We start from the raw sequence: 104717 nt of genomic DNA, 5'->3' as shown, positions 1-104717 counted from the left end.
CAAACTTTATATTTCACAAACAAAGTGCAGTTTTTCAGTCCTCTGTCAGAAAACTCTATATTTCACATACAAAAACAAAAGTGCAGAATTTCAGTCCTCTGTTGTCGCTCTCGCAACGGCCCTTTGAAAAGAGAAAATAAATAAATCAACAATTTTTCAACTTTTGCAATTCCTTTTCAAGTTTATGTAGATAAGGGGTTTTCAAACCTGTCCCGGAACACCCCCTGAACTGCACATATTAGAGGCACAAAATTTACATTTTGACCAACTTTTACCACTTTTCACGAGTTCACACTTACATACAATTAGAGGGGTTAAGATTTAATGCATATTTGGCATGCTTTTCGGAGGGAGGGCTCCAAGCTCTGAATTCAGCCCGAACCCAGAGTATTCCCCCCGCATGTAAGTGGTTAGGACTAGAAGTGTGGAGAATAGTTGGTGGGGGGAAGCTGCAAACTGTCAATGGATCGAGGTAAGACTGCTGAGTCTATATGGGCCATTCTACAGAACTGGTGCAAAGTCAGAGTTGGAAACATTGAAATTTTTTCCCCACAAATTTTTCATGTATGGAAATTGTATAATATCCAAGGTATGCTTTTCTAGTAATTGTGCAGTTAATTCTCATATTGTATTTTCTGAAAATGCTGGAATATTTTCCTTCTCCCCAAATTTGTCACTACCGAAACACAATATTAAATAATTTATTAAGAAGGCTTATAATGACCTATTACGATTTTGTTTACATCTACCTTATAAATATATATTTTTTCACACTATCATAACATCTTAGTTGATAATTCAATATACTTTATTTTTGACAAAACATCCCATGTTATGATAGTGAGTGCACATTTTTGGTAAAGACAGTAATGTTTTGGTAGTGACCACAATACTTAGTTTGCCATGGCTGAATCAGACTGTCCACATTTTATTTTACTTTTGCAGGCATTTTCCTTCTCTTTGTTCTCTGAGATTGCTCCATTATTTTCTGTAAGATAAAAAGCTTATCACTTTCAAACAGTTAAAAATTCTAATTGAGGCAAAATCATTTGTATAATCATAATAATAATTTGTTTGGTTTGTAATAACACCCTAATACAAACTGATTAACATAAGGCAGAAACACCTGTTACATAATAAATATACCACATCTTAAGGAAAACAGACAAATGACATTGTTGTAACATGTTATGTAGGCTATTGTTGAAAGTACAACAGCCTTATGGTTTTTTTCTTCTCAAATCGTGTCTGTCCCAAGCTGTACAGCTTACTTACACTAGCTTCTCTGTTACCCAAAAGCCATACTTGACTTCATCGTTGTAATCTTCCTGTATCGTGAGCACACAGTGCCAGAAATTGTATACAGTTAACTGTTAAAAAGCATTGAATAATTATAATTCATATAGATTTGTACTTGTTTGGAGAGAATACCCTTTTATAGCATTTATGCCCCTTTTTTCTATTCTAATTATAATTATTGGAAACACTTTACGGTAAGGGTACATGAATTATCATGAATTCATGTATAACTACATGCATGAATCATGCACTCATTCATGCATTACTATCTCATGAATCATCAGGAAATAACACAAGTTCAACGTTTTTTATTTACAACTTTATGGATGAACAACACCTTAATTAAAACATTAACTAAGATGAGTACATCATCATGAAATATGATTTATTACACATGATTATGATTCTTTGTTTACAGTTATGCCACCATATTGTTCATAAGTGTTTCAAAGGACCTAGTCAGCATTTTAGTTGAGGGGCCACACACATGATGAAGTCATTGATAGATAATGCTTAGTTAATGATGACAACTGTATTTGGAAAATAGACACCAAAATATACCAATCAATATACCAATCACAGCTCATAGCAGACAAATGTTGTTGGCATTCAAATACAGTAGTTTCATGATGATGTACTCATCTTAGTTAATGTTTTAATCAAGGTGTTGTTCATCCATGAAGTTGTAAATGAAAAACATTGAACTCGTGTTAGGCTAGTTCCTGATGATTCATGAGATATTAATGCATGAATGAATGCATAATTCATGCATGTAGTTATACATGAATTCATGATAATTCATGTACCCATGAATTCATGATAATTCATGTACCCTGACGGTAAAATGTTATAATAATATTTTGAGTAAAACTTTAGAATACTCTTCCATCATCAATGAATAACTACACAGGAACAAATGAGTAACACATTATTAACATTCTACTAACTAATATTAACTAACAAGGAACTCTGATTATTGAAATAGTTCAATAACTAATCAATAACTGCTATGTTTTTCATACCTCCCAGATAACTACTAAGAGAACTACTGTACGAGTTTATAATGCATAAATTAGGAAGGAATTGGAACAGTATTCTAAAGTTTAACGTTAATTCGGTATATTTTGTGCCATTTGTTAATTGAATTAGCACTAACGTTAAATTAAAAAAGTAAAAATTAGCACAGGCCGCAGAGATGGTGTTAAAGCTTCTCGAATCTCATAATTAAGCGGATACTAGTTGTTCTGTGATGAAATAGACATTTGTTAAAGATTTATTAAAGATTTATGAAAAAATGTACATTTGAGAAGGGGATTTTTTCAACCCACTCTCTTCCCTTTGCGTACATATAACACGGGTTTACACTTCACAGTTTTGTGCTATGCATACACCAAAGTACTTTTCTGCGTGCAGTTCAGACGCGATCTCCTCCAATTAAGGACAATGGTGAATAAATGCGATATTAAAGTTTTACCTTTACCCTTTTACGTTCTTTCAAGAAAAAGGTTAATCTACGGCTTTTAAACGATTAGTTACTCTTCTGGAAATCCGTGACTCGATGATGGTGACGTCAAATAGGTTTCAGTTAGTGCGTGTCAATGAAATGATTTTATTGACCACCATTATTATTAATGGGAGGAGATCGCGTCTCAACTGCACGCAAAAAATGACTTTGGCGTATGCATAGCACGACATTGTGTGAACTCGTGTTATATGTATGCAAAAGGAAGAGAGTGGGTTGGATTTTTTCATTGAATGCGCACACTTAAAATAACAGGCGTTGTTCTGTGATCACAAAATAAACGAGAGCAGACACGATTAAACAGGCTTGTCTTGTAATTGCATTTGAAAAATGTATAAGGAAATGCTTTCATTTTGGCTGTTTGATGTGTGATTTGGTCATGGCGCCAGAAATAAGGGAAAATATGGCGCGATCTGGGGGAATTCGAAATTCTAAAGTGACAAGAAGCTTTTGGTGAACAATTTTTGAAAACAATGTATTTTAATTAACATTTATATTGTGAAATGTAACTTTGTTACCTTGACTTAGCCTTGACTACGAAGCGAGAATCTTCCGAAACTCCTCCCGAAAATTGCAGCAGAGAGTGAGTGAGACTGAGAGAGTGAATGGTGTCGTGGCCTCGCGGGCACGAAAAGGGCGATGGGTGCTGAATGAATAAAAAAAAATATATATTATTTGTGTCACCGTTGTATTAAGTGTCTGAACCTGTAGGTGTCTTTTTGTAACTGTTTAAATGATATTGTGAGTAAAAGTGTGCATACTTTTGACTGCACCACTGTGACAGTATCTGCAGGGTCTTGATCCTTTTAATTGGCCGAAAATTGGTTAAAATGGCAATTGTGTTGGCATTTGTATAGATAAAAGTAATTTCAAAGGTGCATATGTGTGTACTATCTGTAAAAAAAAAATAATTTGGGTTTGACTGTTTGCACTTCCTCTGTAAACTGAATTAGTCCCCAAGTGCAGCACATTTTCAACACATGCACTAATTTCCCATTAGTGAACCACCTAGGCCCCACAAAGGGAGCCCAACTGGGTTTGCCCATGTTGGACTTACTCAGTTGACCCAAGTGGGCCCCAGATAAGAAGCCCATTTTGAGCCCATGCCCACTCTGTACCCCTGTCGCCCATTTGTAACCCATATGGGCCCCACATAAACGTGTTGGCTGGGAAAAGTTGTTTTACTATCCTAAATATAACCAAGATGTGTAACTTGCCAACCTTAACCAAGTTGTTGCTTAATGTCTGACCTTAACCACTGTTTTCCTTTCCCACCAAGTTCCACTCAGGTGCTGTACACACTCATTTTTACACTGTCTATGGATGAGGGAGGTTGTCATAGTACTGGTGGGCCACTCTTGGTAGTACTGGTTTCATTGCCTGCAAGTCATTGAATTTCCTGAGAGTAATTGGTAATTGGGCAGGAAAGAGTGGGACCCAGTGGAATGGTTCTTCGGGGATGTTGATTCGCTGAGGCAGGTCCTCCCATTCAGACTCAAAATCCAACTTGTACCGGATTCGACCATCAGCCAAGTACTGGAGAGCCCGGAGGCCATGGACTGTGGGGTCACCAACTTTTTTACCTGGTCAAATATTGATGACATAGGCCCCAGATAACTTCATGAAGTCATTGTGGTATAGCTGAGTCACCTCGTATGGGGATGGATGCATTCGTGCAGTCTCAAAGACGACAATGTAATCACGTGGAGTGTGAATATCTTTGACGATGCGCCGCTCAATGAGGCTATGCATGGAGTCACACAATTTGTGTGTGCCCAGCAACCAGAAACTTTTGCTCTATGGTGACACCATGCTTCATGGCCAGATGAAGGTAGGTGTTGCTGATGGCACCACACCGATTTTGATATCCACAGCCATCACTCCAGACAATGACTTTCTCAATGTTTCCGTTGGCCTCTAGGATTGATTCGAAGTGTTTGGACTGCAGATCGGCAAAAACCTCACTGCTGAGGGAGCCTTCATGCTCTTCCCAAGCTTAACAATATCCATCTTTGTTGTTCATGTTGAAGAAAGTAAAGTTGGACATCTGTAATTTAGTTTTGTAATACATTGTACTTGCTTTCGTCTGGGGGCACAGAAGAATGCATTGAAAGTCCATTGTCCACACTGAAAGTTTGTCACTGGATTCCTATTTATCCTTAGCTTTTTCAGCTTAAACCTGAGCCTTTAATTTCAAGTGAGTAGTAAGGGTATCCTGATCTGTATTTCCTACCTTGGCGCCGACACATACATCACACTGGTCTTTTTTTGGTATGAACACAGATTAATTCTGCCTAAGTCAAAGAGATGACTAAGGCAGATAGTGTTTTTGGATTCTAATAAGTGTTGTGATTGGCTAAGGACATAGGAAGAAAGGCAGGATGATGCAGCAGTGGTAGGACAGTAAGGTTAGGCAGATATCACAATATGGCCAAAAAATTACTTAAGTAATTATGCTATGAGGCTAACTAAATGTAGGTGTGTCCTGTATGCACAAGAGATTATGCCCTGTCATTTAAACACAGTTTAATTCCTTTATTGTCATGTGGTGTGCCCATATGTTTAATGATGTCCATTCCATTGAACAGTCATCACGTGGGATGCATAAAAAATCAATTGCGGTTTAATCTTTAACTCTTCCTGGTGAATAATGATTTGGTAACCAATCCTTTGTTCTGTATTGCAAATCACTGTCACTCTAGCTTCCTGTCACTCATGATTAGAAATGACAGAATATTGCATGTTCATGTCTTTTCACATTGGGAGTGGTTTTCCACAGCCTAATTCCAACCAACCTCTATTCAGAAAGGCTTGGCTTGTGTTCCAAATATTATATTCCTATATTATAGTTTGCTAGTGTTGACCTTAGGGCTGTAGTCAAATCTAGTACAATCTCTAGGGAATATAGTGCTGTTCAGGACCAACCCCTGATAATGGTCACTGATTGGTCCCATTAGACAGGGAAGCTGTGGTCGGGAAATGGCTGATCTCTTGTCTGTCTTGAGAGTTGTTACATGACTGCAGGATGGAATGGTCAGTCAATTTTGTCCCCAGTGGATCAGCCTCCATCCGTACGGCACAGGCCTCATCTCAGAAACTACTAAACCTATTTAGATGAGTTGAGTCTGGATTTCCATTATTATTATTGTTTTTGGGGATCGATGTTTTTACTGTTGCCTGTTCGTTGTTAGCACAGCAGTATGTATTTTTTGATTATATTATTATACATGGGCGTGCAGGTTTTATCATTTACCATCAGAAAGGGTTTGTGGTTGGGGAGGGTTCATAAGTGTTATGCTTTGAATTCAACACTTTTGTTTTGCAACAAAGAAGTCGAAAGGAGAATGTGATTAAGATTCCTGGGCTCCTTGTATGTGAAATCCCCCCTCATGTTCTCTTGTTGGTTCAGTATAAGGCGTTGCCTATTAGTTTTCTCCTTTTGTTTGAGAAGGGCAGTGGAGGAAAATGGAACAACAAAGGCTAAATTTCTTCCTCTTTCCTGGTTTTAAAAATTACTTAATGCTTCACCAATTATAAAGGGCAATTTCCCTTGTGAGACCCATGGTTGCCAAATACAACATTAACTATATGGCATCTGTTGCCAACTGGTCTATGTCCACTGGTCTGAGACCATACCGGTCCTCTACAGAAGTACATGTTGGTGGCCGTTAACACACTGTTCTTATCTTAAGATGCAATGATTATATACAAGAAAATAAGGAAACTCCTTCTGAGCCAGACTTACAGGTATTTTGCTACTTGTTTGTAAATGCAACATTAAAGGGGTTGCCAAATGGAGACATTTGAGAGATGGTTTCCCTTACAAGTAAGGCCGACAACCAAATACTTCCTGAGTATTCATTTACACATAAAATAATTTGACTAGTCGTTTATGAAGTCAGGAAACCTCCACTGACAACAATTGATTTAATGGGGAAAAGGGGAATGATGGTGGCCTAGAGAGACTCCACTGCCTTTGTTACGTGTGTACTGCGGCATGGTTTTGAATTAGGCTCTTCCTCCAAAAACTCTCTTCTTTCTCCACTTTCCTGGCCAGGGTATTTGTGGTTGATGCCTGGCAATGTGGGTGGATTGATTTCAGTCCCAAGGTCTTACGCTGCTATATTATTGTGCTGGGGGATTGGGTCAGCTCTCCTTCCCCACTATAAATCGTTGTTGATATGAGTAATGCATTTAATGGCCCGTTGCTGTCCCTGTCCTTGTCCATCTGGTCATACTTCTGACCTAGTCTAAATTTAAATAGACTCTGGATTTAGCCCACATGCATTTATACATTATTCCAATTGGACTCTTAATATCTCACAGCCAGAAGAGGACTGGTCACCCCTCTGAGCCTGGGTCCTCTCTAGGTTTCAACACTACTGTTGTAGTCTGCTGTTGTAAAAAGGGCTTTATAAATACATTTGATTGATTAATATAACTTCAGAGAAAATGTAACCGATTTCGATGTTATAGAATTTTATAGAATTGTAGTTTTCTTTCCACAATATATTTATCCTACCTTTGAAACATGGTGCATTTGTTTAACATTTCAGGCCAATGGTTTTACACATTTCTAAAGCCTAGTATTAAAGAGAGTGAAACACTTGAAATCTACACCTACAGTAAGTCGATATGCAGGAATGATTTAAGTAATACAGGCTTATCATTAACCTACAGGGGTAAGTTTAATCTTGTGGTTCGTTTCCTTGTCCTCCAAAAAGCAGGTGGGACAGGAGATTAAGGTATTTAAAAAACCAGAGCCAAAGACTCTTCAGTCGGTTATCCTGCCACACTCTCTCGTTACTCGGTTGTTCAGTCCGTTTCTGGAGCATGCTTTCTCCATTCTGGACATTGGAGGCTGCCTTACTTTCCATTGTCTTTGGTACAGTATGCTTTAAAACATGACTGGTTGGGTTTGTTTTGGCGTTCTATACATTTAGCTTCATTTCATTTATTTATTTATTTCTGATTAACTGATTATCTACACTGCAGAAGTATGGTGAAATTAGTTAAAGCATTCTGATAGACAAGAGCATGTCATTTAGCTTATGGATAATCTTTTGTTGTTTTCAGCTCTGGGCTCAGTTGGTTCTTTTTCAGCCATTGATACCCATAAAAGTAAGTTTGGTCCCTAGCGATTACAAGTGTAATACCACCAGTGTGTGTACTCATGATTGAGTTTTTGATCTCTGACTTTTTTTCCCCTTTCAGATGTGTGTAAGACGTTCGGCAGTGGGGTCATCAAGACATTCAACGGAACTTCATTCTATGTCCGCTCCACCTGTCCATTCACACTGACCCGCTTCACTTACAACCGGGTGGACTGTGACATCACCATGCGGCGTGGCACTAATGGACTGATGGACTATGTGGAGATCAGTGTCAACAAAATCCAGACCCGGATTCTGTACAATGGAACCATCTTCGTCGAGCTGAGCATGTTGGTGATTTATTCACTTGTATTATATCTTGTTATTTTCTATTCTGCTTGATTTGACTATATACTAATGAAAAACTGATTGGCCTAGCCACAAAGGAGTAGATGCAGAAGTCTTTTATACAATTTTCATCTTTTACATGGTGTCAAAGATCCAGCTAAAGCTGACTGTAAAGCTAGAAGGTTGTTCTGTGGACATCCAGTATTTGGTATTTCCTTACTGTATAAATTAGATTTTTATCCAATGCCCTTAAATGTGATCTGTACTACAGGCCAATTACCCTAGTACTTTTACACATGTGATTACATTAACTAGTTTAGTGTTCTTTAAAATTTGTACTAAACCCTCTGTAATTACTTCTAATTGAACTTCATCAGCTTCTAGTTCTAAGCCTAAATAATGCATGAATGAATCTGGTTAACCACATAGTTTTTGTAAGTTCATGACTGGGTTTGTTATGAATCCAATAAGGAATTATTGGAAGGAGCAAAAAAAAAATAGCAAAAGATCAACGTTGTGCTGTAAAACACTGTTAAACCTATAAATAATATTAACTGAACTACACATTCTGTTCAGTTTTGACCCAGACCAACACCAAAATAACCCTAGAAATAACCCTTTTTTTTAACCTTTAGCATAGTTTGTTTTTTGGCCTTTATTTATCATAACATTTACATTAGGGGGAGGATAAATATTTATTTAGAAACGTGTTTAAAAAATGTATATTTCATTTTTGAACTGCCCCTGTCATGAGCAATGACAGACACCGAGATGGAAAGTTGTTAATTGGAGGACGTTGACGAGGGATATTCCCATCCTTGGCCACAGTTGCAAGACATGTTTCGATTTATATTTAAAATAGGCAACACAGTCATCATGAAATCTTGTCTTTTTATTCCCAAACTCGCAACCATCTCTGCTTTCAAAAACTCAGCAAGCACGTAGAGGTAAGGTTAGCGAATCGGCTCGCGCTACTTAGCCATCTAAATCCTATTATAACTATCAGTTTTCTTTTTTATTAAACTTTTTTGTCATTGAACAAGTATAAGTACAGTACAACGAAATGCAGTAATATATACTAATTATAATGTAATATTCTAGCTAACTTACAACATATAATAACACTACAGCTTGTTAGTATATTTGTATTAGTGGTTCATTGGGCTTGACTCGAACTTTATTATTTAGTAATGCACTTTAGTTAGCAACATACCCAGTCTAGCTAGCTGATTTTAGTTGAAAGCAATTGCTGCTAACCAGGTGGCTTAGTTGCAATCATTCCACCCAAGACCTGTCTTACTAATAACAAATATTTGATTGACAAGATGTACTGAGCATTACTACACAAGATAATGTCTTGAACAAAATATGTAGCTAGTGCTCAGGTATTCTTTTACTCTTACTTGAGTACAGATTTTCAGTACTCTACCCACTGCTGGATATTATGTTGTTGTTTTTTGTTTACAATGGCACACTTTGACTTTTAATAACATTTCTGTGAATTGTTGTTGACATTAATAAAATGTGTATGTCAACAGGGTGTCTCTGCCATATGACCACACCTATCAACATGTGTTCCGGTACGGTATCTACACCAAGCTGAGGAGCACCGTTCTACCTCTGTCAGTCATCTGGAGCAGTGTGGGAGTTGGCATCGACTCTCTCTGGGTAATGAACCAGTCAAATACAGTATATCATTGTTATCTGTTAATAAATCTCTCAGGATTTAATAAAGGTAATTTGGTTCTGGGTACTGAGATGACCTATTATATAATGCATGATTGATTACGATGTCTCTGGGATATCCTGTTCCTCAACAGGTAGAACTGGAGCAGGAGCTAGACAGTGGAATGACTGGATTATGTGGACATCCAAACACACCAGGTTGATTACCTTACAAACATATTTTTGTACTTCTAAATGTAACCCTCTTACGAGAAGCTCTGATGAATGAAGACAGTAAATGGTAAAAAGGAGATCTCATTCGCCCAAACATTTGAACAATTTGAATTGTCTAACCAAACCAGGATGAAAGCGTTAACATTAGCATATTCATGTGGAAATGAATTCCAGTAAACAGCCACTTGAATATCAATTGCACTTCTTACTACACTTCTTGATGATCGCTGTGCTCTACTTAGACCGTTAACTGCTGTTTCAGTGCACTTAAGTATATATTCCTTGAAATGTAGACGAACCCCAGGGATTGATTGCAGGGAGTGTTCTGCCAGGGGATCGATGCCAAACCATGGACCCCCTCCGGACTTTGAACAGGGTATGTATATTGTATTATGGTCTGCACTGCTTCATTAATCTATTCAATGGTACATCAATACCTTTGAACGGCATATCACCTCATGATATAAATTATGCTACAACATGCCATATTGCTGTAAGTTCTGAGGGTTATATTGGTGTACAGACTGTGCGTAAGAATGTTTTTTTACATTATAATGTGCAATGTTTTCTAGGTCTGTCGGACATTCTTCTCCCACTACCTTGAATGTCTGCAGGCTGAAACGGTCACCTACATAAGTCTTTGTGAGAAAAATATTTATGGATATGCCAACAATCAACATGTTGGATGTGCATTTTACAAAGAAATTGCCCATCAGTGTAAGGACACCAGCCTTGCCTGGGGTTTCTGGAGAACCATAACCCAATGTCGTAAGTACTCCTGTTGAAAAGAAATCTAACACTTTACAATAAGGTCTTGGTTTTAAAGAATCCATAAAGGCTATTAATACAGCTCCGGGAAAAATGAAGAGACCACTGCACCTTTTTCTTTCTCTTCCAAAAAAGTCGAAAAGAATGGTTTTGAGTGAGGAACCGAAGGGTAAAAATTAAGAGACCACTGCAAATTGAACACTTCTGTCCCTCACTCAAAACTTTCCTTTTCAACTTTTTTGGAAAGAAAAGAAAAAGGTGCAATGGTCTCTTCATTTTTTCTGGAGCTGTGTATTAGTTGCTCGATACATCTGTTGTAAGGAGTTGCAGTCCATCATTACTTATAATCACTTTTCCAGATGCTCCGATGTCCTTTCAGGTACATTTAATGGGCATTAGAATATTCCTTTGCATGTATAGTTCATAAGCATATTACACTCATATGTATCTATAATATTCAATACCTCTACCCATATTGTTCATACTCCCCTCCTACTCTCTCTGAAATTGCTGCTGGTTTACATTGTTATGTATATTATTGCCGTACTTGCAATATCTATAATATTCATTACTACTACCAGTATTGCTGATAGTTGACAGTTTTTAAACTGCTGCTAGTGTACAGTGTTATGTATGTTATTGCTTTATTTTTTGTTTGGCTATATTTTTGCTCATATATTTTGCTTGTTAATTCTCACTATGTAGTTGTCAGGTGCCACGTCACAAGAATTTCATTGTGCAGTATGACACAGTGTTGTTCAGTGCATTTGACAAATAAACCTTGAAACTGAAGTTATTTTCTTCTAAACAGTTCTAAACGTCTTCGTGTGTGTGTCTGTTGCGATCCAGCTGAGTTCAGTTGCCAAGGAGACCTGCGTTTTCAGGAGCTGGGTGATGCGTTTGTGCCCACCTGTTCCAACCCTGAACCTAGAACCAGTAATCAGGACATCACCAGCACATGTGCCTGTTCCCAAGGTAGAACTTATATTGTGACGCTGTTAAGTGTAGGTTGTGGTGTAAAAGGTTTCTATAAATACTCAGTGTCTGAATAATTGAAATGTCATGGCAACCAGATTTGCCTGGCTTTAAAGTCTTGGCTCAGTTTTCACATTAGAAACGCTGATGAGGGTTTAAATGTCTGTTTCAGGTCAGGTCCTGAACGATCGAGCAGAGGGCCAACACTGTGTCAATGTGTCCAGCTGTCCCTGCGAATTTGCTGGGAGGACCTACGCAGCCTGGGAAGAACGCATTACCAAATGCCAGACCTGGTGAGTGAATCCAAAGTCTCAGTTGACATGTTGCATATCCATTCAGAAGGACTGCACTAAAGAATAGGATTCAACTTTCAGACATATTTGTCCACTTAACTTGATAGTAATGTCTTAACATTTCTGCAGTGTGTGTCTCAATGGCAAGTGGAGCTGTTCCCAAAACAGCTGTCCTAGCAGGTGTGTGATTGAAGGGCAGTTTGTGACCACGTTTGATGGAAAAGAATATACCCTTCCTGGTAAATGCACATACGTGGTTTCAAAGGTAAGTTGAATGATTTTTGTCCTGCAGTGAATGTTTGACTTATTCGTAAAGTACTTTCACCTAACTTTCTTTTTGTGTTATGAATAAAAAAAAAAACAGGGTTTAAATTGGACAATATCAATGCAATTTTCTGAGAAGACGATCTCTCTCCAAAAAGTGGTACTTCAGGTTTACCAGGTACTGTTGGTATTCCGGTTACTGTAACTCCATTCCGTGTCTGGGTTTATTCTATTCTTCAGCAACTAAAAACCTTTTGGTTCATTGATTGCAGAATACCTACACTTTCACTCACAACAGCGTTCAGTTTGAGAAAGAGGAAATCCAAGAGCTACATCAGTCAGAGCATGCACTGGTGTTCTGGCAGTCGTCTATGTATGTCCAGGTACTGACATCATTTGGCATGAAAATCCAAGTTCAGACATCTCCAGACCTCCAGCTCTATATCACTCTACCACAGAGGGAAGTTGGGATGCCAGAAGGTGCTTAGCTTTTATAATTCGAATGTTTCTGCCTCATCAACATTATCATTATAGTACAAGATCATTATAATTGCTTTACTATAATGAAAGAATCTAAAAAATACTGTATTTTATTATGGTTTTGATATACTGGGTTATTTCTAATGCTTATGCTGAAGCGGTACATGATTCCCTAATGCTAGGACTTTGTGGAAACTACAACACCGATACCACTGATGACTTCACCACAAGCAGTGGTATTGTGGAGAATTCACCGGAAAAGTTTGCCCTCTCCTGGAGTGTAGGGGACTGTCCTGTCGACATAATTAATGTCTGCATCAACACTGACAATGGTAAAGTCTCGCTGAAGAATTCATCGCTTCTCACACATGTTCACTTGATTTTCTACGAAGGAAATTAACATGGATGATTACTTCTTAGAAATATTTGCGGATGAGAAGTGTCAACCCCTGAGAGACCCAGATGGAATTTTTGCCAAATGCCACAATCACGTTCCAGCGGACATCTACCACAAGGCAAGGATAAAGCAGCACCAGCATGAATAAATCTATAAATAAACTGTACACTTTGTATGCATTAAGGTAAAACAACAAACTGTTTTGTAATCATTCGGGACTTGTGACATGTGTTCAGGCTTGTATCCAGAAAACATGTACCTGTGGGGGTGGCCTGCAGCAGTGTTTGTGCGTGGCCCTGGCAAACTACGCCAAAGCCTGTGCCAACCAAGGAATCACAGTGGGCGACTGGAGAACCGCTACCAACTGCAGTGAGTAGCCCTAATAAAAGGGCCGACACGTGAAGGTGCTCAGGGATTCATTTCACTGAATCACGTTGCTTCCGTTTTTTTTTTTTATTTCCAGCGTTGTCCTGCGAGAACAATCTGAGGTTTGACTATGGAATGAGGGCGTGCAACCGTACCTGTCTCTCCCTCTCCGGGCCAGACCCCCGGTGTGGGGTGGAGGATGCCCCCACGGAGGGTTGTGGCTGCATGGAGGGCACTCACCTGAACGGGGAGCTCCGCTGCACCCCCTCGGCAGAGTGCCCGTGCCATCACCTGGGAGGAGCAACAGCCCCAGGGCTCATTGTGTTAGATGGACGCCAGTGGTGAGTTCCCTCAGGTGTACTTCTGTAGGAAGGTCTCCTTATAGATTACGATACTGGCGTTGAGTGTTAACTCTCACGTCACAGCTTTAGTCCTGTAACAAAATGTACTGTTTGTTAGTTCGACGTAAAGCAGTGAGTAAGGTGTTTTTTCAATGTCCACCTTTGTATACTCTTTCGCAGCAAATGTGAGAATGGACGATTGCAGTGTTCTGAGGATTGTGGTAAATAAAATATATATTTGTTCTGTTCATTTCCTTACTGGATGGTTCAAATCATAAACATGAATTCAGTTGGTTTATTTTTAATTGCGTTTACATTAGCTGACCCTGTCATCCAGAGCAACTTATATTACCACTTATGTTAGTGATTTCATACAGTTTATTTTAGTTATAGAAGAGTAGAGACTAATGAGCAGATGAGAAGCCTGGGATAATTAGGGAGCCGTGTTAAAATGAGGGCTGGATTGGAAATTAAGCTAAAACATCTGGATCAAAACACCTCTTTCTGTTACGATCATTGCTATGAGATATTTTGTGACCACGGACCCTCTAACAAAACGTCTAGCAGCGTCTAGTTTCCCAGCCAGGGATCCACCAAAACCATGCTTCTCTTCGGAGGAAAGCCAGCAGTGAGATGCAGGGTGTTACTGTGTTTCTAAGATAACACTAAAGTATGTCTGTTTCAGGTTGCACACTGGGGAAAGTGTGTGTACATTGCTCAGAATATCCTATAAACACAGCTCAAAAAACGTGTGGCAGTCTGAGCAAACCAACGGTAGGTTCAGTGAGTATGTGTTCATATTTCATGCTGCTTGTATAAAGTCTGAATTGAATTGTAATGGAGACATTCAATGCTGGGCAACTACTGTGGTGTTTCTGTTTACCAGGGTGATATTCAGAGTTGTACCAGTGGCTGTTACTGTCCAGGCGGCCTGATGGAAGACCACAGGGGCGTGTGCGTTACGATGGATAACTGCACCTGTGAGTTCAGCGGCAGAGTGTTCGACGCGGGACAGAGTGTCAAGACCAACTGCAGAACGTGGTGAGTGAGCCCGGCTACTTCTCAGGCACTGACCATGACCTTCTGGATTTTAACTGGTGCAAAGGTATCTGTGTTACATCAACTGTCCTATTGATCCGTAATAACAGGGTGGAATCAGTTTCCTGGTAGCATTCATGTGTGACGAAGCAATACAAAATGAATCCAAACTTTCACTTGTCTTGGTTAACCTCCCAGCACCTGCCGTGACGGTCAGTGGACCTGTGTTGATGAACCGTGCCCCGGTTCATGCCAAGTTTATGGGAACGGACACTACCAGACCTTTGACTCCAAATGGTATCGCTACGATGGCAACTGTCAGTACACACTAGTGAAGGTGAGTCACACATTAAGCTACAGAAATCAGAGGCATTGCTCATTCTTTAGATCTGCAGTTTTACCGTGTTGGGGGTTCATTTATAGTGATGAACTTTGTTCTTTAGATTTTCTATACATTTGGTCCAGTGGTCTAATCTGGTTTTGAATCTGGCCCACGGTTCCTTCAGCAGAGGCACTCTCCTCTGTCTTTCAACACATTCCTGTTGAATACAGCATTTAAAAAAATAAGAAATGCACTTCATATAAATGAACCATAAATTCTTAAAGGGGCACTGTGTGGAATCCTTCCTTTAAACAATTGTCTCCTCGTCTTCCCTTACCAAACCAGACTGGAATAGTATTCTCTAGTTTAGGATGGTTTCGGATGGGAAGATAGAACTGCACGTGTCTTAAGCAAGTATGAGAAGATTACAGGTTAATGCCAGCTGATAGACAGACTGTCAAGAAAATATATTTTGAAGAAAACTATTATTTGAAACATTAGCTTAAAACATTAAGAACATTTAAAACATTTATGCCAGTAGTGCCGTACAACTCTTGCATATTGCCTGTAACTCTCATTGTTACTCCTCCATCTCTGTCTTGGTCTCTGTCAGGATGGCTGTGGTGGTGAAGCTGGGTCGTTCGCTGTCACCGTGGAGAGTGTTCCCTGCTGTGATGAGGCACTGACCTGTTCCCGGGCCATCGTGTTAGATCTGATGGTACTGAACCTCTCTCCTCACGCCATGCTTTTGAAGTGCATTATTATTACATCTCTGTTTGTTTGGATTGTGTTCCAACCAGCAGGGCCTAGGTGCTACTTTGTATCATCAGGTAGCAACTCATTGTGAATGTAAACGTCTTTTTTTGTTTTGGCACATCAATTTAAAGTGAACCAGTGGTAACAGGATTGTAATACGGACAGTTTCTAATAATGTTGTTTCTCTCTTATCTTTCAGGGTCAAGTCACTCTGATTCTGAATGAAATGAAGGTGACCAGACGGCTCCAAGGGGAATGGGCTTCGGTGGAGACAGAGCCTCTTTACTCCACCCACACTGTGGGGCTCTACATCATGATCTCCGTCCCTACCCGAGGACTCACCCTCATCTGGGACAAACACACCAGACTCACCGTTACACTGGAGCACCAATGGAGAGTGAGTTCTCTCCAGATGTTATGGTTTAGATTATACGTTGACTTTTCTGTGGTAGCTTTTGTCTTGTGTTTCTAATTTAAATCCAGCACTTTAAAGGTGCAACCTGTATGATTTCCCTGTTGCTTGTTGTATAAATAAATAAACGTCTAAAATAAATGTATTTCTTGATGAAATGAAGGCGTACTTTTTCATACATAGTACTTATTTGCTGCTCTGTATTTGACAGAACCGTGTGTGTGGACTTTGCGGAAACTTCGATTCCAATGAGATGAACGACCTGCAGATAAGCGGGTCGTCCGTGGTATCCAGCCCCCTAACATTCGGCAACAGCTGGAAGACAGCGGCTCCTCCCTGCTCCGACGTGACCAATGATGTGTTTCCGTGCCAGCGTCACACCTACTGCTCCGCCTGGGCAGAGAGACGCTGCATGATCCTCCGGGGAGACACTTTCAAAGACTGCCACTTGAAGGTATGCTGAAGGGATAGTTCACACCCAATGCCAAACACCTTCCCTGCCACCTGAAGTAGACTTAAAGGAACAGTTCACACTGTTTTTACTCTATACCTGAGTGGGTAGGGAATTTGTTGCCTCCGTGAATACGTCTTTTTGGAAATCACTACTCATATGACATTTTTATTATGTAATGCCTTTGATTCTCACAGGAGGCCAGTATGGATGTACGTACTTGCTACTGTAAAGCATTCTGGGTAAATGACTTGAATGTACATGTTTAAGCTGACATTCATGTAAGACGTGGTCCTTGGTTCCTTAGGTGGACCCGGAGCCGTTCTACCAGGCCTGTGTGTTGGAGTCGTGCTCCTGTGAGTTCGAGGGGAAGTTCCTGGGGTTCTGTACGGCCGTGGCGGCCTACGCTGAAGCCTGCAGCGACCACGACGTGTGTGTCCGCTGGAGAACGCCGGACATGTGTCGTACGTACCAGACCACAGTTGACACTAATAATTCAATATATCCGTTTTCTTATGACTTTGAGCCATGAATGTGCCTACCCAGAATGGGCTTTGTTCAAGTCACTACTTTTGAGTTCTTTCTATATTAAAATACATTGTTTAAAGGAAGCATTCCACTACAGGTTGTCTTGCTCTGCTTTTGTGTACCTATTAACAATAGCTTTAATCCTCTACCTGCCCCTATAGCTGTGTACTGTGACTATTACAACGAGGAGAGCGGTTGCAGCTGGCATTACGATCCCTGTGGACAGGTCAAGACATGTGGCAAAAACTACCGCTTCGCTGGCAAGCTGGAAGGTGACTGAACTGTTGATGAATGAACCCCACCAGCCTGGTCCCAGATTTGCTTCTTGCTGACAAGTTAGCTAGAACGCACAAACCGCTCCTGTACCATGATATTTCTAGCACTTATGTCTGAACCCAAACAAGCGACTTCTTTTTAGTTGTACATGTACAGTGTGTTATCTTGTTGTACATGTACAGTGTGTTATCTTGTCGTACATGTACAGTGTGTTATCTTGTCGTACATGTACAGTGTGTCTTAATGCTTCGTTGTTTTGTTCGCGGACAGGCTGCTATCCCAGATGCCCGGTAGAAGCTCCCTACTATGATGAGAACACTGAGAGGTGCTCCACTTTGTTCAATTGCACCTGTTATTCCAATGAGACTGTGATTGAACCTGGCACAGTTGTCAGGACACCCACTGGGAACTGGTGAGTCCGCCAATTTCTAGCATATCATAGATAGGTAATTACATTATAAATATAAGATAATGTGTTTGGCACTCCGAAGAATGGTAACAGTGGTCTTGTGTTGTGTTCTCTGTCTAAAGCATTTGCGAACAGGGACGCATTACTTGTGGTAAGTAGAAATACATTATTATAACTGAATTGAGGCATTCTTCAGTCAGTGATAAGTTTGATCACATGTGAATGATGTACAGTATCTCATAAAAGTGAGTACACCCCTCACATTTTTGCAAATATTTGATTATACCTTTTCATGTGACAACACTGAGGAAATGTCACTTTGCTACAATATAAAGTAGTGAGTGTACAGCTTGTATAACAGTGTACATTTAGCCAATTAGCCATTTTCCCTCCCTGGTGTCATGTGACTCATTAGTGTTAGAAGGTCTCAGGTGTGAATGGGGAGCAGGTGTGTTAAATTTGGTGTTATCGCTCTCACACTCCCTCATACTGGTCACTGGAAGTTCAACATGGCACCTCATGGCAAAGAACTCTCAGAGGATCTGAAAAAAATTATTGTTGCTCTACATAAAGATGGCCTTGGCTATAAGAAGATGGCAAAGACCCTGAAGCTGAACTGCAGCACAGTGGCCAAGACCATACAACTGTTTAACAGGACAGGTTCCACTCAGAACAGGCCACGCCATGGTCGACTAAAGAAGTTGAGTGCACGTGCTCAGCGTCATATCCAGAGGTTGTCTTTGGGAAATAGACGTATGAGTGCTGCCAGCAGAGGTTGGAAGGGTGGGTGGTCAGCCTGTCAGTGCTCAGACCATACGCCGCACACTGCATCAAATTGGTCTGCATGGCTGTCGTCCCAGAAGGAAGCCTCTTCTAAAGATGATGCACAAGAAAGCCTGCAAACAGTTTGCTGAAGACAAGCAGACTAAGGACATGGATTACTGGAACCATGTCCTGTGGTCTGATGAGCCCAAGATAAACCTATTTGGTTCAGATTGTGTCAAGCGTGTGTGGCGGCAACCAGGTGAAGAGTACAAAGACAAGTTTGTCTTGCCTACAGTCAAGCATGGTGGAGGGAGTGTCATGGTCTGGGGCTGCATGAGTGCTGCTGGCACTGGGGAGCTACAGTTCATTGAGAGAACCATGAATGCCAACATGTACTGTGACATACTGTTGCAGAGCATGATCCCCTGCCTTCGGAGACAGGGCCGCAGGGCAGTATTCTAACATGATAACGACCCCAAACACACCTCCAAGACAACCACTGCCTTGCTAAAGAAGCTGAGGGTAAAGGTGATGGACTGGCCAAGCATGTCTCCAGACCTAAATCCTATTGAGCATCTGTGGGGCATCCTCAAAGGGAAGGTGGAGGAGCGCAAGGTCTCTAAGAGGACTCCAGTGGCAACCTGTGAAGCTCTGGTGAACTCCATGCCCAAGATGGCTAAGGCAGTGCAGGAAAATAATGGTGGCCACACAAAATATTTACACTTTGAGCCCAATTTGAACATTTTCACTTAGGGGTGTACTCACTTATGTTGCTAGTGGTTTAGACATTAATGGATGTGTTGTGTTATTTTGCGGGGACAGCAAATGTACACTTTTATAAAAGCTGCACACTTACTACTATATTGTAGTGTCATTTCAGTGTTGTCACATGTAAAGATAAAATCTAATATTTACAAAAATGTGAGGGGTGTACTCACTTTTATGAGATACTGTACATCAGTGTTTAGTGTTTAGAGGTTCATTAACACATTCATATACTGTCTTTGTCTCTTTAGGTCCTCAACCGACACCAACATCTGAATATACAACCACATCTACACAACCCACCACTACTTCTGAATATACAACAACATCTACACAACCTACCACTACATTTGAATATACAACCACATCTGTATATACAACCAAATCTACACAACCCACTACTACATCTGAATATACAACCGCATCAACACAACCCATCACTACATCTGAATATACAACCACATCTACACAACCCACCACTACATCTGAATATACAACCACATCTACACAACCCACCACTACATCTGAATATACAACCACATCTACACAACCCACCACTACATCTGAATATACAACCACATCTACACAACCCACCACTACATCTGAATATACAACCACATCTGAATATACAACTACATCTACAAAACCCACTACTACATCTGAATATACAACCACATCTACACAACCTACCACTACATCTGAATATACAACCACATCTACACAACCCACCACTACATCTGAATATACAACCACATCTACACAACCCACTACTACAACTGAATATACAACCACATCTACACAACCCACCACTACATCTGAATATACAACCACATCTGAATATACAACTACATCTACACAAACCACCACTACATATGAATATACAACCACATCTGAATATCCAACCACATCAACACAACCCACCACTACATCTGAATATACAACCACATCTACACAACCCACCACTACATCTGAATATACAACCACATCTACACAACCCACTACTACATCTGAATATACAACTACATCTACACAACCCACCACTACATCTGAATATACAACCACATCTGAATATACAACTACATCAACACAACCCACCACTACATCTGAATATTCAACCACATCTACACAACCCACCACTACATCTGAATATACAACCACATCTACACAACCCACCACTACATCTGAATATACAACCACATCTACACAACCCACCACTACATCTGAATATACAACCACATCTACACAACCCACTACTACATCTGAATATACAACCACATCAACACAACCCACCACTACATCTGAATATACAACCACATCTGAATATACAAATACATCAACACAACCCACCACTACATCTGAATATTCAACCACATCAACACAACCCACCACTACATCTGAATATACAACCACATCTGAATATACAACTACATCAACACAACCCACCACTACATCTGAATATACAACCACATCTGAATATACAACTACATCTACACAACCCACCACTACATCTGAATATACAACCACATCTGAATATACAACTACATCAACACAACCCACCACTACATCTGAATATCCAACCACATCAACACAACCCACCACTACATCTGAATATACAACCACATCTACACAACCCACTACTACATCTGAATATACAACCACATCTACACAACCCACTACTACATCTGAATATACAACTACATCTACACAACCCACTACTACATCTGAATATACAACCACATCTGAATATACAACTACATCAACACAACCCACCACTACATCTGAATATTCAACCACATCAACACAACCCACCACATCATCTGAATATACAACCACATCTACACAACCCACCACTACATCTGAATATACAACCACATCTACACAACCCACCACTACATCTGAATATACAACCACATCTACACAACCCACCACTAGACCTGAATATACAACCACATCTACACAACCCACCACTACATCTGAATATACAACCACATCTACACAACCCACTACTACATCTGAATATACAACCACATCAACACAACCCACCACTACATCTGAATATACAACCACATCTGAATATACAACTACATCAACACAACCCACCACTACATCTGAATATTCAACCACATCAACACAACCCACCACTACATCTGAATATACAACCACATCTACACAACCCACCGCTACATCTGAATATACAACCACATCAACACAACCCATCACTACATCTGAATATACAACCACATCTACACAACCCACCACTAGACCTGAATATACAACCACATCTACACAACCCACTACTGCATTCTCATATTTTACAACCTCAAATGTAAAACAAACAGCTGAAACTACTTCATACGCTGTAATTACAAACCAACCAGTTACTACAAACAGTTCAGAGCTAATTTCACTAACTACTTCCCAGAGTAAAGAAACTACTCCCTACACTAAAACGACAAACAAACCGACCAGTTCAAGTACTACAACATCCTCCACAAGATCTCCCCCTACTTCTATAACAATATCTACAGCTCAAACAACAACACAAAGTAAGCCAAATTATTTAAATATATTTAAGTTGTATCCACTACCTGTAATTTGCCAAAGTTAACCAGAATCTTATGTAATTGCAATTAGCAGAAAATGTAATTACAGTTTTTAACTACACATTTTCTTACAAATACCTCTGCTCATCACATTGATGGCCAGAGGTATTTGTTTGTACCTTCATTAATCTACAACAGGACTTCTGACTGAGATTACATACATTTCTGGTAGTTTACTGGTAAATATCAAACATTTCCAGTGATATACCCTCCTTTCAACTAGCCACAATCCTTGAGGCAAATCTTTTTGTTGTTCCCAGGGTGTGAGTGCCTTGATCTGAAAGGAAACCACAGCTGGAATTGTGGACAGAATTGGACTGAGGACTGCTTCCATAAAACATGCAACAATAGGAAGATAGAGATGACTTCAGTCACCTGTCCATCCCCAGTTCGTCCCACCTTCTGCCCCAGGGGACAGATGGTCATAGTTTCAGACGGATGCTGTGACTCCTGGAAGTGTGACTGTGAGTCCATTAGATTTTCTTTCTGTCTGTCCATTATGCTGGTGCTACAGTGTTTTGTCTTTTAATGTCACATTGACACTGCTAGCTGTATTTTTGGAAAGTTTTGAAAAAAGGTTTAAAAGTGCATTGCTTGTTTTACCTGGCAATTTTTGTATTTCCTATATTGTGAAATATTTATTTTCTGAAATTTTTCTGATTTATTTATGGCTTAGACCAATGGACCATTCTAGGCAAATCATGTCCAATTCCATGCAACTCAATCCTCGATTATTTAATGTACTATTATTGAATACTGAATCACTGGATTTTTTGTCAATTGGCAGATGCCCATTTAAAAGAGCAATTAGGATAAACTGTCTTGAACGGTTCAAAAACCCTTTAATGATGGAAAACATTTTGAGGACCGTGACATCGCCCGGTATGGCGCAGCCGGGGCCCCACCCTGGAGCCAGGCCCGGGGTTGGGGCTCGTTCGCGAGCGCCTGGTTGTCGGGCCTTTCCCCATGGGGTTCGGCCGGGCTTAGCCCGAAGGAGCGACGTGGGGAAGGAGACTGAGATTGTGCGTGAGGTTGAGAGGTTCCGACTAGAGATAGTCGGGATCACCTCTACGCACGGCTTGGGCTCTGGAACCACACTCCTTGAGAGAGGATGGACTCTTCACCACTCTGGAGTTGCCCATGGTGAGAGGTGGCGGGCTGGTGTGGGTTTGCTTATAGCCCCCCAGCTCTGCCGCCATGTGTGGGAGTTTACCCCGGTGAACGAGAGCGTCGTTTCCCTGCGCCTACGGGTCGGTGATAGGTCTCTCACTGTTGTTTGTGCCTACAGGCCGAACGGCAGTGCAGAGTACCCAACCTTCTCGGAGTCTCTGGGAGGGGTGCTGGAAAGTGCTCCGACTGGGGACTCCATTGTTCTACTGGGGGACTTCAACGCCCACGTGGGCAACGACAGTGACACCTGGAGGGGCGTGATTGGGAGGAACGGCCCCCCTGATCTGAACCCGAGCGGTGTTCAGTTATTGGACTTCTGTGCTAGTCACAGTTTGTCCATAACGAACACCATGTTCAAGCATAAGGGTGTCCATCAATGCACGTGGCACCAGGACACCCTAGGCCCTAGGTCGATGATCGACTTTGTTGTCGTTTCATCTGACCTGCGGCCGTATGTCTTAGACACTCGGGTGAAGAGAAGGGCGGAGCTGTCAACTGATCACCACCTGGTGGTGAGTTGAATCCGATGGCAGGGGAGGAATCTGGACAGACTCGGCAGACCCAAGCGTACTGTAAGGGTCTGCTGGGAACGTCTGGCCAAGTCTCCTGTCAGAGAGATCTTTAACTCGCACCTCCGGCAGAGCTTCAACTGGATCCCGAGGGAGGCTAGAGATATTGAGTCCGAGTGCACCATGTTCTCCACCTCCATTGTCAAAGCGGCCGCTCGGAGCTGTGGCCGTAAGGTCTCCGGTGCCTGTCGAGGCGGCAATCCCTGAACCCGGTGGTGGACACTGGAAGTAAGGGATGCCGTCAAGCTGAAGAAGGAGTCCTATCAGGCCTGGTTGGCTTGTGGGACTCCTGAGGCAGCTGACGGGTCCGGCAGGCCAAGCGGACTGCAGCCTGGGTGGTTGTGGAGGCAAAAACTTGGGCCTGGGAGGAGTTCGGTGAGGCCATGGAGAAGGACGATCGGCTGGCCTCGAAGAGATTCTGGCAAACCATCGGGCGCCTCAGGAGAGGGAAACAGTGCCCTACCAACGTTGTTTACAGTGGAGGTGGGCAGCTGTTGACCTCAACTGGTGATGTCGTCGGGCAGTGGAAGGAGTACTTCAAGGATCTCCTCAATCCCGTTGTCACGTCTTCCATTGAGGAAGCAGAGGCTGAGGGCTCAGAGGTGGACTCGTCCATCACCCGGGCTGAAGTCACTGAGGTAGTCAAGAAACTCCTCGTTGGCAAGGCACCGGGGGTGGATGAGATCCGCCCTGAGTACCTCAAGTCTCTGGATGTTGTGGGGCTGTCTTGGTTGACACGCCTCTGCAGCATTGCGTGGCGGTCGGGGACAGTGCCTCTGGAATGGCACACCGGGGTGGTGGTCCCTCTTTTTAAGAAGGGGGGCCGGAGGGTGTGTTCCAACTTCAAGGGGATCACACTTCTCAGCCTCCCCGGGAAAGTCTATGCCAGGGTACTGGAGAGGAGAATACTCTCCGACAGTAGAACCTTGGATTCAGGAGGAACAGTGTGGTTTTCGTCCGGGCCTTGAAACACTGGACCAGCTCTATACCCTCTACAGGGTGCTGGAGGGTTCATGGGAGTTTGCCCAAACAATCCACATGTGTTTTGTGGATTTGGAGAAGGCATTCGACTCGCGGCATCCTGTGGAGGGTGCTTCGGGAGTATGGGGTCCTGGGTCCTTTGCTAAGGGCTGCCAGGTCCCTGTACGACCAAAGGAGGAGCTTGGTTCGCATTGCTGGCAGTAAGTCAGACTTGTTCCCAGTGCATGTTGGACTCCGGCAGGGCTGCCCTTTGTCGCCGGTTCTGTTTGTAATTTTTATGGACAGAATTTCTAGGCGCAGCCAGGGGCCGGAGGGTGTCAGGTTTGGGGACCACGCAATTTCGTCTCTGCTCTTTGCGGATGATGTTGTCGTGTTGGCCCCTTCAACCAGGACCTTCAGCATGCACTGGGACGGTTTGCAGCCGAGTGTGAAGCAGTTGGGATGAAAATCAGTACCTCCAAATCCGAGGCCATGGACCTCAGTCTGAAAAGGGTGGCTTGCCCACTTCAGGTTGGTGGAGAGTTCCAGCCTCATGTGGAGGAGTTTAAGTATCTAGGGGTCTTGTTCACGAGTGAGGGAAGGATGGAACGGAAGATTGACAGACGCATCGGTGCAGCTTCTGCAGTAATGCGGTCGATGTATCGGTCTGTCGTGGTGAAGAAAGAGCTGAGCCGTAAGGCGAAGCTCTCGATTTACCGGTCAATCTACGTCCCTAATCTCACCTATGGTCATGAGCTTTGAGTCATGACGGAAAGGACAAGATCCCAGATACAGGCGGCCGAAATGAGCTTTCTCTGCAGGGTGGCTGGGAGATCCCTTAGAGATAGGGTGAGAAGCTCGGTCATCTGGAAGGAGCTCAGAGTAGAGCCGCTGCTCCTCCACATCGAGAGGGGTCAGCTGAGGTGGCTTGGGCATCTGTTCCGGATGCCTCCTGGACGGCTTCCCGGAAAGGTGTTCCGGGCCCGTCCCACCTGGAGGAGACCCAGGGAAAGACCTAGGACACGCTGGAGGGACTATGTCTCCCAGCTGGCCTGGGAACGCCTCGGTGTCCCCCCGGAAGAGCTAGAGGAAGTGTCTATGGAGAGGGAAGTCTGGGCATCTCTGCTTAGACTGCTGCCCCCACGACCCGGCTCTGGATAAGCGGAAGAAGATGGATGGATGGATGTCTTGAACATGGACAGAATTACTGATTTGTAATCTTACCAACTCTGGTATAATCTATCTACTGGTTCATTTACAGATGATCTGACCACTAGGTTCCCCTACATCCTCATCCTCACCTTTTTTTGGTTCGACCTAATCCACTTTATACCCCTCAGGTCGTTGCGACCTCTACGGAGACCCTCACTACATCTCCTTCCAGGGCGTGACCTTTGACTTCCTGGACAACTGTACTTACATCCTGGTCGAGGAGAAAACACCACGTCACTACCTGACCATTGCGGTGGACAACTACTTCTGTATGGAAGGGTTGGACGGCTCCTGTGTCAAAGGCATCATCCTTCAGTACCAGAACAACACGGCCACTCTCAGCGTCGTACCGGATGAGTACACAGTGCAGGTACTGTTGGTCTCCATTCATGATTGGTTGATTAATTGTTCCAGCTGTCTTCACATTTGATTGATTGACTAATTGATTTACCGACTGACAAATTGATTAATTGTCGTACGGACTGACTGATTATTTTATCAGTCGATTAGATTGATTTATTCTACCAGTCACAATATTGATTGTCTGTTAAATCGATATCCATAACAGAGCTAGGTTTTGTGATTGAACTTACTCGTACCATTCTTCCATGTGTTTGTCTTGTAGTGTACTCTGAACAGAAGGGTTGTCAAGCCCCCCTATGAGGAGCACGGCTTCAGGTTTGAGACGACAGGTTACATGGTGTCTGTCTACATCCCTGACATCCGCTCGCATATCTCCCTCACCCCATCCTACAACCTAGTGGTCACTCTGGCCATGGAGCATTTCCTGAATAACACCCAAGGACAATGCGGTCGGTACCAGGCAAACGTGTGTGTGTGTCTACACAGGCCGCGTGTGTGCCTGTGTGTTTGAGGTTATGCACGTGTGTGTGATGCCAAACCTTTGTCCTCTGGCAGGCGTGTGCGGTGGGAGCTCTTGTGTGCGTAGAAGTGGGGAGATTGAAGACGACAGCTGCTGCGATAAGACCGCCTATGACTGGCTTTATAAGGACCCACTGAAGCCTGAATGTAGTGCTGCTCCCACGAATGTCCCCTGCCCGACTCCTAGTACCAATCCTACTCTACCACCTGACTGTACCTACAACCACCTCTGTGAACTTTTCCATCATCCGTAAGACAATTCGGTTCACTTCAGTGCGGTTCACTTGGAGCAATCATGTAAAATAGATCATGTAAAATATCTGTGGTTTGATTCAATATTACGGTGACGGCTATCATAAAGCCTTTGATTTGATTCCATTCAGATTTGTTGTGTACCAAAACTGTTGTGTTGTGAGACTGAGTCTGTGTATGCCGTGTAATGTTCTCTGACTAGTTTGCTGACTAGTCCGTTGATATTTGTCATTGCAGAGTGTTTGCAAATTGCAGTCGGCTGGTGAATCTCAAACTGCATGAAGATCACTGCAGGTTTGACTCATGTTTGAAGGGTGATATGGCCTGTGCTTCTCTGGAGCAGGCGGCTGAGGAGTGTAAGAACCTAGGCTTCTGTGTGGACTGGAGACAACTAACCAACAGCACCTGTGGTAAATGACCATAGAAAACCTTACATAATATGTCCTGATGTGTCTTGATGCTGGGAAAATCTTCTAAAACATGTCGAATTTAAAATGAACTTTATCACTCATCCTGTGGTGTACCTGTGAATGGAAAATAAAGTATGACATGAGGACAGAAAGAGATGTGATATTTGTGTGTTCTTTTTAGTGGTCGAGTGCCCAGTGGGGATGGTGTACAAAGAGTGCGAAGGCCATTTGGATGACTACTGTCATGGAGGGTGAGAACGTCCTGTCCCCCCGTGTCCTGATAGTCTTTAGCAAAAGTGTATCAAAAACTGTTTTGTAATTGTTTCTTGGTGTTTTTGCAGAGAGCGTTTACCAGGGACTGTCCTAAGGCAGGTGAAGGCTGGCTGCTTCTGTCCCAGTGGACAGTTCAGAGCCGAGGAGCACAAAACGATTTGTGTCTCGGAGTGTCCCTGTAAGTGGAATAGTAGTGGATTTTGTTCTAGGGCCTTCGACCAAATCCATCTGTCATTTCAAACATCCACTGTTGTCACAAAGTCCTTTTACATGTACCCAGCCTCAATCCCCAAAGTGTAAGCAACAACAGCTAATCCAAATCCCAGCTTGAATGATCCACTTCCATAGGTTGCATTCTGACTTCCAGAAAATGTAAACGTGTAAGTTATGTGGAGACTCCCTCAAGTTAGGAACATCTTAAGTCATTCACTTTCATTACCTTTTACCACACTCTATACTGACATTTTCTATATTTAAGTTAAACCTGTTCGTGTCTTCCAGACTGCAAGGGTCCGCTGGGAGAACCCAAGATGGTGAGCAGACCATGAGCATGCACTGCTCCATGACTACACTCTTATTAAAGGGCCTATATATCCCTGCAATAAAGCACAGTGGGTGGGAATGTGATATATGGAGATTATACCACGGCTAAGGGATGGTTTAATGCAATATTTAAAGCCTCATTGATATTCACCGGTTACCAGTGTAATTGCAACAATGAAATGTATTTGTCCTAGCCGTGAGATATCTGATATGAACTTTCATCTAATCACCATCCAGACATGGAACCACCCAGTTTATGATGGTCGTTTTTGACCTGATGTTCTTTTGTTTCAAAGTTTGGGGAGATATGGCGGTCCAACTGTCAGGAGTGTAGATGTAACAACCAGACCAAGACAGAGGAGTGTCGACCCGTACCCCCCTCCCCGCCCCCCATCTGCAGTCAGAGCTCAAGCCTGGTCACTCGATGCTGTGGTCAGCAGATATGTGGTAGGATAATGGATCTTATCCTCGTCGTAATAATGTAGAGTGCATGTCTCTGGTAACGGTTGTGTCAGGTTGTGTCTTCCTAGCGCTCAGCTCACTACGCTTCACTTTGCAGTTGAGAAGACATGCACCTATAATGGAACGGCCTACAAGGTAAGATACGAAAATGAAAAAGAACAATTACACAGGTACCATTCCAGAAAACCACCCCAAAAAAACACTGCACACGTTGGCCGTGTTTTTACCATGGCAACTGGGTGTGTCATGTTTATGTGCCTGTTCGGTTAGGTAGGGGACAGATGGACAGACCCGGCCCTGCCTTGTGAGTCCTACAGATGTACCAGAGATGGCACTCAGACAGAAAGAAGAGTTTGTCCCCATCAGAACTGCCTGGAGGTACTCAATGCTCTCTGTGTAAATCAAATGTATCACACAGTGTGAAACTAAGACATCATGCCCTTTCCGATACCTTTCATGTTGTGCTTCCAGGAGGACAGGGTATGGGACGAGCAACACTGCTGCTATACATGTAAGTTTACGCTTCACTCCATGCATTTGTGTTAAACAGTGGATCCCAACCAGGGGTACTAGAAACCTGGGGGTACGAGGCCTTGTAAAGACTCATGAGACCGTATGTTTACTGGTAAAATGAGGGGGAACTTCAGGGCTACCCCAGGCAGAGCTTTATTCACTTGGTTTTACCGAACAAGAGACCAGGAAAGCCTGGTTCAGCCGGTCCGCAACAGAAAATGTTGACACCTCGTGATTCAAACCCGGGTCGCCCACGTGAAAGGACGTGTCGTTAACCACGACATCGTGGAATCTACCAGAAATGATTAATAAATGACGTTGCTCTCAATAGATTCAAACTTAGGTCTTCCGCACTGTCTTTAACCACTACGCCACAGTATTACACATTTCTAGACTCCATTGAGGATTGTGTTGAACTGACTAACGTTTCTTATTAAGTTTACCTCCACCATTGCATCTATGAACTGTATTGCTTTTGCCACTGGCCATTTTAACAGCTTATTAGCCAGTAATCGGCTTACTAGTATCTACTAACTTCCTAGGAATAATCATAAGAATTGAACAATTTCTAGCGAGACTGAAGATGAACTATTCCATGGGACCTATAGTTCCTGTAGAGAATTTACGTGTATGAGAATTTCTGAAGAAGAAGAGACTTCGGTCCAAATGAAGATTTAACACAAAGATTTATTAATAAAAATGTTAAGTCAAAATACATGAATTACGCTGTAGCTGTCCTGTAAATAGTTGTTTTAACCCTTAAAATCTCCACATTTATTCGCCCAGATCTCCATCTCTCTACCGGCTTTATTCCTCTAGCCCCAGGGGCTTATTGGCTCTTCGTTGGCATGTTGGACGAATCTTGTTGGTTTCTTCACTGTCCAATGAGGACATGCTCTTAACTCTGCCCCCTTGGGGTCATTTTCGGTTACAGATCAACAGATTCTTGCATACAGATGTGAAATCTTTACAAGGTTACAGGAATTAACATTCTATTGTCCTAACCTAGTCTAGGACACGTGGAATCTACCAGAGACAGAAGGTTTCTTCCTGCTGTATAGGAGGCGGTTTGTTTTGCATGTTAATAGTTGGGTTTTAATCCTATCTCTCTCAATAAGACAGGTGAAAAGTCAGAGTGAGTGTGAGTGAGTGTGAGACAAAAGGCTGTCTTGACCTATTCCTCAAAAAGACAAGGTGTGAGAATTACAACTGCAGGAGTTTTTAACCTTGATAGTTATTGTATTCAATCACATTTTTCTAACCTGGCTGCAGCATACAATTTAGCATTATTTAAACTTTATTTATTTCAACATTCCCAAGTCTGCTTATCTAACCACTATGCTATTTAACAAGAGATAGTCAGTCAGTCAGTCAGTCAGTAAGAGACATTCGCTCTTCTTAGCCGGCTCCGCTTATGCGGTCAGGCGAAAAGGTTGACCAGAAAGTGCCTGACATCTAGTGGTTGAACTTAGATGGTTCAATCATTCATTTTGTACATTTCCACTGCAAGGAGAGACTAGTAAAAATACCTCAAAGCTAAATTGTTAACTGTAGAAAGTGTGTTAGGCCCATTGAGGTTTGATAATCGCTGTTCTATTGCTGGCTTTTTCTCAATTTCATACTCTTCGCGTCCTCTCTGGTCTCCATGTCAAAACCCAGCAAAGGACAAGGCCGGAGGGGCAGGACCACTGGCTTGCTTGTCCAATGGGTTTTGAGAAGGAGGCAAGGAGAGAGGAGAGCAGGCATGAAAATGCAATAAAAGAATGGGCCTAGTCACTGTGTACTGTATTATAGCTCCATGTGATGATTAATTATATTTAATTGTACCTCTGTACTGTATTAAAGAGCTATTTCCCTCAAATATAATTATTTTCTTCATTTGTCCACTGTCATTTCAGTCTCCTAAATATGTCAGCAGCCAAGGAAGAGCACTTTAGAACAAAAAAATGAATGTTGTTGATGGTACCTGTAATGCCTTTTGGTCCTTACTGTGGACGTCCCTCTAACCCAGGTGACCACAGCTGTGCTCCAAGGGTTTCCAGTGTGAACATCACCATAGACAACTGCACAGCAACACTACAGCTGCCCGTTTGTTTGGGCCAGTGTGGGGTAGAGACGAGGTAAGACTGGCCTGAGTGTATTGATGCATCTAAATGTTTGTTTCTCTGCGTAAGCGTTTCACACACACTTATTATAGGCGTGGCTTCAGGTGTAACTAAATGCCTGTTTCTCATCTCTTCAACAATGCAGTTGTTTGATAAAAGTAACTCTAATATAAAGTCAATAAACACTAGTAGAAATAGTACAATCTACCTTACAAAATCAGGTTACAAAATCTGGTGGGTCAAGTAAACGGAATACATGGAGAGCAAACATTACTCACAATGTCAACGCACGTTCAACCTGTATGATCACGTTTGAACAGTCTGAAAAACTTCCCCTCTCTTCTCATCTATTTTCTCCCAATCTCAGATGGGTCGGTGCGGGCAGTTTTCTCCAGCTGGAACAGAAGGAAACATTTTGCAGAGTGAGGAGTTTTGAGAAAAGGATAGTGACTCTGTCCTGTACAGGGAACTCTTTTGTGAATCACCTGTATGCACATGTTACCAGCTGTGTGTGCCAAGTGTGCAGTGGATTGGAGTAAACCAGTACCTTATCCTGTGTAAACGTCTATGCACTCAAACTCAACATCTGAGAGAGAACTGTAAAAGATGGTGAACAATTGCCGAATCTGTTTTAGATTTCTTTTTATTCTGCTCCTTTGGTCCTTATGGTAGTTAATGTGGAGTGCTTAATGAATACAGCATGGGGTGTAGAGTGATGGCTTATTGTTTGCTTAGTTTTATTTTGCATATCAATAACTGTTTTCCGGTACAAAAATGTAAATGTTAAATATATAGATTACACATAAGCTATGTTTTCATGATCAGCCCAGGACTTTAGCATCTTAATCTTAATGCAGCTTAATGTGTTAATATTGTAGAGACATTTTTATTTTAGTTATGAGTACTGTATGTGTACCAAATGATTAAGGAACTGTAACCAAATTGATTATGGTGAATTTATTTCAATAAAGTACTAAAAGATCAATATTGAATAACCACTTACTCAGTGAATTGAGTAACATAAATAATGTAGGTAAATACTAGTGAACAAATAAAAACGACATACAAAGTGTGCCTTGAACGCGTGCCATCTCCCATGTCAGCATTGGACCAATGCCCATGTGAGAAGTATTTGGCACAGTGCTGCAGGAACATGTGCTCTGAAATGCAGCTCAGTTGCTGCCATCGGCAGCGCCAGGCCAGGGCGAGACAGGGGCTAAAGCATCCTGAAGAACATGCATAGCACTCCCCGTAGCACCCCCAAGACTGATTCAAGAAGTCCAACTGACGACCATTCGTCGCCCAACGGTTCTTCGATGGGACGGGAGTCACTCGAGTGACCGGAGCCCCAGGTGGGCATCCCCCCGGCCGCAATCAACCCCGTCATGGACTCCTGGCGCCCCTAGTGTCTTCCACCTCCTAATGAGGCCTACCTGACGCCAATCATGCCTCGTCAGGGGAAACATTAAAAGGCCCCTGAGGAGCAGAACTGGGCAGAGTGAAAAGGTGGTACTATTACTCTGAAACGTGGCCCTGTTGAAAGGTTGATAATCATTTTTCCCACAAATAACGTGTAGTTGGCTCAGATTCGCAGAAAATCTAGAGGTCCGATACGATACAGGAACCTAAAAAGTGAAAGTGCGCTGAGGCGAATGACGCTACGTCCCCATGCACCAGTACCTCCAGAGCCGCCTCTCATTCCACAGTGGCTCAGCATTTAAGTTTCACTTTTCCCCTGATTTCCATTGTGGTTTGTTAATAAATGCCCTGCAGTGCCATAACCACTAACGCGGGTCTGTTTCCCTCCCTCTGCAAAATAAATATACCAAACATGAACACCATATTACAAACTCGATTCTTTTTATAACAGACTGCAAAAGTCTGGGGACTGAGGAGACAAGTTGCTCAAGTTTATGAATAGGAATGTTGTCCCAGTCTAATACAGGCTTCTAGTTGCTCAACTGTCTTAGGTCTTTGTCGCACCTTCCTCTTTATGATGTGCCAAATGTTTTCTATGGGTGAAAGATCTGGACTGCAGGCTGGCCATTTCAGTACCCGGATCCTTCTTCTATCCAGACATGACAATGTAATTGATGCAGTATGTGGTCTGGCATTGTCATGTTGGAAAATGCAAGGTCTTCCCTGAAAGAGACGACTTCTGGATGGGAGCATATGTTGTTCTAGAACTTGGATATAACTGTCAGCATTGATGGTGCCTTTCCAGATATGTAGGCTGCCCATGCCACACGCACTCATGCAACCCCATACCATCAGAGATGCAGGCTTCTGAACTGAGCGCTGATAACAACTTGGGTTGTCCTTGTCCTCTTTAGTCCGGATGACATGGCGTCCCAGTTTTCCAAAATGAACTTAAAATTTTGATTTGTCTGACCACAGAACACTTTTCCACTTTGCCACAGTCCATTTTAAATGATCCTTGGCCCAGAGATTACGCCTGCGCTTCTGGATCCTGTTTAGATACGGCTTCTTTTTTGACCTATAGAGTTTTAGCCGGCAACGGCTAAAACACGCATACAAATGGTGGATTGTGTTCACCGACAATGTTTTCTGGAAGTATTCCTGAGCCCGTGTTGTGATTTCCATTACAGTGTAATTCCTGTATGTGATGCAGTGCCGTCTGAGGGCCCGAAGATCAAGGGCATCCAGTATGGTTTTCCAACCTTGACCCTTACGCACAGAGATTGTTCCAGATTCTATGAATCTTTGGAGGATATTATGCACTGTAGATGATGATAACTTCAAACTCTTTACAATTGTTCTCTGAGAAACTCCTTTCTGATATGGCTCCACTATTTTTTGCCGCAGCATTGGGGGAATTGGTGATCCTCTGCCCATCTTGATTTCTGAAAGACACTGCCACTCTGAGAGGCTCTTTTTATACCCAATCATGTTGCCAATTGACATAATAAGTTGCAAATTGGTCCTCCAGCTGTTCCTTATCTGTACATTTAACTTTTCCGGCCTCTTATTGCTACCTGTCCCAACTTTTCTGGAATGTGTAGCTCTCATGAAATCCAAAATGAGCCAATATTTGGCATGACATTACAAAATGTCTCACTTTCAACATTAAATATGTTATCTATATACTATTGTGAATTAAATATGAGTTTATGAGATTCGTAAATTATTCCATTCCTTTTTTACTCACAATTTGTACAGTGTTCCAACTTTTTTGGAATTGGGTTTGTATACTAAATACCATGATACATGAGGTTTGAACTGGTGCATTGATTAGATTACAGCTTGTTGTAGTTTGTAGGTACAGGAGTGAGGTATTAAGAATCTGTTAAGTGTAAATATGTTGGTAACGCTGATTGTGAGTTTGAACACGAGTTGTGAATCTTGCGAGGGCCAGTTTACCACTGTGCTTAGGTCTCAGTGATGGGTGTTGAATGTGGCATTGGTGAAGAGGTAAGTTATTGAGGAGCTTTTTAGTGGCAGTCCTCCTAGTACCCTAGGAGCATTGGCCAAATAGTCCATTTTACAAGCTGCATTTCAGGTTCTGAAATGAGAAAACAATTAGGATGTCATGGATGACCTCTTAAGAGTTCCCAAAGACCCAGATGAACTATTAAAAGTAATATACATCAATTCAAATGTCTTCATAAAGTTTTCTAGGGGTGCCAATAACTGTGGTATGCAATGTTTGCGATTAGATAATTATTCATTGATTACGTTTTTTCCATTGAACAACTTTTACTCAAAGGTTAGATTTATATGATTTTCTTAGTGTTAGATCAAGCTGATAAACAACAAACACATTTTTAAATGGCCTTTTTTGCTCATATTTACTTGGGGAGACAATCATTCTGAGAAGCATTGTAGATGCTAGGTCATGCAAGAAAGCCTGCTCATTAAAGTGCTTCAACTGTTTGACACTAACGAGAGGAGGCTGTTTCACAGTAGTGACGTTGTGTACACAAGCAGTACTGCTTATCATAGCAGAAGACTGCAGCGGTGTACTGCAAAGGCATTTTAAAGCATCTAATTGGAGCTGCACTGACTTTAGAGGATTAACTATATCCCAGTTACAGTTGCATTGTAACACTAGCGTTGACGAGAGATAAGAAGCAGTAAGTTCACTTATGGGAGTCAGCGCACTGACGGCAACAGTGAGAGTGATGTTTTTTGGTAGTTGGATGTTCACCAAAAAATTGGGACGCTGCGTAGAATGCAAATAAAAACCGGAATGCAATGATGTGCAATTAATTTAGCCCAATATTTAATTGAAAATAGTACAAAGACAGGATATCAAATGTTGAAACGGAGAAATTTGTTTTTGTTTTTGGAAAAATACATGCCCGTTTTGAATTTGATGCCAGCAAACTTTTATCTTTCCTTTCTAAAAAAGTTGAAAAGGAAGGTTTTGAGTGAGGAACAGAAGCGTTCAATTTGTAGTGGTCTCTTAATTTTAACCCTTCTGTTCCTCACTAAAAACCTTCCTTTTTGACTTTTTATCATCACAGATGCTGGCTTTTGAACTGTGCACTACTAACAGGCTGGATGGTCACTCTCCTCTTTAGCCCAGAGGACGCAGCATCCACCATCCACCATTAAAATTGTTGATTTATCAGACCACAGGACAGGCTACCACTTCACCTCAGTCCATCTTAAATGAGCTTGGGCCCAGAGAAGGCTGTAGCGTTTCTAGATATTGTTTTTGTTGTTGTTTCTTCTTTGGCAGAGTTTAATTTGAATGTCTGGATGCAACAACATACCATGTTCACAGACAATGGTTTTAGGAAGTGTTCCTGGACGCATGCAGTGATGTCCACTACAGAATCGTGTCTGTTTTAAATGCAGTGGCGCCTGAGGGCCCGAAGATCACGGCCATCCAATATTGAATTTCAGCCTTGTCCTTTGCCTACAGAGATTGAGAAAACGTTATTTTTAAAGTGTTGCACTATTAGCCCACACAGTCTTTCACAGAGTGGTGAACTCCTACCCGTCTTCTCTGGAATTATCTGTTTTTTCCTGATTGCTAACAAGCGTTGGTCAACACTGAAGTTACATTATCAAAACTCTTCACAGACCAAACTGCAAATAATTTTTCATTGCCTTCACACTAAATGCATTCAATGAACACATTCTCCAAAATCCATTGACTCTTTTCTCATTCATACTCCACCACCTTCAAAACATTATATTCGCAGCAAGTGTTTTTTTCAAATGCTTACACACTGTTCCCAAAACAGTAAAAAACACTTTCAAAACAAAATGATGGCAACTGTTGTACATTTCTGGAGTAACCTGATTGATAAATAAATAAAATATTTAATCATTCCAAACACAGTTGATTGCAGTTTCAGCTGAAAACCTACCCAAGTGTTGTACAATGCACACTTTAAGAGAAACCGTGAATGTGTGAAAGAACTCCAGTAATCAATATATCCAGGTAAGATGGCTGTTCAGTAACCAAACATGGTATATACACATTTAGGCATAATGTAAAGTACTGTAAAACTGTGGATTTATTGTATTTTTTAGAGAGTAATGGAGATGGACGCCAGTCAAACAGCCCATAAATTCATCTTTGCGGGTGAAGCTGAATTCAACCTGGCAAAAACACGCCACAGGGTAAGAAATGTGATTGGTCTGTAAGCCACTGTGGATGTCTCAGGCCAGAGAGGAGCTGACATCACAATGTGTGCAGCACTGTCCAATGAAGGTCTGCTGTTACACAAACCACGCATTGGCCCCTACAATCCAGAGAGGATTATACTAGTAATTATACTATACATGTTGATGTTATTATTGCAGCCCTGGAATTTTGGGAAATGTGTTTTTTGTTTGAAGTATAATTTACTATATGCAAAGTACATTGCTACAAATTGCTGCATTTCTGATTTATTCTTGTTCCTAATACATTAGTCCAGTCAATAAACTGAGGACATTTTCTCATTCTATACTCAAATACTGATTCACGTAAAAAAAATTTTTTTAAACATTCAAGATAAATGTTTGTCATTTATGTAATGATCCCTGTTGTTAGTGTTTTAGTGTTTAATGAGTGAATGTGTGTCACTCATTGTTACCAGTGTTATGGTTGAACATGCTTATTTTGAGACATGTATGAATTGTTTTGGTGGTTATAGTGAGTTTTGGAGGTTAGATTAGGTGAAGAGTTTTGCAATTGTGGTTTCAATGCTTGTTAGCAAATGGGAAAAACTGTAATACCCAATCATCTTACTGACCTGTTGCCAACTGACCTAATTAGGTGTGTGATATTCCACCAGGTTTCATTTTTTATCATTGCACAAACTTTCCAGTCTTTTGTTGCCTCTGTCCCAACTTCTTAGAAATGTTGCTGGCATAAAATTCAGGAAACAATAAAATGTCTGTGTTAATATTTGTTATGTTGTCTTTGTACTATTTTCTATTGAATATAGGGTTTAAATAATTTGCAAAGCTTTGCATTCTGTTTTTATTCACATTTTACGCAGCGTCCCAAAATTTTGGAAACAGGGTTGTACATTTTTCCTACAATTGATAGCAAACCTCCTTACTTGAAGGGCCTACCCAGAGCCAAGAGTTGTTTTCTGAAACTATATTCTCAGATGTTCTCAGATGGTCAGGTGACTTAATCCAATCAGTTAACATAACTGATGAACTAGCTTAATTAATTCGATTAGCATACAATTGATTAAATGAATTTCCTCGAATAACATGAGTAATGACAAGCTGAATTCAGTCAGAGATGTATATCTTCAGTGCAAATCCTATCAGAGATGTTTGAGTGCAATACTTGCCATTCAGGCTCAGTTACTAGTTTATATCCATGCTTTTCTGAGGCATAATGAGGCGCCTATACGATCTGGAATACCCTTACAAGAATAATATCAATATTTGCAAAGTTAACATTTTAAAGAGGTAACCCATATTAAATGAAATGTCACTAAAACAAACCCTCTTTGTCTTAATTTTGAACAATAACATATTCACATTGAAACAACTAACAGTGGTATTGCATAAAAGTGTTTTGTTTGCGCTGCTTATGTTTTTCTAGTCATGTTGGCTTGTTCTTCGTTCATTGTGTTTCACCATGCATTCTTAGACCTCTTAGAAGTCTGTGAGGCCCTCTAGAAGTCCTAGCCCCCCTGGTTGAGAACTATTGTTCCATAGCCTCCTGTCCTATCCACAGTCACAAGAGAGGGATGCTCTTTGAAACTTTATATCAAAGACCTGGAATACTTTGAACTTTCATGGAGTCCTGTGAAAAAAGAGCAGAGTCAGAATGTGTGTGTTTACATCTGTGTTTTGCCTCTGTGCCATAGTATTCTTCTGTGGACCTCATTGACTCTCTGCTCCAGGAATCCGATGATTGGGTGCTACCTCACTTATGGACACTCCTGTTTTTTTAGGGGACACCTTATTGACATGGTAGCAGAGCATGATTGGCAGCCTGTGGGTTACTGATTAGTATAGACACGCTGTTCTAGTTTCTGCCAATCAACATTAGGTAAGGTTTGCTCTTCGACCAGAGTCTTTTATCAGTGAAATCCTCTGCCGCTTAATCGCCTTCACGGACCTCTGCTGCTGCTGAACAGGTAAAAATAGGTATTTCTGTCTTCCTTTATTCACACAGTTCTGTGTGCTAGATAGTGTGTATTGTTCATAGACTGTTGACTGATTTGATTGATAATTGGTATAATGACTCAAGCAACAGGAGAATGTTATGTAATGCTTAACCTGCATAGTTTAACTGACACTTGATGTAGCCTAACCAAAATGATATTCTTCAGAAGATTTTAATAATGCAGTAGTAAACCCTGGGTCTGGCTGTCTCTCAGTCAATCAGTAGGTTCCTGGAATCATGAGTGTGGAAACCAAGGAGCACCGCGAGCCATGCTGCTCCAAACTTAAGGTTGGTGTTTTCATTCTTAATGTCATCATCTGAATTAGTGAGCAGAAGTAATGGTAGCTAGTTGACAGAAGTACGTTTCCTGAGAAGGTGATAAAAAGAAACAGTCCTGCTAGATGTGAATTAGTAAATTGTTGGTTCACACATAGCTTGAAAGTATGGGACTTATTAGGACTATAATGTATGTGGATAGTCCTTTTACCTAGACCTTTATAGCTCTATAATTGTTAACTTTCCTTACTGCTACGGTTTGTTATTTTGTCAAGAACACGCCAATGTGAGATTGAGGAATATAAAAGCAGCCAATATGGACCGAAGGGACAAAAGGTGAATAGAAAGGAGGAGTGGGCAGTGTGTGTGTGTGGGGGGGGGGGGGGTGGGGGGGTGGGGCTTGCAGATAAGATTTCCACGTTGTGCTGGGTCATCCCACAACCAGACATGCAGTGAGATGACAAAGCTGTTTTCAACCTAATCAAATAGTTTAAATAAATGTGTAAAGAATTCACAAAATTATGGCTGAACAAAAACTCTGATTCCAAATTTGTCATTCCAGTTTTTTTATCTGTGTCTAGTTAATTACTAAATGACTATGGGTTGTTTTGAACTACTCTAGCTCAACGCAGGGGTTCTTTACTCCTGAATGTTATTTTGGGTGTTCTGGGTAGTTTTAGGAAGACTTCACCTAAAACAGGAAGCAGTGTATGCACTAATCCAGGCACCTGTCTAGACTTCTGCTTTTGGTTGGACTCCCTGTTCGTGACATCAAGCCATTAACATTAACCCATCTAAAACCATGCAGTCCACCAGATGTTCAACCTTCCCTCTAGATTAAGATCCCAGGTGAATCTCGCACACACTAAAAGACCATGGAAACTGCCCTTTCTACCTTAAGTAAACGGTCAGTTCCTACACACACCCTGTGCCACCTCCTGTGTCTTGCTTATTGTGATTACAGGTCACATTCAGTTTGAAACACGTGTGTGTGTGTGTGTGTGTGTGCGTTCGTCCTTGTGTAAAATTCTGTTACCTTTTAATGAGGTTTGAACATAACCAGACAGATTGTTTTTGTCAAAAAAGGTATGTTATGGTACTATACACTAAGTAATTCTGCAGCAGCTGGCAAATAAGTTTATTGTGTACGCTCCTTTTTGTTCAAATGTTATCTGTTATCTCTCCAGTAATTGCATTTGAAAGCAATTTTCCAGCAATTCTACAAATGTTGCCATGAAGTGGAAGCACTCTTTTACAGTTTTATCCCCCATGCAATGTTTTTAATTAATTACTTAATGTATTAATCATCTAGTTGACCAATGTGTTTGTTTTAAAATATATGAATCCAAGGTAGGTTGTTCTATTGTATTTCCCTAATGTATTTCCATTAGCTCTTGTCATGTGGTTGTTATAAAACCATTGGTTTACTATGATCAAAGCAGATTGTCACATAATGGTTTGAGTTGGGCTGAGCTTAACTGTTGTTTTGATCCAATACTGCATTGTGTTTATTTTCACAGCTGTTCCTAGCTTCCCTGTCTTTTGTGTACTTCGCCAAAGCCTTCGGAGGAAGCTACATGAAGAGTTCCATCACACAGATAGAGAGACGCTTCGACATCCCTAGCTCTTTAATAGGCGTTATTGATGGCAGCTTTGAGATGGGTAGGCCTAAGTCTTAATTTACCAAGTTCTGGTTCAAGTACTGTTTCTATTCCAGAAAAAACATTTGTATTTATTATAATATTATTATTAAACATAAAAATACTTATACTATACAACTACAATATCATGCAAAGACAACAAAACTGGCCACTTAATTTTATTAGCTGCTCTTTTTGTTGGATTCCTCACAGTGTGGTTGAAATGAATTATATTTGGATTTGAGAAGTATTTTTGGTGAAACCTTAACCCTGGAATAGTGTTGTATCTTTCCATGGGACACAACTTTTGTAGAATTATTGAATATTACTGAATGATCCAGTCTCAGTCATGACAAAAAATTTGGAGTTAATGTTTTAATGTTCTCCAGCCATTGTTCCCATTTAAATTGACATAGATTGAGCTATTTTCAGTACATTTGTAAGTACGTAAAACAAAACAACAAATTAAGTCAGATGTTTAGAGGTAAAGAGCTTGTTACACAAAAAATATTGTTTGTTTTGGACACTACATACCTATTGAGAAAACAAATATTTTCAGCCAGATTTAAGTTATATTTGCTTCAATTATTTTTTTAATTCTAAGCCAGATCTCTAATATATTTTCCCAGTATGCATTGTCCCTTCAAGTGAACTCTTGAGTTATCACCAATTACTGTATTTGTTGGACATGTACATTGAACTCATTAACTGGTAATCCTTTGTCTTGTTTTGGTCCTAGACAAATGTTATAAATGTTTAACCCTTAATACATTACATATACAATTGAGCCTTTTTTTAAGTCTTGTTTTGCAAAATACACTGGGCAGAAAGTCCTGGTTGCACAATTCTGTTTTCCAAACTTCCATGATTTCCCAAAAACGTTACCTACCTGTTAAGCACTGACCTGATAAGGGATGGGTACATTCTATTGGAATCCAGTACGTTTCCTGGAATCCAGTACGTTTCCAAATAACATCTAGGTCCCTCAAAAAACTAGGACCAGCCCTGGCTTCACATAAACATTCTTCATACTATTGTTGTGTCTTCTCTCACCTACCAGGAAACCTGCTGGTCATAGCGTTTGTAAGTTACTTTGGGGCGAAACTTCACAGACCTAGACTGATAGGGATTGGCTGTCTGATCATGGCTGCTGGTGCCTTCCTCACTGCTCTTCCACACTTATTCCAGGGACGGTAAGTCCCTTTTTTATAGTTGACAATCTAGAGTGGATATAAAAAGTCTACACACTTTTGTGAAATGAACCTTTTCCACTTATAATATGACCTATAATGTGAACAATTCAATTGAAAAACAAACTCACATCTTTGAGGGGGAAAAATGAAAAATAAAAACCTTACAATAACCTGGTTGCATAAGTGTGCACACCCTCTTATAACTGGGGGTGTGGTTGTGTTCAGAATTAACCAATCACATTCAAACTCATGTTAAATAGAAGTAATTACACACCTGCCATCATTTAAAGTGACTCTGATTAATCACAAATAAAGTTCAGTTGTTCAAGTAGGATTTTCCACACATTTTCTTAGTTGAATCTCAGAGCAAAAGCCATGGTCCGCAGAGAGCTTCCAAAGCATCAGAGGGATCTCATTGTTGAAAGATATCAGTCAGGAGAAGGGTACAAAATAATTTCCAAAGCATTAGATATACCATGGAACACAGTGAAGACAGTCATCATCAAGTGGAGAAAATATGGCACAACAGAGACATTACCAAGAACTGGACGTCCCTCCAGTTCCAGTGGGAAAATGTGTTATGGTCTGATGAAACCAAGGTTTAACTTTTTGGCCATAATTTCAAAAGGTATGTTTGGCGCAAAAACAACACTGAACATCACCCAAAGATCACCATACCCACAGTGAAGCATGGTGGTGGCAGCATCATGCTTTAGGGTTGTTTTTCTTCAACTTGAACCAGGGCCTTAGTCAGGGTGGAGGGAATTATGAACAGTTCCAAATACCAGTCAATTTTGACACAAAAAGTCAGTTAGAAAGCTGAAAATGAAGAGGAAGTTTACCTTTCAGCATGACAACGACCCAAACACACATCCAAATCCACAAAACCATGGCTTCACCAGAAGAAGATTAATGTTTTGGAATGGCCCCAGCCAGAGCCCAGACCTGAATCCAATTGAACATCTGTGGAGTGATCTGAAATGGGCTGTGCACAGGAGATGTCCTCGCAATCTGACAGATTTGGAGTGCTTTTGCAAAGAAGAATGGGCAAATATTGCCACGTCAAGATGTGCCATGCTAATAGACTCCTACCCAAAAAGACTGAGTGCTGTTTGTTTTTCTATTGAATTGTTCATGTAATAGGTCACATTATAAGGTGGATAAAGTTCTGACATGATTTATCTTAGTCTCATTCTTTTACATCACAAGAAACTGGGGTGTTTAGACTTTTTATATCGACTGAATATGCCATCATTATTTCTACATACAGTATGGTACCTTCTAAAAACTTGCTTGGTTACTTCTCAAAATGACTGTGACAATATGTATTTGTTATGCAGGTATGTATATGAAACAAGCCTGTCCCATATACCTGAAGAAAACACTACTGAGAGTATTCTGCCTTGTCTGACCAACACGAGTCATCTAGGCATACATGTTCAAGCAGCAGAAGAGAATCAAGCAGGTAACAGTCAGTCACCATCGCTGCTATGTCAGAGTACAGCCGTGTCAACGACCTTTGTTCAATACAAACTTGATTTCTCTGAATGTGCGGAACCACAATGATGAAACTGTGTTTTAAGCACCTATTGTGTTTCCACAGCATGTGAGAAGGAGGCAGGATCGTACATGTGGATCTATGTGTTTCTGGGGAACATGCTGCGTGGGATTGGAGAGACGCCGGTCATGCCTTTAGGAGTGTCCTACCTGGATGATTTTGCCAGGGAGGAGAACACTGCCTTTTACCTTGGTAATAAAAAATCCTTACAAAACCTTGGATAGTAAAGACTCCAGATTGTGTTTTGTATTTTGTCACTTCCCCTCCCTCCTTGAATCCAACCTTAAGTACGGGAAATCCGTTGTGACATGGTTAGTAATTAACTGTTGACAAAAGATATAAACTTGTTTTAGAAACCTCCCCCTCAGCATTCCATACCAAATCTTGCCATCCTTTAAATATAAGCACCTGATCTCAGTGTATTTTTTACAGTGAACCAAAATGGATAAAAAAATACAGCTAAACTGAATGGACCAATTTTAAAGCAAAAAATGTGTACTATCTTGTATGCACAGATATGCCCCATGTCATCAAAACCACTCACTTTCAAACTCTGAATTTCTCAGAAAACTGTGATAATGTCTAACTGAGATATGTTAGTGATTCTATTGATTATCCTAATATAACATATTACACATCCTGCCCTAAATCACACTCTGCATCTTTAAATGTATTGTATTTTTTGTTCCTTGCTGCTTTAGCTGTAACTGACCAACTCTGCATCTCCTCTGTCAGCTTTTATACAGACTGTGGGGATTCTGGGACCCATGTTTGGCTTCATGTTTGGCTCTTTCTGTGCCAAGATCTATGTGGACATTGGCTCTGTGGATTTAGGTACAGTGATTTCCCCTGAATTACATCATAATTCCTTGCCTATGGTCAGTTATATGTACACATCAATATTGTCCTCACGATTTAATATTTGCTATTAATCATGTTGTGTTACTTTCTTCCATTTCATTATTTACTGTTGTTAGACCATCTATGTTCAATCTTTTTATGAGCTACAGACTGTAGTTGATTAACTTGCGATGTTGCCAAACCGTGTGAGAGGGTATCCTTGTTTGTCTATGCTATGATTGGGTAACCTCAGTTTATCCTTGGGAGATACTGTTCATGCTGAAGGTTGTTTCGTAACAGTGACATTTAAATTGGTTTATATTAGCGAGGATGTAGAACTGGTATATCCCAGTTTGTTCAAATTTTGAGCTATTCTGGATAGCATCATTGACAGCACCCTACACATTCAGCCAATATAGATAGTTAGGTAGATTAATTGACCTTTTACAAATAGCCTGTGTGAATGCAACTGTACATTCAGCTATCTTAATAAAATGCAAATGGAACACATGAATATGAACCAAACAAAACACTGCTATTTAGAGTAACCAGTATGTTATCATCAACACACATTAAGAATGATGACCCCTAGACAGCTAAGTTGGCCAGAAGTTTCTACAGCTGATTGGATCATAGATCTAGACGTCTTACCATGAGAATTCAGTTACCTTAAGGGAATGCCTAGTTAGTTACCTTAAGGGAATGCTTAGTTAGTTGCCTTAAGGGAATGCTTAGTTATTTGCCTTAAGGGAATGCCTAGTTAGTTGCCTTAAGGGAATGTCTAATGTAATGACATTGTGTAGCGTAATCTTTTTCTCTCTTTCCACAGAAAGCATCTCTATCAACCACAAGGACTCTCGCTGGGTGGGGGCCTGGTGGTTGGGCTTCCTGGTAACTGGCTTTCTAATGCTCCTGGCTGGGATCCCATTTTGGTTCCTCCCGAAGTCTCTGCCTAAGCAGGGAAAAAGCCCTAACCAGAAAAAGCTAAACAAGGAGATAGTGACCAAGAGCTGCTCTGACACCACAGAAGAGGTGAAGGAGCAGGACAGTTTCCTGCTAGAGGATAATAATGAGGACCATGGATCAAAGCCTATCAGCATGAATGCCATGGCAAAAGGTGAGGAGGGACTGGTTCCAGTTTGATCACGAGCACCTTCTCCTGGTTGCTACCCCATCAATGTGTGTTCACATTGAGAGGATGTTTTCAAGCTGATGGCCCCAACTAAACACCATCTTTCTGTCAATGTCAGTTTGTGAAATCCTATGCAGAAGCAGTTGCAGAAAGGGTTGATAGATCCGTTTACTCAGTAACGTAATATTTTACCACCCTGCAGACTATCCTGACCCTGACCCTGTTTAAAGCTACTCGTCCCAGAGCTCCTAATTTGCACAATAGTGTTGACCCCTTAAGCTTTGATCGTTGGGGTTGCAAAATTCTTAGGTTACTTTCTCAAAAATCCCAGGGTTTCAAGATGAATAATTAGGTTTTCTTAGTTTTTATTCCGTCCTGATTCTGGGGATGAGAATTTCTGTCTCAGAAGATTTGGAAAATATAACCCATGGTCACAATGCAATGTTTACTATAACATTTGGTAAAAATTTTGTCAAATTAGACTGGAATGAAGACTGATAATATTCCTTGTCCAAACTCTCTTTTTTGTCCATAACTTCCAGATTTTGGGCCATCCTTGAAGAGGCTGTTTACCAACAAAGTCTACCTTTTGGTCCTTCTGACATCTCTGGTAGCCATCAATGGCTTCATAGGAATGATCACCTTCAAACCAAAGTACATGGAGCAGGTCTACGGGCAGTCTCCCTCTAAGGCCATCTTTTTAATAGGTTGGTTACAGCACAGAATTTATATAATAATAACATATCCCATTTATCAGACTCTTTTATCCAAAGCGGCTTCCATTTGTATGTGCATGGGTTTTATAGATGGGTTATCCCATGACATCTCTTAAAGAAAATTAACTCTAATTTGAACTCTAATACCTCTTATGCGCTAATGTAGCCGATTTATAAACGGCACCGTCGAGGTTATCCTCATTTTTAAGTAACATTTTATTTCCCCATGTCTGTGTGTTGGTAAAGAAACTTAAAGGCTGCGTGTGTTGTGGAAAATCAAGTCCACAACGACTAAAACAAATCCACTTCAACTCAGGAACTTGTGAATCCAATAGTCTTGAATGAAAATCATAAAACATTGTCAGACATCAAAGCCAAGTCCTTCTGCAGATGCACCCCTAAACTTCTAAGTCCAGGACCATGGCTTTTTATACAAAACTTTTACACATCACGCCATCTGACCATCCTTTTTGGGAGTCCCCTGGGGCGGGGCTCACCTCTTGTTCTCTGTCTCTTCCTGAGTGTCCTAAATTAAAACCACTAACTCATGACAACCTCATGACTCATATTTGGGTAACACTTCCAGTGAACTCAAAAAGGCCATAAATGTCAGGGTCATAAATGTCTGGACACAGGATGATGCTCTATTGAGGAGCCCACTAAAGATATCTCTCAGGACAGGATACACACATCATGATGATCATGCACTCTCTGAGCGCTCATTGTCTGTGTGTTTGGGTGGATTACATCATTCAAGAACTCATTGTCTGTGTGTCTGGATTCATTCATATTTTTCAAAAAGCGAGTGATTATGCATGAATATCGATATATTCATAAAGCGTGTAATTATATATGCAGTTTACAGAAAATTCGCCAAGGTTGGCGAAGAATTGCGGTTACAGTATTTCTGCTCACCCACCAGTATAATGCATTTGCTGATCTCTCCTGATGACCTTATTGGAATGATATGACCTTTCCTAAACAAATAGGAAGTCCCACCCAGTTGATTACTTCAATATAGTGTATATGGCTCTGGCCGTGCTTGAACAGGCTTCCTGGCACTGCAATTTCATGACAACTCAGCTAAATAATAGAATGTTTTTATAACAATATTAATTAAAAACACAATGTTTACAGGAATGCCTTCAGATCAAACTGTTAATTGAGACTTAATGAAATCAGGATCTTTAAATTAGAGGTTGTGTTAGCATAATCTATCTTTCTATTAGGGTCAAATTGGACCCATTATTTGAAATCATATTCCTGGATGGCACAGAGTTACAATTTGAGATTTGCACATTATGATGCATTAACAATCTGAGGTAAAAAGTGTTATTTCTGTGACTTCAGTGAAAGCCAATGTGAAGTCTTACCATTGTTTTGGGTAATTAGCCCACCTAGCTATCTTAAGGTGAATTCACTGTCACTCTGGATAAGAATGCTTGCTAATGACTTCAATGTAAATGTCCAGGTGTGATGAACCTGCCTGCAGTGGCGTTTGGGGTCATCACAGGAGGCTTTTTAATGAAGCGGTTTAAGCTAAGCATTCTGGGAGCAGCTCGGATCTGCATCATCGCCTCCTTACTCTCCTTCTGCCTCCTGCTCTCCCAGTACTTCCTATACTGTGACAACTCCCAGGTGGCTGGCCTCACCATGACCTATCAGGGGTAATCACTCTAACATCATACAGCAGTATATACTTAATATACAATCTTATTGGGTAATGTTAGAACTTAGATCTTCTCCTTCCGCCTAGTGCTTATTTAGTACTTTCTACAGTCTTTCAGCTTTGTTGTGAGTAAATGGTATATTTGACTTCCAGATTAAACAGTGTCCTTAGAAGCACATTGCTGTTCTGTTCGGTGACCTTGGCTCCATGCCCCATATAAACTGCATACTGTAAATAAGTGATCGACACACCAGAGCATACAAGAATGCATTTCTTAACAATTTAATATCAATTGTGGGTAACTTGTGATATTTATATAAAAATGAAAAACCCATAGCTAAATGTATTGTTGCCTTTGTCTTTCAGGGCTTCAGAAGTGTCTTATGAGCAGGAGAGCTTGCTTTCTCAGTGTAACATGGGCTGCTCCTGTTCTTTGAAACACTGGGACCCCGTGTGTGCTAGTAATGGCATGACCTATGCCTCCCCCTGTTTGGCTGGCTGTCAGACTTCCACGGGCATTGGCAAGGAGATGGTGAGACCGCACATGGATAAAACACTGGCGTTCTGATTTACTCTGAACTCATCCTGTTGTTCCTCAACTCGCACGTGTGTCTCTTGTGAATGAATAATCTGTCCTGGAAGTCTCGAGCGCTTCCACAGGGGTATAATGTTCGAGTGTAGACCTCCAGTGAACTCTGGGCACTGCTGTCCCGATTAAACAGCACCCATATTGTGTTAATTAAACTAAGAGGGCCATGATGAAGAAAGAGGTGTCTTATTCATTGGAAAATTAGATGGCAGTCCCCAGTGGCAGTCCTTGGAGTTTCCCCTGCCTGCTGAAACCATATTGTTTTTATTGAACCGTGTTGTTATTATAAACTGATGTCATACCCGTGGTATGTGGGTAACTCGGGGGTTTGTGTTATATTGCCAATATATCACAGCTAAGAGGTGAATCCAAGCACTCCGCAGTGCCTAACAGTCCTTAGCCGTGGTAAATTGACTAATGCTGTCAAAACTCTGTGTCCACTATGTTCATTGGTGAGTTCTCCCAGATACCTAAAAAAGCATAATAGACTACAAAAAAACTATTCAGGAAACCAATATAATCTGCTTAAAGGAATGGTTTGCTATTTTTGAACCTGGGGACTATTTACAGATTATCTTGCATGATTTTAGATAGAGATATTTTTTTGTGTAAATTATTTTAGTTTTGAGTTATTCCAATTTTTCCTGCAATCTTTATCCAGGCTAAAATGGGACTGAACAGGGCAACTGATGTAAGGTTAGAAAATATATGATACATTTGCTTTTCCAAAATTGGCAGGCCACAGTGTATTGATATAGGTCTCAACATGTTCTCCTGAAAGAATTTTGCCAAAAACGAGCATTGTATCAATGGTTCTCCACTGACCTTGGGTGTGTTCTTGGCTCAAGGCCTATCTGACTTGTCAGAATCAGCTCCTCTTCATACCATGTAGCTACTCCAGCAACCCAGCACATTCTGCTTGTTCAATTCAATTGTCCATGCATATTGTTTCACTGTATCTGAACTATTTTCTGCAATATCTAGAGAAATATAGTAGGCTGTGGTCTCTTATAGTAGTGCACAAACAACTTATCAATTTTGCTCTTCTGGTAATAGCCAAAGTTTTCCCTGAATTTGTCCATCTCTGCCTTGCTGAGATGTCCCAGCCAGGCACGACTCCCACTTTCCTGCCCCATAAATCAAAATGTGCTTAACGGAAACATACCAATTATGTAGCTTGTTAGTTAATTCCTACATTAGTATATTCTGAGACACACAGAATTAGTCAATTGCATTAGTAAAATTTGAATAACAAGTGTGAGATGACATTTGGAATGAAAAATAACAAAAACAGTAATAAGACTAACAGAATCTTCTGCATGAGCATGTACCACAACCCCTCGTGCCTTATTGCTTATTTATACCACAGCTTTCAGCCAATCAGCATTTAGGATTAGAACCACAACTATGCACACTTTAGACATAATCTGTATAGTTGCACAGTTGCTGCTGTTTCCAACCTTTCTCTTCTTTCTTCCTCTGTTCAGGTGTTCCATAATTGCACATGCATGGGAGAACTGACGGAGGAGCTTTCTCTTTCACCATCCAACAGGTCGGCCATCTTGGGACAGTGCCCCAGGAAGGGTGACTGTGACTGGATGTTTAAGTTGTACATGGCTATCTCTGTCATGGGTGCTTTCGTGTCCGCCTGTGGGGCCACTCCTGGATACATTGTCCTGCTCAGGTAGGATGAAACAACCGAACTGCCCACCTGGGATTGGTGGAATCAAATAGTTTGTAGTGAACACACATGATATAAAACAGACATAGAATCATTCTGACATTACCTAGAAGCTTTAAAAACCAGTTATGTACCATCGGGGTGGACACATCACATATGAAAATGGAAGTGTGTCATACATTTTTAAATTAAGGTGTTGAATGGTGAAAAGAAGAGCAGGTGTTGTTTAATATGTTCAAAGTTGTATAGTTATTGCTCAAAATATAACAAATTCTTTAAAATTGCTGACTGTTTGCCAGTTCTTTAAAAGAACATCCAAATTAATTAATTTGCAAAAATAGTTGTTGTTTACTCGTGGCTAAAATACTGTGAGTCTCCAAAATCCCCAGAGTGATAAGCAGCAGGTCAGACCATTTCCCTGGCTTCCTTTACTTAGCAGGTTAGGTCATGGCTGTGGCAAGCAGTTTGACAAACTGTCAGGGCTGATCCTCATTCTTACATGAATTGGTTTTGTTTGCAACCTTACTGAATTGTTTTTTTTTGTTTCAGATCTATAAGCCACGATTTAAAATCTCTGGCTCTTGGTATGCAGACATTGATAGTCCGAACTCTGGGTGAGTAAGAGATGTTTGTGGAGAGGATGAACAACCTTAGAGCATTGTGTTCTGTCTTCTTTTATGTTCTCTGGTTGAGGAACCTGAGGAAACAATTTCAGTGTTGTGCTTGCTTACAGGTGGAATCCCCCCCCCGATCTACTTCGGTGCTTTGATTGATAGGACGTGTCTGAAGTGGGGTTCTAAACGGTGTGGGGGTCAAGGGGCGTGCCGACTCTACGACTCTCATGCGTTCAGGTATGGTCAGCTGAGAGATGGATGGACGGACTTCGTTATAATATACTGTCCTAGCACTTCAATATTGTACCTTCTCTCCCCCCGTAGAATAACATTTCTGGGTCTGGTGTATGTTTGTTACGGCACATCTTACCTGCTGTGGGGAGTGTTATACCGCCAGCTGTCAAAGCGACAGAAGAAATTGGCCCTGCGAAACCAGGCCAAAGAAACAGCCCTGGAAGCCAACAGGAACAACGGACATGCCACCGTCAGCATCATCAAGAACATGGATGATCTGGACAGGGAAAGCACTATCTGAACGGGTGATTTCCAGTCTGGCATTGTTCAATGCACTTGACCCTCTTGAAAGGCTGGCGGGGTGTTTGGTAACCCACGTCTCAAACTAACCAAGTTGTTTTTCAGCAGTAACCTGGTACCTGTACTGTTTTAAGCTCAGAACCTATAAATTGAGAAACACAGATTTTGCTGCTAATGCTCTTTGAACAGAGCTTTGATCGTTTCCCTTTTCTCTCCAATTTATATAGTTTCCATGAAGTATTCCGCCATATGAGTTATTGAATGTAGTTTTTCAATTGCATTTTGTCTCTATTACACATCACTATCTTGCCCATTCCTATCTCACGGACCCTTGAACATAGTAGAAACCAAAAACCTGTCACAACTGCGTTCAGTACTGTACTTTGAACCTATGTAAATTTTTCTCTTGTTATATGTTCACCGAATTAAAGAGATCATATACTATTTCACAAGCCTTTGTTTGCCCTCAGTTTTAACTTTCAAAAAAATGTAGTGGGGGTGGAATGTTCTGTTTGTACTTGTATCCTGTAAAGCACTGTTTCAAGCATTCTGATGAATAAAGCGATATCGTTATTGTCAGTACTAAAAGTGATTAGAACATGTTTATCCTATAATGTATCAAAGTATCATTCTAAATATATGTAGCTCAGACAAACAAAGTGGTCTTTAGCATGCCATTTGACATACACATTAAGCAATAGAGAGGCATCTACACATTGTTCTACACATTGCACAGTTTCCCATTGCTCAAGACCCAGGAACGTGAGGAAAGTTCTTAACTGTTAATCCCTAAAACTCCTATAAAGACAAAAGGCTATTTGCGTGGTGATCTAGCTTACTGCACCACGTGCATGCTGGGTAAATATTCAAAAAACACATTCCAAGAGGCTTGGTTGGCAGTGCTGCTCTGTTTGACCACGGATGGTTAGCAACTGACAGTGTTGTTTAAAGTTAGCATCCCCACTTAGCTTTATGTAGTTTTCTTTGATTACGTTCCCAATAAGTGTTTGTAATAGCTATGTTTATGAATTACTATGTGTATACTAAATCATTGTGTGGTAGTTAACAAAGAAAACTTGAAAATATACTAAATTATGACTACATTCATTTTTCTGAGCTTCCTTAGTCTCTCATGGCATTGTGTCGTCGGGTTTTGTGATTGGAGCTACTTCAAGATGACTTCTCTGTAATAAAACCGCAGGCCTGCAAGTTAGGTGTGGAGTATTAGCCAGGCTAAATCTGGGAGATTATCGGAAAATAGAGAAAGTGCTCCTTCAGCTATAGTCCCTCCCTCCACCTTCGAATTCATGTGCACATTGCTGGAGTTGGCCTGTGTTTTCTGTTTCTGGTGTTCTAAAGAGGGGTTTGTCTGATTCATTAGGACATGGATTTGTTTTCCAGTTTCTTACAGTAACAGTGAAAAGACAGTTTGGATTCTCCTACTTCAAAGGTACGAATTTAACTGTCTTATTTTTAAGTAATTTTCTCTTCATTAATATACGAAGGATACTGTGTTTGTTTTGATGGCCACTCTTTATCCTCCAGGCTTTTAATGTATGTGAAGAATCACATGTGTTTAGTTGGTTCTAATTTTAGTTTAACAACTCTTTGTTGAAAGGTTTGAAATCTGCTGAATTCCTTTAGGATAAAGCTGCTGAAAAAAAGCAGCTGAATTCCTGCTGTCTCTGAATAAGTCTTGACTGACAGAAATTGTTTTACTCAGGAAAGAAACAGAACTGAGGAAAATGTTTGGCAAGAAAAATGAAAGAACCTCAAAATTGAATCTATACATGTCACATTAAACAGTACTTATTTTTATTAATCTCTTGTCAATCAGTTTCCCAAGTCAGGTGAGAGGCAGTGTGCTGTCTTGTATCTGACTGAAAATGATGGGTGACCCGGCAGAGGACAGAGGGAAGCTGACCAGCCAACAGGAACTGTGTGTCCCTGACAAGGTCACCAAACAACCCTGCTTTTCCACACTCAAGGTGTAATAATGCTTTATTGTACACCTTGACACAGACATATTCATGCACACATATAACTACCCACACATCTTATCACACATATAACCAGCCACACATATTATCACACATATAACCAGCCACACATATTATCACACATATAACCACCCACACATATTATCACACATATAACCAGCCACACATATTATCACACATATAACCAGCCACACATCTTATCACACATATAACCACCCACACATATTATCACACATATAACCACCTACACATATTATCACACATATAACCAGCCACACATATTATCACACATAAAACTACCCACACATTTTATCACACATATAACTACCCACACATCTTATCACACATATAACTACCCACACATCTTATCACACATAAAACTTTCCACACGTATTATCACACATATAACCACCCACACATATTATCACATATAACTACTCACACATCTTATCACACATAAAACTTTCCACACGTATTATCACACATATAACCAGCCACACATATTATCACACATATAACCACCCACACATATTATTACACATATAACCACCCACACATATTATCACACATATAACCACCCACATATTATCACACATATAACCAGCCACACATATTATCACACATATAACCACCTACACATGTTATCACACATATAACCACCCACACATATTATCACATATATAACCACCTACACATGTTATCGCACATATAACCTCCCACACATATTATCACATATATAACCACCCACACATATTATCACATATATTACCACCTACACATACTATCACACATATAGCCTTCCACACACATTATCACACATATAGCCTTCCACACACATTATCACACATATAACCTTCCACACACATTATCACACACATACACGTGCCCAGACACACACTAATGTTTTCTCTCTTATGTTTCTCAGCTCTTCATCGTGGCCCTGTCGTTTGCCTACTTCTCCAAGGCTTTGTCAGGGACCTACATGAAGAGTGCCATCACCCAGATAGAGAGACGCTTTGACCTGTCCAGTTCTCTTATTGGACTCATAGATGGCAGCTTTGAGATGGGTATCAACAATAGCATTGAGTTCTTATACACTAGAGATACAATAGTGAATATGGTCACAGTTTTCTGTGGTACAATCGGATAAGTCTGGTTTCAATTCTTTCCTGTTTGTTGGTTTTTCCTTTTAACATTCTGTTCATTACAATGTTCAATGTAGCAGGTGTGCTGTGGTAACTGATATTTAGTTTTCTATCAAACACATAGCATATAATTCAGCATATCATTCAGCATATCATTCAGCATATCATTTAGGGTATCATTCAGCATATCATTTAGGGTATCATTCAGCATATCATTTAGGATATCATTCAGCATATCATTCAGCATATCATGTAGCATATCATTCAGCAAATCATTTAGCATATCATTCAGCATATCATTCAGCATATCATTCACCAAATCATTTAGTATATCATTTAGCATATCATTTGTGATTCTCTGTTGCAACAGTGTTGTGGTTTCTTGCAGGTAACCTGCTTTTCCTGGCTGTGGTCAGTCATTTTGGAGCAAAGCTGCACCGGCCCAGGCTCATCGCTATGGGTTGCTTCCTCATGGCTTTAGGATCCTTCCTTACAGGCCTGCCACACTTCTTCATGGGACGGTAAGTTCGGACCAGTGCAGATTCAGTGGAGCTTATGCTCGTAGAGAAAGCGAAAGAAGTATAATCAGTTCTTGATCCATGTCTCATCACTTATTTGCATCACTTCACTTCTTTCTACAGCTACACATTTGACACTGTCATCCAAGGTGCCTCAGTGAATCAAAGTGTGAGTCCATGCCTGGATCCACTAAAGGAGACGGAGGTTCCAGAGGTCCAGATATCCTCTGACCCAGGTACCCTTCACATCTTTAGCAACCACTCACTGGACTGAATGTTTCTGCAGTGCACTGACATAAGATGCTCTTTACTGCACAAGACTCTTAATGGAGGTACGCTGTGTACCTGTTTTCTGTATGATTGTCTGTGTAGACTGCATGAAGGACTCCAGCTCCCACATGTGGATTTATGTATTTTTGGGGAACGCCCTGAGAGGGATAGGGGAGACCCCCATCACCCCACTAGGCATTTCCTATATCGATGACTATGCTAAAGCTGAAAACTCTGCTTTTTACATTGGTAAGTAAGGAAATGTACATGTGTGTGTGTGTAATGTATTGTAAATACGTACATGATGTCTTCCTGTGTGCTTTATGATTTCCCTGTGTGCTTCATGATCTACCTGATCTCCCTGAGTGCTTTACGATCTCCCTGAGTGCTTTATGATCTATCTGTGTGCTTTATGATTTTCAGCATGTCTACAGACCATCACTCTGCTAGGTCCTATGTTTGGTTTCCTGCTGGGCTCGCTGTGTGCCAGACTCTACGTAGACATTGGTTATGTCAATCTGGGTGAGAGAATCTTATAATCTACACTGTGTTTGAATCCTTTGCATTAACTACTCAGTTTAAATTTGGATCCAAATTCATTTCAAAACCAGTCAAATGATTCCCATCCTGTTATTACTAATATGGGTGTTGGTCTATCAGAACCTGTGACAAGGATGTTCCTCTGCTCTTTCAGAGAGTGTGACCATCACTCCCAAAGATGCCCGCTGGGTGGGTGCCTGGTGGTTGGGTTTCCTGGTTTCCTCTGTTATCATGCTCCTGTCAGGCATCCCTTTCTGGTTCCTGCCCCGCTCACTGCCCAAACAGGGACAGGAGGGAGAGTTGTCCCCCAGCACCACTACTCAGGACAGGCCAGGGAACGGCCATGCCACCCCACATCAGACCATGAGACTGGCTGAAATCGCAAAAGGTGCTCCAATTTTCATTGGCTGTCCTCAGAAAACGTATGGTGTATCAGTAGGTCTTGAAGAACTCCTGGTCATATTTATAAATTAAATAAAATCTAAAAATATGTATAATACTAAGAGTAGAAATGTACGTTCCTGTATAGAGGAACCACATAGTCTACATAGTGTCCTCTGACTGTAAAGAATAAAGACAAACTTCTATATAGGCCTATTTAACTGGAAAGCATATAGATAGAAATAATTCACATTACTCAAAGCAGACACAAGTGTTGTGTTTTTATTGTCTTGTATTTAGGTTTCATACCGTCGCTGAAGAAGCTGTTGAGCACGCCGGTATACTTCCTGCTTCTGTGTGGCAGCATCCTGAAGTTCAATTCCTTCATTGGCCTGCTGACATTTAAAGCCAAGTACATGGAACAGCAGTTTGGCCAATCAGCAGCTAGAGCCAACTTCCTTATTGGTTAGGCACATGTAACTACACTATGTTTCTCAATCAGCTACATTCTATATAAACCAACTATGGCACCTCTGTCTCTCAACCCATATTTGCCACATCTTGAGTAACTTTGATGCTCATTTTTGAGCCATTATGTTAAATGACATTAAATAGTATTGTCTCATTCTCTCCTGTCCCTCGCAGATTGGTTGAATCTAAATAGAAACCAAAACACCAGCACACCTGATCTTAATTCATCTTTGGATGACAGGTAACCCTGCAGGGTTTTGTTTGTTACTTGTCCAGGTGTGTTGAACCTGCCTGTGGTGGCGTTGGGGATATTCCTGGGGGGCCTTCTGATGAAGAGGTTTAAGCTCGGCGTTGTGTCTGGAGCTCAGCTGTCCTTCGTCACATCCTTCATCGCCTACCTCATCCTCCTCCTCCAGTTTGGCACCAAGTGTGACAACGTTCGTGTGGCAGGACTGACCATATCATACAACGGGTAAATAACCAGTAGGCGGGGGGGGGGGGGGGGGGGGGGGGGGGGGGGGGGGGGGGGTCTATAGTCCACCTAATCTGGCAATGACACAAACACTAAACCTGTCCAGAGGTTTTAGAAAAAAACATTGTCCATGGGTGGTTGTCCTTCCCTGTGAAAGGTGTAGTAAAAATACATTGGAGCGTACACTCTCCCTGCCCATGCAGGATTCAGGACAAAGCAGCGCAAAGTAGTCCAAGCCTAGTAATTACCTACAGCTGATTGGTTAGATTTGTCGCGTGATCAAGATCATGGACATGGCAAATAATCACAGGTCGGTTCACAAAGGTCAGGGATTTGAGAGTGTTCAGTCACTCGGCCCTGTAGCAGAAGAATCTTAGAGTGGCCTGGAGAAAAAGCTTTGTCTGTGAACCACAAGAATATACCGTATTGGACTACTGATCCAGAACCCCTCGCTGTTTGTTCAGTAGTTCATCTTTATGACTGCCATCATTGTCCTTTGTCTCCCAGGACCCCTGGTGTTGTGTACAACGGAAAGCTGCTGTTGTCTGAGTGTAACAGGAAGTGTTCCTGTTCGGCAGGCGAATGGGACCCTGTGTGTTCGGACAACGGGATCACCTACACCTCCCCTTGCCTTGCCGGCTGTTCTGACTCCACAGGATACGGCAAGAACACGGTACAACTTCTGTTAATAACACAAGAAAATAATTGGAAATTAAATGCATTTCAATTTACCATGGCCGATTGGCAAATTATACGTTTCTTTTGTTTCAATATGGCTGGTATATAACTACTGATTTTACGGTTGTTTTACCAGGTATTCCACAACTGTAGCTGTGTGTTGTATTCGCCTGCACCAGGGGGCAGTATGTCAGTAACATTAGGTCAGTGTCCTCGCAGACCAGAGTGCAGCCGCAGCTTTTCTTTCTACATGGCTGTGTCGGTGCTCAGCTCCTTCATCAACTCCCTGGGGACCACGCCTGGCTACATGGTCATAATACGGTCAGTCACTATGTTCAGAAAACGGTGTGACCAACTTTCCCTGGGTCTCCTGGACTGTCTATGTGACGATGATTTTATTTGATCTGTTTTTACTGTAGGTGCATCAAACCCGAACTTAAATCTCTGGCATTAGGTATCCAAACCTTGGTGATGAGAACCCTGGGTAAATGTCTAAATGTTTGGCGTTGTGCATTAAGACGCCTTCATGTCATAGAGTTTCTTGATATATTTATTGAGGTTAAAATCTCAAATGTGACTTTACTACTGAACTCTTTAGGGGGTATTCCAGCACCCGTGTATTTTGGAGCTTTGATTGACTCAACATGTTTGAGGTGGGGAATCAAGAAATGTGGAGGAAGAGGTGCCTGTCGAATGTATGACTCCAATATGTACAGGTAAACTCAGATTGTTTGAGCATGGAAGTATCAAGAAATGTAATTTTTTAAGTTCACTTGCACAGCACAAATAACCAACAAAGATGCTGTAGTACAGTTTCAGGTTTAGTGCCAAGATAAGGTTAGGAAATACGTTATAACTGCAGCAAAAGACTGGTCAACCAATGTCTCACCCAGGATTCTTATTCTCTGTCTGTACATAAAAAATGCAATTCAGGATCCAGTGTGTGTTTGAATATAAATGAGCAGCAGTGTTAAAATGTGTGCAGGTGACATTCTGTGGTGTTTTCTATATAAATGCGCTACAGTACTGATGTGTGTCCTCGCCCATCCTTGCAGGGTGATCTTTATAGGCCTGATCACATGTCTCAGTGGCTGCTCTTACTTTTTCATCATCCCAGTCATCATCCTGCTTAGAAAACAGTTTAAGAGGGAGGGTGACGACCCGATCGGACACCCTCACCACACGTCACCAGAGATGGAACTTCAGACTCCACCAGGATCCACTGACCGCCCCGACGTGCCAAAGGACAAGACGGTGCTCCCCCCCGAGGACACAGAGCAGCCCCACATGGCCAGACAGATCAGACTCCCAGAGGGAGATGGGGAGGGAAAGACGGTGGGGAACTCTCTCCAAACTCACAAAGCCGGAGAGGAAGAGGAACTACCCAAGACCCTGGAAGCAAGAGAAAGGGGCCAGCCTGGGAATCACAGCCATGGAGATGAACTGGAGGAGGAGGTGGAGAAAGGAGAAGAGGCGAAGGAGGAGGAGGTTACCCCGGTTGTTATCCCCCCTGCTCCTGTGGGCATGCAAGAAGAGGGGAAGTCTTCTCAGCAGGTCAACGGGCTGGTTGAATACGGACGCCCCCAGGAGACAGAGAACCTACAGAGTTTACAGACAATGGAGTGATAAACAAATAACATCCAGTGACTGGCAGTCCAATGGGAGAGAACACCTTGTTAATGAGAGAGGCCAGATGAGAATGGTCAGACTGATAGCTGACAGAAAGACCACATCAAGATCTTGAACTCAAAATGGTGACCTCCCGAATAATAGATGTATCTAGTGAAGTGGCCAATGAGTATACAAGCTACATATGACTGTAAAGAAATACATTCAGTTTTTTCAATGAAGTCCAGTAAAAATTTTCAGCTTTTAATTATAATGCAATGCTACCTACAGCAATAATGTGAGACTTTGTGATAAACAATTAAGGTGTTTTACTTACGTAATGACTTATTCATAAACTACTGATTGTAATTTTCTAACAATTGTGTGATGTGTTTATATTCGCCATGTTGCCAGAAAAAAATTTACATTAGGACATGCAGCCAATCCTGTATTTCTGTAATTTTTTATATTATTATTATTATTATACACTCACCTAAAGGATTATTAGGAACACCATACTAATACTGTGTTTGACCCCCTTTAGCCTTCAGAACTGCTTTAATTCTACGTGGCATTGATTCAACAAGGTGCTGAAAGCATTCTTTAGAAATGTTGGCCCATATTGATAGGATAGCATCTTGCAGTTGATGGAGATTTGTGGGATGCACATCCAGGGCACGAAGCTCCCGTTCTACCACATCCCAAAGATGCTCTATTGGGTTGAGATCTGGTGACTGTGGGGGCCATTTCAGTACAGTGAACTCATTGTCATGTTCAAGAAACCAATTTGAAATGATTCGAGCTTTGTGACATGGTGCATTATCCTGCTGGAAGTAGCTATCAGAGGATGGGTACATGGTGGTCATAAAGGGATGGACATGGTCAGAAACAATGCTCAGGTAGGCCGTGGCATTTAAACGATGCCTAATTGGCACTAAGGGGCCTAAAGTGAGCCAAGAAAACATCCCCCACACCATTACTCCACCACCACCAGCCTGCACAATGTTAACAAGGCATGATGGATCCATGTTCTCATTCTGTTTACGCCAAATTCTGACTCTACCATCTGAATGTCTCAACAGAAATCGGGAGTCATCAGACCAGGCAACATTCTTCCAGTCTTCAATTGTCCAATTTTGGTGAGCTTGTGCAAATTGTAGCCTCTTTTTCCTATTTGTGGAGATTAGTGGTACCCGGTGGTGTCTTCTGCTGTTGTAGCCCATCCGCCTCAAGATTGTGCGTGTTGTGGCTTCACAAATGCTTTGCTGCATACCTCGGTTGTAACGAGTGGTTATTTCAGTCAAAGTTGCTCTTCTATCAGCTTGAATCAGTCGGCCCATTCTCCTCTGACCTCTAGCATCAACAAGGCATTTTCGCCCACAGGACTGCCGCATACTGCATGTTTTTCCCTTTTCACACCATTCTTTGTAAACCCTAGAAATGGTTGTGCGTGAAAAGCCCAGTAACTCAGATTGTGAAATACTCAGACCGGCCCGTCTGGCACCAACAACCATGCCACGCTCAAAATTGCTTAAATCATCTTTCTTTCCCATTCTGACATTCAGTTTGGAGTTCAGGAGATTGTCTTGACCAGGACCACACCCCTAAATGCATTGAAGCAACTGCCATGTGATTGGTTGATTAGATAATTGCATTCATGAGAAATTGAACAGGTGTTCCTAATAATCCTTTAGGTGTGTGTATGTATCATTAATTCAACCTCTACTGTAATGAACATTAATGACCACATGGTGACAGCACAGAGCTGATGTTTTAATGTCTATCTTATGAAATAATAACACAATATCAAGGTCTCACTTTTTCTTTACCAAAGTCAAATATATTCCACTACATCAGACATTCTGAATGTGTATTGTATACATTTCAATATTGCATCCATGACTATATCCTCAATTTTAAGCACATAGTTTGAAATCCATATTGCAAAATCATCACAACTTCTGATAGTCTCATTAATAATTAAATTAATTAAGTAGAATAATTTCTTTTGTTGCGCTCTTTCGTCATTCTGCATACTCGTTCACACCTTCTTCTTTTGCCCCTTATTCCTTTAACTTTCTCTTAACTCACCAGATCATCTTTGCTAATGCCACTGGCTTCTCATGTTCACTCAGACAATTACACTATCAATTACCCCCTTAAACACAACCAGTCTGACTCTGTCCCTGTCTGCTGACATCACATGTGGGTTGTTTGCCGTCCTGCCGGCAGATTATCTGAGGAAAGGGTTCTGTGATATCTGGGTTCATCTGAGTGCATGCCTTGATTTAGTTACTGTTGTCGTTGGTTTTTGGAGTCACCTTGTCAGTATGTTAGGCCTGTATTGTCTTTATATCTCATTAGTCAGAAGGTGGTTTTAAACAAAAAAAAAGCTTTGTCCAGTGTTTAGAGATATGTTGAGAGAGTAATACCTTCAGTTTGCTCTCCATATAAGCTTACAGAAAGTCTAAAGTCTATAAACTTTTGAATTTGTGTCAGTGCAAGGCGTGGTTCAAATGTTCAATTGCTTTGGGTTGCTGTCTTCCTGCAAATGTTTTTTGAGATTCCGGGCTCTATACAAGGATTCACAAATTCTTGTGAATCCAGTGATTCAAAAATGTGTGTAATAGATATCCATAGAGATTCCTGCACTCAATTGCTACTGAGTTAAAATCAAGTGGGGGTGAACTTAACCCTTTATCCTCCATACTGTATGCATTTACATCGTTTATCTTCTGTACTGTATTTGTTTTCCTATAATTTTTTGCCAAACTGTTACCCCCATTATAAGAGCCACATAAAACACAAACAATGTCTTTGTCCCCTAGGAACTGATTTTAATGTTTGGATATAGAATGGTGTGCTTCCTGCCCCAGCTGTGTCTTCCCAACCAATGTGAGTAAACCTGAGGACCCCCCTACCACAGCTGCCAATGAGATTGACACTGATGATGAAGATGACAAAGTTGATGACGATGGTGACGCATGTATGTGTGACATTGGTGACCCTCCCTGGGCATTCAAGTTTCTTCAAGTGAACCCCATTCCTGATAATGGAAACACGGGGCTATATTTGGAGAGGGTGATGTCACAAGTGGTTGACGGCGAACCCTATAACTGTGTGAGCATGTGTGTATTTGTGTTGGACAGTCTGGGAAAACCAGTGACAGTAGCTGTGTCTGTCTTTGAAAAAGCAATTGGACTCATCAACTGAAGGTGAGTAAACCAGACCGTTCAGAATTTCAGATGCATCATTAAAAACAAGGGCAGTATTTAGAGAGCAAGTGAGGGTCCTTATGATCTATGTAGGCAATCATTTAATTTCTACAGTATTGTTCTCAGGCTTTAGTATGGTTTGCATGATTATTCAACTTTACAGAACATTTAATCTCCCTTCTGTCTATATTTGCATGTGCATCCCCTTGCATGTGTAAAATAAATGTGTGTGTGCTTACTGAATATCTGCTGTTTTTCTATTACATTTTAAATATAGAGATCCCACGTACATGATGTATCACCTGAAGCAGCCCGCACTCCTTCTTGTGTCACTTATGCTGCTACGCTGCTTCGCCACTGCCCCTGGTAACAGGTGAGGTTATTCTTGGAGTGTCAATTATGTGATGCACAATTATTGCAAGTGTTTAATTGTCAGCAAGAACAGGATTTCATTTCGTAGATTGATCATTCAATGCATAGGTTATAACACATAGGATCAGCCAATGAGTCATTTGGCATATCCATCTTGAACCGTAACAAATTAGCTAAAAAGCAGCAATTGGCAGTTGAGATGATTGACAGGAATATCCATCACAACTGTGACATATGAGAGGTCATTTCTGTCCTACCAGGAAAGAGGCAAGAAAATGTTGAGCGCATCACTTATGCACTCAACATTTTCTTGCCTTTTCCCTGGCATGACAAAGTGGCCCTCCAGAATTCAGCTATTTTGAAGTGGGTGTCAGTCAGAGTGACAATTTGTCTTTTCCCTTATCTTGAACCAGGTACTTCACGTCGACTAATGACCAGGAAGGTGCTCTTCGGGACAGTGAAGGCTGGCTCATTCCCAGGATTATCTCTAACCCTTTCCTCAACCTTATGGGTGTGCGGCAGCAGAGAGGGCTTACATCTGTCAACAGGTTAGGCTACACTTTGTTACACAGGTCTGTAGTGAGTGGCACCTTATATCGAAATGCTGCAGATTTTTACATTTATTTTTGTTTCGTTTTTAAGAATCAGAACGTCTTTTCACATCAGATAATTTTTTTAATATGATCTGATTGGTCAAATTACATATTTTTAATAAACATATATTACAAAAAATAACAACAAACAACAACTTACTAACTTATTGTAGAGCAGAATTGCACAGAAATGGGCTGACATTTGTGCAAAAAAGTTAAGTAATACTGATCTCTAAGCAATTAATAATAATAAGCTATTATTATGGTGAGGTTAATATCACATTATCTATGTCACATTGTCATATCACATATAAATGATCCTCATCCATACCCCTCCTTAAATGTTTGGACAAGCATAATTTGTTTAAATTGCCTATTTGGATGCACATCAACTGGTTGTGGTTTCTACCTACATCCCATCAGCCACCATATAGAAAAAAGGAAGTGCAACACGGCCACGTGTGTGACCCAGCGACTGGCAGACTTCCTGACCCGCTCCAGCAACACCATCGGCACGGTGTACACCCCCACCAACGTAGGCTCCAGCACCTACGGCAAGCGGGAGCTACTACAGCCTCCACCCTATCTGCCTCTCTAGTGGTGATTCCAAGCCCACCGTTATAGAGGCTATGGCTGAAACGACCTCACCGCCATGTAATGGCCGATATATACTTTTCAAAACAAACACGACGGCTATATATCAATAACTTGAGTTTTTGGTTCTATTATGAAAATAAAAAACAGTGCCTTTTGGTTTAGAAGATTAACAAAGAAGTATTTGTTCCACCAATCCGACACTGATGAGGCGCTTGACTCGGTTCCGTAAGCCTAAACTGGTTAAACTCAACACTAATTCCACAATAGCATGTGTTTTCAGAATAATATGTTGACTGCCACTAACAGCACCATGACACTATGTAAAATGTTGGGTATTTGTACATTTATTTAGTGAATATGTTCGATTCTGGTCCTGAACAAAATGTAAATGTTTTAGAAAAAGTAAATGGATGCATAAGGCATAGAAATTACACCTGTTGTTCCGCTGTTCATATGTTTGTGCAGGGCTTCTTTTGTAATAAAGTTTCAAGATATTTTGAAATTTGTTGGTTTCATGGCTGTAACGGAGATGCAATCTTTTATAAGTGAAATAAAGCATAAACTTATCAAATTTGATTACAACTACAAGCTAATAAGGCACAAATAAAAAAGCTATACAATACAAATCCAGGTTAATATTTATTTAACAACTTTAATGTATAGGTCACTGTGCTTTTGAATGCTTATGCCCGTTTTATACATTTTGAACGTTATGTTTATACATTTAAGGCAACAGGTAGGAAGAATAAGGCATGCAGTTTTATTTATAAATCAACAGACAAATGTCCTTTCAGCTATATGAGTGGGAATGTGTGCGCACTACATTAACCTGTGTGATGAATACCGTGCCCAAGCAAAAATGTCACCTGTGTTTTAACCCAGGCATCACAAAAAACAAAAACAGCGCAAAGAGCTTGATTTTGCTGATGATGCCAAACACAGACCAGCCATTAAGCCCCACAAAAATGGCTGACACTGTGAGAGAAGTCAGAGGTGGGTCAAGCCCTTCATATGCACAGGCATAAAGCATCAAGAATAGTCAATTAGACAGGGGAAATTCACTATGACACATTGAGATGTTGTTGATGCACTGCAACACTAATTGCTGATGAGATATGTCTATCTGTAACAATATAGCCGCTTTGTCTGACTCCATTAACCTCTAGTGTGACATTATAAATGCAGTCTAAGCTAAATTATTTATTTGTTGACAGAGCAGCAGATTATAGAAAGAGTTTTCTCTTGAACGGGGAGGGTTTGATAACCTCAAAATACCATCTTTGCTAAAGGAGCTATCTGGAGAATGTTACATCCATTTCTAGACCTATGAATTAATAATATATGATAATGTTTACAGTATGTATTTTAATAACTATTGAACAAAATACATGCAAATACCTTAAGAGCTTTGTTTAGCTGTTGTGGCCAATAGAACCCAAAATATCAGCTTGTTTTAGTCCAACTTGTTTTATACAAAGTAAATGTAAGCACAATCATCTTGGTTTATGAATTTAAAAGTGGCTGCACTTCCCCAGCCCCATCTTTCAGGATAAAAAGAACAGAAGCAGGTTATATGCTTTGTTTAACTTTCAATTGATGATTACCACTGTGAATAAGATGATCTCTTATTTAAAAAGCTCCAAAAGCTCCATCTGTCTTTTTGTTATTTAACAAGCTCCATCTGTCTCTTTCTGTCTCTATTTTTCTCTGTCCTTCTCTGGTTTATACCATCCATCAATCAAGCCAGGTTGGCAGTCAAGTAGCCTGACATCTCTCACATTGCATCACCATATTACTTCCATTAGAGCAAGTTGGACATGTCCTTTCACAGCACTCTAAAGAAAAGGAATAGACCCTTTCTACAAAAAACATCAAATCTAATATATATGAAGTCTAAAAATAAATAAAATGGAAAGAGAGCAGCGAGTACAGACAGTCAGCTATAAGACAGTATTTTAATCCATATCTGATGAGTTATTTAGAAATAACAACAGCTGTGCAAACAATAATTACATTTTTTATGCAGAAAAAAATGTCTAAAATTTCAATCATGTGCAACCAAACAATTGGCAATGATTGGAACATTAGAGTAACTTGGGAGGGTCCAGCTTCCAAAAAGATTAGAAACTTGTTCTGGTTTGGTCTTAACTGTATGGGTGTGGTAACACATCATGCTAAGATCAAAAGACCTGTTTGAGGCCCTCAAAAGAAAGACTACTAATGCTCATGATTCTGGGAGTGGTTACAAAGCGATTTCCAAGCCATTTGAAGTACATTCTACAGTCCAACAGATCAAAAAATTCAGAAAATTGCAGACCACTTGCAATCTACATGGGAAAGGTTGTCCCACTGCTACACCTGAAGAGCTGAATAAAAGATGCTCAAAGAAAATCAAGAGATCTAAAGGCCTCATTTTCAAAGTGCATGAGTCAACTGTCAGAAAGAAACTACACAGACTTGGCCAACATGAGAGGTCAGGAAGGAAGAAGACTCTGCTCTCATAAAAGAATCTCAAGATACATCTGACATTTAGCAGAAAACACCTGGATGAAGGTAAAAACTACAGGAATGAAATGCCCTGGAAAGAGGAGTCAGATGTGGAGTTTTTGGCTGCAATCCCAGACACCATCTTTTGTGGAATCAAAACCCTGCCTTTGAACAGAAGAACCTCATACCAACTGTAGTATATGGAGTTGGTGGCTTTAAGGTTTAGGACTGCTTTGCTGTCTCAGGGCCTGGCCAACCTGTTTAATCATTGAGTTGACCATGAATTCCATATTGTACTTGAGAATTCTTGAGGAGAATGTGAGGTCATCTGTCAAAAAGCTGAACTAAACATGGAACTTGCAACAGGACAATGACCTAAAACACAAATGCAAGACTATAACAGAATGCCTATAAAAGATAATAAAAATAATGAATGATGGTTGCATCAACGATCAGATCTCAATCCTATTGAAATGCTGTGGGGGGCACTTGAAGCGGGCCATGCATTCATTAAAGCCCTCGAACATGACCCAATCCAAGCAGTACATTAAAGAAGAGTGGGGCAAAAATTCTTCCCAGTTGATGTAAGAGATTGATAGACAGTTAAAAGAAAAGGCTACATATAGTTCAAGTAAGTTTGCATACCCTGGAAGAATTTGTGAAATTTTGTCATTGATTTTGAAAATATGACTGATCATGCAAAAACACTTTTATTTAGGGATAGTGATCATATGAAGCCATTCAATATCATATAGTTGTTTGATATTATCATTGTCTCACCAGACAGTTGTGCCTGTGTTGTGCCCGCATGCCTTACCGAAACAAAGAAAAAAGAAAATTACTTACTGGAGTTTACCAGCCATAGTTTGTTCAATCCCACTTTGGTTGAAATAATTTTGAATGTTGAAACAGCAAGTTCACTTAACACTTAACAAACTTTGCGAAAAGAAATTATACAGTTTTTTAAGGATTAATAAAATCCTAAAAACATCAAAGCCATGAAACTTGTAAATAATAGAGCTAATAGCTTTATCTCTATGGAGACTTTGAGCTAATTCCATCAATACAGTTGATGGTGTAGCCTATTACTCAAATAGCTGAAAGAGTTTGTATGGAGCAGAGCATAGCAGCCCCATCCATTCCAATGTGAGTCACATCGGTAACACTTCACCTGTGATATAATCTGACAGTGTAATTATACCAGCAGCTAACGGAAATGTGTTTTCCCCTGTAATGTCAGATCTTTTCTTTTAATAATCCCAGTATATCAAACAACACCTCAACAACTGACAGAGTGTTACCCGTTATTGGAACACATTAGCAGCCGTCATGGATATCTGGCAAGCTGTTTTGGCTAACATTGTTTTTTATGTCTCTCACACTGATGTGATCATCTAGATAACTTCATATCAGAGAAGTTAGGGATTGCGGTCCGTTTTCGCACTATATACAGTTAGGTCCGGAAATAATTGGATACTGACACAAGTTTTGTTATTTTGGCTGTTTACCAAAATGTACAGTTACAGTTAAATAATGACTATGGGCTTAAAGTGCAGTCTCTCAGCTTTATTTTGAGGTTATTCACATCCAAATTGGAGGAGGGGATTGAGAATTACAGCTCTTTAATATGTAGCCCCCTCTTTTTCAAAGGAACAAAAGTAATTGGACAATTGGCTCAAAAACTGTTTCATGGACAGGTGTGGGCTATTCCGTTGTTATTTTTTCATCAATTAAGCAGGTAAAAGGTCTGGAGTTGATTCCAGGTGCAGCATTTGCATTTGGAAGCTGTTGCTGTGAACCCACAACATGCGGTCAAAGGAGCTCTCAATGCAAGTGAAACCAACAATCCTTAGGCTGAAAAAATCCATCAGAGAAATAGCAGGAACATTAGGGAAAAAAAACCTTCACAACATCCAGCCAAGTGAAGAACACTCCAGGAGGTAGGCATATCATTATCCAAGTCTACTATAAAGAGAAGACTTCACGAGAGCAAATACAGAGGGTTCACCAGAAGGTGCAAACCATTGAGGTTATTCACATCCAAATTGGAGGAGGGGATTGGGAATTACAGCTCTTTAATATGTAGCCTCCTCTTTTTCAAAGGAACAAAAGTAATTGGACAATTGACTCAAAAGCTGTTTCATGGACAGGTGTGGGCTATTCCGTTGATATTTCTTCAAGAATAGAAAGGCCAGATTTTGCCAAAAACCATCTAAAAAAAGCTAGCTCAGTTCTGGAACAGCATTCTTTGGACAGATGAAACTATGATCAACCTGTATCAGAATGATGGGAAGAAAAAAGTATGGAGAAGGCTTGGAACGGCTCATGATCTGAAGCATACCTCATTATCTGTAAAACATGGTGGAGGCAATGTGATGGCATGGGCATGCATGGTTTCCAGTGCCACTGGGACACTAGTGTTTATTGATGATGTAACAGAAGACAGAAGCAGCCGGATGAATTCATAAGTGTACCGGGATATATTGTCTGCTCAGATTCAGACAAATTCAGTGAAGTTGGTTGGGCAGCACTTCGCTTGATCTCAACCCAATCGAGGATGCATTTCACTTGCTGAAGACAAAACATAAGGCAGAAAGACCCACGAACAAACAATAACTGAAGACTGATGCAGTAAAGGCCTGGCAAAGCATCACAAAGGAGGAAACCCAGAATTTGTTGATGTCTATGCATTCCAGATTTCAACAGTCATTGCCTGCAAAGAATTCTTGACCAATTATTAAAGATGAACATTTTTCTTTATGACTGTGTTAATTTGTCCAATTACATTTGAGCCCCTGAAATAAGGGGACTGTGTATGAAAATGGTTGAAATTTCTAAACGTTTCATAACATTTTTTGTTCAACCCCTTGAAATAAAGCTTTCACAAGAGTATGACACCTGTAAAAATAGGGCGAGAATGTTCTTTTCCGTCTGAACTCCTGGGCTAAGGCCTGTTAGGGTCTTTCCTGGACTAAGGTATTTAAAAAATACACAGAACCCTCCATTTGAATCTAGTATACATTAATTATTTCACTTACATTTTGAACGTTTTGTTGGTATGCATCCTGCAACGTACATGGCTACAATAGGTCTGAGCTCGTAGTGTTATCAGTACATCTATCCCTAACCTACACCCACACCCTGACCCTAATGAAGGATAGCCTCCTACACAGGTGAGTGGATCCCAAGCCGTTAGGGTGAGAGTGCGTTCAATCTGAGGGCCTGAAATTGAAACTGTCAGCGTGGTGACAATGTAATTTCATATGCATGACCGATTGCCCAACCACTACCAACCAGATGGAGAAAAGCTGGAGCATGTTTTCTTTCTAGATACTCGTTTTTATCATTTTGATGTCACAATCATTTTTATCATTTTCATTTCTATCGGGACGTCTCCACTGTTCAACCAACTGGTATAACACACTAAAAGCATTAGAATTTGGTCAGGAAGAAACATTCCCAATAAAAGTCTAACTGAATTGAAATGTTGCGGAAGAATGGAACGTGTGGATCGTGAGCCTAATAAAGTCAACATTACTAATAGTTATGTTGAATATATCTAGGAGTGAACAACCACGATTTTGCTGTTCTTTACAATCCTTTGAATTGTCTTTCTGGATAACAAATTGACTTTGGACACTGCAGCGTTCCGTAGTATACTGACATATACAAGGAAGTATCCTACGCTCAATGTTGATGAGCAGTAAATTGAATGTAGATGTCTGGCTCCTTGAAAAATTTCGTGTAGTTTACGTAATGAAAGTGTGGCTACTTAGAGTGTATTTTCATTGGAGACTGATACAATTAAATGAGGTGTTATACTTTTAAAGAAATTGCGGGATATTAAATATTCGAACTGTTCTGTTTATCCAGCTAAAAAGGGATGGCAGCTAATACAAAAAATTCCTTCAAGTTTGTGGTCGTCGGGGGTGGTATTGCAGGCGTAACGTGTTCTGAGCAAGTGAGATCACTATGTTCTTTATAGAAATGCCTGAACTTCCTGTACTGCAATTGGCGTTGATGTTGACATATCGAACTGTTTTGTGATTGTCTTTGATAGCTGGCCTCTCAGTTCCCTTCAGCTGATGTTGCCCTCGTGACAGCAGCCCCTTTGATAAAAGCAGTCTGCAACTTCAAACAGGTGACTGTGCCATTAAGTTGTTATGATGACCATGTCATTAAGATCTGTTGAAAGCATGCTAGTATTACCATCCCTCTGTCTCAGTATGTGTGGGCCAGTATGTATCTGATCTTTTCTTGTCTGGACAAAAAGAGTTTTCCATGTCAAGTCAATTTTCTTTTACCCCATTATACCTTGTCAGATGAATTGGTTAAAATGTGGGTTATTGCCAGGTCAGGATTTCTGGGAGCCCTACTTCTTCTCAGGTGTATCTAAAAACTGCGGCAAGTTCCTCCTAGGTCTCATTTTGACCATGTGTGCAGGAGCACATCTCCTGCTGGCTCTCGCCCAATTTAACCGCTGATTATTGCTCACGGCAGCAGTAGTCAGAATGTATGAGTTTGGGGAGTTAGAAATCTAATATGGCTTCCTTTTTCTGTAGCACTCCTTGTCGCAGGTTTTTCACTTGTGCGCTTAATAAACGTACTATAGAAGACAGGAGGATCTGTTTCATCCTGGCATAGGGATTATGGGATACATTTCGTAGTTGAGCTATCTCGACATTCATATCCTGCTTCATCAAGTCTGCTTGCTTCGATTAAATAGGATTGAAACTGAACTGGGAGTGAAAAAAAGAGAGTAAAAAATAAATAAGGGTTATTGTATTTAAATTATATAGAAAGGTGCTCATCACGCTATATCACAATGCAAGGTGCAAATCACAGGGAGCTTAACTCTCCCGATGTGACACAAGCTTCTAATAATGGCAATAAAAGTCAAACTGGCGCATCCACAAAATACTGACATTTTCATGCGATGGGCACGAACAGCAGAGCTATCTCCCCTGAGAATAGCATTAGAGCAAGGGACACAACAACCTCTGTCTACCTACATAGAAATAAAAGATCCCTTTCCCTTGTCGTAAGTAGATATATTTGAAAACCGTTCTAATGGGAAAAAAAATAAATATGAATTGAACATTAATTCAATGTGTTGACTCTTTACATGCAATTTTGGATAATGAATTCCATATGATAACCCTCCCAGGAATACCTTTTCTTACTTGACCTCCTCACTCTTCCCTGGTTGCACATCTAAAGCATAGCTTATCAGGGAACTCTGCCTGCAAAGTATGTTTATATATATATAATATATATATATATATATATATATATATTTGTGATGTATTTATTTTCTTCCAGTTGACAATATAACTAGATATGTATTCGGTGCAGTACAATGGCTTACATTAACTTAATTAAAATTACTGTTTATCTGGAAATAATATGTGGTTAATACACTATGCAAAAAACATAAAATACAGTCCTTGGCACAACCATCTCTGACAGCCCTTAACTGAAGTGGAAATGTAAAACCGTTACGTTTAGGTAAGGGTTAAGTCTAAGGTTTTAGAGTATGGACCACACAAGGATACGTAATCATACAACACTGCTATTTATGGACCACTGTTAGTCTGTCTAGTACAATAGGTATTCAGTGACATTGATGCATAAATACAATTAAGATGTCCAAATCTCATCCTGTGACGCTAACCTGGACTTTCACCTTCCTGGACAGGTGTCCAAAACACTGGAGGAGTTTGATGTGGAGGAGAAGCCCTCCACTGTTCTAGAGGAGAAGTATCCCAACCTGAGAGTCATCCAGTCTGCAGTGGAGGCCCTTCATGCACAGCAGCATGTCAGTTTAAATAGTTAAGACACACACGTGCTGATTTCCATTACATTACAGTTTTTCTTAAAGGCTTAGATACTTTTAAGGTAATTGGGGTCAAGTTGATCTCCATTTTAACCAAATGGGCACAGCAGTGTTCTTTGTTTGCAAATCAGTTATTTCTCATTGCTTTCACACACAATGTCAATGCAAGGGATAAACACAGCTCAACAAAAAAAACATAATACTCAGTTTAGGAAAAATCATCTAGCTGTTTGTAAGAATATATCAGGTAAGGGTACGGAAAGAGAGGTTCAGATGTGTGATGGTGACGTAGCTCCAAGTGGAATACAAAGAACTGTTGTTTTAGACTAAATGAGTGACGGAAATATTGACCATGTTGTCCATCATGGCCTCTCCTTGTGAAAGGCTGGGCACCGAGGTCAGCGCAGTTACAGCCAATCAGCTGTAGCGTCAACAGTAAGAATGTTCGAGAATGATGATAGGGAAGTTAGAATGCCGTACCGCACTCCGGTGAGTACAATATGTGCATAGTTTAGAAATAGCTTTTTTTTGCCGTGCAGTGATTTCTTAGCTTGATGTATTTTTATTGTTTGTATATTTGGTATTAGTAAAACTACAAAATGGGAATAGGTAAAAAATGTAAAGCCTTTGGGTTTTTAGATATACAGCTCCGGAAAAAGAATTGAGACCACTGCACCTTTTTCTTTTCTTTCCAAAATAGTTGAAAAGGAAAGTGTTGAGAGAGGAACAGAATCGTTTAATTTGTAGTGGTCTCTTAATTTTAACCCTTCTGTTCCTCACTCAGAACCTTCCTTTTTGATGTTTTTGGAAAGGAAATTAAAAAGGTGCATTGGTCTCTTAATTTGTTCTGGAGCTGTACAGTCAATAGGTTCCAAGCATAAATCCCTGTCCAGTTCTGCCACCTGGTGGATGTCGCCTTTGAAGACTTGTCATTTAGACAAGAGCTTGGGTAAAGTATACTATACACATTGTCATTTTCCTTCCTGCTTCTCTATAGACTTTGTTGACTGTGGATGGTCTGAAGGTCCACTATGAGAAGCTGTGTATCTGTAGCGGGGGCAGACCCAAACTCCTCACCCAGGATAACCCCAATGTGCTGGGGATACGAGACACAGACAGTGCCCAGGTACTTGTCTTCCTAATACAGCCTTCCTCATTTAGCTCCCATTCACTTCAGTTCATGAACTTACTCCTGACGTCTTTTGTGCCGGCAGGAGTTTCAGAAGAGGTTGTCCCAAGCGAAGCGTATAGTGGTGGTTGGAAATGGAGGGATCGCCTTGGAATTAGTGTGAGTATCATTGCTTTGTCTGAATCACCCTCATACTCTCGAATCTAAAATGTAAAGTTAAACGGTAAATGCATTATATTCCATTCAGATATGAGGTGGAAGGTTGTGAGGTGGTCTGGGCAGTGAAAGACAATGCCATAGGAAATACCTTTTTTGATGTGGGAGCTGCCCAGTTCCTTATCCCCACCCTGAACACAGACAAGCCAGAAAGAGCGGCTACCTGTAAGAGGGTTCGCTACACCATAGACGGGCAACCAGCCATTCAGGGCCCTGATATAGCAACAGGTACATACAACAGTTTTCTAGAGTGTTCAGCACTACTAACATTGTAGCATTGTATGCAGGGAACACCTTATTGTCTGTGTACATCCACTTGTGTGTGTTTTTAGGTGTAGACAGACTAGGCCAGTGTAGAGCGTTTGAAGAGCCTGGCAGTGCCCTGGGACCAGACTGGCATGAAGGCATCCGTCTCAGAGGAGCAGAAGAGGTGCAAGTCTTAATGTCTCCATGTTTTCCTACCACCTTTTGCCAATGTGCACATATTTAGAAATATTTATCTTCTGGAATGTACTGAATGTGCTGTACGCACTGTGAAAACCCATTCTGTGAAAAGTGTCCATCGTTAGGTGGGAGTTTGTCAGTTCATTTGAAGAGTGAGCAGAGGATAAAAACAGAGTAGAGGAACTTTGGCTGTAATCCCATTGACCTTCCCGCGGGTCCTCTGTGGTCCTTTTACTGTGTTCAGGTGTGTCGCAGGGTGTCAGTGGAATATGAGACGGAGGTGAAACGGATCTACACCCAGCAGGAATTCTTGCTATCACCACTTGCATCTCAGACATCTGGTGAGAGGAATCAACCAGTTATTAAGTTTCACTACTTGGGATAAAAAAAACTGTTGACGTAACATGCTGCGTACCTCAAATGCCTGGTTGATAAAGCTGTGATAAGAAGCCCTCTCCCGGATCCAATTTGAGCCATTGCAATGACAGAAGACCATAATCACGAATGGGACAAATGACAATGTTTTGGGGAGGGGTAAATATTTGGTAGTGAAAGAGGAAGTACTGTTTTGTCGTCACCGTCAATTAAGTCATGAAAAAAAAAAGAATTTAACAAGTCGAAAGCTTCCTTCAGTGTACAGTTTCCTGCTCCTGTAGGCTCCTGGCCGGTGTATGTTGAGCTGACCAATGGAAAGACGTTTGGTTGTGACTTCATCGTCAGTGCTACCGGTGTCGTTCCAAACACTGAACCTTTTCTCCACGGAAACAATGTGAGATCATTGAATAGATTCTAGGCGTTTGATATCATGAATTCATCGAGTTACAACTCAGGCAACTTTAATCAGAGGAAATACTTAGCCATGTTTCTACATTTTCTCCTCAGTTTGAATTGGCCGAGGACTCTGGGTTGAGGGTGGACGACCACATGAAGACATCAGAACCGGACGTGTACTCTGCCGGAGACGTGTGTACAGCCAGCTGGGAGGCCAGCCACCTCTGGCAACAGGTACACACCACACGGTACCGCTTTTGGTCTCCATATGGTGTCGGACCATTCCTTTGGGTTGTAGGCCTGTGGATTTCGTGGTGAACCGCCCCTTCAAGTGTGTTGACGATCATCATTAGTTCATGTCTGTTTGCGTATCCTGTTCTCCTTCCTACAGATGCGTTTGTGGACTCAGGCTCGTCAGATGGGATGGTACGCCGGGCGATGTATGGCTGCGGACGTCCTGAACGAAACCATAGAGCTGGACTTCTGCTTTGAACTGTTCTCTCACATAACCAAGTTTTTCAACTACAAGGTCAGTGGAGAAAAATTACAATGCTTTTTAGCAGATGTTGTCGATACAGTATGTTAAATCTGCTTCCGTGGTGCGTTCCTTACAACTCTATAAATGTTCCATTGCGTGAGAAATCATTCCATGTCCACTCCATATTGCCGCTCTGCTGTTTTCTCCAGGTGGTTCTGCTGGGGAAGTTTAACGGCCAGGGTCTGGGTTTGAACCAGGAGTTGTTGGTGCGCTGTAGTAAAGGCCTTGAGTACGTAAAGGTGGTGCTGAGTGGAGGCAGGATGGTGGGAGCAGTCCTCATTGGTGAGACTGACCTGGAGGAGACCTTTGAGAACCTCATCCTCAATCAGATGGACCTGACGCCCTACAGAGACGAGCTACTAAATCCCAACATAGATATAGAGGACTACTTTGACTGACGGTGTGCATCTGACCCTACGGCGTTACTAGTCAACCCCAGCAAAGCCTATGATGACCACCTGGACTGGTGTACGCAACTAAAATACGATTCTGAACCAATCTGGATATCTCATTTCTCACATGTAGATTATCAAACCATTTCAGCTGTTTCAGCAATTTCAAATATGAAACATAATTTTGAAGCACTATTATCTTTTGCATACAGGGAAGAGAGCTGGAGGTCTGGTGGAGACAATGTATGCCTTTTTAAAACCATGTGTGCTTCATGTGTAGATTGTGTAGCTTGGAAAACTGTTTCCAAAGTGTGGGCTATGTGGGAGAAATTATATCGTCTAGAGGAAAAAGAGGTTTTGAAGTTTTGTTAAAATTAAAATGGGTGAGTTGATTATTGATTACATTCATAATGTTGCAGCCCTGCATTTTACACTCTGCTTTTTATGTTTCTGAACACCTAGGTTATATCCATAGCTGCAAATACAGAAACCAAAAACGAATGCAAGGTGTAATCAAGGTTATGAATACTTGTATCTTTAAAGGCATCTACAGGAATCGGTCTATCCCAGTGGCTAGTCCACTATACCAGTAGGTGAAAGGGCACAGTTCTTGTTTTTGTAAAGCATTTCAGTCAGGCTAATGTTCAGTTTTTAAATATTCTCCAGCATTGCAGATAGAAATGACATGAATGGAGTCAAAGTGAAAGAATTAAAGCAAGAGGAACTGAGCAGAAAATATTTTATGTACTGGGGTAAATTAATGTTGAATTTGCTCAATGTAACGTTGAAGGGTTTATGTGCAATGTGAGGTTTGTTTGATAAATGTTTTGTAAGGTAAAATGTTAATTGCATTCACCTGTCTAAAACTGGGGGCACATAAAGGATGTGGAGTAGATTGGGCCATTGTAAGTGTAAGTTATAAACAGAGCTTTTGACTGAATCTCAAATGGTACTGTAGATACAAATATCAAACCGGATCATCGTTTACTAGTCAAGGGTAATTTTGATGACTCTGCTGGATATGGATGAAGTGTTATTGTTCTAAGTAAATTATAACTAAGCACTCCTAGAACCAAGAATTCCCTGAGTTGGTGGAACTCAAGGAATTCTTAGAAAATACATCTCCATACCAGAGGGTGTAAAAAGCAATATGGAAATGTTTGACGTGACCGTTTCAATATTAAACTGGATAGTTTAAGATATGCAGCGTAGGTCAGTATTACAATTTTACATCCACACTGTAGCTGTTACATTTTTTGGTTACTGTACCATCAACTACATTTATCTCTGCCGGAAATACCCTGATCAGGCATAACATTAAGATGACCTGCCTAATATTGTTTAGGTCCCACTTGAGACCTAAACAACTGAACTGGTTCAGGTCCCACTTGGATGCTCTGAACCAGTTGTCTAGCCATCATAATTTGGCCCTTGTCAAAGTCACTCAGATCCTTCCACTTGCCTATTTTTCTTGCTTCTAACACATCACCTTTGAGGACAGAATGTTCACTTGCTGCCTAATATATCCCACCCCATGACAGGTGTTATGATAAGATTATCAGTGTTATTCACTTCACCTGTCAGTGGTCAAAATGTTATGGCTGATCGGTGTACCACAGATTTTTTCCAGTAAGCCTCATCAGCCTTCTCTACCCCCAGAAGATAAGCCATGGTCCCCAGGAGGTCCTAGTTTCCCTGGTCAGGAAACACTGGACTAAAATATAAAACTTAAGTGTGATATACACTCACCTAAAGGATTATTAGGAACACCTGTTCAATTTCTCATGAATGCAATTATCTAATCAACCAATCACATGGCAGTTGCTTCAATGCATTTAGGGGTGTGGTCCTGGTCAAGACAATCTCCTGAACTCCAAACTGAATGTCAGAATGGGAAAGAAAGGTGATTTAAGCAATTTTGAGCGTGGCATGGTTGTTGGTGCCAGACGGGCGGGTCTGAGTATTTCACAATCTGAGTTACTGGGCTTTTCACGCACAACTAGGGTTTACAAAGAATGGTGTGAAAAGGGAAAAACATGCAGTATGCGGCAGTCCTGTGGGCGAAAATGCCTTGTTGATGCTAGAGGTCAGAGGAGAATGGGCCGACTGATTCAAGCTGATAGAAGAGCAACTTTGACTGAAATAACCACTCGTTACAACCGAGGTATGCAGCAAAGCATTTGTGAAGCCACAACACGCACAATCTTGAGGCGGATGGGCTACAACAGCAGAAGACCCCACCGGGTACCACTCATCTCCACTACAAATAGGAAAAAGGGGCTACAATTTGCACGAGCTCACCAAAATTGGACAGTTGAAGACTGGAAAAATTTTACCTGGTCTTATGAGTCTCGATTTCTGTTAAGACATTCAGATGGTAGAGTCAGAATTTGGCATAAACAGAATGAGAACATGGATCCATCATGCCTTGTTACCACTGCGCAGGCAGGTGGTGGTGTAATGGTGTGGGGGATGTTTTCTTGGCACACTTTAGGCCCCTTAGTGCCAATTGGGCATCGTTTAAATGCCACGGCCTACCTGAGCATTGTTTCTGACCATGTCCATCCCTTTATGACCACCATGTACCCATCCTCTGATGGCTACTTCCAGCTGGATAATGCACCATGTCACAAAGCACTAATCATTTCAAATTGGTTTCTTGAACATGAAAATGAGTTCACTGTACTGAAATGGCCCCCAGTCACCAGATCTCAACCCAATAGAGCATCTTTGGGATGTGGTGGAACAGGAGCTTTGTGCCCTGGATGTGCATCCCACAAATCTCCATCAACTGCAAGATGCTATCCTATCAATATGGGCCAACATTTCTAAAGAATGCTTTCAACACCTTGTTGAATCAATGCCACGTAGAATTAAGGCAGTTCTGAAGGCTAAAGGGGGTCAAACACAGTATTAGTATGGTGTTCCTAATAATCCTTTAGGTGAGTGTATAATATATTGTAAAAATATACTTAAGCAAATCTTTTAGTGCATCTGAGGTAGTTTGAATTCATGAAAAAAAAGTGTCAAAACAAACAGCTTTTTATTCTTCAGCACAGGCTGACTACAGAGAAGGGCTGCACAATACGAGTAAACAAAACTGTTTTTTACAAAATATTGTAATTGTGATTCTTTGTGCAATTATAGATCAAAACACTGAAATAAAAAATATAGTTACTTATTGAAAAGCAAAATAGCAAGCAGCGTTGTTCTCGTTAGGAACTTTCTGACTGTATTTGACCTAACAGAACAATAAGCAAATAGTGACTGCAAGGAGGGAGTCCTCTGCTTAAAGATGCAGTCTAGGACTTTTGCAATTAACAACTTTTTAAAACTTCCCACTTTAGGCTGGATGTGTAATATGTTAAGTAGAATCACAGTCATATCTCAGTTAGACACAAACGTCAAAGTTTGGGAGTGATTTTGATGACATGGGGCAAATTTGGTACATAAATTACATCTCATAGTTTTCAGGCGAATCAACTTATAAGTATTTGTGGCTCCACAGTTCCACTTTTACAACCACAGGCCAAGAATCCCAGAATGCAGCTCAAAGTGACTGGAATCAGCCACAAGTGGGGGGGGGGTTGTCACTGCTATTTCACTTTATGGAGGTGTGTTTAAAAAGAAATAACAGTGTGCTCTTGTATTATGAATAATGTCAATATTAAAGTTCAACATTTCATTATTATGCAGTCCCACTAGAGTGGTGTAGATCCCACAGTAAAATATTAACATTCTCAATCAAAGCCTTTCCAGAAAAATAGAATATAAAATATTACAGAGATTTGTGTAATATCCCTGGGTGTGGGGTCTGGCAATATGAGACCTGTGAAGATACAGTATAGTAGTATAACATGTACATGTCAATGGTAGATGTCCTAGTGAAGGTCAAGGGTCATCTTTGGATGAGTTTCCTTCTTGAGCTGACTCTGGTCCACAGGTTGCGTGCTGTCCGGGCAATAGCTGAGCCACTGGGTAGGCGCAGGCTCTTCAGAGGCTCTCTGATACATGCCATCACCCCTGGGTCGGGGCACCCCTGCTGCTGCAGGTACTCATGGGAAATGTAGTTGATCCGCCTCAGTTGATTGCTATAATAATTTCTCAGGTCACAGAGCTCTTCCACTGCAGCCTCAGAGATGATGGAGACCTGGGAGGGAGAACTGACCAACGCTGGACTCTGGGGGTTGGAGTCTGTAGACTCTGAGGGAGCTTGTACAGCAATAATGGTGCAAGGTTTCCTCCGCTTCTTTTGAGGAGTGGTCGATTTACGTTTTGAATTGGGTTTCAATCGCGGTAGTGGGGATTCACTGTTATAAACTTTCTCTGTGACATTGATCTCTACATCTACTTCAATGGCAACGGGCTGTGCAGAAGCAGGGTTGCTCTGGTCTTCCCCTTTTTGGCCACAGTCCGTATCTCGTTTTCTGGCCAGATTCTGCTGTTCTTTGTCTGTCTTTATCAGTCTTCTGTGTCTGGAAGGGGGACTGCTGCTGTCGTCAGGGGAAATGGGAGGAAGGAACTTGGAGGTCACCAACACCTCCACAGGTCCAGCAGCTGATTGGTCCTCCTGCAGGACACAGGAAACAGGAAATGTTAGTAACCGCTAATCTCACTGCAGAAGTAATACAAAGTCGAAGAAGATGGTGGATTTCGAGAATGGGCAGCTGTCATACACAACCATGTTAGTGAACCCAAATGTTAGTGTGGAATAGCATGAGTTAGTGAAAGCATGCTACATAAGGAATCTACAGCCATGTGTGTAGACATTGACAGGACTTGGACATGGGACAAACGGTAAACATAGTTTAGAGTGTTTACAGATATGACATGCATATTTGAGGATGCATTGAGGATAACGTTCAGGCCCCAATGTATAGTATTTGTTGCACAGGGTTGCCCTGACAATGCCATGCCATAGATGCAGTGAGTAGAGTAGAGAATCAGTGAACTGTACTTTTTCTTGGTTCTCTTCGGAGAGGGGGGCACTAGAGGTCTTTCTTGACTTTCTTGGTGACTGAAGAATTTGCAGTATTGTCACCAGACCGCTTTCCTTCTTTGGTCTTAACCTGGGAAACTTTTACCTGTTGGTCAGCAATAACACTTAACCTGTCAGTATTAGACACTCGCGTGCATTCATTACAAGCACGCATGCATGCCTGAGCTAGGTGTGGGTAATAAGATAAGCAGAGAAAGGTTTGACATATGAAAACCAGAGGAATTAATCATTCTGATAACAGTTTTAGAACGGGTGCTGATTAGCACCTTTGTTACCTTTAGCAAATAATAAAACTGAGTACAGAAGGTAGACCTGGATATCTGCAACACCCGAAACCACAGTAGTTATAGCACACTTGGGGTCCTAATATCTAATATGTATTACAAAGCACTACAGTTTAGTAAACCTACAGCATTAGAACTACATGGATGTACAAATAGTGATCAGGGAAACCTGTTTTGTTACAGCAGCCATGCTGAATATAATATAGGGAGATGGTGGTAAGAATGAGAAATACAAAAAATACAAAGGAACAGGCACTGATTTGTTTTGTGACGGAGTAATTATCAGCAGGCTTCAAAAACTAAAAGTCCTCCCGATACCCTGAAAGAAAAAGAAACTGACAACAGTTTTCACTTACCTGCAGGCCAATAGACAGGTATAAAGAAATAGGTACACAGTAGAGACAAAATAATGAATGAAAGAAAAGACTGGAAGAACGTGTTCAACTTCAGAATGTTAATTATTTTACACTGCTATATCAGAAGTGGAGAATAAGAAGAAAATGTAGATAGCAGAAGATAAGACATCCTAAAGGAAAATATTACAGACTCAAGTGGCTTCATTGCATATACAAAACATAACTGCAAAAAAAGCAATTATCAGATATAAAAAAATACTGATTCCATGCAGATGATGGAGGCCATTTTAGACTAGGGAGATGAATCAAGAGCTCTCTCGTTAGAACTGATTCCTGTACTGGCTGCTGGCTGTTTGGTACTGACCACATTGGCATCCAGGCCTGTCTTCCTCATCTTCATGGTGACAGAGTGACTCTGGTTCTTCAGCAGAGAGGCCTTACGACCCAGCTTCAGGTAGAAGTAGGTGGTATATGGAGTGAAACTGAAGTCCTCGCTGTGGAGAATCATAAAGCAACAAAAATGGTAACCCAGCTATTTATTTCAAGTTCTAGATACTAGGCAATGTTAAGAAGGTAGAAAGTGTCTCGTAAGGTTGTTTCAGAAATGGTCACACAAGAACATACTTTCTATTTTTGCCAAAAACCTATGCTACAATGTTTCTTACTGAACATAACCCAGGTAGTCCATTCGTGGTCAGTCAGTACCTGAGGTATCCTTGCAGTAGTAGGTGTGTTATGATGGCTTCCACCTCCAGGCGGGACAGGATGGTGGTCTGGATCATTTTCCTGCGTTTGGCTGGACCTTTCCCCATCCAGGCCTCGGTCACCTTCAGTGGGGTGAGCTTCTCATCCAGAGAGCTTGCCAGCTCCACAATCTGGACCACATCTTTAGCATGCTGTGTTACATCCACGGTAATGTAGTCTGGAAACGCAAGGAATAAAGACCCCACATAAAATCCAGTGTACGAGAAAAAGGAAGACTCTCGTATCAGACCAATCCCAAAGAGACATACCATTGCCATGGCGACACACGTCACACATCTCGTTGCATCCTTCATCGTCCCAAACCTCATCAAAGTGAACAGCCATCACAGAGCGCCGGCATCTTCAAATGACACAGGCACACATTAGATCCTTAAATGAAACTGTAATCCATTCAAGTGAGCGTTGAGATTGGTTGGCTCGGACAGTACCGGTCCACGTTCTGGCAGTACTCCACCATGGTCAGCAGCTTTTTTTGTCCAACATTCTCCATGACAACCATGGTGCTAATCCTGAAGATGTCATTGAAGCCAAAGTAGACTATGCAGTCTGCCGGCTGGTCGTCCCTGCCTGGACAAAACAGTAGGAACCTGATAAAGGTTAGAGGTTAAAGGATGTCTAAGGACATTAGTGCAAAGCTGTTGACCTACGTCAGAGGACAGAAGAGTTAGATAGAAGAGTTGTTCTCCTAGAGAGAGGGGTAGTATAGGTGATATGGTTGTGTACCTGCACGGCCACTCTCTTGGTAGTAGTTCTCAATGGACTTGCTGATGGTGTGATGGATTACAAATCTGACGTCAGACTTGTCGATCCCCATCCCGAACGCCACAGTGGCCACCACCACCTGGATTTTGTTGGTGCTCCATTTACGGTGGACGCGTGACTTGTCCTCTGGGGCCATGTTAGCATGGTATGGATACGCGTTGATGCCTTTCTTCTGTAAGTCTTCAGATACAGAATCTGCATCCTTCTGGGAAAACACGTAAACTATCCCTGCCGAAAGAAAATGCATAACGCCTCAGCCTGGGAAGAAAGCAGCAGTTGGCTTTGGAAAGAGAGACTGTATATATCGAAGTTAGTACAGATCACATTGATGAATTACTGGTTCCTCTGTCAGTTGTCTTATCTAGAGCTTCATCGTAAGAAACCCTAAGCGTATGTGTAACATGACTGTATGTTGGACCCTTTTAAAGCCTGAACACAACACTAACCAAAGCTGCAGACAGTCAATTGCTGTTCTACATAGCTCATAACCATGCCTAGACAAAATCATTATGAAGTTATAGCAAAGTTTATTGGTGCAATGTTTTCTTACTCTGTGACAGACTTATAGAAAAACTTATAGAAATTAAGCATGTTGCAGGCTTGTTGCATAAAAAACTATTGCCTGGCTAATAACCTCAACACTTGCTAGGCTTTGCTCACTGAAACAGGGTAGACTACTCAGTGATCTGTTTATAAGGTAGGCTGCAGTTCTTCGTCTCCCAAAAGGCAGTTCTTTAATTGCTTGACAGCAATTAACATTTAAAAATTACCTGACTGGCCCTGGTATCTCTCTTCGATCAGCGATGCGATATCACCGATTGATTCCTCGCTGTTTGAGTTTTTAAAGCGCACCTGAGAAACACAGTAACCTTCAATACTTTAGTATCAAGATACAGGGGTGAGCTAACAAACATCCCCTTCAGTAACACAATGTGTGGATTTAAATGTCAAAAGAACATGTTGCAGCTATGTATGTGGGGGTTGCAATGACACCCACCTCATAGTAGAGGTTTGTGCGGTTGAAGGAGGCAGTGAGTGTGATTGGCTCAGGGACACACAGGATCTTCTGACAGTCCTTCAAAACGCTGCTGGTTGCCGTGGCAGTCAGCCCTAGCAGTGGAACCTTGGGGAATTGCCTCTTCAGGATCCCTAGTAGCTTGTAGTCTGACGGGAAGATGAGTTGTGAAATAACAGCTCCAACCAAAGACATTCAGTAAGCTTGAGTCATAAGCTCGATACCTACAATTGCGCACACTACATAGAATGAATCTACTGAGGATTCATTCTAAGCAGAATTCACACAGATGTAATATGTAAATGCTTATGTTGGTGGTATCCATGTGTGGGTATTAGTTGGAGACACTGGGTTGTACTTTGACTGATGAATGGGAGTAACCTTTTTATCTAAAAATAAAAAGGAAGTTGCCATTCTGCTCCTCACCAGGCCTGAAGTCATGTCCCCACTGGCTGCAGCAGTGCACCTCATCCACGGCGATGCGGCTCAGCCTGCCTGCGTTGTAGGCCTTCTCCAACCTCGACATTAACAGCTTGCTCTTAGCTATCTTCTCCGGAGTTACATACAGCAGCTTGAAAGGCGCCTTGGTGTCTGTCATCCCTGCCAAGACCATCTTAGCATGCTCCTGGGTTACATGAATCAAACCATCTGAGGTTGCCATCATTGTTACTACTAATAATTAGGGGAAATCTAGATTGAGTATATTTTGGTTGTTACCTTAGTGCTGGATGCATTGAGAGTGGCAGCTTCAACGTGGATGGACTTCAAGTACATGAGCTGATCCTCCATCAGAGACACAAGAGGAGTCACAACTAGAGTGAAACCTGGAACACACACAGTACGTCAAATCATTGTGTACAGTGTCTGTGTTTGCACAGTGAACACACGATTATTCAATTAACTGCGCTGTGCCAGGAGAGAGAGAGAGCGTTCCCCTTACCCTCAGAGCAGACTGCCGGAAGCTGGTAGCAGAGGCTCTTCCCTCGTCCAGTAGGCATCACCAGGAAGAGGTCCTTACCAGACATACTGAGGTTGACGGCCTTCTGCTGTAGAGGACGGAACTTTGAAAGCTGGAAAGTATTCTTCAGGTTCTGCTCTAGCTCTTTAGACCATGGGAAATCTAGGAATAGAAAATAAACATTTCAGCACAAAATACAATATACTGAACTTCAGGACTGAAGCCCATCTTATAAAATAGCACTTTGGACACAGTGTATACATTTGCTTTAAATGAATGCTAAATTCAATTTATGAAATACAGGATATAGTGAATAAGCAATAAAGTCTTAACAACAATTTCTTCAGAAATCACAAGAAAAATAAATAATCATTAGGATGAAAGACTGTTGACCCATTTATTATATATTTAAAAACTTGATTGAGAAATAATTATTCAAAGTTATAATTTTTCACATCTGGGGTCAAATAAAAACTGGTGTGAACCTATCAGCATCCAGGACAAAAAACTGTATAACTTGTATAAGTTGTATAACTATTGCCATCCTATATACTGCAACATATACTCTACCAGCATATATAACATATACTCTACCAGCATATATAACATATACTCTACCAGCATATATAACATATACTCTACCAGCATTCTCGTAGCGCAGCAGTTCCTGCTTAGTCATAACCGGTCCGGAAAGAGATCCAGAACCTGCTGAGGAGGATCCAGCGGTTTGGGCAGATTCACAGGCATCCTCCAACTTGCGGAGCAACCTTTTCTTCCTGGAAGTCAGCTCAGCCTGCTTCTCCAGAAGCTCAGCAATCTGCAGCTCCACCACCTCCAGCTCTGCCTCCACAGAGTCCAGCTCAGCCTGCACCTCTGGGAAAGGGACGAGAAGAACACTGCAATCAACACGCTTAATGTCACTTTCACATTATATCTCCAGCAGCTCTGGGTGATGAAGACACCAATAAGAAAAAAACAGTAGAATTGTATTAATTTTTTTAATACAGTGCCTATGTAGAAATAAGATTATGAATTGAAAAGTCATGCACAAAGACTGAAGGAGTGCTGCCATGGCACCAGAAACAGACAGCAAGCTCATTATTCTCTGAAATGCAGAGTTAAATCCTCAAATAAACACTTTAAATATAAAGCATATACGCCTATTTTCAATTACTATAATATCGTCTCTGCTTAGCTTTTTCTCTGGGGCAAACTCCATAGGAGGAGACTGGCAGGTCTGACACCTTCCAGTCACTAACACGCTGTGTTTTACAGGTAGGGAGCTAATGATGTTAGCGACATGCATCATTCTCTCTCAATTATCTCCCCTAAAGGCCCTGGGGGCAGATTAAGTCATACCTGTCCCTTCAACTGCTCAGTTTAGCTACAGATTGTAACTCATTTGATACTGCATTTGCATTTACAGCTTGGAGCTTTTTGAAGAAGTACAGAGATTTTTCAACAAACCAGCATTTGTCAATACAGTCTGTGTTGTGGATTAAAACACAAGACATATCGGTAAAGGAGATAGTATCACAAAATTAAGGTTAGTTGAATAGTTTTTGTGCTAAGCAACACAGTATCAAGCTGTAAAAGTTAATGCATCACTCAGCCGGTTACAATCTGTAGCTACTGCTAAGCTCACAAAAAAAATAACAGCTCCAAAACATTAATATCCAGGTTCATTTCTGACTGTTTCATTTATTTGTTTTACCATTATAAACCATACATAAGGAATGTGAGATTGCAGTCACTTACCATTGGCACCGTTTCTCTCCATTTACAATTTGAATCTACAAGGCAATCAACCCCCTTGCGGACTGTCACTCTGTTGATTCAAGGGGAATATGACAGTGCATAATACAACGTTGCAAGATTAATACCGTAATGGAGTAGCTACATTTATTGTTTACAATTTTGCTGCTACAACATTGCATGGATACTCTGCATTAATAAAGGATGCCTGAATGCATATAAAGCATGGAAAACGTTCATTGACTCACTGTTTCCTGTATGTATTGGCAACCAGACAGGAATGTAAACATAATGTGTAAAGTAAACTGACTGTAGCTTTGACTGAGAAAGCCTTAGACCCTTCCTCCTTCCAAAATGCTTAACAGTTTCTTGAAACATTTTTGTAATAATGAATATAGCGAAAATAAATTGGACATGCCAATGAGTTGATGTTAGGTAGCTTGCTAACACGTGCTGTATTAACTATGCCGGGTTCGCTAGCTGGCAAATGAGACTCACTTGTTTTTGTTTACAGACAACGTTAATAACATCTTTGGCTAACCATTAACCAACAGTACGCACATAAGTACAAAAGTATGTAAGTAGAAAGAAAGAGAAAAAACACAATTTAAAAAGAGCAATGCAATATTCACCGTTAGTTGATCATTCACTCTCCCCACTTCGTGTTTGCACTGTTTGTTTCCTTCTTGGTTGCTAGACAGCTCGCGCTGATGGTGAAAAAAATAACGTGTTGTGTGTGGACCAATGAGATCGCGATTAGTTTATAGAGGATGTTAGAGGACATAACTGGGAGAGTAACAACATGTACATCTCAATGGAAGACTTTCAGTTGGAAGTCCCACCGAATTAACATAAAATATATAACGGCAAATGATCTATAATTAAAATGAATCATCCGCGATTTTATGTTGTCAACTGGTTGGAACTTCCAGCTTTCTTGGCTGGTCCTTCTGATCCTTGCCGGTGGTCATTTGATCAGGATGGAGGGATATTTTTGCTGCTAGATTGTACCCTTTACTGGAATCAAACTAATTTCCATTATTTAGTACCTCATGTTGTCAATGCACCGTTTGGTGTATCATTTTTGGACAAGAAGTGCACAAGTAGTAAATAGGAGTCAACATTATTGCAAATAACAACATGGACAATATAACTATTTTCAGAGATGTGTTCAAGTTTATTTGTCATTTGCAATAACAAATTATGGCAATGAAATGCTTGATTTTCCTACTCCTGACAGTGCAGTTAAAAGTAATAGTAATTATAATATAAAAGTAAGAAGATAACACAAACTATCAATAATAACACTACAAAAAACATGCATCAATAATAATAACTAGGTAACTGTACAACCGTAGTGCAATGTAAAAGTGACAGGTGTGCATGATATGATTGGCAGATGAGCATGATATAAAGTGACAGGTGGTGCATGGGACTATGGATGAAAGGGAGGAGGTGTTCCTGAATTGAGCAGCCTTACGGCCTGAGGAAAGAAACTGTCCCATAGCCTGTTAGTTTTAGACGGAATACTCCTGTACCTTTCTACCTGACAGCAGTTTGGTAAACAGTCAATGGCATGGGTGCCTGGGATCGGTAATGATATGTTTGCTCCTCCTCCTACACCTCTCTGTGTAGAGATCCTGCAGGAATGGCAGGTCAGACCTTGTGATGTGCTCTGCTGTTTTAATCACCTTCTGAAGTGCTTTACGGTCGAGGGCGGCGCAGTTGCCATACCAGGCGGTGACACAGCTGGACAGGATACTCTCGATTGTGCATCTGTAGAAGTTGGAGAGTATCCTGGAATCCATGCCAAATCTCCTTAATCGGCATAGGAAGAAGAGCTGTTTCCTGGGCTCCTTCACCAAGATGTTAGAGTGATAAGACCAGGTCAAGTCATCACTAATGTTAACTTATGATGGTGGTTCCGTCAGCAAACTTAACGATGGTGTTGGATACGTGGGTTGCCAGGCAGTCGTGGGTGAAGAGAGAGTACAGGAACGGGCTCAGCACACAGCCCTGGGGGGAGCCAATATCAGTGAGGAGGAGGTGGTGTTGCCATCCGTACCACCTGGGGTCTGCCCGTCAGGAAGTTCAGGATCCATCTGCACATAGTGGGGTCGAGACCCAGATCCCTGAGCTTCACCGCCAGCTTGTGGGGCACAATGGTGTTGAAGGCTGAGCTGTAGGTTGGGAGCACGAAAAACGGCAGCCATCCTCAACTGCGCAATCTTGTTAGTACCCTTGTGGTGTTACCCTTTCTATTTCTTGTGACATTGCATACTTTTGAAAAACATTTAGGTTTCTCAATAAATACTATGTCTTTCTACAAGGGATCTCGTGACAATACGTTATTTTGTAAACATTCCTGGAATTGAATAAGAGAATTATCTCAAGACAAGGTAAGGCTACCCAAGGGTTTATGAGAACGGACAATCGGTCTTGGCACTAGGACCAAGTGACTGAGGAGGCAGAAAATAATGTCGCTATTTTTCTATAGAGTATTTAAAACTTGTTCCCTCGTGATGCCGGGCCTGCGGAAAATAATGTATATATTTTTTTTTTCCCATCTGTACCCCAAGTGAGGGGTGCGTGGCCACAGTGAACTTATAGCGTGTAACCTACGCTGGAATAGGCGCCATAAAGGCACAGTACACATATGAGACCTCTTTCTTTTTTCATGGATTGCTTTCGCTTTTCAGTGCGATGGGGTACATTCAAGAAAACGACTGCAATAACTGCTGATTACATTTTATTTGTACCTTTATTTAAAAAATGTTTAAGCTAGGACAAACAATATAAATATATATTATAATTGTGCATTGGCATCATGCGTATATACATATATAGTCCGATATTATCAGCTTTATTCGGCAGAGAACTGGAGAAGTGCTCTTCCTAACCCAACGTTTATGAAACAACCCTTCAGATTGTTGAATGCAACCCTGATTTTGTAAGGAAGAATATTTTTTTATGTAGGCAAAAGCGTGTTTCCGGAAGACGTGGCTACTGCTGTAGTGGCAGCTGTTGTGATATCACTTCAACGTATTATTTTTGTTTTAAAAAATTAAGTGTCGACTTTTACAAGCTGTCAATCCGTTGTCAAAATGATCTCTCTAACGGACTCGCAGAGTAAGACGATTTCTTTAAAGGTTGTTGCTTGCCAACTTGTTACAGCTCTCTACAGCAAAGTAGCTAACTATCGTAGCATATGATGTAGCCAGCAGCTAGTTATTCTCTGCAATTTTAGAACATTACTTAGTGGGGTAATGGAACATAGCTGACTTGGTGAGTTTGGTTGGGAGTGGTCATACCAGTGTAATGTGACTAAACATGTTATGTTTTGAAGATAATGCAATGATAAGCATGGCTGTTATGACTTAGGCGATGAAACTGGGAGTAGCTGGGAGTAGTTAGCTAAAGATTTGTGTAAAGCTAGAGATGGACGTTCGACAGCTGTCTATACATAATTGCATATTTATTCTAAGCCAAATTGATTGCTAGGAAGACGTTTATTATTGTGCTTACATACTTGCAATCATGTGATTCCTATTTCTTGCAGAAATCGGAATGGGACTAACAGGCTTTGGGGTGTTTTTCATCTTTTTTGGAATGATCCTCTTCTTTGACAAAGCCCTCCTGGCAATAGGAAATGTGAGTGATTTCTTCTTCACTAGTGTCTGTTCAGAAAATGTGCATAACAGTAGCTACAATTTCTCAGACGATGGTGTGGTCTGCATGCAATTCCATATCAATGGGTGACACTTAGAGAGACAGCTGCTGAATGAAAGCTACTTGCCTGGAGTTCAACAGTTGGTGTGGGCTTGTGTGTATGAGAGAGTGCGGGGGGATGACGACTGTGTGAGTGTGTTACGTAGGCATTGGTCTCTCTTCCCAACTGAGACCAATTACCATATCATAGAGTAGTTGAAGGGTTTCATTGCATAGTACTCTGTCATTGTCAGTTTTGTTGTACAATCATGGACATTGTTTCTTCTCTCTCCCTCTGTAGATCCTGTTTGTGGCTGGACTGTCGTTTGTGATTGGTCTGGAGAGGACATTCCGCTTCTTCTTTCAGAAACACAAGATGAAGGCCACTAGTTTCTTCTTGGGGGGAGTGTTTATTGTTCTCATTGGCTGGCCCATTGTGGGAGTCGTCCTGGAGGTCTATGGATTTTTCCTTTTATTCAGGTGTGTGGAAGACAGGCCTAATTTGCTAAATAGATTAAGATAATGCTGTCTTGAATCAAGGCATGTGACATTTTGGTGTCAGTTCCACCCATAGTAGAGAGTAGAAACCAGAAACCTCACATCTTAAGGCAGAATCAGAGAGGTTTATTGCCAAGTAAGTTTCACAACATAAAGTGAGGAAAGTATTTTATCCCCTGCTGATTTTGTACGTTTACCCACTGACAAAGAAATTATCAGTCTATAATTTTAATGGTAGGTTTATTTGACCAGTGAGAGACAGAATAACAACATTTTATAATTTTATTAGCCTTTTAATGAGTGAAATAAGTATTTGATCCCCTCTCAGATTTCTGTCTCCCAGGTGTTTTTTATACAGGTAACAAAATGAGATTAGGAGCACACTCTTAAAGGGAGTGCTCCTAATCTCAGTTTCCTACCTTTTATAAAAAACACCTGGGAGACAGAAATCTGTCCACAGAAGCAATCAATCATGCAGATTCCAAACTCTCCACCATGGCCAAGACCAAAGAGCTGTCCAAGGATGTCAGGAACAATTGCTTTGCATTTTAATGAGTGAAATAAGTATTTGACCCCTCTGCAAAACTTGACTTAGTACTTGGTGGCAAAACCCTTGTTGGCAATCACAGAGGTCAGACGTTTCTTGTAGTTGGCCACCAGGTTTGCACACATCTCAGGAAGGATTTTGTCCCACTCCTCTTTGCAGATCTTCTCCAAGTCATTAAGGCTGCTGTAGGTAAGAAACTGTTCTTGTGGCGAGAGGTTTTGGTCCCGATTGACCTCAACCTTCTGCCAGAGGGGACAGCCCTAAATAGTCAATTTCCAGGGTGAGAGGGATAAGCCGCAATCTTTGCCGCTTGCCTCCGCATCCTGGAGGTGTAGTAGGTCTTGTAGAGACGGCAGATTGCAGCCACTCACCCTCGTTGCAGAGTGAATGATGCACTGCAGCCTTCATTATGTCATGCACCTGGGGTGGCAGATAGCCTAGGGGTCTTAGACACAGGAAGTAGAGGTGCTGGGGGAATTACCAATTTCATTTCAACCCCCCCCCCCTTCTCTGGCTTCTCTGATCAAAAGATATTCCTGTGAACATGAGCCAACAAGATAAAACAAATGCAATTATGCCACCAAACAAGGAACTTACGCAGAATTGCTCATATAAGTTGCTCTGCATAAATGGGTCTGCAAAATTATATGGATTTAAAATGTGCTTGTTGTTGTCTGCTCACACTTTTATCCCTTTTAATTATCTTTCGTTCACTCTGTTTATCTTCAGGGGTTTCTTCCCAGTGGCAGTAGGCTTCATCAGAAGGATACCCATCCTGGGCTCCATCCTAAACCTGCCCTTCATCAGTGGGGTGAGTATGGGTAGCAGTCTGTTACTGTATGTTACTGTGTGAGGTGGCTGTGTAAACTGTTGTCTGCTTGGTCACAGACATTGGTTCTGGAAGGTGTCAATGAATAGTGTGTGTGTGTGCGTGCATTTTGAGGTATTTGTAGAGTCCTATGTTGAGGTGAATGTGTCTTTGTGTTTTTTTTAAGCCTTCGTAAATAACTCTTGAGGACAATCTGCAGTTTTGGTCAGTCCTTGCAGATTTCCCCTTGCATGTGAGCATGAGTCACATCTGTTTATGATGTGTGCTGTACTGTTATGTTGCATTATGTCTGGTAAGGGTAGTAGTGGTATTGGACATCATTTCTACTAGAACACCAGCAACCACATTCATCTTATACACCTGTTTGTATAGTCTACTCAATCAGACACGTCTTCAGACAGGCACATCCGACAGGCACACATTATTGACTGTTTCCAACCTTGCATTAAACATTTTAGTCAACCTTTACTTTGTCAACTATGTATCTGGTTTTACTCTGGGAAAGGATAGGCTTTTGACCTTAACTCTTTATTCTCTTTTTCAGTTTGTGGACAAAGTGGGAGAGAGCAACAACATGGTATAACAGGGACTTTTGGTTTTAAGGAAAACAATCTTAATTTATTTTACACTAGTTCTCATAAAGCCACTTAACCCACATTGGTCAAATGTTGACTTCCCAACAGTTAGAGGTCATTTTCCTGATAATTTGTATATGAAGACTTTTCTATTATACGGTAAAATGGTCTGCATTTTTGTATTTTGATTGGCCCACCAACCAGTCAAATGTTCCAGTCTTGGTTGCTTTGGGACACCACAGCTGATAATCATGGCTACCCAAAAATGGTTCATATGTTATTGTTGAATACTCCTGTCTTACGCTGTAGAATTCTCCACATGGAGGAGAGTTACCCTAATTGACTGAAACGATCAAGCATCCATTCTGGCTCTGTTACTCTGCAATGGAATGTAGAGACAAACTCAACACATCAATGCTTCAGAAGAAATCCTCAGTCTTCTAAGGAACTTCTGAAGAGGAGTGGAGAGCTATCCTAGTACTGCCTTGCCAATAAGTGTTTGCAAGTTGGCACAAACGGATTTGAGACTAGGGTTGAGTGTGGTAACTATGACCTGACCAGGAAAAAACTCAGGCTGATTGAAGTTGTATCTCTGGTCAGGTTATTGGGAACAGTCCTGTTCGTGGTGCCTGAGCTTTAACTCTCAGTGGACTTAAACACATGTCCTATAGAGGAAAACAATGCTTTACTCCCACAGCTGTTATGAGTACCAGATCTGGCAGTTGCATATGTTCCCCTTATTCTTCTGTCATTTGTGTGTAGGAGTGGCTAAGGAAGACTTTGGTGTGTTTTCTAAGAGCCTACTTTTGAGTGATCATTTTATCATTGTAAACAATATGAATGGAGGTTACTGAAAGGAATGGTTATATGGGAAATGGTAATGCTTTGACAATGTTTTCCTGTGTGAACATTTTGTAAATACACTTCAAAACAACCTGTGTTTCTGCCATTGTCTGTCGTTCATTCGTTTTAATTATGAAACTGCAAAATGATGGAAGGGTAACCTTGGAGTTGGATTAGGGTCTATATTTTATCAAGTCTATATTGCGTGTGAATGCGTGCGTGTGTGTGTGCAAACACTGAAATTAAGGGAAATTACACTGAAATTACATATCAGGTCAAATTGCATAATGAAATATATTGAGGTTCAAAATATTGACTGTACATTGAGTAATTTGTGTAGAACAAAATGACGTTACAATGGTCAATCAAAACCAAAATCCCCAACCGATTGAGGGCTGGATTCAAACTCACACCAAAAATCAAAGTAATCAATTCAAATCACAACTTGTGTGAATTTCATCATGGCAACTCATAATGTGACTCAGTAGTGTGTATGGCCCCCACGTGCTTGTATGCACTCTCAACAGTGTCTGGGCAAGCTCCTGATGAGACGGCGAATGGGCTGGAAGTCATGCAAAGCTACAAAAAAGCCCTTCATCAATGAGAAGCAAAAAAGAGCCAGGATGAAGTTTGCAAACGACCATAAGGATTGGATCATAGAGGAATGGAGTAAGGTCATATCTGACGAGTCAAATGTTCAGCTTTGCCCACCCACTGTGAAATTTGGTGGAGGATCAGTGATGATCTGGGGATGCTTCAGCAAGGCTGGAATCGGGAAGATTTGTCTTTGTGAAGGAAGCATGAATTAAGCCAAGTTCAAGGTTATCTTGGAAGAACATCTGCTTCCTTCTGCACTGACAATGTTCCCCAACTCTGAGAATCTTTTTTTCCAGGATGACAATGCTCCATGCCACACAGCCAGTCAATCAAGGTGTGGATGGAGGACCAACAGATCAAGACCCTGTCATTGCCAGCCCAATCTCCGGGCCTGAACCCCATTGAAAAACTCTGCCGACAAACAATCCAAGCTACTTGAATTTTTGTGCCAGGATTGGCATAAAGTCACCCACCAGCAATGTGACAGACTGGTGGAGAGCATGCCGCGACACATGACAGCTGTGATTAAAAATCAGGGTTATTCCACCAAATATTGATTTCTGAACTCTTCCTAGGTTAAAACATTAGTATTTTCTTGAATTTGTATTCTTTGCATTATTTGTGGTCTGAAAACAATGTTATTTTCTACAAATAAATACTCAATATTTTTATTTGGGAGTATTGTTGTAAGTTGTTTATAGAATGAAACAAAACTGTTCATTTTACTCAAACACATACCTATGAATAGTAAAACCAGAGAGACTGATAATTTTGCAGTGGTCTCTTAATGTTTTCCAGATACAACTCCAAAAAAGTTGAAAGGGAAAGTTTTGTGTGAGGAACAGAAGCGTTCCATTTGCAGTGGTCTCATAATTTCAACCCTTCTGTTCCTCACTTTTTTGTGCAATGAAGGCACATGCAGTACACATGGCAATACTAAATGTGCAATTAAGGCAATAGAGGAGGGCAGAAAAATATTAAGTATAGTGTATGTTACAGTCAAAGCAAAATGAAGGAGTAAGGTAACGTGCAGCTGGAATGCAGAGATAGCATCAGTGAGGTCCTTGAGGTAGACGTGTATGTAACAACTGTAAAAATGCAAGTACGATGGCAATTCTAAATGTGCAAAGAGGCAAATTTACGTGCAACTGAAATGCAGGTATAGCAGCAGTGAGGTTCCTGATGTACCTGTAACAACTGTAAACTTCCATTATCAGACTTTGCAAGGCTGTTTCAGGGTAGTACATAAGTTGTTCAACAAGGTCTCTGAGAGGTGTGGGGTTGGGCGGTTGGGCTAAGGTTAGTGATGGGTCACAGAGTTCAGCAGAGTTACAGTAGATGGAAAGAAACTGTTCCTGAGCCTGCTGGTGCGGGAACAAAGAGACCTGTACTGCTTGCCTGATGGTAGGAGGGCAAACAGTTTGTGGCCTGGATGTGAAGGGTCCCTGATGATGCCACGCACCCTGTGCAGACACTGCTTGCCCTTGAGCACTACGATGGCTGGGAGCTGGACACCAGTGATGTGCTGGGCGGTTTTCACCATCTGTTGCAGGGCCTTCTGGTTGGCTACGGAGCAACCACACAGTGGCGCAGTTAGTCAGAATGCTCTTGAATGTGCAGTGATAAAAGTTCATAAGGATCTTGGAGGACCGGCAGGCCTCCTTCAGCCTCCTCAAAAAGTACAGGCGCTGCTGTGCCTTTTTGACAAGGGCTGAGGTGTTGAGGGTCCAGGAGAGGTCTTCGAAGATGTGGATGCCCAGGAGTTTGAAACTGGACACAAGCTCCACCTTAGTGCCATTGATGAGAAATGGGACGTGACTGCAGCCTTTAGACTTCCTGTAATACACAATGAGCTACTTGTTTTTTTTTGTGTTGAGGGCCAGGTTGTTTTCAGCACACCATGCCGCCAGGCACTTGACCTCCTCCCTGTAGGCTGACTCGTCATTGTCACTGATCAGCCCTACTACCATGGTGTCCTCTGCGAACACAGTCGTGGGTGAAGAGGGAGTACAGGAGGGTGCTCAGCACATACCAGTGTTAAGGATCAGGGTGAAGGAGGTGAAGTTGTCTAACCTGAAAGACTGGGGTCTATTGGTTAGGAAGTCCAAAGTTCAGTTGCAGAAGGGCTGATCCTTAGGTCATGGAGTTTGTTGACCAGCCTAGCGATGATGACCGTGTTGAATGCTGAGCTAAAATGAATAGCATTCTCACATAGGTGTTGGTTTTGTCCAGGTGGGTCAGGGCAGAGTGTAAAGCTGTGGAGATGCTGTCTTCTGTAGACCTGTTCAAACGGTAGGCAAACTGGTGGGGATCCAGTATTGGGGGGAGGTAGGACTTAAGGTGGGCCAGAACTAGTCTTTCGAAGCACTTCATGACTGTGGGGGTGAGTGCGACAGGTTGGAAGTCATTCAGGCTAGACGCAGTCGACTGCTTCGGCACTGGCACAATGGTTGCGGTCTTGAAGCACATGTGGACAATGCCTGGGCCAGTGACAGGTTGAAAATGTCAGTAAAGACCTTGGCCTGCTGCCCAGCACATGCTCTGAGTGCATGCTCGGGGACGCCATCTGGACCAGCAGCCTTCCGTGCATTCACCCTGCTCAGTGCAGATGACACATCTGCGGTGGATAGACTGAGGGGGTGTCGTCTAGGGGAGTTCAGCTTTAATGGCAGGCTTTTTGCTGTCCCTGTCGAAGCAGGCATAGAACCTGATTAACTCGTCGGTGAAGGGGACGTTGTGGCTGTGGGGGTAGCGTTCTTTGGCCAGTAGTCTGTGCTGGCTTGGATGCCCCATTACATGCGTCAGGGTTCGGAGTTGTTGAAGTGCTCCTGAATCTGCAGTTTGTGGTTATTTTTAGCCATCTTGGTGCCCCTTTTCAGGTTGCCGTTGGATGAGCTGTAGGCCTCCACATCACCGGATCTGAAAGCAGCGTTGCGTGCCTTTAGCAGTTGTCAGACCTCTCTGTTCATCCACAGCTTCTGGTTGAGGAAGGTCCTTATTAGTTTATGGGTGGTGACAGTTTGAAGCAGATGTTGATGTAATCCACAATGGAGGAAGCATATGTTTCAATGTCCACATGGGAGTCTAGGGTTGGATTGAGTGTCAAACAAACTCCAGTCTGTGTGTTGAAACTGGTGCTGTGGAAGAGAGTCTGACACTTCTGGCTACTCATTGACTGTCTTCACTGATGGTTTCACATGTTCAATGAGGGGTTAATACTTGGGAAGTAGGAACAGTGAAAGGTGGTCGGACTGTCCCAAATGGGGGAGGGGAATGGCTTAGTAAGCCTCCGGTATGTTTGTTTTAGGATCAACACTTTATTTTAAGAATGTTAAATGTCAGATTAATAATAGAGAGAATGATTGATTTCAGCTTTTATTTCTTTCATCACATTCCCATAAGTACACTGTACACCCGTCTTTAAATTGTATAACTTGGGTCAAACGTTTTGGGTAGCCTTCCAAAAGATTCCCACAATAAGTTGGGTGAATTCTGGCCCATTCCTCCTGACAGAACTGTGTAACTGAGTCAGGTTTGTAGGCCTGCTTGCATGCTCTGCCCACAAATCTTCCATAGGATTGAGGTCAGGGCTTTGTGGTGGCCACTCCAATACCTCAACTTTTTTGTCCTTAAGCAGTTTTGCCACAACTTTGGAAGTGTGCTTGGGGTCATTGTCCATTTGGAAAACCCATTTGCAACCAAGCTTCAACTTCCTGACTGATGTCTTCAATATATCCACATAAGCTTCCTTCCTCATGATGCCATCTATTTTTGTGAAGTGCACCCAGTCCATCCACCAGCAAAGCACTCCCACAACATGCTGCCAACCCCGTGCTTCACAGTTGTGATGTTCTTTGACTTGCAAGCCTCGCCCTTTTCCTCAATAAATAACGATGGTCATGATGGCCAAACAGTTAATTGACCAGAGGACATTCCTCCAAAAAGTATGATCTTTGTCCCCATGTGCAGTTGCAAACCATAGTTTGGCTTTTTTATGAAGATTTTGGAGCATTGGCTTCTTCCTAGCTAAGCGGGCTTTCGGGTTATGTTGATATAGGACTTGTTTTACTGTGGATAAAGATACTTTTGTACTTGTTTCATCTAGCATCTTCACAAGGTCCTTTGCTGTTGTTCTGGAATGTACTTGTATATTTCACACCTAAGTACGTTCATCTCTACAGTGGTGTAGTTAAGGGTATACGCAGGTATATGCTAGTGTTGTGTCAATACAACGATTTAATGTAAAATCGAGATTGTATCAATATTCTGATCTCTAGAATCAATGTTTATTTATTATGCTGTCGACAGCCGTCTTTTAAATTACTGTAGTGGTCGCTGAACGGGCATATTTCTTTAACAATAATAGTTGGATGTATATATCACAAAATCTACCTGATAAAAGCCTGTTACTGTATTCCCATGAATGTCGTCATTAGTAAGAAACCAGAAAAGGGTCTGCGGTCATTTGACTTTTTTTGTTTTATTAATTTCCTTACTCAGAATGCTAGCGCCAAAGTGGCCATGAGTTTTTATGTTGGAAGAGATTGTTTCTGTGTAGTTTGGTGATACGAGGAGAAACGTCCTCTTTTTTGAAAGCGAGAATGATGTTGAGGGGAGTAAGAAATAAACTGTGGCTATAAGTTTTGTTGTCCATACTTAATGCTGTAAAATGTTGGTTATCTTTTAAATGGCAACAGCAACCCTGTCGTGATAACTTGATAGATAAGCACATCAGGTGTGGAGCTCAAATGGTTGCTTGCTCAGTCTACTGCGTTGCAGTAGCTGTGTAGCCGGCTGACTAGTTGGTTGCTTTCTTGCTTTTTTTCCGATATCATTCAAATATGGCAAGGGCCATTGCTAACTAGACCACTAATTGTCTGGTTTGTTTCGTCTGTCAGACTAAAATAAAGTTGTCTTCCCGCAATTGTTTCGCTTGTGCAGCAACAAGCTGTAACTTACACTAGCTAGCCAAAAAGCAGTAAATTGTGCTTCGCTGACGACGTTGTCAGTTAATCGCAATGATGTCCTGCATCTGCCAAAAGATGTATGCCCCATATTTCCCCATTTATAAATAATTTATGTCTTGATATTTGCCTTGTGCTTACTTTATTATGATCACATTAGCTGTACGGATCTAATTTGACTGCTGGCTCAATCTCGTCGCAATATATCGTTTTATGCGAACTTTGACGTTCCTTTTAATGTGGTACGTGCTCTTTGAAGAGTATGTGCTCTTTAAAACAAAGTTAACTTGTATTTGTACTTTGGTTTTTGTCCCATGTCTGTTTGTTTGAAATGTGTTTGAAAATATGATTTCTTTTGAGAATTTTCAGTAATCAGCAGCGGCATTAAAAAAGTCTGTTTGGGTCTAAAGGGTTGAATTTAGAAGTTCCAAGTCATTTCAAATTGAGTGGTTCTTTTTTTATTAGGGGTCACTAATGGGGATTAGCTAAAGATTGCCCACTCAAGTATAGCTTAGTATTATTTGAGGTTTACTTTAGCACTTCAGTAAGTATTGTGATTCAGTTATGATATTGTGATGAATATTGATCGTAACATGTGTATCGTGATATATATCGTATCGCAAGGTACTTGCCAATACCCAACCCTTGTATACTAAAAATTCAGTGGAATAGCATATACACTCTTATACTGATGCGTACCAATGTAGTACAGTGAGATAAAACATGAAAAAAGTAGCATTCAAAGCTAATAATTACAAACTTAACATTTTTAAAATGACCAATAAAGAAATAATGTGCACAAGACTGACGTATGAAATTGCTCTAATTCGACTCAAAAGTTCAACTCACTTTACTGATCCGGATCTCCTATCCCCCTGGAAGTCTAGCCTAAGTTGGGCTACACTTGTTATAAAGATGGGAACAGGAAGGAACCGTAGTACTCTAAGAGTAAATGTTACACCACATCATGACATATGTGGACATTTTAGGCTTCCTGCACCAAAGCTCAGGTCTTAGGAGGTTAAACGTAATGGTATTTATCATTACAACTTTTAAAAGGTACGAATACTACTATTTTTATCTAATAGATGATAATAGACCAAATACCTCTTTTGGTCTATTAGGCTGATAATAAATCAGAGACTCTGAGATCCAAATGAATAAAAGACTTATGCTTTCTTCTCCTTAGTCATTGTCATTCCTTCTAGTGATCGTGGAATGAAAAGGACCATGAGAAAATGTATTCATAATTTCATAAATCTGATCAGTTTAATTTAGTCCTGACAGTTACAGTATTACCAATAGACATGAACATAACATAATCAGTTGACAGCCCACTGTCCTAAAATGTATTGTAGTTAACGTTTCTTACTTTGGAACATTAAGGATGATAATTTGAGACATTTTGAGATCAGAAAGATTGAAAGAAGTATTTCTTCATTAGACGTTCACCTTCCATCGTTTTCAGGAGATCCAAAGTGCCTAAAGATCCTTAACATTGTTCATTTCATTCACATGTTCATTTCATTCATCACCTAATCAATACCTCATTGAGTAAAATGAGGTGTGCCTGTGTTGGAATTTAACAGACGCATGTAGAGATGCTGATTTAAGAAAAAATAGGTGTGGTCTCTTAATTTTTTACAGAGCTGTATATTATTAATATTTTTGTATTATTGGTCTCAGTCTACATATCTTCCTTGAGACTGACCAAAATATTTAGGGGACATGCTCTGCATTTTTTTGCATCACATATTGGTACCCCAATAACCAGAGAAAGTGAAATATGACTTGATATTAAAGGTCACACAAGCCAATTATATCAATAAGATATCAATACATGTTGCTTACCCTAAAGCTGCATAAATAAAACACTAACAAGCATATTGCACAAGCCTCTAGATACAGCATCATTCAATTGATCATATGTGTTTACAGTCACTTCAGTTGCTTGGCCTGTGGTTCTTCTTACAGTCAGGGAAAGCTGCAACGATCAAATGAGAATGCATATTAAGGATTTCAACGTTTGTTAAAATACAACTACAAAATTGTGTACTTCCTCGAATCTGCTAAGCACATTTTCCGTGTCAAAATGACCTTGCGCTGGAAATTAATATTTTAATATTCCACTCGATAGCCTAGTGCACAACTTGGCCAGAATATTCATCCAATGCTAAATTTAATTTGCATAGGCTTGTTACTGCTGAAATACTTTATCAAGCCAACCCATTCAACAACATTGTCAATTGTCCAAACGAATAAACCTAGTCGAGCAGCAGACAACGTGCATTAACATCAGTGCCCCCTCAGCTGGTGGTAGTGCTTCGGACGACGAAGTACACACCAAGATTTTGAGAAGAACCAAGATCCACCATGGTAAGTACAGTATATCAGTACATGTTCTCTTTAAATAATTAATCAGTTTGTCAATGGTGCGGTTTGTCAGTACCCCCTCGTTAAACTGGCTTTGATGGTTAGCTAACGTTTTCTAGCTAACTTCTTTAGTGTTAACGATTTTTGAGTTTTGGAAATGGTTTTGGTTGCTAGTAGTTCAATTGGAGTTATTCTGAATGTACATTATTTTAAATCACTGTCCATTGGATAGACTGCCGCGTATTAAAGGATCACTAGGTAGGAATTTTTCATTAAAAAGTTTTGTCCCCGACCCTATAAATATGTTGTGTACGCTAATGAGGTCCTCTGACGAGCCATGTCCAGTATGCGTTTGGCATTTTCGCATGTTTCGCTGTTAGCTGGGCGCTTGTGAGCGTGTTTTTTCGCTGCCCATTTTCCTGCGCCTCTCGCGCCAGCTTTGCAGTGTCCGATATCTCACACTGCCTCGCGCACATGATTCCATTGACAATTAATTTAAGGCGAAATTTCTGTCGCCGAAATACTGCCAGTGGAATGTATTTTTATAATTTTTGGAGTCAATCCTGTCTCAGCCAATCGCCTTCGACGTGGCGGGCCTTCCTCCTTTGCTTATTTTGTGAATGTACATTTTATTTGATGATATATATAGCATAGGTCTTTACAGTAAGCTAACTTGGCCCCCACTATTGTCGAAATTCATGTAATAACCTGTAATGTCAGCTACAGGGATGCTCTGTATTGACAATATCCAGCAACTTCGCACAGCCTTTGAAGAGGAGTGGACCAACATTCCACAGGCCACAATCAACAACCTGATCAACTCTATGCGAAGGAGATGTGTTGCACTGCGTGAGGCAAATAGTGGTCACACCAGATACTGACTGGTTTTCGGACCCCACAGGACCCCCCCCTCCCCCCCCAATACAGTAAAACTGCACATTTTAGAGTGGCCTTTTATTGTGGCCAGCCTAAGGTACACCTGTGCAATAATCATGCTGTCTAATCAGCATCTTGATATGCCACACCTGTGAGGTGGATGGATTATCTTGGCAAAGGAGAAGTGCTCACTAACACAGATTTAGACAGATTTGTCAACAATATTTGAGAGAAATAGGCCTTTTGTGTACATAGAGAAAGTCTTAGATCTTTGAGTTTAGCTCATGATAAATGGGGGCAAAAACAGAAGTGTTGGGTTTACAATTTTGTTCAGTGTAGCTATGAAAGTGTCATGTTATCTCATCTTAATCATTTTAGCAGAGTATTATAGCAACAACATTAAGTCACCATCTGTAAAATAGATTGTCCTCCTTCCATCTGTACTTCCCACAGTTATTGTTTTATTTACTGCATGCACCACTTATGTCATAGTCATAGCATTTTCATACTATCAAAGCGCTGTTACTGGGAGAAGACAAGCTTCTTAATATGCATTTTTAGTGTGGGATTTTATTTATATTTTCTTGAATGTTGTGCGTGCGGAAGGGTGAGTTGATTGGGGTTTATTTTGGTGAAGTGATATGTTGTGGAAATAGGGGTTATTGTTTGTAATTCTGGTTTAGCAATGTTAAGTATACCACTGCCTTAACCATTTGGTGGTTTGCCTACATTTCATAATGTTAGTGAATACAATACTGCTTTGCAAATTGTTAATTATCTGCATAGTTATTCCCCTTCATTTGTCAATACTGCGTCAGTTGAGAATGTGCGGGTGTAGAACTGGTGGAAACATGGTCTGCTTTTCATATTGGGTATTTTCATGTTGCTTGTGTGCTTCAGGAACTCTGGAAAAGTATCTGCGAAAGACCCTAAAGCTCACACATGCAGAGAGTGACTAATTAGCGGCGCTGGAGAAATCAGGTAGGCCTTTGTCCACCATGCTCACACTTACCCCTTAAGAGATGGTGTGATAAATGTTTCTCTTGTCATCCTTGATACTTATTGTCTGTCTCTCAAGCTGCTATGTGTAAAATATGGAGTAGATTAAGTAAGCTTCAGTTGCGAGACGTCATATAGCATGACCGAAAAGTTAATTACATCTAACCCATAAACAGTTCTGCAAAACCATGTTTCTCGTCAACAAAGGCATGAATCTATGGACTCCACTTACCTTTTTGGAACTTGTTTATCGAAATCAATAAAGTTGTTTGAAATCTTTCCCCAGGTAGTGCTAGTAATTAAACAGAGTTGTCTATCTTTTTTCATTGTTTCATGAAGCCATCAGTAGTTATTAAGTTAGCAAAAAGATTTATTTTATTTACTTACTGGTAAAAATACAGACATATGACAAATAATAGTAAAAACCAACATAACATTTCTCAGTATGTTGTTGAGCCACCTTGAGCACCCAACAGCTTCAATGTGTTTTGGCATAGATTCTATGAGTGGAACTCTATGGGAGGGATGGAACAAATAATAACTCTTTGGAGCTAGTTGATTGTTTTCTTTTGAGTGTTTGT

General features: G+C 41.1%; 7 protein-coding genes across 11 annotated transcripts; 6 read left to right on the top strand and 1 right to left on the bottom strand.

Annotated features, from left to right (window-relative positions):
• Positions 1-7611: 7611 nt before the first annotated feature.
• On the top strand, positions 7612-32706 carry LOC105028201 (mucin-2). Its single transcript, XM_034290236.1, has 48 exons — positions 7612-7706; positions 7898-7942; positions 8036-8264; positions 9801-9930; positions 10083-10146; positions 10455-10537; positions 10734-10929; positions 11779-11904; positions 12077-12197; positions 12327-12462; positions 12562-12639; positions 12734-12941; positions 13124-13273; positions 13362-13456; positions 13575-13707; positions 13802-14045; positions 14226-14266; positions 14731-14819; positions 14932-15086; positions 15282-15420; positions 16019-16123; positions 16361-16558; positions 16785-17027; positions 17332-17488; positions 17714-17824; positions 18099-18240; positions 18360-18388; positions 20019-20268; positions 20329-20616; positions 20674-20829; positions 20887-21081; positions 21139-21426; positions 21487-21678; positions 21739-22313; positions 22631-22834; positions 26410-26651; positions 26907-27093; positions 27200-27413; positions 27653-27825; positions 28007-28076; positions 28167-28276; positions 28600-28631; positions 28938-29088; positions 29201-29238; positions 29374-29481; positions 29575-29614; positions 31628-31736; positions 32089-32706. Exons 1-48 carry the CDS (start codon positions 7655-7657, stop codon positions 32258-32260), a joined length of 7293 nt encoding a protein of 2430 aa, XP_034146127.1. The 5' UTR covers positions 7612-7654; the 3' UTR covers positions 32261-32706.
• A 6366-nt stretch (positions 32707-39072) lies between these two features.
• LOC105028200 (solute carrier organic anion transporter family member 1C1) lies at positions 39073-52339 on the top strand. 2 transcript variants are annotated; one of them, XM_010900759.5, is made up of 15 exons: positions 39073-39289; positions 39533-39606; positions 41115-41256; positions 42295-42427; positions 43768-43892; positions 44031-44177; positions 44721-44819; positions 45655-45942; positions 46500-46664; positions 48145-48340; positions 48709-48874; positions 50419-50615; positions 51162-51226; positions 51346-51463; positions 51551-52339. In XM_010900759.5, the coding sequence occupies exons 2-15, from the start codon at positions 39556-39558 to the stop codon at positions 51759-51761; spliced, it is 2103 nt and encodes a 700-aa protein (XP_010899061.2). In that variant the 5' UTR covers positions 39073-39289; positions 39533-39555; the 3' UTR covers positions 51762-52339. The 2 variants fall into 2 exon arrangements, with proteins under 2 accessions (XP_010899061.2, XP_010899062.2); XM_010900760.5 differs by having other exon boundaries at positions 39073-39299.
• Positions 52340-52982: 643 nt separating this feature from the next.
• On the top strand, positions 52983-60304 carry LOC105028199 (solute carrier organic anion transporter family member 1C1). Its single transcript, XM_034289962.1, has 15 exons — positions 52983-53210; positions 53598-53748; positions 54686-54827; positions 55294-55426; positions 55547-55659; positions 55796-55942; positions 56117-56215; positions 56388-56621; positions 56915-57079; positions 57362-57557; positions 58065-58230; positions 58372-58556; positions 58655-58719; positions 58834-58951; positions 59291-60304. Exons 2-15 carry the CDS (start codon positions 53647-53649, stop codon positions 59859-59861), a joined length of 2436 nt encoding a protein of 811 aa, XP_034145853.1. The 5' UTR covers positions 52983-53210; positions 53598-53646; the 3' UTR covers positions 59862-60304.
• Positions 60305-62718: 2414 nt separating this feature from the next.
• Positions 62719-65143, top strand: LOC105028198 (calcitonin gene-related peptide). The gene is made up of 5 exons (XM_020042961.2): positions 62719-62738; positions 62993-63058; positions 63336-63431; positions 63844-63978; positions 64447-65143. The coding sequence occupies exons 3-5, from the start codon at positions 63349-63351 to the stop codon at positions 64619-64621; spliced, it is 393 nt and encodes a 130-aa protein (XP_019898520.2). The 5' UTR covers positions 62719-62738; positions 62993-63058; positions 63336-63348; the 3' UTR covers positions 64622-65143.
• A 5645-nt stretch (positions 65144-70788) lies between these two features.
• pyroxd1 (pyridine nucleotide-disulphide oxidoreductase domain 1) lies at positions 70789-77114 on the top strand. Its single transcript, XM_010900755.4, has 12 exons — positions 70789-71068; positions 71168-71248; positions 72806-72925; positions 73941-74069; positions 74158-74231; positions 74320-74516; positions 74621-74718; positions 74977-75073; positions 75389-75501; positions 75615-75737; positions 75895-76032; positions 76191-77114. Exons 1-12 carry the CDS (start codon positions 70991-70993, stop codon positions 76437-76439), a joined length of 1497 nt encoding a protein of 498 aa, XP_010899057.1. The 5' UTR covers positions 70789-70990; the 3' UTR covers positions 76440-77114.
• A 2345-nt stretch (positions 77115-79459) lies between these two features.
• Positions 79460-88044, bottom strand: recql (RecQ helicase-like). The gene is made up of 15 exons (XM_010900754.3): positions 87960-88044; positions 87331-87400; positions 86215-86445; positions 85555-85734; positions 85332-85438; positions 85041-85239; positions 84597-84763; positions 84370-84451; positions 83561-83827; positions 83266-83404; positions 83086-83177; positions 82778-82994; positions 82437-82566; positions 81391-81517; positions 79460-81003 (listed from the first exon to the last, which is right to left on the bottom strand). The coding sequence occupies exons 2-14, from the start codon at positions 87350-87352 to the stop codon at positions 81422-81424; spliced, it is 1929 nt and encodes a 642-aa protein (XP_010899056.1). The 5' UTR covers positions 87353-87400; positions 87960-88044; the 3' UTR covers positions 79460-81003; positions 81391-81421.
• Positions 88045-90252: 2208 nt separating this feature from the next.
• golt1ba (golgi transport 1Ba) lies at positions 90253-94424 on the top strand. 4 transcript variants are annotated; one of them, XR_002195956.3, is made up of 6 exons: positions 90253-90456; positions 90887-90978; positions 91337-91515; positions 92810-92891; positions 93076-93141; positions 93454-94424. XR_002195956.3 is itself a non-coding variant. In XM_010900751.4 (6 exons), exons 1-5 carry the CDS (start codon positions 90432-90434, stop codon positions 93082-93084), a joined length of 387 nt encoding a protein of 128 aa, XP_010899053.1. In that variant the 5' UTR covers positions 90254-90431; the 3' UTR covers positions 93085-93113; positions 93454-94424. The 4 variants fall into 4 exon arrangements, 3 of the variants coding, with proteins under 3 accessions (XP_010899053.1, XP_010899052.1, XP_010899055.1); XM_010900751.4 differs by having other exon boundaries at positions 90254-90456; positions 93076-93113; XM_010900750.4 differs by lacking the exon at positions 93076-93141 and having other exon boundaries at positions 90271-90456.
• Positions 94425-104717: the final 10293 nt, after the last annotated feature.

This window comes from Esox lucius, chromosome 23 (genome assembly GCF_011004845.1).
Source record: "Esox lucius isolate fEsoLuc1 chromosome 23, fEsoLuc1.pri, whole genome shotgun sequence".
NCBI lineage: Eukaryota > Metazoa > Chordata > Actinopteri > Esociformes > Esocidae > Esox > Esox lucius.
Note: the sequence above shows the minus strand (reverse complement) of the source record. Positions and strands in the feature narration are given on the sequence as shown.

Bases quoted from the DNA above. Each gene is read 5' to 3' on its own strand.
- LOC105028201 (XM_034290236.1), top strand. From the start codon at position 7,655: ATGCTTTCTCCATTCTGGACATTGGAGGCTGCCTTACTTTCCATTGTC. The intron at 14,046-14,225 runs GTGAGTTCCCTC...ACTCTTTCGCAG, and splicing joins GTGTTAGATGGACGCCAGTG to CAAATGTGAGAATGGACGAT. The intron at 22,314-22,630 runs GTAAGCCAAATT...TGTTGTTCCCAG, and splicing joins AGCTCAAACAACAACACAAA to GGTGTGAGTGCCTTGATCTG.
- LOC105028200 (XM_010900759.5), top strand. From the start codon at position 39,556: ATGAGTGTGGAAACCAAGGAGCACCGCGAGCCATGCTGCTCCAAACTT. The intron at 43,893-44,030 runs GTAACAGTCAGT...GTGTTTCCACAG, and splicing joins AGCAGAAGAGAATCAAGCAG to CATGTGAGAAGGAGGCAGGA. The intron at 50,616-51,161 runs GTAGGATGAAAC...TTTTTGTTTCAG, and splicing joins GGATACATTGTCCTGCTCAG to ATCTATAAGCCACGATTTAA.
- LOC105028199 (XM_034289962.1), top strand. From the start codon at position 53,647: ATGATGGGTGACCCGGCAGAGGACAGAGGGAAGCTGACCAGCCAACAG. The intron at 57,080-57,361 runs GTTAGGCACATG...TTACTTGTCCAG, and splicing joins TAGAGCCAACTTCCTTATTG to GTGTGTTGAACCTGCCTGTG. The intron at 57,558-58,064 runs GTAAATAACCAG...TTTGTCTCCCAG, and splicing joins CTGACCATATCATACAACGG to GACCCCTGGTGTTGTGTACA.
- LOC105028198 (XM_020042961.2), top strand. From the start codon at position 63,349: ATGATGTATCACCTGAAGCAGCCCGCACTCCTTCTTGTGTCACTTATG. The intron at 63,432-63,843 runs GTGAGGTTATTC...ATCTTGAACCAG, and splicing joins GCCACTGCCCCTGGTAACAG to GTACTTCACGTCGACTAATG. The intron at 63,979-64,446 runs GTTAGGCTACAC...ACATCCCATCAG, and splicing joins GGGCTTACATCTGTCAACAG to CCACCATATAGAAAAAAGGA.
- pyroxd1 (XM_010900755.4), top strand. From the start codon at position 70,991: ATGGCAGCTAATACAAAAAATTCCTTCAAGTTTGTGGTCGTCGGGGGT. The intron at 71,069-71,167 runs GTGAGATCACTA...TGTCTTTGATAG, and splicing joins GCGTAACGTGTTCTGAGCAA to CTGGCCTCTCAGTTCCCTTC. The intron at 71,249-72,805 runs GTGACTGTGCCA...CTTCCTGGACAG, and splicing joins CAGTCTGCAACTTCAAACAG to GTGTCCAAAACACTGGAGGA.
- recql (XM_010900754.3), bottom strand. From the start codon at position 87,352: ATGGAGAGAAACGGTGCCAATG. The intron at 85,240-85,331 runs GTAACAACCAAA...CATGTAACCCAG, and splicing joins TCAATGCATCCAGCACTAAG to GAGCATGCTAAGATGGTCTT. The intron at 82,567-82,777 runs GTACTGACTGAC...GATTCTCCACAG, and splicing joins CTACTGCAAGGATACCTCAG to CGAGGACTTCAGTTTCACTC.
- golt1ba (XM_010900750.4), top strand. From the start codon at position 90,432: ATGATCTCTCTAACGGACTCGCAGA. The intron at 90,457-90,886 runs GTAAGACGATTT...TATTTCTTGCAG, and splicing joins CTCTCTAACGGACTCGCAGA to AAATCGGAATGGGACTAACA. The intron at 92,892-93,453 runs GTGAGTATGGGT...TCTCTTTTTCAG, and splicing joins ACCTGCCCTTCATCAGTGGG to TTTGTGGACAAAGTGGGAGA.